Here is a 135,189-nt window from a genome sequence, read left to right on the forward strand (position 1 = left end):
GCAGGCTGAGACTACATCAGGTAGCAGGAGATCAGCTCGATAGCTTATCTAAACATTGCAAACACCTACAAATCCAACGGGAGAGTGAAGAGAAGAAGAACAGCAACTCTAGAAACAGAAAATCAACCACTTTCTGAAAGGTAGGACTGGCGGAGAAGTGAATCTAAAACGACGGGAAGATAGACCGCGGGGAGAGGGGCTGGCTCTCGACAAGCGGTGGAGCAACAGAGCACAAAATCAGGACATTTAAAAGTCTGTTCCACTGAGGGACACTGCTCCAGAGGCTAAACCGGGGTGAAGCCCACGGGGGTCAGCGTGGCCCCAGTTCCCGCAGGGTCACAGAAGGATCGGGGGTGTCAGAGTGTCGCAGAGCTCGCAGGTGTTAGAACAGAGAAGCTGGCTACAGAGACAGAGCCGAGGACTGAACTCTCAGCTCGGGGTTACCTTGAACTGGTCGCGGACTGGGTGAGCTTGGAGCGCGGCTGGAGGCTGGGGATACGGGAATGAATGGGTGCTGTCCTCTGGAGGCGCACTGAGGAGTGGGGCCCTGGGCTCTCGGCTCCTCCAGGCCGGAGACTAGGAGGCCGCCATTTTCATTCCTGTCCTCCGGAACTCTACAGAAAGCGTTCAGGGAACAGTAGCTTCCAAAAGTGAACCTGAGCGGATTACTTAGTCCAGCCCCTGGTAAGGGGGTGCAATTCTGGCTTGGGCAAAGACACTTGAGAGTCACTACAACAGGCCCCTCCCCCAGAAGATCAACAAAATATCCAGCCAGGACGAAGTTCATCTATCAAGGAAAGCAGGTTCAATACCTAAGACAGCAGCTGAATTACAGAGGAGGAGAAAGCAAAGCACGGAACTCATTCCTTTCTCCCCATGATTCTTTAGTCTTGTGGTTAATTCAGGGTTTTTTTCAATTTTTTTTCTTTCTTTTTTCTTCTTCTGCTAAATTTTAAAAAACTTTTACCCTTTTCTTTTTTAATGTTTTTGACTAGTTTTTCTAAAATATATATTTTTTCTTTCTTTTTTAAGAAAGGGTCTGTCCAACAAGAAGATCTAACAATTTTAAATATCTATGCCCCTAACGTGGGAGCAGCCAACTATATAAAACAATTAATAATAAAATCAAAGAAATACATCAATAATAACACAATAATAGTAGGGGACTTTAACACTCCCCTCCCTGAAATGGACAGATCATCCAAGCAAAAGATCAACAAGGAAATAAAGGCCTTAAATGACACACTGGACCAGATGGACATCACAGATATATTCAGAACATTTCATCCCAAAGCAACAGAATACACATTCTTCTCTAGTGCACATGGAACCTTCTCCAGAATAGATCACATCCTGGGTCACAAATCAGGTCTCAACTGGTATCAAAACATTAGGATCATTCCCTGCATATTTTCAGAACACAATGCTCTGAAGCTAGAACTCAATCACAAGAGGAAAGCTGGAAAGAACCCAAATACATGGAGACTAAACAGCATCCTTCTAAAGAATGAATGGGTCAACCAGGAAATTAAAGAAGAATTGAAAACATTCATGGAAACAAATGATAATGAAAACACAACAGTTCAAAATCTGTGGGACACAGCAAAGGCAGTCCTGAGAGGAAAATATATAGTGGTACAAGCCTTTCTCAAGAAACAAGAAAGGTCTCACGTACACAACCTAACCCTGCACCTAAAGGAGCTGGAGAAAGAACAATAAAAAAACCCTAAACCCAGAAGGAGAAGAGAAATCATAAAGATCAGAGCAGAAATCAATGAAATAGAATCCAAAAAAAAAACAATAGAAAAAATCAATGAAACTAGGAGCTGGTTCTCTGAAAGAATCAATAAGATTGATAAACCCCTGGCCAGACTTATCAAAAAGAAAAGAGAAAGGACCCAAATAAATAAAATCATGAATGAAAGAGGAGAGATCACAACTAACACCAAAGAAATACAGACAATTATAAGAACATACCATGAGTTGGGGCGCCTGGGTGGCTCAGTGGTTTAAGCCTCTGCCTTCAGCTCAGGTCATGATCCCAGGGTCCTGGGATCGAGTCCCACATCGGGCTCTCTGCTTGGCGGGGAGATTTTCCTTCTCTCTCTCTCTCTCTCTCTCTCTCTCTCTCTCTGCTTGCCTCTCTGCCTACTTGTGATCTCTCTCTGTCAAATAAATAAAATCTTAAAAAAAAAAAGAACATACTATGAGCAACTCTACGCCAACAAATGTGACAATCTGGAAGAAATGGATGCATTCCTAGAGACATATAAACTACCACAAGTGAACCAGAAAGAAATAGAAAAACCTGAACAGGCCCATAACCAGTAAGGAGATTGAAACAGTCATCAAAAATCTCCAAACAAACAAAAGCCCAGGGCCAGACGGCTTCCCAGGGGAATTCTACCAAACATTTAAAGAAAAACTAATTCCTATTCTCCTGAAACTGTTCCAAAAAAACAGAAATGGAAGGAAAACTTCCAAACTCATTTTATGAGGCCAGCATCACCTTGATCCCAAAACCAGACAAGTATCCCACCAAAAAAGAGAACTACAGACTAATATCCTTGATGAACACAGATGCAAAAATTCTCACCAAAATACTAGCCAATAGGATTCAACAGTACATTAAAAGGATTATTCACCACGATCAAGTGGGATTTATTCCAGGGCTGCAGGGTTGGTTCAACATCCGCAAATCAATCAATGTGATAGAACACATTAATAAAAGAAAGAACAAGAACCATATGATACTCTCAGTAGATGCTGAAAAAGCATTTGACAAAGTACAGCATCCCTTCCTGATCAAAACTCTTCAAAGTGTAGGGATAGAGGGAACATACCTCAATATTATCAAAGCCATCTATGAAAAACCCACCGCAAATATCATTCTCAATGGAGAAAAACTGAAAGCTTTTCCGTTAAGGTCAGGAACATGGCAGGGATGTCCATTATCACCACTGCTATTCAACATAGTACTAGAAGTCCTAGCCTCAGCAATCAGACAACAAAAAGAAATTAAAGGTATCCAAATTGGCAAAGAAGAAGTCAAACTATCACTCTTTGCAGATGATATGATACTATATGTGGAAAACCAAAAGCCTCCACTCCAAAACTGCTAGAACTTGTACAGGAATTCAGTAAAGTGTCGGGATATAAAATCAATGCACAGAAATCAGTTGCATTTCTGTACACCAACAACAAGACAGAAGAAAGAGAAATTAAGGAGTCCATCCCATTTACAATGGCACCCAAAACTATAAGATACCTAGGAATAAATCTAACCAAAGAGGCTAAGAATCTATATGCAGAAAACTATAAAGTACTCATGAAAGAAATTGAGGAAGACACAAAGAAATGGGAAAATGTTCCATGCTCCTGGATTGGAAGAATAAATACTGTGAAAATGTCTATGCTACCTAAAGCAATCTACACATTTAATGCAATCCCTATCAAAATACCACCCATTTTTTTCAAAGAAATGGAACAAATAATCCTCAAATTTATATGGAACCAGAAAAGACCTCGAATAGCCAAAGGAATATTGAAAAAGAAAGCCAAAGTTGGTGGCATCATAATTCCGGACTTCAAGCTCTATTACAAAGCTGTCATCATCAAGACAGAATGGTACTGGCACAAAAACAGACACATAGATCAATGGAACAGAATAGAGAGCCCAGAAATAGACCCTCAACTCTATGGTCAACTAATCTTCGACAAAGCAGGAAAGAATGTCCAATGGAAAAAAGACAGCCTCTTCAATAAATGGTGCTGGGACAATTGGACAGACACATGCAGAAAAATGAAACTGGATCACTTCCTTACACCACACACAAAAATAGACTCAAAATGGATGAAGGACCTCAATGTGAGAAAGGAATCCATCAAAATCCATCAAAATCCTTGAGGAGAAGGCAGGCAGCAACCTCTTTGACCTCAGCCACCGCAACATCTTCCTAGGAACATCGGCAAAGACAAGGGAAGCAAGGGCAAAAATGAACTATTGGGATTTCATCAAGATCAAAAGCTTTTGCACAGCAAAGGAAACAGTTAACAAAACCAAAAGACAACTGACAGAATGGGAGAAGATATTTGCAAACGACATATCTGATAAAGGGCTAGTATCCAAAATCTATAAGGAACTTAGCAAACTCAACACTCAAAGAACAAACAATCCAATCAAGAAATGGGCAGAGGACATGAACAGACATTTCTGCAAAGAAGACATCCAGATGGCCAACAGGCACATGAAAAAGTGCTCCACGTCACTCAGCATCAGGGAAATACAAATCAAAACCACAATGAGATATCACCTCACACCAGTCAGAATGACTAAAATTAACAAGTCAGGAAATGACAGATGCTGGTGAGGATGCGGAGAAAGGAGAACCCTCCTACACTGTTGGTGGGAATGCAAGCTGGTGCATCCACTCTGGAAAACAGCATGGAGGTTCCTCAAAATGTTGAAAATAGAACTACCCTATGACCCAGCAATTGCACTACTGGGTATTTACCCTAAAGATACAAATGCAGTGATCCGAAGGGGCATGTGTACCCGAATGTTTATAGCAGCAATGTCTACAATAGCCAAACTATGGAAAAAACATAGATGTCCATCAACAGATATGAATGGATCAAGAAGATGTGGTATATATACACAATGGAATACTATGCAGCCATCAAAAGAAATGAAATCTTGCCGTTTGTGACGACGTGGATGGAACTAGAGCGTATCATGCTTAGTGAAATAAGTCAATCGGAGAAAGACAACTCTCATATGATCTCCCTGATATGAGGACGTGGCGATGCAACATGGGGGGTAAGGGGGATAGGAGAAGAATAAATGAAACAAGATGGGATTGGAAGGGAGACAAACCATAAATGACTCTTAATCTCACAAAACAAACTGGGGGTTGCTGGGTGGAGGTGGGGTTGGGAGAGGGGGAGGGGCTTATGGACATTGGGGAGGGTATGTGCTATCGTGAGTGCTCTGAAGTGTGTTAACCTGGCAATTCACAGACCTGTACCCCTGGGGATAAAAATACATTACATGTTTATAAAAAAAATTGGAAGGGGAGGTGAACCATAAGAGACTATGGACTCTGAAAAACAACCTGAGGGTTTTGAAGGGTCAGGGGTGGGAGGTTGGGGGAACAGGTGGTGGGTAATGGGGAGGGCACATATTGCATTGAGCACTGGGTGTTGTGCAAAAAGAATGAATACTGTTACGCTGAAAAAATAAATAAAATGGAAAAAAAATAAATTTAAATAAATTGACTGACTGACTAGTCAGCAATAAAAGAGAACAGACTACAGATACCTATAACGACGTGGATGAATCTCAATTTTGTCATAAGTAAAAGGAAGTCAGACACCAAGCTGCATAATGTTTGACTACTTTCAAACAAATAGGAAAAACTAATCCCGGAGGATAGAAATAGAACAGTGATTGCCACCAGTGAGTTTGGGAAGGAACTTCTAGCACTTGTTATATTTAACATTCAAGCCTTGCCATTTTAAAAATTAATAACAATACTTTAAAATTTGTTAAATTGGAGAAGGGTAGATAATGGGTATTTATTATTTATTCTCTGTAATTTTCTGTGTGTTTTGAATATTCTACAATTAAGCATATATGAGTGTTTCTCAAAAACTTGAAAAAAGGTACAAAGTATAAAAGCCCAGGAATAGACTTAGAAGGGTAGAATACATGACAAAATCCCTAACTATGGCATATTATTTTAAGTATACATGTGACAGTTATTTAAACACTTAAAATACAGGTTACGTGTCAAGTATAGACAATGTGAAATAGTTTTCTAGACAAAAGTTTTAGCTCAGTTTTCTTGAGCTGATATTTAAGGAAGAGAAAAAAATTAACTAGATACTGGGAAGGGCATTGATGCTGGAAATGGGGCCAAAGTTTATGATTGCTGGTTTTAAGGCTGACTTCCCTACTTCCTGCTGAGAATGTCAAGGTCAAGTTAAGCTTGGACTAAGGAGACCTAGCAAACAGCACCCATGCATCTGTTCCGTGGATCTGTAATCTTCTTTGTGTTTAGAACCACAAAGTAAAACCATATGATAATTGAGTTTCTCTGTTTGACTTACTTCACTTAGTATAATCTCCTCCAGTCCCATCCATGTTGATGCAAAATTTGGGTATTCATCCTTTCTGAGGGCTGAGTAATATCTCATTGTGCATATGGAACACTGGCTGTTATACACAAACAATGAGTCATGTAACACTACATTAAAATTGTGTAATGGTGTACTGTATGGTGACTAACACAATTAAATCAATCAATCAATTAATTAATTAATTTTAATTTCTTTTCAGTGTTCCAGAATTCATTGTTTATGCACACACCCAGTGCTCCATGCAATACTTGCCCTCCTTAATACCCAACCCCAGGATCACCCATCCTTCCACCCCCTCCCTTCCAAGACCCTCAGTTTGTTTCTCAGAGACCACAGTCTCTCATGGTTCATCTCCCCCTCTGATTTCCCCCAATTCACTTTTCTTTTCCTTCTTTAAAGTCCTCCATGTTATTCCTTATGCTCCACAAGTAAGTGAAACCATATGATAATTGACTCATTCTGCTTAACTTATTTTACTCAGCATAATCTCCTCCAGTCCCATCCACGTTACTACAAAAGCTGGGTATTCATCCTTTCTGATGGCTGAGTAATATTCCATTGCATATATGGACCATATCTTCTTTATCCATTCGTCTATTGAAGGGCATCTTGTCTCTTTCCACTGTTTGGCTATTGTGGACATTGCTGCTATGAACATTGGAGTACCTATAGCCCTTCTTTTCACTACATCTGATTCTTTGAGGTAAATACCCAGTAGTACAGTTGAAGGGTCATATGGGAGCTCTATTTTTTATTTTTTTGAGGCATCTATGCACTATTTTCCAAAGTGGCTGCACCAGCTTGCATTCCCACCAACAGTGTAAGAGGGTTCCTCTTTCTCCACATCCTCTCCGACACTTGTTGTTTCCTGCATTGTTAATCTTTGCTATTCTAAGTGGTGTAAGATTGTATCTCAGTGTGGTTTTGATTTGAATTTTCCTGATGGCTAATGATGATGAACACTTTTTCATGTGTCTGTTAGCCATTTGTGTGTCTTTATTGGAGAATTATCTGTTCATGTCTTCTGCCCATTTTTTGACATGATTATCTGTGTTTTGGGTGTTGAATTTGAAAGTTCTTTAAAGATCTTGGATATAAGTCCTTTTTCTGTAGTGTCACTTGCAAATATCTTCCCTATTCCATGGGTTGCTTCTTTGTTTTGTTGAATGTTTCTTTTGCTGTGCAACTTTTTATCTTGACGAAGTCCCAAAAGTTTTTTGTTGTTGTTGTTGTTTTGTTGTTGTTTTGTTTTGTTTTTTTTACTGGGTGTTAACTAACTGGAATTTTTTTTAATTTTTATTTTTTTAATTTCTTTTCAGTGTTCCAGAATTCATTGTTTATGCACCACTCCCAGTGCCCCCATGCAATACATGCCCTCCACAATACCCACCACCAGGCTCACCCAACTTCCCATGCCCCTCCCCTCCAAAACCCTCAGTTAGTTCCTCAGAGTCCACAGTCTCTCATGGCTCGTCTCCCCCTCCAATTTCCCCCAACTCCCTTCTGTCCATCTCCCCATGTCCTCCGTGTTATTACTTATGCTTGCTTTCATTTCTTTTGCCTTTGAAGATTTGTCTTGAAAGAAGCTGCTGTTGCTGATGTCAAAGAGGTTACTGCCTAGGTCCTCCTCTAAGATTTTGATGGATTCCTGCAACACATTGAGGTCTTTCATCCATTTAGAGTTCATCTTTGTGTATGGTGTCACAAAATGTTCGAGTTTCATTCTTCTATACTTAGCTGTCCAATCTTCCCAGCACCATTTATTGAAGAGACTGTCTTTTTTTGACTGTATACTTTTCCCTGCTTTGTTGAAGATTATTTGACCATAGAGTTGAGGGTCTGTATCTGGGCTCTCTACTCTGTTCCACTGGTCTATGTGTCTGTTTTTGTGCCAGTAATATGCTGTTTTGGTGATCACAGCTTTGTAGTAAAGCTTGAAATCAGGCAACTTGATGCCCCCAGCTTTGGCTTTCCTTTCCAATGTTTCATTAGCGATTCAGGGTCTTTTCTCGTTCCATAAAAATTTTAGGATTGTTTGTTCCAGCACTTTGTAAATTGCTATTGATGTTTTGATTGGTATGGCATTGAAAGTATAGATTTCTCTGGGCAGTATAGACATTTTAACAATGTTTATTCTTCTGATCCACGAGCATGGAATGTTTTTCCATCTTTTTGTGTCTTCTTCAATTTCTTTCATGAGTGTTCTGTAGTTCCTCGAGTACAGATCCTTTACCTCTTTCATTAGGTTTATTGCAAGGTATCTTATGGTTTTTGATGCTATTGTAAATGGAATCAATTCTTTAATTTTCCTTTATATATTTTTATTTTTAGTGTATAAGAAAGTAACAGATTTCTGTGCATTGATTTTTTATCCTGCCACGTTACTGAATTGTTGTATCTGTTCTAATTTGGGATGGAGATTTTGGAATTTCCACATAAAGTATCATGTCATCTGCAAAGAGAGAGAGTATGACTTCTTCTTTGCCAATTTGAATACCTTTTATTTCTTTTTGTTTTCTGACTGCTGTTGCTAGGAATTCTAGTTGAATTAGTTAGACATAGTTGAACTATGTTGAACAGTAGTGTTGAGAGTGGGCATCCTTGTCGTGTTCCTGATCTCAATGGGAAGGCTTTTTCCCATTGAGAATGATATTCACTGTTTGTTTTTCATAGATGGATTTTATGAAATTGAGGAATGTTCTCTCTATCCTTATACTCTGAATCGTTTTAATCAGGAAAGGATGCTGAATCTTGTCGAATGCTTTTTCTGCATCAATTGAGAGGACCATGTGGTTCTTCTGCCTTCTCTTATTGATTTGTTCTATAGTTGATTGATTTGTGAATGTTAAACCACCCTTGCATACCAGGGATAAATCCCACCTGGTCATAGTGGATAATCTTCTTTTTCATTAATTATTTTTATTAACATATAATGTATTATTTGCACTAGGGGTACAGGTCTGTGAATTTTCAGGTTTACACACTTCACAGCATTCACCATATCACATACACTTCCCAATGTCTCTAACCCAACCACCCTCTCCATAATCCCCCTCCCCCCAGTAACCCTGTTTCTTCTGTGAGATAGTCTCTTATGGTTTGTCTCCCTCCCAATCCCACCTTGTTTCATTTATTCCTTCCCTACCCCCCAAACCCCACCCATTGCCTCTCAAATTCCTCATATCAGGAAGATCATGTACTAATTGTCTTTCTCTGATTGACTTATTTCCCTCAGCATAATAAACTCTAATTCCATCCATGTCATTGCAAATGGCAAGATTTCATTTCTTTTGATGGCTGCATAGTATTCCATTGTGTGTATATACACCACGTCTTCCTTATCCATTCATCTGTTGATGGACATCTAGTTTCTCCCCGTAGTTTGGCTATTGTGGACATTGCTGCTATAACCATTTGGGTGCATGTGCCCCTTTGGATCACTACTTTTGTATTGTTAGGGTAAATACCCAGTAGTGTGATTACTGGGTTGTAGGGTAGCTCTATTTTCAACTTTTTAAGGAACCTCCACGCTGCCTTCCAGAGTTGCTGCACCAGCTTGCATTCCTACCAACAGTGTAGGAGGGTTCCCCTTTCTCCACATCCTCTTCAACATCTGTCATTTCCAGTCTTCTTAATTTTAACCATTCTCACTGGTGTGAGATGATATCTCATTGTGGTTTTGATTTGTATTTCCCTGATGCCAAGTGATGTGGAGCACTTTTTCATGTGTCTGTTGGCCATCTGGATGTCTTCTTTGCAGAAATGTCTGTTTATGTTCTCTGCACATTTCTTTTTTTTTTTTTAATTTTACTTATTTATTTGACAGAGATCACAAGTAGGCAGAGAGGCAGTCAGAGAGAGAGGGGGAATCAGGCTCCCCACTGAGCAGAGAGTCTGATGCAGGGGCTCGGTCCCAAGACTCTGAGATCATGACCTGAGCTGAAGGCAGAGGCTTAACCCACGGAGCCACGCAGGCGCCCCAACCTCTGCCCATTTCTTGATTGGATTATTTGTTCTTTGGGTGTTGAGTTTGCTAAGTTCTTTATAGGCTTTGGAATCTAGCCCTTTATCTGATATGTCATTTTTTAATATCTTCTCCCATTCTGTCAATTGTCTTTTGGTTTTGTCAACTGTTTCCTTTGCTGTGCAAAAGATTTTGATCTTGATGAAGTCCTGATAGTTCATTTTGCCCTTACTTCCTTGCTTTTAGCTATATCTCTAGGAAGAAGTTGATGTGGCTGAGGCCGAAGAGATTGCTGTCTGTGTTCTCCTCAAGGGTTTTGATGGATTCCTTTCTCACATTAAGGTCTTTCATCCATTTTGAGTCTATTTTTGTGTGTGGTGTAAGAAAATGGCTCAGTTTCATTCTTCTGCATGTGGTTGTCCAATATTCCCAGCATCATTTACTGAAGAGACTGTCTTTTTTCCATTGGACATTCTTTCCTGCTTTGTCAAAGATTAGTTGACTATAGAGTTGAGGGTCTATTTCCGGGTTCTCTATTCTCTTCCATTGATTTATATGTCTGTTTTTGTGTCAGTACCATACTGTCTTGATGATGACAGCTTCATAATAGAGTTTGAAGTCTGGAATTGTGACACCACCAACTTTGGCTTTCTTTTTTTTTATATATATATTTATTTTTATTTGTTTATTTACAGCATAACAGTGTTTATTGTTTTGGCATCACACCCAGTGCTCCATGCAGTACGTGCCCTCCCTATTACCCGCCACCTGGTTCCTCAACCTCCCACCCCCCCCACCCCCCTGCCGCCCCTTCATAACCCTCTGGTTGTTTTTCAGAGTCCATAGTCTCTCATGGTTCATCTCCCCTTGGCTTTGGCTTTCTTTTTCAACATTCTGCTGGCGATTCGAGGTCATTTCTGGTAACATATAAATTTTAGGATTATTTGTTCCATTTCTTTGGGGAAAAAAAGGGGGTGATGGTATTTTGATAGGGATTGCCTTAAATGTGTAAATTGCTTTAGGTAGCATGGACATTTTCACAATATTTGTTCTCCCAACCCATGAACATGGAAGGTTTTTCTATTTTTTTGTGTCTTCCTCAATTTCTTTCATGAGAATTTTATAGTTTTCTGAGTACAGATTCTTTGCCTCTTTGCTTAGGCTTATTCCTGGGTATTTTATGGTTTGGGGTGAAATTGTAAATGGAATCAACTCCTTAATTTCTCTTTCTTCTGTCTTGCTGTTGGTGTATAGAAATGCAACTGATTTCTGTGCATTGAGTTTATATCCTGACACTTTACTGAATTCCTGTATGAGTTCTAGCACTTTTGGAGTGGAGTCTTTTGGGTTTTCCACATAGAGTATCATATCATCTACAAAGAGTGAGACTTTGACCTCTAATTTCCTTTTGTTTTCTGATTGCTGAGGCTAGGACTTCTAGTACTTTGTTGAATAACAGTGGTGATAATGGACATCCCTACCTTGTTCCTGATCTTAGTGGAAAAAATCTCATTTTTTCCCCCATTGGGAATGATACTCATTGTGGGTTTTTCATAGATGGCTTTGATGATTTTGAGGTACATGCCCTCTATCCCTACACTGTGAAGAGTTTTGACCAAGAAAGGATGCCGTACTTTGTCAAATGCTTTTTCAGCATCTATCATCATCTATTGAGAGTATCATATGGTTCTTGTTCTTGCTTTTATTAAGGTATTGCATCACATTGATTGATTTGTGGATGTTGAACCAAACTTGTGGCCCAGGGGCAAATCCTACTTGGTCGTGGTGAATAATCTTTTAATGTACTATTGGATCCTATTGGCTAGTATTTTGGTGAGAATTTTCACATCTGTGCTCATCAAGGATATTGCTCTGTAACTCTCTTTTTTGATGGGGCCCTTGTCTGGTTTTGGGATCAAGGTAATGCTGGCCTCTTAAAATGAGTTTGGAAGTTTTCCTTCCATTTCTATTTTTTGGAACAGTTTCAGGAGAATAGGAATTAATTCTTCTTTAAATGTTTGGTAGAATTCCCCCGGGAAGTTATCTGGCCCTGGGCCCTTGTTTGTTGGGAGATTTTTGATGACTGCTTCAATGTCCTTGTTGGTTATGGGTCTGTTCCAGTTCTCTATTTCATCCTGGTTCAGTTCTTGTAGTTTCTACGTCTCTAGGAATTTCTTCCAGATTGTCAAACTTGCTGGCATATAGTTGCTCATAATATGTTCTAATAGTTGTTTGTATTTCTTTGGTGTTGGTTGAGATCTCTTCTCTTTCACTCATGATTTTATTTATTTGGGTCCTTTCTTTTTTCTTTTTGATAGGTCTGCCCAGGGGTTTATCAATCTCATTAATTTTTTCAAAGAACCAGCTCCTAGTTTCATTGGTTTGTTCTATTGTACTTTTGGTTTCTATTTCATTGATTTCTGTCCTGATCTTTATTATTTCTCTTCTCCTGCTGGGTTTAGGCATTCTTTGATGTTCTTTCTCCAGATATTTTAGGTGTAGGGTTAGGTTGTGTACTTGAGATCTTTCTTGTTTCTTGAGAAAGGCTTGTGTTGCTATATACTCTTCCTCTCAGCACCGCCTTTGCTGTGTCCCACATATATTGAACAGTTGTGTTTTCATTATCATTTGTTTCCATGAATTTTTTTCAATTCTTCTTTAATTTCCTGGTTGACCCATTCATTCTTTAGTAGGATGTTCTTTAGCCTCCATGTATTTGGGTTCTTTCCAACTTTCCTTTTGTGATTGAGTTCTAGCTTCAGAGCATTGTGGTCTGACAATATGCAGGGAATGATCCCAATCTTTTGGTACCAGTGAGGCCTTGTGACCCAGGATGTGATCTATTCTGGAGAATGTTCCATGTGCACTAGAGAAGAATGTGTATTTTTTTGCTTTGGGATGGAGTTTTCCGAATATATCTGTGATGTCCATCTGGTTCAGTGTGTCATTTAAGGCCTTTATTTCTTTTTTTTTATTTACTTGAGAGAGAGTGAGAGAGCATGAGAGGGGAGAGGGTTAGAGGGAGAAGCAGACTCCCTGTTGAGCAGGGATCCCAATGCGGGACTCGATCCCAGGACTCCAGGATCATGAACTGAGCCAAAGGCAGTTGCTTAACCAACTGAGCCGCCCAGGTGCCCCAAGGCCTTTATTGCTTTGCTGATCTTTTACTTGGATGATATGTCCATTTCAGTGAGGGAGATGTTACAGTCCCCTACTATTATTGTATTATTGTTAATGTGCTTCCTGGATTTTGTTATTAATTGGTTTAATAAGTTGGCTGCTCCCATATTAGGGGCATAGATATTTAAAATTGTTAGATCTTCTTGTTGGACAAACACTTGAAGTATGATATAGTGTCTTTCCTCACCTCCTTTTGTAGTCTTCAGCTTAAAATCTAATTTATCTGATATAAGGATTGCCACCCTAGCTTTCTTTTGGTGTCCATTAGCATGGTAAATTGTTTTCCACCCCCTCATTTTAAATCTGGAGGCGTCTTTTGGTCTAAAATGAGTTTCTGGTAGATGGCATATTGATGGGCTTTGTTTTGTTTTTATCCATTCTGGTAACCTGTATCTTTTGATAGGGTTATTTAACCCTTTTACATTCAGGCTAACTATTGAAGGATATAAATTTAGTGCCATTGTATTGCCTATAAGTTGACTGTTACTGTATATTGTCTCTATTCCTTTCTGGTCTACAACATTTAGGCTCTCTCTTTGCTTACAGGACCTCTTTCAATATTTCCTGTAGGGCTGCTTTGGTTTTTGCAAATTCTTTTAATTTTTGTTTGTCCTGGAATCTTTTTTATCTCTCCTTCTATTTTCAGTGACAGTCTAGCTGGATATAGTATGCTTGGCTGCATGTTTTTCTCATTTAGTGCTCTGAATATATCATGCCAGTTCTTTCTGGCCTACCAGGTCTCTGCAGATAAGTCTGCTGCCAATCTAATATTTCTACCATTGTATGTTACAGACTTCTTGTCCCGAGCTGCTTTCAGGATTTTCTCTTTGTCACTAGGACTTGTAAGTTTTACTATAAGATGACAGGGTGTGGACCTATGCTTATTGATTTCGAGAAGGGTTCTCTGCACCTCCTGGATTTTGATGCTTGTTCCCTATGCCATATTAGGGAAATTCTCTACTATAATTCACTCCAATATACCTTCTGCCCCCCTCTCTCTTTTTCTTTTGGAATCTCAATTATTCTAATATTGTTTCATCTTATGGTATCACTTATCTCTCAAATTCTCTCCTCGTGGTCCAATAGTTGTTTGTCTCTCTTTTGCTCAGCTTCTTTATTTTCTGTCATTTGGTCTTCTAAATCACTAATTCTCTCTTTTGCCTCATTTATCTTGGCAGTAAGAGCCTCCATTTTTTATTGCACCTCATTAATAGATTTTTTTATTTCAGCTGGGTTAGATTCTCCAGAAAGGGATTTTATTTCACCAGACAGGGTTTCTCTAATATCTTCTATGCCTTTTTCAAGCCCAGCTAGCACCTTGAGAATCATCAATCTGAACTCTAGATCTGAGTCCAGGTGGATTAGTCTCTAGCCATCAGTATTGCCTCTAGTTCTTTTTTTGTAGTGAGTTTTTCCACCTTGTCATTTTATCTAGATAAGAATATATGAGCGAGAGAATAAAATACTAATAGGGTGACAAAGACTCCAAGAAACTGTACACTAATCAAGTCAGAAGAGACCTTCAAACTGGGGGAAGAAGTAAGGGGGTAAAAACAATTTATATATATATAAATATTATATATAAAAAATATAAAATATATATATATATTTAGATTGGTGAATATAACAGAGCCACCCACTTGATTTTGGGTGTATTTTGGTCTCTAGAAGAAAATACCTCCTAAAAAAAAAAAAAAAAAAAAAAAAAAAAAAAAAAAAGAAAATACCTCCTAAAATTGTAAAGAGAGAAAAGCATATATATGTATAAAAATTTAAAAAAAGACTAAACACGTTGAAGGGATGGAATATGAGCATAAAGATGAAAATTTTTAAAAAATTTTAAAAAAGGAATTGATAAGATAATTTGGTAGGAAAAAGAAAGAAAAAAAAGGAAGAGAGAATGTGCTTAGGGTGGAGACTAGATCAAAGTCCTATGCTAGGTTTAGGGTATATTTTGATCTGTCAGGAGAAATTGTATCTTTAGAAAAAAAACCTATATGTATACAAAAATTAGGCTAAATACAATGAAGGATAAAATATGACTATAATAATTTCTGGAAAACTATAAACTCCCAAAACTGAACCAGGAAGAAATTGACAACCTGATTAGACCAATATCCAGTAACGAGATTGAAGCAGTGATCAAAAACGTCCCCCCAAAAAGAGCCCAGGACCTGATGGATTCCCTGGGGAATTCTGCCAAACTTTCAAAGAAGAAATAACACCTATTCTTCTGAAGCTGTTTCAAAAAATTGAAGCAGAAGGAAAACATCTAGATTCTTTTTATGAAACCAACATTACCCTGATCCCAAACCAGGCATAGACCCTACCAAAAAGGAGAATTTCAGACCAATATCACTGATGAATATGGGTGCTAAGATTCTCAACAAGATCTTAGCAAACAGGATCCAGCAGCACATTAAAAAGATTAAACACCATGATCAGATGGGATTCATCCCTCGGTTACAAGGTTGGTTCAACATTCGCAAATCAATCAATGTGATAGAACAAATCAATAAGAGAAGAGAGAAGAACCACATGGTCCTCTCAATGGATGCAGAAAAAGCATTTGACAAAATCCAGCATCCGTTCCTGATGAAAACGCTTACAAGTATAGGGATAGAGGGAACATTCTTGAACTTCATAAAATCTATGAAAGACCCACAGCAAATATCATCCTCAATGGGAAGAAGCTTGCAGCCTTCCTGTTGAGTTCAGGAACAAGACAAGGATGCCCACTCTCACCACTCTTGTTCAACATAGTATTAGAAGTCCTAGCAATGGTAACCAGACAACAAAGAGAAATAAAAGGTATCCAAATTGGCAAAGAAGAAGTCAAACTCTCTCTCTTCGCAGATGACATGATGCTTTTTATGGAAAACCCCAAAGACTCCACCCCCAAACTGCTAGAACTCATACAGCAATTCAGTAACGTGGAAGGATACAAAGTCAATGTACAGAAATCAGTGGCTTTCTTATGCACTAACAATGAAAATAGAGAAAGGCAAATTAGAGAATCGATTCCATTTACTATAGTACCAAGGACCATAAGATACCTGGGAATAAACCTAACCAAAGAGGTTAAGGACCTGTACTCAAGGAAATACAGAACTCTCATGAAAGAAATTGAAGAAGACACAAAAAGATGGAAGACTGTTCCATGCTCTTGGATTGGAAGAATAAACATTGTTAAAATGTCTATACTGCCTAGAGCAATCTATACTTTTAATGCCATTATGATCAAAATTCCACCGGTATTTTTCAAAGAGCTGGAGCAAATCATCCTAAAATTTGTATGGAATCAAAAGAGACTCCGAATTGCTACGGAAATGTTGAAAAACAAAAACAAAACTGGCGGCATCACGTTACCCGATTTCAAGCTTTACTACAAAGCTGTGATCACCAAGACAGCGTGCTACTGGCATAAAAACAGACACATAGACCAGTGGAACAGAGTGGAGGGCCCAGATATGGACCCTCAACTCTATGGTCAAATAATCTTCGACAAAACAGGAAAAAATATACAATGGAAAAAAGACAGTCTCTTCAATAAATGGTGCGGGGAAAACTGGACAGTGATATGTAGAAGAATGAAACTCGACCATTCTCTTACACCGTACACAAAGATAAACTCGAAATGGATAAAAGACCTCAACGTGAGACAGGAATCTATCAGAATCCTAGAGGAGAACATAGGCAGTAACCTCTTTGATATCAGCCACAGCAACTTCTTTCAAGATATGTCTCCAAAGGCCAAGGAAACAAAAGCGAAAATGAACTTTTGGGACTTCATCAAGATCAAAAGCTTCTGCACAGCAAAGGAAACAGTCAACAAAACAAAAAGGCAACCCACAGAATGGGAGAAGATATTTGCAAATGACAGTACAGACAAAAGGTTGATATCCAGGATCTATAAAGAACTTCTCAAACTCAACACACACAAAACAGATAATCATATCAAAAAATGGGCAGAAGATATGAACAGACACTTCTCCAATGAAGACATACAAATGGCTATCAGACACATGAAAAAATGTTCATCATCACTAGCCATCAGGGAGATTCAAATTAAAACTACATTGAGATACCACCTGACACCAGTTAGAATGGCCAAAATTAGCAAGACAGGAAACAAACGTGTGTTGGAATAGATGTGGAGAAAGGGGAACCCTCTTCCACTGTTGGTGGGAATGCAAGTTAATGCAGCCACTTTGGATAGCAGTGTGGAGATTCCTGAAGAAATTAAGAATAGAGCTTCCCTATGACCCTGCAATTGCACTGCTGGGTATTTACCCCAAGGATACAGATGTAGTGAAAAGAAGCGCCATCTGTACCCCAATGTTTATTGCAGCAATGGCTACAGTCGCCAAACTGTGGAAAGAACCAAGATGCCCTTCAACGGATGAATGGATAAGGAAGATGTGGTCCATATACACAATGGAGTATTATGCCTCCATCAGAAAGGATGAATACCCAACTTTTGTAGCAACATGGACGGGACTGGAAGAGATTATGCTGAGCGAAATAAGTCAAGCAGAGACAGTCAAGTATCATATGGTCTCACTTATTTGTGGAGCATAACAAAGAACATGGAGGACATGGGGAGATGGAGAGGAGAGGGAGCTGAGGGAAACTGGAAGGGGAGATGAAACATGAGAGACTATGGACTCTGAAAAACAACCAGAGGGTTTTGAAGGGGTGGGGGGGTGGGAGGTTGAGAAACCAGGTGGTGGGTAATAGGGAGGGCACGTACTGCATGGAGCACTGGGTGTGATGCCAAAACAATGAACACTGTTATGCTGTAAATAAACAAATAAAAAAAGTTACTATGGGATATGTTGTTTTAAACATCTAGTTGAAATGGTAAGTAGGTAAAAAATAATAATAATAAATAAAAGAACAAGAATCATGAGATTAATTTAAAAAAGAGAAAGAGAGGAAAGTTGTATCTGAGAACTATAAAGGCTGTGAGGCAATACCGGGAGCTTCATATATTCTTTTCCTCTGACGTTGGGGTTTTACAGGTTTTTTTTAATATTTTATTTATTTGACAGAGAAAAATCACAACTAGGCAGAGAGGCAGGCAGAGAGAGAGGAGGAAGCAGACTCCCTGCGGAGTAGAGAGCCCGATTCGGGGCTCGATTCCAGGACTCTGGGATTGATGACCTGAGCCGAAGGCAGAGGCTTTAACCCACTGAGCCACTCAGGTGCCCCAGGTTTTACAGTTTTAAGGGGACCCTGTGGTTACTGTCCGCTTGTTCTTTTGGCTTGTTCCGGGGGAGGGTCTTGCCACATTGTTTTTCGGTCAATACTGCTTGGGCTGAGTTGCCCTGCCCCCTATCAAGGAGCTGGGCTATATGGACTATGGTTTTTCAGGCTTTGGTTCTCTGAGGGGTTTTGTTCTCTGGCAGCTTTTTGTGCCTTTTCAGAGGATCAGAACAATGTAAACTCTCCACAACCAGACCTCCTCTTCAGAGAGAAGCCACAGTCTGCTCCCTTCTGAATGGTCTAGAATGCACAGACTCTCCCTCTCTTCAAACTCTGTTGAACACTTCAGCCATCTACAGGTGGTGTGCACCCCCAGCCAGGATTTCAGTGGTTGCCTAAAGTCCCTGCTTGTCTCTGTGCTCCCATGCCACCAAAATCATGAGTGATACTGGTCTGGCTATCGTTCCCAGGACCACTGACTCAAGTCCACACCAGGTGTGTTCAGCCCCTGCAACAGTGGAGGCAGCAGAGGTGGCTGTGGTGGCCACGGTAGCCACCAGCCCCAGGGACCACTGACTGAACCCTGCACAGGACACGCTCATGTCCAGGCAGATACCGGCTATGGAAGGGCACCAGCTGTGGCCATCTTGGGCATCCGCTTAGGTCCACGCCTGCAGCCACCAGATCCCCAAAATTGTCCCTTAATTCCCTTTGTTCTGTTTGAGGGCTGTTATCCATCCTTTCCTGACTTGCAGCCACCGATCTCCAAGTTATTACTGTCCCCAAGTGCAGGGCACTTTTGCGTTGGGCATTACTTTCCAATGGCTCCCTTCTGGTCACTGCCTCCCCCTTCCGTTTATCCTCCAATATCTGTCCGTGCACTCCCAACTCCTCTGTACTTCTCCACTGATGACCCTCTGCCCTCATAGAGATACAGAAGCGTGTAATCTTACATCTCAGGCTGATTTCATGGGTGTTTAAAGTGCTCTGGGAGACATCTAGCTCAACTCAAGGGACCGATTGAAATAGGGTCCCCTACTCCTCCACCATCTTGCACCTCCCCCTGTTACAGTCATTCTAAGAAATCTTTGTTGCCTTATCTGAAAGCTCATTATGCCATGTTTCAAAATGACACAAAAGCTTTGATAGCTTCATGCCATTATTTAACAAAGTTTCATAATGGACAATAGCCTAGGAAAAAATAGATATCTGACCCAATAAAATCCAGTTTCAATGGTACATTATTTTCTGGATATATTTTAATTTTTGGATCAGGATCACTCATCCCAGCAGTCACACTTCCCTATACTAAATGTGGACTGGAGTCTCATTCAATATTGACTTTGATGAAATTATTCCAAGTTGCAACATTTTACTTCTTCAGCTTAATTTTTATGCTGCGACCAAAATTTTTGAGTCATTATCCCATTTTTGTGATTCAGGGATATAGCTCAACACAATAGCAACTCTGAAAACATGCAAAGGCGGAAATGTGAAAAGAACACCTGTTACTTTCATTTTACACAAGAGCCCACTGCAGCCTTTGGATCCATGGACAACCGTTAAGAAGATAATATGAAGGATATAGCAAGATTTCTATGAAAGTCACCATTTCAAATGTGTGAGTTCTATGGGTTAGAAATTCTTTCTTGCTTTTTTTTTTCTGCTAAAACTCAGCACTTAGGAGACAACATGGAACACATTTTGAAAAACAACAATCCAAAGCTGGATTCTCTTAAAGTCTAATCTGGAGCCCTACTTAAATCTATTGCATAATATTTCATCCTTCTGGAGACTCCAAAGGGATTTGTGGACCCTATGATGATGAAAGAAGGAGACATTTTTCTGTGGCAGTAAAGAGTCATTTTCTAGCTTCCCCTATAATCTCATGACCAACTGCCTCCCCTTTCTGTGTTTCTAATTAGAACATCCACATGGACCAAAAACCTGGGAAGTGGCAGCAACAATGGGATCACTCCTGGGCAGGGAATGACCTGAGATGTGTTGACACCTAGCTCACTAACAGACACCACTTTGAACTTTATGCTAAGATGGGTGCCATAATAGTACCAGTGACCATACTGGGGGCAGCAGATCTCTGATCTAGGAGTTCAAAGGGCCTGCCAATCACTAACCATATGCAAACAATATCCCCTTCCCTACCTCCTAGGATTTGTAAGAAACACCAGTGTATTGGTTCACTCAAATGACCTTTCCACCAGAGGCCTTTTTCTTGCACCACTCTCACCTGCCACAGCTCCACTAGCTCCCCATCAGTGACAGCTTTGAGAACTGAGTGAGTAGAATAAGAAGCCAGGTTACCCCATAGAGGGACATAATAACCTCCTCTCTATTTAACTTTCTTGTCCTGGCCCCAGGATTCAGGGCTGGCCACCATCCAATATTGGTTAAGGGACACCACAGGCATCGCTGTACAGGACCCATACCCTAAAAGGCCTTAATTTTAGATCTTTGACTTAATTTCCCAAAAAAGGAACATACACTGGTTTTGTGTGATGTGTTAATTTGTTAGGGCCAACATTTAAATACACGGTTTTTATAATTATGTCTCAGAATTTTTTCATTCACTATATCTGAAATCTCAAAAAATTGAAGTGTCCTGGGTTTCTTGATCTCTGAGAGATGCTAGAGCTAGGTGAGCCCAAGTGGCATTGGGGCAGTACTCCTGCTAGCATTCTATTCCTCCCTCCCATTTAGCAATGCTGACAAAGCCTGAAAACAGAGTTTACAAATTCCAGTGTGTAGACATTTTGTTCCCAGTTCAGTCTGGGAAATCTGGATTGAGATTCCTGAGACAAAGCTGATGCTGACATCATTTTACTAGGGATGAAAGGGAAGCACAGAGCAAATCATGGTTCCTGCATCAAAGCCCACCCTCTAGAAATGGAATTGCAATTCTAACATCAACCTGGATAGTTCAGATGTCAACCTGACAATTATAGGGAGTCACTAAAGATAGAGGAGGATTGTGGCTTGTTTAGTACTGCATTTTGGAACGATCATTGGTAGCAAGTGAAGCAAGAGAGACTGGAGCTTGAGTCTATTGTTCATGTATTTCTAAGTAGAAATCCAAACCAACTCCACCCAGGGGCATGTTTAAGATCCTGTTCTGAGGTTTCCAGTTACAGTCTTGACAAGACAAACGGCCCCTCCCAGACAAGGCACTTTGTGTGGACACACTGCATCCTCCCAAGGAGAGAAAGCAGCCTGACCCTAGCCTCACACATGTTGAACAGTTCTCCCCTGTAGGCCTAACTTAGGTGGGAATAGGAAAGCCAGGAAACTTCTCAGAGGATAACAGGTCCAAGGGACAATAGTAGGTAGTTTCTTATTGGGCAGCTGGAGGGTCTAAAGTCCCATTTTCTGGGACAGTCTGTCCATTTGCTTCCATCATCATTTCCTTATACTGACGTTTGAAGAAGCCAACCTGTGGGGGAGGAAGGAAAAGAAAATTAGGAAACCCAGTGGAAGAGAGGAAAAGAGATGGCTGGGGGGAGAGCGATCACTATTTCTAGAACCCCTACTATGTTCAAGCACTGCACTAGAATATTTAGACATACTGTGTCATTTAGATTTTATTTTTTTAAGGATTTGTACATTTTGCCTTATGTAAATATTTCAACAGGAAAGAAAACCATAAGCAAATGTTGAACTCTAGTTAATCATTTGGTTGCTGAATTATCTAGGGTTGAAGAGTACCATTGCTTACAGCTTACTTTAATAGACATCCCCCAAAATAACAAGAATAACAAGAATTGCCATATATTTAAAGGATGGATGCAGAGATACATATGCACTTAAGGAAGGTTGGGAAACTACTTATACTGTAGTTTCTAGGTGGTGGTTACATGGATTTTCAATGTACAATGTAGTTGACTTTTCTCGATGTATGATGGGCTTTAAAACAAAATATTAGGAAAAACTGAATCATACTGAGCCTTTGTGCCCTACTTTAATCCTCTTCAGTATAACTTGAACATACCTCCATATCATTTATATATCCATATCATTTTATAGATCTTTTCAATGGATACTTGCATTTTGGAGGTGTTCTAATATTTCTGCCTTGTGGGTAAATATACAAAACTAAAGTTGCTTTTAGATTTTACCAAGATTTGTGAACTGGGTGGAATCAGCTTCAGAATGAGAAATCAAGACCCAGCATGGACCAGACACTGCCTATAGTCAGACAGAACTGCTGGTTGTGTCAACACCTAATTCAGGCCACTGCTTTTATGTGGTAATTTGCTGTGAAGAGAAACATGTAGTGAGGAAGATGAGAATAGAAAAGACAGGAAGAAAAGAGTGGAAAAGACAGGGAGAGCAATTAAAGGAGGCCTGAAAATCGGGTAGAAAAGCACAGATATGGGAGACAGTTGGGGACCAATGATGTCGTAGATGAAAGGGGATGTCTCACGTGCAATGACTTGCCAAGACTGTGCGCCTATATCCAAGCTGATGTCTTTCTTACATTATGGAAAGAATGGGATCAAATTGCTGGTGGTGTCAAGAGCAGGATGGAAACACTCACCTTGTACAGGATGGCTGTGATGAGAGCCAACAACAGCAGTCCTCCCACAGAACTGCCCACAATGATGGGGATAGGATTGTAGACCTCATACTTCTCTAGCACCGTCTCCATCTGGAGTGGAGATGAACTTATCAGAAAGTATCAGAACTCTTCCTTTCCCAGAATCTTTCTATATTCACCAAACTTTAACTCCCTCCCCTCCTTCCCCTTTTCCAAAGGGGAGATATAGAAACACTCATGGGCTTAGGGACAACTCTCCTACTGATGGACCTTCATCCGTCCTCCCTCCGGGCTTCTGAGCCTCCCACACAGAACCATGGATTTAGCACTAGGAGCCCTCTTACTTACAGCCTGGCCACTCTTACCACACAGTCACTACCTGAGTTCTCAAGAATGCCTCCTGTCCTGGAAGCTGGGAATACACGGATCTGTTGAGCATGATTTCAGCCACAGTCATTACCAATACCTTCTTCTGCAGTGTCTGCAATACACAGGGACAGAGCTGGGGAAATAGCCCGAGGAAAAGCCTCAGAGTTCGAGAACTCTCCTGACTTGAGGATGGGCACAGACATATCTGGTACCACCCAAATCCAGGGGAGGGACCCTGCTGTTGGACCCACGCACCTGGCTGACCCAGCCAAAGTTGAGTTTGCCCTTCAGGATGAAGTCAAGTTCCTCCTGAATGCCAAAAGTGGGGAGGTCACAGTGGAACTTCAGGCAGTCAGCAATGGAGCAGTTCTAGGGACAGGAGAAGAATGAAGCTGAGGGGGCAAGAACCACCAGAAAAAGGAAGTCTGTCAGGTTTGGGTTGGAGAATAGGTGAACAAATATAGGACATATATAAAGATCTCCAACCTAGCAATTGCATTTCCCTATATCCCCCACTGGGAAGCTGGTCCTGCAATGTGAATCCAGTGTCTTTCTCACCAGTTCAAGACTCCCTGGAATCTGAGTCACGAAGTCAGGATGCTGGGGAGGTACCCTCTCTGACACACAGGAGAGATTCTGGTGTGAGAGAGAAACAGCGACAGAATGATCAACATTTCACTGGTAAGAGGATGTGAGGCACTCTAGAATCAGACTCTGGAGAGTTAGGAAAGGCAAGTAGACACCTGTGAAGGGGCCACCACAGCGTCATCCCACACAGCCATTCCATTCAGCAGGATAGGAACCCAGAAATTAATGCTGATGGTCACATCTCGCTGACTCAGGTTATTCACCTGCAGAAAATTGAGACAATGTTATTGGGGTCCCAGAAGAATTCAAAATACCACTTCATTCCTGGATATAGCCCTCAGCTCCTCATTCTCTCTCCCACCAGATCCCAACATTAGCAGCACCATGGGAGGGAAGACATGGACACTCCCTGGCTTCTCACACGATAACGATGATCAACGTCTTTCTTGCTCTTCTCATCAGAAGTTGAAAAGTTGAAGTACTTTGTAGACTCTTCCTGCCTGGAGAGAGAGGGTTTGTTGGTGAGAAACACTCCCAGAGCCGTCCTCAGTTGTGCCCCTGTCTGATGCCAAGGGCTCTGTTGGGCCCCCAGCAGATAATCCCATGAAATAATTATGATCCCCACATGCTTCTGCAGCCTCAGCTTCAACTCTTCTCCTATGGCATTTGCCCCAGTCACCCAGAACTGCTAGCTCGTCCTTTGATACCCTGGCTCTTTCATAACCCCATAACTTTGTTCGAGTTCTTTCTTTTGTTAGGAACATGCTTACCACTCCCCTTCTGGAAATGTTCACTTAAAGGCCCAACTTAAACATGACCTCTCATAACATTTAAACATTTTCCCACGGGAAAAAAGGTGTTCACATGACTTTCTCCTCTACTGGGTATAGGGTTGGCGTCTGGCAATGCTTTCAGAGGCTGTTGCCGAACAAATAAGCCTTAGGGGGCTCAAGGGAATCATGGTTTGATCGTTCAGGAAAAAATTCTGTGCAAGCCTCTCCATGATGGAATGAAGAAAAAAGATGTGGCCATCCTGGGGCAGTCACGTAAGTGTGGAAAAGGATGGTGCATAAACACAAGCCCCTGGAGTGGTCACAAATGTTCCAGCCTCAGGTGGCTTTCCATGCATCCATCCATCCATCCATCCATCGCCTGCTTCAGTAAACATTTACCCTATACCTGGCTGTGTACTTGGCTCTGGAGAGTCAACAGTTAACAAGCCATAATCCTTTCCTTCCCAGAGTTAACATCTAAGGTCTCAGTGGAATCAAGCAAACAAGCAGAGGTGCTGCACATTTCACCCATATGTAGCGTACAGAAGCCTGGCCAGCCATACAGAAATTCCATGGGCCCCTCACAGTTTCCCATAAGTGTGACTGTCAGTGTGATGATTAAAAACACAGGCTTGGAACCAGACCATCTGACATTTCTGTCTACCACTTCCTACCCAAGTAACCTAAGGTAAGTTAATTAACCTCTGTGGTTTTTTCCTGTATAACCTTAGGTTGCTAATAATAGTGCCTGTGATAGAGTTGTGATGACATCTGCAGCAATGATATAAATGTTAGAATTTATATTTTCCCTTGCTAACCTTTATGTTTTTCACTCCAACCCTTTCCCTCTCTGCTTCAGTTTTCTCACTTTAAACTCTTCCAGTTCTAACACTCTTTTCAAATTTGAGTAAGTCACTCATCTTCCCCAAGCCTTGCAGTGGCATAGTAGCATATGGACATGAGCACAAGCTCTGGAGCCAGACCATTTGACTATAATTCTGGTTTCTGTCACTTACCAGCTAACTGAAAAGAATAAGTTACTTAACCTTTTGAGTTCTTTGTTGTTAAAAAAAGAGGGTGGTTAACAATAACTATATCACAGCGTTATTAGATGTAAATACATGTAAAATACTTTTTAAATGCTTGGCATATCATATGTATATATAACTGTACGCTCTTAATGTAAGTTCCACTATCTTCCTATGGACAGTAGGGGAAATTCATACATGGTGTTTGGAAGGACAATGACACTGTTTGATTCTCCCTCCCCAGTTCCCCTAAAAATTCATGTGTCATCAGCAGCAACAACAGTGGCAAACTCTGTCCCATGGTAATATAAGCTTCTGACCACTTCTCCAAACCTCTGGAGTTTAGCCAGATTATGTGGGTTTCCTTGCCCTGCTTCCAGCCTGGCCTGACCCTGCTCCACCATCCCCCTTCAGAACTGACAGCAACAGCCCTGCACGTGACTTTCCTGTGACCTGCCACAGCCTTGGACTCTAGCGACTTTCCTCGCAGTTTGTCACATCTCTGGTCTTCTCTTTGCTTTATGAAACCCTGACCTTTTCTTTCCTCTGTGTGGTGACAAACTGTATCTCCCACCTAGAGTGCTTGTAGAAGCCTCATTCTTAATATAGTTATTTTCACTTCAGCACTCTCAAATTTACCATGAAGAATAGAATTGGCTTCATGTTAACAGAAGCCTGCACCTTGGAGAGTGATAGAGAAGTGCAAAAGTGGTGGCAAACTTTGTGTGTCCCACCAGGAGTAGGTCAATTCATTAGAGAAGAAGAAAGAAGTATATAGTATATGCTATTATGGCATAAATATATGACTGGTCACAAGTATTCCCATGTGAGGAATTAGAGGGCTAGCTATATACCTATCCATTAAAGATCAGTCTGGGCTACAAAGGGTGATACTAGGCTTACAGGAGAGTCAAAATTTCACACCTGCTGATCACCATGTAGACAGCATATTTCACTGGGAGCTCCAGATGAAAGGTGGTCTTGCTGGTCATAGGCTTATTATTCTCACTGGAGAGAGAGTGTGGGGAGGGGAAATGCATTGAAACAGAATCCAGGAGTGAAATTTCTGGCAAGAGCATGTGATGAAAGATTGAGGGATACACCTGGCCTCACCTGCTTGCATTGGCCTTCAGAAGCAACTTGTTGCCCAAGGTCGCCTTGTATGAGACGTCAAATGTGACTACAAATGTTCCCTGATAGAAGAAGAAAGAAGAAATGGAGATAAGGAAGGTCATGAAGGAGTAAGGGAAAGAAATGGGTCAGGACAAGAGAGGAGAGTGATGAGGATCTGTGGGGAGGCACGCACCTTAGTGCCCTCTTGGAAGATGGGATGGTTGATGCTACAGCTGCTGCTCTTCAGGCCCTCATTCCCAGTGGGCACTCCCTCACATGCCAGGCGCAGTGGGCGCTGATGGGATTGCTTCCAGGGAAGGAAGTCAAATTCAAAAAATGTTACCCGTGTACATATTTGGGCTTGATATATAGCAGTGGTGGCATTGTGTAGCAGTGTGAGAAGGGACAGACTTTACAATAAATATTCCTAGGGAAACTGTCCCATACCACCCCCCCAAAAATGAAACAACAACAACAACAAAAAACAAACAAACAAGGGAATAGAAAAAGAAAAACAAACAAACAAAAATGAATCCACACCTCACTCCATAGATTACAACAAATTCCAACTGGATTAGAGATTTCATGTGAAAAAGCAAAATTAGGGGAGGAGGAGCAATATGGCAGAGGAGTAGGAAACCTAAATTTTATCTGGTCCCAGGAATTCAGTTAGATAGTTACCAATCCATTCTGAACACCTCCAAACTCAACAGTTGGTTGAAGAAAAAAATAGTAGCAATTCTATGAATAGAAAAGAGACCAATTTCTGGGAGGTAGTACATGTGGAGAAGTGAATCTGAGGTGATAGTTGGGAACATAAACGGCAGGGGAAGAGAGCCTCCTTCAGCCAGCTACCAATAGGTGATAGAGCAGCAGAGCACAAAATCAGATCTTTTAGAAGTCTGCTCCACAGAGGGTTATTTCTTCAGTGACTAAGCAGGAGGTGGAATCCTCACTGGGACAGTGTAGTCTCAGGACACTTGGGGTCACAGAAAGACCAAGGGTGCCTGAGTGTGGTAGAGCTCCTGGATATCAGAGCAGGGAAGCTGCTGCAAAGACGGAGCTGAAGAATGGGCTCTCATCTTGGGGCTGCCATAAACCATGATCCACAGCACATGATCCACTACTCTTTGAACATGGACCCCACAAATGGCAGATCCAGGGAGATCCCTTTTTTCCTCCACCAGGAGGAGTGGCACAGGACTATTCACCACGACCAAGTGGAATTTATTCCTGGGCTGCAAGGTTGGTTCAACATCCACAAATCAATAAATATGACACAATACATTAATAAAAGAAAGGTCAAGAAACACAATACTCTCAATAGATGCTGGAAAAGCATTTGACAAAGTACAGCATCCTTTCTTGATCAAAACTCTTCACAGTGTAGGGATGAGGGTACATACCTCAATATAATAAAAAGCATCTATGAAAAACCCATAGCAAATATCTTTCTCAATGGGGAACACCTGATAGCATTTCCCCTAAGGCCTGGTACACGGTAGGGATGTCCACTCCACATCACTGCAATTCAACATAGTACTAGAAGTCCTAGCCTCATCAGTCAGACAACAAAAAGAAATAATAGGCATCCAAATCAGCAAAGAAGAAGTCAAACTCTCACTCTTTGCAGATGATATCATACTTTATGTGGAAAACCCAAAAGACTCCACCCCAAAACCATTAGAACTCATACAAGAATTCAGCAACATGGCAGGAAATAAAGTCAATACACAGATATTGGTTGCATTTCTCTACACCAACAAGACAGAAGAAAGAGAAATTAAGGAGTCAATCCCAAAAGGCCTCAACATGAGACAGGAATCCATCGGAATCCTAGAGGAGGACATAGGCAGTAACCTCTTCAATATCAGCCACAGCAACTTCTTTCAAGATATGTCTCCAAAGGCAAAGGAAACAAAAGCAAAAATGAACTTTTGGGACTTCCTCAAGATCAAAAGCTTCTTCACAGCAAAGGAAACAGTCAACAAAACAAAGAGGCAACCCACGGAATGGGAGAAGATATTTGCAAATGACAGTACGGACAAAAGGTTGATATCCAGGACCTATAAAGAACTCCTCAAACTCAACACACACAAAACAGATAATCATATCAAAAAATTGGCAGAAGATATGAACAGACACTTCTCCAATGAAGACATACAAATGGCTATCAGACACATGAAAAAATGTTCATCATCACTAGCCATCGGGGAGATTCAAATTAAAACCACATTGAGATATCACCTGACACCAGTTAGAATGGCCAAAATTAGCAAGATAGGAAGCAACATGTGTTGGAGAAGATGTGGAGAAAGGGGAACCCTCTTACACTGTTGGTGGGAATGCAAGTTGGTGCAGCCACTTTGGAAAACAGTGTGGAGACTCCACAAGAAATTAAAAATCGAGCTTCCCTATGACCCTGCAATTGCACTGCTGGGCATTTACCTCAAAGATACAGATGTAGTGAAAAGAAGGGCCATCTGTACCCCAATGTTTATAGCAGCAATGGCCACGGTCACCAAACTGTGGAAAGAACCAAGATGCCCTTCAATGGATGAATGGATAAGGAAGATGTGGTCCATATACACTATGGAGTATTATGCCTCCATCAGAAAGGATGAATACCCAACTTTCATAGCAACATGGATGGGACTGGAAGAGATTATGCTGAGTGAAATAAGTCAAGCAGAGAGAGTCAAGTATCATATGGTTTCACTTATTGGTGGATCATAACAAAGAACATGGAGGACATGGGGAGATGGAGAGGAGAATGGAGTTGAGGGAAACTGGAAGGGGAGCTGAACCATGAGAGACTCTGGACTCTGAAAAACAACCTGAGGGTTTTGAAGGGGCGGGAGTTGGGAGACTGGGGGAACCAGGTGTTGGGTAATAAGGAGTGCACATATTGCATAGAGCACTGGGTGTGGTGCAAAAACAATGAATATTGTTATGCTGAAAGGAAATTTTTTAAAAGTGGAAAAAAAGGGTCAATCCCATTTACAATTGTACCCAAAACCATAAGATACCTAGGAATAAATCTAACCAAAGAGGTAAAAAACCTGTAATCAGAAAATTACAAAATACTCATGAAAGAAATTGAGGAAGACACAAACAAATGGAAAAATGTCCTGTGCTTATGGACTGGAAGAACTATTTTCACAACTATTGTGAAAATACCTATGTTACCTAGAACAATCTACACACTTACTGCAATCCCTATCAAAACACCATCAACTTTTTTCAAAGAAATGGAACAAACTCCTAAAATTTTTGTGGAACCAGAAAAGATCCTGAATAGCCAGACAAATGTTGAAAAAGAAAAGCAAAGTTGGTAGCATCACAATTCCAGACTTCAAGCTCTATTACAAAGCTTTAATCATCAAGAGAGTATGGTACTGGCACAAAAACAGACACAGATCAATGAAACAGAATAGAGAACCCTGAAATGGACCCTCAACTCTATGGTCAACTAATCTTCAACAAAGCAGGAAAGAATGTCCAATGGGAAAAAGACAGTATCTTCAACAAATGGTGTTGGAAAATTGGACAGCCACATGAAAAAGAATGAAACTGGACCATTTCCCTACACCACACACAAAAATTGACTCAAAATGGGAGAATACAGGCAGCAACCTCTTTGACCTCAGCTGCAAAAACTTCTTCCTAGAAACATCACCAAAGGCAAGGGAGGCAAGGGTAAAAATGAACTATTGGGATTTCACCGAGATAAAAAGCTTTTGAACAGCAAAGGAAACATCAAAAAGAAAAAAAGACAACCTAAAGAATGGGAGAAGATATTTGCAAATGAACTATCAGATAAAGGGCTAGTATAAAATGTATAAAGAACTTATCAAACTCAACACCCAAAGAACAAATAATCCAGTCAAGAAGTGGCCAGAAGACATGAACAGACATTTCTGCAAAGAAGACATCCAGATGGCCAACAGACACATGAAAAAGTACTCCACATCACTCGGCATCAGGGAAACACAAATCAAAACCACAGTGAGATACCACCTCACACCAGTCAGAATGGCTAAAATTAACAAGTCAGGAAATGATAGATGTTGGTGAAGATGCAAATAAAGGGGAACCCACCTACACTGCTGGTGGGAATGGAAGTTGGTGTAGACACTCTGGAAAATAGTATGGAGGTTCCTCAAAAAGTTGAAAATAGAGCTACCCTATGACCCAACAATAGCGCCACTGGTATTTACCCTAAAGATACAAATGTAGTGATCTGAAGGGGCAAGTGCACCCCAGTGTTTATAGCAACAATGTCCATAATAGCCAAACTATGGAAAGAGCCTATATGACCATCAACAAATGTATGGATAAAGAAGATGTGGAATATATATACAATGGAATAGTATGCAACCATCAAAAAAGTTGCCATTTGCAACAACATGGATGGAACTAGAGGGTACTAAGCTAAGCTAAATAAGTCAATTAGAGAAAGGCTATTATCATATGACCTCACTGATATGAGGAATTTGAGAAACAAGACAGAAGTTCATAGGGGAAGGGAGGGAAAAATGAAGCAAGACAAAATCAGAGAGGGAGAAAAACCATAAGAGACTTAATTTCAGGAAAAAAGCTGAGGGTTGCTGGAGAGGAGAGGGGTAAGAAGGATATGGGTGCCTGGGTGATGGACATTGGGGAGCACATGTGCTATGGTGAGTGCTGTGATTTGTGTAAGACTAATGAATCACAGACCTGCACCCCTAAAACAAAAATACATTATATGTTAATAAAAAATAAGAAAAGATAAAAATTATTAATCTTTTAATAGGTAATAAAGGAGAATATCTTCATAACCTTGTAGTAGGGAAGTATTTCTTAAACGAGATCAACACATAAAAGCAGTAAACATAAAGGAAAAGTTTTGGTAAAAATCAACCACAAATTAACATATTTGGTTTATTAAAAGTCACTCTAAAGAGACTGAAGAGACAAATAGGACTGGAAAATATATCTGAACACATATAACTGGAAAAGTACTGGTAACCAGAATATTAAAGAACTCTTACAATTAAGAAAAGTGGGGGGGGTGATGTAGTAATTAGCTGATGGGCATTATGGACGGAACTTGATATAATGTAGGTGTTACATGCAACTGATGAATCTCTAAATTCTACCCCTGAAACTAATAATACAGTACATGTTAACTGAATTGAATTTAAATAATTAAAAGAAACTAAAAGTGTGGAAAATTCAATAGAAAAATAAGAAATAAATCCTTGCATAGACACTTCCTAAAAGAAGAAATCAAAATGACCAGGAAATATATGAAAGGTTGCTCAACTTTATTAAAGAAGTACAAATTAAAACTTTAAGGAAATATCACCGGATGGACAAAAATTTAGAAGTCTGACAATGCCAAGTGTTGCAGTGGATGGAAAGCCACAGAAACTCTAATACACTGCTGATGAAAGTACAAATAGGTGAAAATTGTTTGCCTCTACTTATTATAACTGAAGGTATAGAAACCCAAGATCCAGCAAGTCTCTATGTGGCAAATACCTTCCAAATATTAGGCATAGGTGTACCAATATACATGCTCAAGAAGAAACATGACATGGCCAAATCAGGGAATAATTCAAATGATCACGAATTGTAGAATGGATACAGATGTCCCTTCACACCACTGTTGTTTAACGTAGTACTGGAAGTCTTAGTCTCAGCAATCAGACAACAAAAGAAATAATATGCATCCAAATTGCAAAAAAGAAGTCAAACTTTCATTTTTCATAGGAGACATGATACACTATGTAAAACATCCAAACTCCATGAAAAAAGTCCTGGAACTGTTACATAAATTCAATAAAGTCACAGGATATAAAATCAATATACAGAAAAATGTTGCATTTCTGTAGACCAATAATGAAGCAGCAAGAGTGAGAAAATAAGAACTTGATCCCATTTACAATTGCACAAAAACCGTAAGATACCTAGGAATAATAAACCTAACCTAGGAAGTAAAAGATCTGTACTCTGCAAACTATAGAATACTAATGAAAACAACTGAGGAGGAAACAAAGAAATGGAAGAACATTCCATGCTCATGGATTGGAATAACAAACGTTGTTAAAAAGTCCATACTACCCAAAGCAATGTACACCTTTAAGTCAATCCCCATCAAAACACCACCGCCATTCTTCACTGAACTAAAACAAACAAACCTAAAATTTGTATGGAAAAACAAAAGACTCTGAATAGCCAAAGCAACCTTGAAAAAGAAAAGTAAAACTGGAGGCATCACAATTTCAGACTTCAAGGTGTATTACAAAGTGGTGGTCATCAAGACAGGATGGTATAGGCACGAAGATAGACACATAGATCAATGGAACAGAATAGAGAACCCCAGGAAATAGCAGGAAATAATATCCAACAGAGAAAAGACTGTCTCTTCAACAAATGGTGTTGGGAAAGTTGGACAGCCACATCCAGAATGAAACTGGACCACTTTCTTACAACATCTATAAAAATCAATTCAGGAAATTAGTCCAAGAAGGCAGAGGAGTAGGAGACCTTTTGTCTGGTACCAGGAATTTAGGTAGATAGGTATCAAGTCATTCTGAACACCTGCAACTCAACTAGACAGCTAAGGAAAGAATTGTTGCAATTCTACAAATACAAAAGAGAAAGTGTTCTGCATGAATGACAAGAAAGAAAAACTCTACTTTAAAAAAGGAACAAGAGAAGTACTGACTGCCAGGGACCTAATCAGTATGGACATAAGAAAGATGTCAGGGCTAGACATCTAGAAGATGTCTAGAGACATAGAAGATATAGAGATTCCCTTTCTTGAGAAAAAAAAAAAGAACTAAAATCTAATCAAGTCAAAATAAACAAGGCTATTAATAAGATGCAATCAAAATAGAGGCTCTAACTGCTAGGATAAAGGAGGAAGAAGAGAGAATTAGTGATATAGAAGACAAAATGATGGAGAATAAAGGAGCTGAGAAAAAGAGAGATAAACTACTGGATCATGAGGGGAGAATTCAAGAGATAAGTGATACCATAAAGGAAAACAATTTTAGAATAAATGCGATCCCAGAAGAAGATGAAAGAGAGACAAGGGCATAAGATACACTGGAACAAAATATAGATGAGAAGTTCCCTAATCTGGGGAAGAAAACAGGCACCCAGTCCAGAAGGTACAAAGAACCGCCCTCAAAAATAAATAAAAATAGGTCAGCACCTCAACATATAATAGTGAAGCTTGCAAATCTCAGAGTCAAAGAGAAAATACTGAAAACTTGTAACAAGATGTCTGTAACTCACAAAGGTAGAAGAATCAGACTGGAAGCAGACCTATCCACAGAGACCTAGCAAGCCAGAAAGGACTGGCATGATATACTCAGTGTGCTAAATGAGAAAAATATGCAACCAAGGATACTTTATCCAGGAAGTCTGCCATTCAGAATAGAAGGAGAGATAAAGAGCTTCCAGGACAAACAGAAATTAAAAGAATTCGTGATCCCTAAACCAGCCCTGCAAAAAATATTAAAGGGGATCCTGGAAGCAAAGAGAGAGCCCAAAAGTAACATAGATTTGAAAGGAACAGAGATAATATACAGAAGCAGTGACTTTACATGTAATAGAATGACACTAAATTCATATCTTTCAATAGTTACACTGAATGTAAATGGGCTATATGCTCCAATCAAAAGATACACGGTATCAGATTGGATTAAAAAGCAAGACCCATCAATATACTATCTGCAAGAGACTCATTTTAGAGTCAAAGACCTGCATATTGAACATGAAGGGGTGGAAAACAATTTATCATTATTAGAATGACATCAAAAGAAAGCTAGGGTAGCAATTCTTATATCAGACAAAATAACTTTTAAACTAAAGACCAAGTAATAAGAGATGAAGAAGGACACTATATCATAATTTAAGGGTCTACCCAACAGGAAGATGGAACAATTGTAAATATTTATGACCCTAACATGGGAGCAGCCAATTATACAAACCAATTAATAATCAAATTAAAGAAACACATTGAAAATAATGCAATAAGAGTAGGGGGCTTTAAACCTCACTCACAAAAGTTGACAGATCCTCTGAGTCCATATTCTCTGAGGAACTAACAGTGTTTTGGAGGGTAGGGGGTGGGAGGTTAGGGGGAGCCTGGATCTGGGCATTGTGGAGGGCACTTATTGCATGGAGCACTGGGTGTGGGGCATAAGCAATGAATTCTGGAGCACTGAAAAGAAATTTTAAAAATACATTTTTAAAAAATATATTTATTTATTTGACAGACAGAGATCACAAGTAGGCAGAGAGGCAGGCAGAGAGAGAGAGAGAGGAGGAAGCAGGCTCCCTGCTGAGCAGAGAGCCCGATACGGGGCTCGATCCTAGGACCCTGAGATCATGACCTGAGCCGAAGGCAGCGGCTTAACCCACTGAGCCACCCAGGCGCCCCAAAAATAAATATTTTTTTTTTAATTTGACAGATCATCTAAGCAGAAGATCAGTAAGAAAATAAGGGCTTTAAATGACATATTGGACCAGTAGGAATTCACAGACACATTCAGAGCATTCCATCCTAAAGCAATAGAATAATACTCTTCTCAAGTGAACATGGAACTTTCTCCAAATAGATCACATACTGGGTCACAAATCAGGTCTCAATTGGTATCAAAAGATTGGGATCCCTCCCTGAATATTTTCAGACTACAGTACTTTGAAACTGGAACTCAATCACAAGAGGAAATTTGGAAAGAACTCAAATACACAAAAGCTAAAGAGCACCCTACTGAAGAATGAATGGGTCAACCAGGAAATTAAAGAAAAATTTTAAAAATTCATGGAAGGAAGGGCAAGCTGGTGGAGATGTAGGAGACCTTGTTTCGACCAGTCCCCTAAGGTGAACTAAATGTCGACCAGAACACTCTGAACACCCATGAAAACAGCCTGAGGTGTAACATTATACACTTCTGGATCTCTACAGGGGCAGAAGACATCTGTGGGGAGGTAAAGCATAGTGGGAATGCTCAGACTGATATTGGAGGATAAGAGAATGGGGAGGGAGCCACCAGAAGCAAACCATTGGAAAGTAATACTCCTCTACAGAAGTGCCTTGTGGTTGGTGACCAGCATTAACTTGGAGTCTGATTGAAGGCATTCAAAAAGAGCAAAAGAGCTTCAGGGGTAACTGGTGGAATTGGGAGGTCACGAAATGGGTCTAAGCCCACAGAACCACTGCTAGTGACCACCCATGCCAGAGAGAGTGCAGAAGAGCCTCTGTGGTTCCTGAGCTAACAGCTTTCAACTGCTCGCACCACCACTGGGCTGGACTCAGTCCCATCCATGCATGAGAGATTCTGTTGTGGGCACTGGCTGACACTCACTAGGCCTACACCACTCTGCACTGTGTGTGCCCTGTGCAAACATGGACTGTGAGTATACTACCCCCATGCCTGAGAGAGCTTGGTATGGGTGCCAGCCAGTGCTCTTTAGGACCCCAGCCTCTTGCCACCAGTGGAGGGTCTGGACACTCCCAGCCCGTGCCTGAGAAAACCTGGAGCAATCTCTGATCACGATCCCTTGGCGCTGGCAGCCTTCAGCTACCTATGCAACCATGAAGTCTGGACCCCAGAGAGCAGTCACAACAAAGGCAGCCACCGGAAGCAGACTCCCTGGACCAATATTGCTCAGGGTTTTAGCAGCATGGGGGTGCAGAGACAAATGGGCACCTCAGGTGACCACTGAGAGGGTAGCTGGGGATGTGCACCACCTGTGAGAGGTTGCACAGTCCAGCAGAGTTTATAGAGGGGGAGTCTCTGTGTTCTGGACAACCCAGAGGGGAACATACTAAAGCTTCTCTCTGAGGTGGAGGTCTGAGTGCAATTTGCTTTCCACTAAAACTCCAAAAAGCTTCAAAAAGCCACCAAAGAACAAAACCTCCAGAGAACAAAAGCCTCAAAAACCGGTTTCCACAGACCCTGGCCCCTTGATAGGGGGCAGGATGACTCAACCAAAGCAAGACAAACTGAAAAACAACTAGGCAGGCCCCTTGGCCAGAAGGCAAATCAAAAGAACAAGACAACAAATACCACAGGGTCCCCATAAAACTGTAAAACCCCAACATCAGGGGAAAACAATATATTAAGCTACCAGTATTCCTTAAAACCTGTATATTTCATAGGTACAACTTTTTCTTTAATTTGATCTCATGATTCTTGTTGTTTGTAATTTTTTTAACCTACTTACCTTTACGACTAGAGGTTTAATACAACATATTCCATAATAACCTTTTATTTTTTTTTCCATTTTATTTATTTTTTCAGCGTAACAGTATTCATTCTTTTTGCACAACACCCAGTGCTCCATGCAAAACGTGCCCTCCCCATTACCCACCACCTGTTCCCCCAACCTCCCACCCCTGACCCTTCAAAACCCTCAGGTTGTTTTTCAGAGTCCATAGTCTCTTATGGTTCGCCTCCCCTCCCCAATGTCCATAGCCCGCTCCCCCTCTCCCAATCCCACCTCCCCCCCATAATAACCTTTTAATTCGAACTTTTTTCATACATATACCTGTGTTCTTCTTTTTATTTTCTACTTTTTAAATAATATACATATAGATACAAACTTCAAGGTAATCCTCTTTCCCCAATCAATACTACCCCTATATATAAGCCAGTTTTAATCTCCCTTTGAGGCCTTTAACAAAGATATCAAGATACACCCAGGAAGAATCAAAATAACTTTCCTTGCCCACATCGAGGATATATAACCACCTTCCCATCTTCTTCTTCTGTCAGTGTTTCTGTGTATTTGTTTTCGTTCTGGTGTTATATAAATTTTATCCTTTGGGGTTCATTTTGGCTGGATTCTTTTTTTTTTCTTCTGTTGGTCTTTTTGTTTCTCAGTTTTTGTTTTTATACCTTATAAATCTTACTTTTGGGGTTCATTCTAGCTGTGTTCTTTTTTTTTTCTTTCTCTCTCTCTCTTTTTCTTTTTGGTGGTGACTTGCGATCACTCCGAAAATCTCCAAGGTGCACCTTGCCTGGATTGCGGATGATATAGTCAGCTATACATCCCCTCGAACACCACACACCAAAATGACTAGAAGGAGGAATACCCAACTAGGGAAAAATTTAGAGACTGTGCCCTCTCCATCAGAGCTATTGGATATGGACAAAAACTGTATGATGGAAAGGGAATTCAGGGCAACAATTATCCAGGCAATGGACAGGTTGGAGAAAACCATTAGTGACAACATAGAATCTCTAAGGACAGATGTGAGAGCCACCAGGCAGAAATTAAAAATAGAGCTTCCCTATGACCCTGCAATTGCACTACTGGGCATTTACCCCAAAGATACAGATGTAGTGAAAAGAAGGGCCATCTGTACCCCAATGTTTATAGCAGCAATGGCCACAGTCACCAAACTGTGGAAAGAACCAAGATGTCCTTCAACGGATGAATGGATAAGGAAGATGTGGTCCATATACACTATGGTGTATTATGCCTCCATCAGAAAGGATGAATACACAACTTTTGTAGCAACATGGACGGGACTGGAAGAGATTATGCTGAGTGAAATAAGTCAAGCAGAGAGAGTCAAGTATCATATGGTTTCACTTATTTGTGGAGCATAACAACTAACATGGAGGACACGGGGAGATGGAGAGGAGAATGGAGTTGAGGGAAATTGGAAGGGAAGATGAACCATGAGAGATGCTGGACTCTGAAAAACAACCTGAGGGTTTTGAAGGGGCAGGGGGTGGGAGGTTGGGGGAACCAGGTGGTGGGTATAGGGAGGGCACATATTGCATGGAACACTGGGTGTGGTGCAAAAACAATGAATACTGTTACGCTGAAAACAAATTTTAAAAAAAGAAAAGAAATTAAAAATGCCTATGTTCTCCTCTAGGATTCTGATAGATTCCTGTCTCACGTTGAGGTCTTTTATCCATTTCGAGTTTATCTTTGTGTACGGTGTAAGAGAATGGTCGAGTTTCATTCTTCTACATATCGCTGTCCAGTTTTCCCAGCACCATTTATTGAAGAGACTGTCTTTTTTCCATTGTATATTTTTTCCTGTTTTGTCGAAGATTATTTGACCATAGAGTTGAGGGTCCATATCTGGGCTCTCCACTCTGTTCCACTGGTCTATGTGTCTGTTTTTATGCCAGTACCACGCTGTCCTGGTGATCACAGCCTTGTAGTAAAGCTTGAAATCGGGTAACATGATGCCGCCAGTTTTGTTTTTGTTTTTCAACATTTCCTTAGCAATTCGGGGTCTCTTCTGATTCCATACAAATTTTAGGATTATTTGCTCCAGCTCTTTGAAAAATATCGGTGGAATTTTGATCGGAATGGCATTAAAAGTATAGATTGCTCTAGGCAGTATAGACATTTTAACAATGTTTATTCTTCCAATCCAAGAGCATGGAACAGTCTTCCATCTTTTTGTGTCTTCTTCAATTACTTTCATGAGTGTTCTGTAGTTCCTCGAGTACAGGTCCTTTACCTCTTTGGTTAGGTTTATTCCCAGGTATCTCATGGTTCTTGGTGCTATAGTAAATGGAATCGATTCTCTAATTTCCCTTTCTGTATTTTCATTGTTAGTGTATAAGAAAGCCACGGATTTCTGTACATTGACTTTGTATCCTGCCACGTTACTGAATTGCTGTATGAGTTCTAGTAGTTTGGGGGTGGAGTCTTTGGGGTTTTCCATATAAAGAATCATGTCATCTGCGAAGAGAGAGAGTTTGACTTCTTCCTTGCCAATTTGGATACCTTTTATTCCTCTTTGTTGTCTGATTGCCGTTGCTAGAACTTCTAATACTATGTTGAACAAGAGTGGTGAGAGTGGGCATCCTTGTCGTGTTCCTGATCTCAACGGGAAGGCTGCAAGCTTTTTCTCATTGAGGATGATATTTGCTGTGGGTCTTTCATAGATAGATTTTACAAAATCCTAGAGGAGAACATAGGCAGTAATCTCTTTGATATCAGCCACAGCAACTTCTTTCAAGATAGGTCTCCAAAGGCCAAGGAAACAAAAGCAAAAGTGAACTTTTGGGACTTCATCAAGATCAAAGCTTCTGCACAGCAAAATAAACAGTCAACAAAACAAAAAGGCAACCCACAGAATGGGAGAAGATATTTGCAAATGACAGTACAGACAAAAGGTTGATATCCAGGATCTATAAAGAACTTCTCAAACTCAACACACACAAAACAGATAATCATATCAAAAAATGGGCAGAAGATATGAACAGACACTTCTCCAATGAAGACATACAAATGGCTATCAGACACATGAAAAAATGTTCATCATCACTAGCCATCAGGGAGATTCAAATTAAAACTACATTGAGATACCACCTGACACCAGTTAGAATGGCCAAAATTAGCAAGACAGGAAACAACGTGTGTTGGAGAGGATGTGGAGTAAGGGGAACCCTCTTACACTGTTGGTGGGAATGCAAGTTAGTGCAGCCACTTTGGAGAACAGTGTGGAGATTCCTCAAGAAATTAAGAATAGAGCTTCCCTATGACCCTGCAATTGCACTGCTGGGCATTTACCCCAAAGATACAGATGTAGTGAAAAGAAGGGCCATCTGTACCCCAATGTTTATTGCAGCAATGGCTACAGTCGCCAAACTGTGGAAAGAACCAAGATGTCCTTCAACAGATGAATGGATAAGGAAGATGTGGTCCATATACACAATGGAGTATTATGCCTCCATCAAAAAGGATGAATACCCAACTTTTGTAGCAACGTGGACGGAACTGGAAGAAATTATGCTAAGCGAAATAAGTCAAGCAGAGAGAGTCAAGTATCATATGGTCTCACTTATTTGTGGAGCATAACAAAGAACATGGAGGACATGGGGAGATGGAGAGGAGAGGGAGTTGAGGGAAACTGGAAGGGGAGATGAACCATGAGAGACTATGGACTCTGAAAAACAACCAGAGGGTTTTGAAGGGGCGGGGGGGGAGGGTGGGTGGTTGAGGAACAAGGTGGTGGGTAATAGGGAGGGCACATACTGCATGGAGCACTGGGTGTGATGCCAAAACAATGAACACTGTTATGCTGTAAATAAACAAAAAATAAAAAAATAAAAAGAAAATTTAAAAAAGAAATTAAAAATGCTATCAAAGAGATCCAATCTAATCTAAATATTCTAACAGCTAGGGTAACTGAGACAGAAGATAGAATTAGTGATCTAGAGGACAAACTGATAGAGAAAAAGGATCAGGAGGAGAAATGGAACAAGCAGCTTGGAAGCCATGAAAACAGAATTAGGGAAATAAATGACGCCATGAAATGTTCCAATGTCAGAACTACTGGGATCCCAGAGTGGGTGGAAAAAGACAGAAGACTAGAAGATACAGTTGAACAAATTCTGGATGAAAATTTTCCCAATCTGGGAAATGGAACAAGTGTTCATGTCCTAGAGACGGAAAGAACACCCACCAAGATCAACGAATCTAGAAAGAACTCAAGGCACTTACTTGTGAAACTCACAAACCATGATTTTAGACAAGAGCTTCTGAGGGCAGTTAGAGAAAAGAGATTCCTTATGTACATAGGAAGGTCCATCAGAATAACATTAGTCCTGTCCACAGAAACCTGCCAAGCCAGAAAGGGTTGGCAAGACATATTTAGGGCAGTAAATGAGAAGAAGTTGCAGCCAAAAATAATTTATCCAGCAAGGTTGACATTCAAAATGGATGGAGAGATAGAGCTTCAAAGATCGGCAAGGTTTAAAGAGTATGTGACCACCAAGCTAGCACTAAAAGAAATATTAAGAGGGTTTCTATAAAAGAAGAAAGAACCCAGGAGTGACATAGAACAGAAATTTACAGAGACAATCTATAGAAACAAGGACTTCACAGGCAACAAGATGACAATAAAAATGTATCTTTCAATAATCACTCTCAACATGAGTTACCTAAATGCTCCCATAAAACAGCACAGGCTTGAGGTGCCTGGGTGGCTCAGTGCGTTAAAGCCTCTGCCTTCGGCTCAGGTCATGATCTCAGGGTCCTGGCATCAAGCTCCGCATCAGGCTCTCTGCTCAGCGAGGAGCCTGCTTACTCCCCCTCTATCTGCCTGCCTCTCTGCCTACTTGTGATCTCTCTCTCTGTCAAATAAATAAATAAAATCTTAAAAAGAAAAACAGCACAGGCTTGCAAACTGGATAAAATAGCAGGACCTGTCCATATGCTATCTACAAGGCACACATTTGGAGCCTAAAAATACGTCCAGACTGAAAGTGAAGGGATGGAGAAGCATCTTTCATGCCAGTGGGCCTCAAAAGAAAGGTGGAGTAGTGATTCTCATACCAGATAATTCAGATTTTAACTAAAGACTGTAATCAGATATAAAGAAGAACACTACATCATTCTTTCTTTGAGTTATAATTATATAGTAATATACAATGGATCAAAACATAAATACATACATCTTTATAATTATCAAAGAAAAATTTTAAGCTAAATTGCCTTTTTAAATATTCTTTTACTTTTTTTATTTCTTTTCAGTGTTCCAGTATTCATTATTTATAGACCACACCCAGTGGTCCATGCAATACGTGTCCTCCATATTATGAAGGACACTAAATCATTCTTAAAGGGTCTATCCACAAGAAGATCTAACAATTGTAAATACTTATGTCCCCAATATGGGAGTAACCAATTACATAAGCCAATTGTTAATCAAAATAAGGAGCCATACTGAGGTAAATATATTAATAGTAGGGGATCTTGACATGCCACTCTCGGTAATAGATGCATCATCTAAGCAGAAAATCAATAAAGAAACAAGAGCTTTGAAAAAAAAAGAAACAAGAGCTTTGAATGACATATTGGACTAGATGGACCTTGTAGATATATACAAAACATTCTACCCTAAAGCAACAGAAGACTCATTCTTCTCAAACGCATATGGAACTTTCTCCAGAATAAACCACATACTGGATCACAAATCAGGGCTCAAAAGATTGAGATTATTCCCTGCATATTCTCATACCACAATGCTTTGAAACTGGAACTCAACCATAAGAAAAAGTTTGGAAGAAATTCAAACACTTGGAAGCTAAAGACCAACCTGCTCAAGAATGTTTAGATCAATCAGGAAATCAAAGAAGAACTTAAACAATTCATGGAAACCAATGAGAATGAAGACACTTCAGTCCAAATCCTATGGGATACAGCAAAGGCTGCCTTAAGGGGGAAATACATAGCCCTCCAAGCCTCACTCAAAACTATTGAAGTATCCAAAATATACCTTTACACCTCGAAGAACTGGAAAATCAACAACAAATTAAGCCAATCCCATGTACAAGAAGGGAAATAAGATGAGAGCAGCGATCAATGAGATAGAAACTAGAGTTACAGTAGAACATATCAACAAAATGAAAAGCTGGTTCTTTGAAAGAGAAAAATAAGAGTAAATAAGATCGGTAAACCACTGGCCAAACTAATCCAAAGAAAAGAGAGAAGACCCAAACTAATAAAGTTATGGATGAGAATGGAAAGATCATGACTAACACCAAGGATATAGAAACAGTCGTCAGAAATTATTGCCATTCCCAACAAATTCCACTGGTATTTTTCAAAGATCTGGAGCAAATAATCCTAAAATTTGTATGGAATCAGAAGAGACACCGAATTGCTAAGGAAAGGTTGAAAAACAAAAACAAACTGGTGACATCACATTACCCGATTTCAAGCTTTACTACAAAGCTGTGATCACCAAGACAGCGTGGTACTGGCATAAAAACAGACACATAGACCAGTGGAACAGAGTGGAGAGCCCAGATATGGACCCTCAACTCTATGGTCAAATAATCTTCGACAAAACAGGAAAAAATATACAATGGAAAAAAGACAGTCTCTTCAAACAATGGTGCTGGGAAAACTGGACAGCGATATGTAGAAGAATGAAACTCGACCATTCTCTTACACCATACACAAAGATAAACTCAAAATGGATAAAAGACCTCCATATGAGACAGGAATCCATCAGACTCCTAGAGGAGAACATAGGCAGTAACCTCTTCGATATCAGCCACAGCAACTTCTTTCAAGATATGTCTCCAAAGGCCAAGGAAACAAAAGCGAAAATGAACTTTTGGGACTTCATCAAGATCAAAAGCTTCTGCACAGCAAAATAAACAGTCCACAAAACAAAGAGGCAACCCACGGAATTGGAGAAGATATTTACAAATGACAGTACAGACAAAAGGTTGATATGCAGGATCTATAAAGAACTCCTCAAACTCAACACACACAAAACAGATAATCATATCAAAAAATGGGCAGAAGATATGAACAGACACTTCTCCAATGAAGACATACAAATGGCTATCAGACACATGAAAAAATGTTCATCATCACTAGCCATCAGGGAGATTCAAATTAAAACCACATAGAGGGAGGAGTCAAGATGGTGGAGAAGTAGCAGGCTGAGACTACATCAGGTAGCAGGAGATCAGCTCGATAGCTTATCTAAACATTGCAAACACCTACAAATCCAACGGGAGAGTGAAGAGAAGAAGAACAGCAACTCTAGAAACAGAAAATCAACCACTTTCTGAAAGGTAGGACTGGCGGAGAAGTGAATCTAAAACGACGGGAAGATAGACCGCGGGGGGAGGGGCTGGCTCCCAGCAAGCGGCAGAGGAACGGAGCACAAAATCAGGACTTTTAAAAGTCTGTTCCACTGAGGGACATTGCTCCAGAGGCTAAACCAGGGTGAAGCCCACGCAGGGTCAGCGTGGCCCCAGGTCCCGCAGGGTCACAGAAGGATCAGGGGTGTCAGAGTGTCAGAGAGCTCGCAGGTATTAGAACGGAGAAGCCAGCTGCAGAGACAAAGCTGAGGACTGAACTCTCAGCTCGGGGTTACCTTGAACTGGTCGCGGGCTGGGTGAGCTCAGAGCGCGGCTAGAGGCTGGGGATATGGGAGTGATTGGGTGCTGTCCTCTGGGGGCGCACTGAGGAGTGGGGCCCCGGGCTCTCGGCTCCTCCAGGCCGGAGACTAGGAGGCCGCCATTTTCATTCCCATCCTCCGGAACTCTACGGAAAGCATTCAGGGAACAGAAGCTCCCAAAAGTGAACCTGAGCCGATTACTTAGTCCGGCCGCCGGTAAGGGCGGTGCAATCCCGCCTCGGGCAAAGACACTTGAGAGTCACTACAACAGGCCCCTCCCCCAGAAGATCAACAAAATATCCAGCCAGGACGAAGTTCATCTATCAAGGAGAAAGCAGATTCAATTCCTAAGACAGCAGAGCAATTCCAGAGGAGGAGAAAGCAAAGCACGGAACTCATGGCTTTCTCCCCATGATTCTTTAGTCTTGCGGCTACTTCAATTTTTTTTTTCTTTTTTCAATTTTTTTTCTTTTTTCTTTTTTCTTCTTCTGCTATATTTTTTAAAACTTTTACCCTTTTCTTTTTAACGTTTTTGACTAGTTTATCTAAATATATCTATTTTTTCTTTCTTTTTTATATTTTTTCTTTATTTGTTTTATTTTTTAAATTTTTTTCTTTTTTTTTTTCAGAACCTGTTTTTATCCCCTTTCTCCCCCCCACAACTAGGGGTCTCTTCTGATTTGGTTACAGCGCATTTTTCTGGGGTCTCTGCCACCCTTTTAGTAGTTTATTTGCTCCTTCATATCCTCTTATCTGGACAAAATGACAAGGCGGAAAAAATCACCACAAACAAAAGAACAAGAGACAGTACCAAAGGCTAGGGACCTAATCAACACAGACATTGGTAATATGTCAGATCAAGAGTTCAGAATGACGATTCTGAACATTCTAGCCGGGCTCGAAAAAGGCATGGAAGATATTAGAGAAACCCTCTCTGGAGATATTAAAGCCCTTTCTGGAGAAATTAAAGAACTAAAATCTAACCAAATTGAAATCAAAAAAGCTATTAATGAGGTGCAATCAAAAATGGAGGCTCTCACTGCTAGGATAAATGAGGCAGAAGAAAGAATTAGTGATATAGAAGACCAAATGACAGAGAATAAGGAAGCCGAACAAAAGAGGGACAAACAGCTACTGGACCATGAGGGGAGAATTCGAGAGATAAGTGACACCATAAGACGAAACATTAGAATAATTGGGATTCCAGAAAAAGAAGAAACAGAGAGGGGAGCAGAAGGTCTATTGGAGAGAATCATTGGAGAGAATTTCCCTAATATGGCAAAGGGAACAAGCATCAAAATCCAGGAGATGCAGAGAACCCCCCTCAAAGTCAACAAGAATAGGTCCACACCCCGTCACCTAATAGTAAAATTTACAAGTCTTAGTGACAAAGAGAAAATCCTGAAAGCAGCCCGAGAAAAGAAGTCTGTAACATACAATGGTAAAAATATTAGATTGGCAGCAGACTTATCCACAGAGACCTGGCAGGCCAGGAAGAGCTGGCATGATATATTCAGAGCACTCAACGAGAAAAACATGCAGCCAAGAATACTCTATCCAGCTAGGCTATCATTGAAAATAGAAGGAGAGATCAAAAGCTTCCAGGACAAACAAAAACTGAAAGAATTTGCAAACACCGAACCAGCTCTCCAGGAAATATTGAAAGGGGTCCTCTAAGCAAAGAGAGAGCCTAAAAGTAGTAGATCAGAAAGGTACAGAGACAATATACAGTAACAGTCACCTTACAGACTAATAATGGCACTAAATTCATATCTCTCAATAGTTACCCTGAATGTTAATGGGCTAAATGCCCCAATCAAAAGACACAGGGTATCAGAATGGATAAAAAAACAAAACCCATCAGTATGTTGCCTACAAGAAACTCATTTTAGACACGAAGACACCTCCAGATTTAAAGTGAGGGGGTGGAAAACAATTTACCATGCTAATGGGCATCAGAAGAAAGCTGGGGTGGCAATCCTTATATCAGATCAATTAGATTTTAAGCCAAAGACTATAATAAGAGATGAGGAAGGACACTATATCCTACTCAAAGGGTCTGTCCAACAAGAAGATCTAACAATTTTAAATATCTATGCCCCTAACGTGGGAGCAGCCAAATATATCAACCAATTAATAACAAAATCAAAGAAACACATCAATAATAATACAATAATAGTAGGGGGCTTTAACACCCCCCTCACTGAAATGGACAGACCATCCAAGCAAAAGATCAACAAGGAAATAAAGGCCTTAAATGACACACTGGACCAGATGGACATCACAGATATATTCAGAACATTTCATCCCAAAGCAACAGAATACACATTCTTCTCTAGTGCACATGGAACCTTCTCCAGAATAGATCACATCCTGGGACACAAATCAGGTCTCAACTGGTATCAAAACATTAGGATCATTCCCTGCATATTTTCAGAACACAATGCTCTGAAGCTAGAACTCAGTCACAAGAGGAAAGCTGGAAAGAACCCAAATACATGGAGACTAAACAGCATCCTTCTAAAGAATGAATGGGTCAACCAGGAAATTAAAGAAGAATTGAAAAAATTCATGGAAACAAATGATAATGAAAACACAACGGTTCAAAATCTGTGGGACACAGCAAAGACAGTCCTGAGAGGAAAATATATAGTGGTACAAGCCTTTCTCAAGAAACAAGAAAGGTCTCAAGTACACAACCTAACCCTACGCGTAAAGGAGCTGGAGAAGGAACAAGAAAGAAACCCTAAACCCAGCAGGAGAAGAGAAATCATAAAGATCAGAACAGAAATCAATGAACTAGAAACCAAAAAAACAATAGAAAAAATCAATGAAACTAGGAGCTGGTTCTTTGAAAGAATCAATAAGATTGATAAACCCCTGGCCAGACTCATCAAAAAGAAAAGAGAAAGGACCCAAATCAATAAAATCATGAATGAAAGAGGAGAGATCACAACTAACACCAAAGAAATACAGACAATTATAAGAACATACTATGAGCAACTCTATGCCAACAAATTGGACAATCTGGAAGAAATGGATGCATTCCTAGAGACATATAAACTACCACAACTGAACCAGGAAGAAATAGAAAACCTGAACAGGCCCATAACCAGTAAGGAGATTGAAACAGTCATCAAAAATCTCCAAACAAACAAAAGCCCAGGGCCAGACGGCTTCCCAGGGGAATTCTACCAAACATTTCAAGAACAACTAATTCCTATTCTCCTGAAACTGTTCCAAAAAATAGAAATGGAAGGAAAACTTCCAAACTCATTTTATGAGACCAGCATCACCTTGATCCCCAAACCAGACAAGGATCCCACCAAAAAAGAGAACTACAGACCAATATCCTTGATGAACACAGATGCAAAAATTCTCGCCAAAATACTAGCCAGTAGGATTCAACAGTACATTAAAAGGATTATTCACCACGATCAAGTGGGATTTATTCCAGGGCTGCAGGGTTGGTTCAACATCCGCAAATCAATCAATGTGATAGAACACATTAATAAAAGAAAGAACAAGAACCATATGATACTCTCCATAGATGCTGAAAAAGCATTTGACAAAGTACAGCATCCCTTCCTGATCAAAACTCTTCAAAGTGTAGGGATAGAGGGCACATACCTCAATATTATCAAAGCCATCTATGAAAAACCCACCGCAAATATCATTCTCAATGGAGAAAAACTGAAAGCTTTTCCGTTAAGGTCAGGAACATGGCAGGGATGTCCATTATCACCACTGCTACTCAACATAGTACTAGAAGTCCTAGCCTCAGCAATCAGACAACAAAAAGAAATTAAAGGCATCCAAATCGGCAAAGAAGAAGTCAAACTATCACTCTTCGCAGATGATATGATACTATATGTGGAAAACCCAAAAGACTCCACTCTAAAACTGCTAGAACTTGTACAGGAATTCAGTAAAGTGTCAGGATATAAAATCAATGCACAGAAATCAGTTGCATTTCTGTACACCAACAACAAGACAGAAGAAAGAGAAATTAAGGAGTCCATCCCATTTACAATGGCACCCAAAACTATAAGATACCTAGGAATAAACCTAACCAAAGAGGCTAAGAATCTATATGCAGAAAACTATAAAGTACTCATGAAAGAAATTGAGGAAGACACAAAGAAATGGAAAACTGTTCCATGCTCCTGGATTAGAAGAATAAATATTGTGAAAATGTCGATGCTACCTTAAGCAATCTACACACTTAATGCAATCCCTACCAAAACACCATCCATTTTTTCAAAGAAATGGAACAAATAATCCTCAAATTTACATGGAACCAGAAAAGACCTCGAATAGCCAAAGGAATATTGAAAAAGAAAGCCAAAGTTGGTGGCATCACAATTCCGGACTTCAAGCTCTATTACAAAGCTGTCATCAAGACAGCATGGTACTGGCACAAAAACAGACACATAGATCAATGGAACAGAATAGAGAGCCCAGAAATCGACCCTCAACTCTATGGTCAACTAATCTTTGACAAAGCAGGAAAGAATGTCCAATGGAAAAAAGACAGCCTCTTCAATAAATGGTGCTGGGAAAATTGGACAGACACATGCAGAAAAATGAAATTGGGCCACTTCCTTACACCACACATGAAAATAGACTCAAAATGGATGAAGGACCTCAATGTGAGAAAGGAATCCATCAAAATCCTTGAGGAGAACGCAGGCAGCAACCTCTTTGACCTCAGCCACCGCAACATCTTCCTAGGAACATCGGCAAAGGCAAGGGAAGCAAGGGCAAAAATGAACTATTGGGATTTCATCAAGATCAAAAGCTTTTGCACAGCAAAGGAAACAGTTAACAAAACCAAAAGACAACTGGCAGAATGGGAGAAGATATTTGCAAACGACATATCAGATAAAGGGCTAGTATCCAAAATCTATAAGGAACTTAGCAAACTCAACACCCAAAGAACAAAGAATCCAATCAAGAAATGGGCAGAGGACATGAACAGACATTTCTGCAAAGAAGACATCCAGATGGCCAACAGACACATGAAAAAGTGCTCCACGTCACTCAGCATCAGGGAAATACAAATCAAAACCACAATGAGATATCACCTCACACCAGTCAGAATGGCTAAAATGAACACGTCAGGAAATGACAGATGCTGGCGAGGATGTGGAGAAAGAGGAACCCTCCTACACTGTTGGTGGGAATGCAAGCTGGTGCATCCACTCTGGAAAACAGCATGGAGGTTCCTCAAAATGTTGAAAATAGAACTACCCTATGACCCAGCAATTACACTACTGGGTATCTACCCTAAAGATACAAACATAGTGATCCGAAGGGACACTTGTACCTGAATGTTTATAGCAGCAATGTCTACAATAGCCAGACTATGGAAAGAACCTAGATGTCCATCAACAGATGAATGGATAAAGAAGATGTGGTATATATACACAATGGAATACTATGCAGCCATCAAAAGAAATGAAATCTTGCCATTTGCGACGACATGGATGGAACTAGAGCGTATCATGCTTAGTGAAATAAGTCAATCAGAGAAAGACAACTATCATATGATCTCTCTGATATGAGGACATGGAGAAGCAACATGGGGGGTTAGGGGGATAGGAGAAGAATAAATGAAACAAGATGGGATTGGGAGGGAGACAAACCATAAATGACTCTTAATCTCACAAAACAAACTGGGGGTTGCTGGGGGGAGGTGGGATTGGGAGAGGGGGAGCGGGCTATGGACATTGGGGAGGGGAGGCGAACCATAAGAGACTATGGACTCTGAAAAACAACCTGAGGGTTTTGAAGGGTCAGGGGTGGGAGGTTGGGGGAACAGGTGGTGGGTGATGGGGAGGGCACGTTTTGCATGGAGCACTGGGTGTTGTGCAAAAAGAATGAATACTGTTACGCTGAAAAAAAAAATAAATAAAAAGGGAAAAAAAATTTGGAAAGGGAGGCGAACCATAAGAGACTATGGACTCTGAAAAACAACCTGCGGGTTTTGAAGGGTCAGGGGTGGGAGGTTGGGGGAACAGGTGGTGGGGTAATGGGTAGGGCACGTTTTACACGGAGCACTGGGTGTTGTGCAAAAACAATGAATACTGTTACACTGAAAAAATAAATAAAATGAAAAAAAATGAAATAAAAAAAAACCACATTGAAATATCACCTTACACCAGTTAGAATGGCCAAAATTAGCAAGACAGGAAACAACGTTATGTTGGAGAGGATTGGAGAAAGGGGAACCCTCTTCCACTGTAGGTGGGAATGCAAGTTGATGCAGCCACTTTGGAGAACAGTGTGGAGATTCCTCAAGAAATTAAGAATAGAGCTTCCCTATGACCCTGCAATTGCACTGCTGGGTATTTGCCCCAAAGATACAGATGTAGTGAAAAGAAGGGCCATCTGTACCCCAATGTTTATTGCAGCAATGGCCATGGTCACCAAACTCTGGAAAGAACCAAGATGCCCTTCAATGGACGAATGGATAAGGAAGATGTGGTCCATATACACGATGGAGTATTATGCCTCCATCAGAAAGGATGAATACCCAACTTTTGTAGCAACATGGACGGGACTGGAAGAGATTATGCTGAGCGAAATAAGTCAAGCAGAGAGAGTCAAGTATCATATGGTTTCACTTATTTGTGGAGCATAACAAATAACATGGTGAACATGGGGAGATGGAGAGGAGAGGGAGTTGAGGGAAACTGGAAGGGGAGATGAACCATTAGAGACTATGGACTCTGAAAAACAACCAGAGGGTTTTGAATGGGTGGGGGGGTTGGGAGGTTGATGAACCAGGTGGTGGGTAATAGGGAGGGAGCACTGGGTGTGGTTCAAAAACAATGAACACTGTTATGCTGAAAATAAAGAAATTTAAAAAAGATAATAAAAAAAAACACATTGAGATATCACCTTACACCAGTTAGAATGGCCAAAATTAGCAAGATAGAAAACAATGTGTGCTGAAGAGGATGTGGAGAAAGAGGAACTCTCTTCCACCGTTGGTGGGAATGCAAGATGGTGCGGCCAGTTTGGAGAACAGTGTGGAGATTCCTCAAGAAATTAAAAATAGAGCTTCCCTATGACCCTGCAATTGCACTCTGGGAATTTACCCCAAAGATACAGATGTAGTGAAAAGAAGGGCCATCTGTACCCCAATGTTTATAGCAGCAATGGCCGCAGTCGCCAAACTGTGGAAAGAACCAAGATGCCCTTCAACGGACAAATGGACAAGGAGGATGTGGTCCTTATACACGATGAGTATTATGCCTCCATCAGAAAGGATGAATACCCAACATTTGTAGAAACATGGACAGGACTGGAAGAGATTATGCTGAGTGAAATAAGTCAAGCAGAGAGAGTCAAATATCATATGGCTTCACTTATTTGTGGAGCATAACAACTAACATGAAGGACATGGGGAGATGGAGAGGAGAATGGAGTTGAGGGAAATTGGAAGGGGAGATGAACCATGAGAGACTATGGACTCTGAAAAACAACCTGAGGGTTTGAAGGGGCAGGGGATGGGAGGTTGTGGAAGCAGGTTGTGGGTAATAGAAAGGGCACGTATTGCATGGAGCACTGGGTGTGGTGCAAAAACAATGAGTACTGTTACGCTGAAAATAAATAAATAATTTTTTTAAAAAACTGTGAAAAGAACCAAGATGCCCTTCAATGGATGAATGGATAAGGAAGATGTGGTCCATATACATGATGGAGTATTATGCCTCCATCAGAAAAGATGAATACCCAACTTTTGTAGCAACATGGTCAGAACTGGAAGAGATTATGCTGAGTGAAATAAGTCAAGCAGAGAGAGTCAATTATCATATGGTTTCACTTATTTGTGGAGCATAAGAAATAACACTGAAGACATGGGGAGATGGAGAGGAGTTGGTAGTTGAGGGACATTGGAGGGGGAGATGAACCATGAGAGACTATGGACTCTGAAAAACAACTTGAGGGTCTTGAAGGGGTGGGGGTTGGGAGGTTGGGGGAGCCAGGTGGTGGGTATTATGGGGGGCACGTATTGCATGGAGCACTGGGTGTGGTGCAAAAACAAAGAATTCTGTTAAGCTGAAAAGAAAAAAAAAAGGCAGAAGACATGAACACACACTGATCTAAAGAAGCATACAAATGGCTAACAGACTCATGGAAAAATGTTCATCATCATTAGCCGTCAGGGAAATTCAAATCAAAACCATACTGAGATACAATCTTACACCACTTAGAATGGCAAAGATTAAGAATGCAGGAAACAACAAGTGTTGGAGAGGATGTGGAGAAAGGGGAACCCTCTTACACTGTTGGTGGGAATGCAAGTTGGTGCAGCCACTTTGGAAAACAGTGTGAAGATGCCACAAAAAAATTAAAAATAGAACTATCTTATAACCCTTCAACTGTATTACTGGATATTTACCTCAAAGATACAAATATAGTGAAAAAGGCCTATGTGTACTCTAATGTTCATAGCAGCAATGTCCACAATAGCCAAACAGTGGAAAGAGCCATGATGCCCTTCAACAGACGAATGGATAAAGAAGATATGGTCCATTTATACAATGGAATATTACTCAGCCATCAGAAAGAATGAATACCCAGCTTTTGTAGCAACATGGACGGGACTGGAAGAGATTATGCTGAGTGAAATAAGTCAAGCAGAGAGTCAATTATCATATGGTTTCACCTACTTTTGGAGCATAAGGAATAACACGGAGGACTTTGGGAGAAGGAGAGGAGACGGGTGTTGGGGAAAACCGAGGTGGGGGAGACAAAGAATGAAAGATTGTGGACTCTGATAAACTGAGGGTTTTGGAGGAGAGTGGATGAAGGATTGGGTGAGCCTGATGGTGGGTATTATGGAGGGCACGTATTGCATGGAGTACTGGGTGTGGTGCATAAATGATGAATTCTGGAACACTGAAAATACAGAAAAAGGGCTGTATCCAGGATCTATAAAGAACTCCTCAAACTCAACACACACAAAACAGAAAATCATGTCAAAAAATAGATAGAAGACATGAACAGACACTTCTCCAATGAAGACATACAAATGGCTATCAGACACATGAACAAATGTTCATTATCACTAGCCATAAGGGAGATTCAAATTATAACCACATTGAGATATCACCTGACACCAGTTAGAATGGCAAAATTAACAAGACAGTAAACAACGTGTGTTGGAAAGGATATGCAGAACGAGGAACCCTATTACACTGTTGGTAGAAATGCAAGTTGGTAAAGCCACTTTGGAAAACACTGTGGAGATTCTTTTAGAAATTAAAAATAGAGCTTCCCTATGACCCTGAAATTGCACTACTGGGCATTTACCTGGAGGATACAGATGTAGTGAAAAGAAGGACCATCTGTACCCCAGTGTTCATAGCAGCAATGGCCACAGTCGCCAAACTGTGGAAAGAACCTTCAGTGGATGAATGGATAAAGAAGATATGGTCCATACACACTATGGAGTATTATGCCTCCATCAGAAAGGATGAATACCCAACTATGTATCAACATGGACGGGACTGGAAGAGAATATGCTGAGTGAATTAAGTCAAGCAGAGAGAGTCAATTATCATATGCTTTCACTTATTTGTGGAATGTAAGAAATAACACGAGGACATGGGGAGATGGAGGTGAGAAGGGAGTTGAGGGAAATTGGAGGGGGATATGAACCATGAGAGACTATGGACTCTGAAAAACAATATGAAGGTTTTGAAGGGACACGGGCTGGGAAGTTGGGTGAATTCTGGTACACTGCAAAGAATTTTTAAAAATTTAAAAAAATTTTAAAATGTCTATAGTGCATAGGGCAAGCTATACTCTCAATGCCATTCTGATCAAAATTGCACTGGCATGTTTCAAAGAGCTGGAGCAAACAATCCTAAAACTTATATGGATCAGAAGAGACCACAAATTGCTAAGTAAATGTTGAAAAAGAAAAACAAAACTGGGGGCCTCACGTTGCCTGATTTCAAGCTTTATTGCAAAGCTGAGATCACCAAGACAGCATGGTACTGGTGAAATGGATAAAAGACCTCAACGTGAGACAGGAATCCATCAGAATCCTAGAGGATAACATAGGCAGTAACCTCTTCAACATCAGCCACAGCAACTTTTTTCAAGATATGTCTCCAAAGGCCAAGGAAACAAAAGCGAAAATGAACTTTTGGGACTTCGTCAAGATCAAAAGCTTCTGCACAGCAAAGGAAAGAGTCAACAAAACAAAGAGGTAACCTACAGAATGGGAGAATGTATTTGCAGATGACAGTACAGACAAAAGGCTGATATCCAAGATCTATAAAGAACTTCTCAAACTCAACACACACAAAGCAGATAATCACGTCAAAAAATAGGCAGAAGACATGAACAGACACTTCTCCAATGAAGACATACAAATGGCTATCAGACACATGAAAAAATGCTCATCATCACTAGCCATCAAGGAGATTCAAATTAAAACCACATTGAGATACCACCTTACACCAGTTAGAATGGCCAAAATTAGCAAGATAGAAAACAACGTGTGCTGGAGAGGATGTGGAGAAAGGGGAACCCTCTTCCACTGTAGGTGGGAATGTAAGTTGGTGCAGCCACGTTGGAGAACAGTGTGGAGATTCCTCAAGAAATTAAGAATAGAGCTTCCCTATGACCCTGTAATTGCACTGCTGGGTATTTACCCCAAGGATACAGATGTAGTGAAAAGAAGGGCCATCTGTACCCCAATGTTTATAGCAGCAATGGCCACGGTCACCAAACTGTGGAAAGAGCCAAGATGCCCTTCAATGGACGAATGAATAAGGAAGATGTGGTCCATATACACGATGGAGTATTATGCCTCCATCAGAAAGGATGAATACCCAACTTTTGTAGCAACATGGACAGGACTGGAAGACATTATGCTGAGCGAAATAAGTCAAGCAGAGAGAGTCAATTATCATATGGTTTCACTTATTTGTGGAGCATAACAACTAACATGGAGGACATGGGGAGATGGAGGGGAGAAGGGAGTTGAGGGAAATTGGAAGGGGAGGTAAACCATGAGAGACTATGGACTCTGAAAAACAACCTGAGAGTCTTGAAGGGGTGGGCAGTGGGAGGTTGGGGGAACAAGGTGGTGTATATTAGGGAGGGCATGTATTGCATGGAGCACTGGCTGTGGTGCAAAACAATGAAACTGTTACACTGAAAAGAAATTTTTAAAAAGTGGAAAAAAACAAAATAAAATAAATGAAAATTTTAAAAAAGAAAAAGAAATTAAAAATAAATAAACATAAATAAATATAAGTAGAAAAAGTCTGATGAATTAATGAACTCTACTTTGAAACTAATATACACTGTATGTTAACTAATTAACTAAATGAAATAAATTTTAAAATAAATAACAATCAGTGCATAAATGATGAATTTTGGAACACTGAAAAGAAATTTTAAAAATAAATAAAAATTTAAAAAGTATTTTTTAAATGTTCTTCATCAGTAGCCATCAGGGAGATCAAATTAAAACTACATTGCGATACCACCTGACAGCAGTCAGAATGGTCAAAATTAGCAAGACAGGAAACAATGTGTGTTGGAGAGGATGTGGAGAAAGGGAACCCTCTTACACTGTTGGTGGGAATGCAAGATAGTGCAGCCACTTTGGAGAACAGTGTGGAGATTCCTCAAGAAATTAAGAATAGAGCTTCCCTATGACCCTGTAATTGCACTGCTGGGTATTTACCCCAAGGATACAGATGTAGTGAAAAGAAGAGCCATCTGTACTCCAATGTTTATTGCAGCAATGGCCACGATCGCCAAACTGTGGAAAGAACCAAGATGCCCTTCAACGGATGAATGGATAAGGAAGATGTGATCCATATACACGATGGAGTATTATGCCTCCATCAGAAAGGATGAATACCCAACTTTTGTAGCAACATGGACGGGACTGGAAGAGATTATGCTGAGCGAAATAAGTCAAGCAGAGAGTCAAGTATCATATGGTCTCACTTATTTGTGGAGCATAACAAAGAACACGGAGGACATGGGGAGATGGAGAGGAGAGGGAGTTGAGGGAACCTAGAAGGGGAGATGAACCATGAGAGACTATGGACTCTGAAAAAGAACCAAAGGGTTTTGAAGGGGTGGGGGGGGTGGGAGGTTGAGGAACCAGGTGGTGGGTAATAGGGAGGGCACGTACTGCATGGAGCACTGGGTGTGGTGCAAAAACAATGAACACATTTTGAGGAACCTCCATGCTGTTTTCCAGAGTGGATGCACCAGCTTGCATTCCCACCAACAGTGTAGGAGGATTCCTCTTTCTCCACATCCTCGCCAGCATCTGTCATTTCCTGACGTGTTCATTTTAGCCATTCTGACTGGTGTGAGGTGATATCTCATTGTGGTTTTGATTTGTATTTCCCTGATGCCGAGTGACGTGGAGCACTTTTTCATGTGTCTGTTGGCCATCTGGATGTCTTCTTTGCAGAAATGTCTGTTCATGTCCTCTGCCCATTTCTTGATTGGATTCTTTGTTCTTTGGGTGTTGAGTTTGCTAAGTTCCTTATAGATTTTGGATACTAGCCCTTTATCTGATATGTCGTTTGCAAATATCTTCTCCCATTCTGCCAGTTGTCTTTTGGTTTTGTTAACTGTTTCCTTTGCTGTGCAAAAGCTTTTGATCTTGATGAAATCCCAATAGTTCATTTTTGCCCTTGCTTCCCTTGCCTTTGCCGATGTTCCTAGGAAGATGTTGCGGTGGCTGAGGTCAAAGAGGTTGCTGCCTGCGTTCTCCTCAAGGATTTTGATGGATTCCTTTCTCACATTGAGGTCCTTCATCCATTTTGAGTCTATTTTCATGTGTGGTGTAAGGAAGTGGCCCAATTTCATTTTTCTGCATGTGTCTGTCCAATTTTCCCAGCACCATTTATTGAAGAGGCTGTCTTTTTTCCATTGGACATTCTTTCCTGCTTTGTCAAAGATTAGTTGACCATAGAGTTGAGGGTCGATTTCTGGGCTCTCTATTCTGTTCCATTGATCTATGTGTCTGTTTTTGTGCCAGTACCATGCTGTCTTGATGACAGCTTTGTAATAGAGCTTGAAGTCCGGAATTGTGATGCCACCAACTTTGGCTTTCTTTTTCAATATTCCTTTGGCTATTCGAGGTCTTTTCTGGTTCCATATAAATTTGAGGATTATTTGTTCCATTTCTTTGAAAAAATGGATGGTATTTTGGTAGGGATTGCATTAAGTGTGTAGATTGCTTAAGGTAGCATCGACATTTTCACAATATTTATTCTTCTAATCCAGGAGCATGGAACAGTTTTCCATTTCTTTGTGTCTTCCTCAATTTCTTTCATGGGTACTTTATAGTTTTCTGCATATAGATTCTTAGCCTCTTTGGTTAGATTTATTCCTAGGTATCTTATAGTTTTGGGTGCCATTGTAAATGGGATGGACTCCTTAATTTCTCTTTCTTCTGTCTTGTTGTTGGTGTACAGAAATGCAACTGATTTCTGTGCATTGATTTTATATCCTGACACTTTACTGAATTCCTGTACAAGTTCTAGCAGTTTTGGAGTGGAGGCTTTTGGTTTTCCACATAGAGTATCATATCATCTGCGAAGAGTGAGTTTGACTTCTTCTTTGCCGATTTGGATGCCTTTAATATCTTTTTGTTGTCTGATTGCTGAGGCTAGGACTTCTAGTACTATGTTGAATAGCAGTGGTGATAATGGACATCCCTGCCGTGTTCCTGACCTTAGCGGAAAAGTTCTCAGTTTTTCTCCATTGAGAATGATATTTGCGGTGGGTTTTTCATAGATGGCTTTGATAATATTGAGGTATGTTCCCTCTATCCCTACACTTTGAAGAGTTTTGATCAGGAAGGAATGCTGTACTTTGTCAAATGCTTTTTCAGCATCTATGGAGAGTATCATATGGTTCTTGTTCTTTCTTTTATTAATGTGTTCTATCACATTGATTGATTTGCGGATGTTGAACCAACCCTGCAGCCCTGGAATAAATCCCACTTGATCGTGGTGAATAATCCTTTTAATGTACTGTTGAATCCTATTGGCTAGTATTTTGGTGAGAATTTTTGCATCTGTGTTCATCAAGGATATTGGTCTGTAGTTCTCTTTTTTGGTGGGATCCTTGCCTGGTTTGGGGATCAAGGTGATGCTGGCCTCATAAAATGAGTTTGGAAGTTTTCCTTCCATTTCTATTTTTTGGAACAGTTTCAGGAGAATAGGAATTAGTTCTACCCTATGACCCAGCAATTGCACTACTGGGTATTTACCCTAAAGATACAAATGCAGTGATCCGAAGGGGCATGCATACCTGAATGTTTATAGCAGCAATGTCTACAATAGCCAAACTATGGAAAGAACCTAGATGTCCATCAACAGATGAATGGATAAAGAAGATGTAGTATATATACACAATGGAATACTATGCAGCCATCAAAAGAAATGAAATCTTGCCATTTGCAACGACATGGATGGAACTAGAGGGTATCTAGTGAAATAAGTCAATCGGAGAAAGGCAACTATCATATGATCTCCCTGATATGAGGACATGGAGATGCAACGTGGGGGGTTAGGGGGATAGGAGAAGAATAAATGAAACAAGATGGGATTGGGAGGGAGATAAACCATAAATGACTCCTAATCTCACAGAACAAACTGGGGGTTGCTGGGGGGAGGTGGGGTTGGGAGAGGAGGAGGGGGTTATGGACATTGGGGAGGGTATGTGCTATGGTGAGTGCTGTGAAGTGTGTAAACCTGGCGATTCACAGACCTGTACCCCTGGGGATAAAAATACATTATATGTTTATAAAATAAAAAATTGGAAGGGGAGGCGAACCATAAGAGACTATGGACTCTGAAGAACAACCTGAGGGTTTTGAAGGGTTGGGGGTGGGAGGTTGGGGAACAGGTGGTGGGTAATAGGGAGGGCACGTATTGCATGGAGCACTGGGTGTTGTGCAAAAACAATGAATACTGTTAGGCTGAAAAAAATAAATAAATTAAAAAAGATTTTAAAAAATCAATGAACACTGTTACACTGAAAATAAACAAATAAAAAAAAGTATTTTTTAAATAGTAGTATATAAAAAATAAAAAAGAAAAAACAAACAAAATGGATGAAAGACCTAAATGTCGGATTGGAAAACATCAAAATTCTAGAGAAGAACACAGGCAGCAACCTATTTGACCTTGCCCATAGCAACTTTTACTAGACACATCACCAGAGTCAAGGGGGATAAAAAGCAAAAATGAAATTTTGGGACTTCGTCAAAATGAAAACTTCTGCACAGTGAAGGAAACAATCAACAAGACAAAAAAGCAAAAAAAAAAAAAGACAAAAAAGCAACCAATGGAATGGGAGGAGATATTTGCAAATGACATGTCTGATAAAGGGTTAGTGTCCAAAATATATAAAGAATTCTTAAAACTCAAGAAGCAAAAAATAAATAATTCCATTAAGAAATGGGCAGAAGGCATGAACAAACATTCTTCCAAAGACACAAAGATGGCTAACAAACACATGAAAAGATTTTCATCATCATTCATCAAATGTTAGCCATTCTGACAGTTGTGAGTTGATATCTCAATGTAGTGATGATGCAGAGAAGGAGAACCCTCTTACGTTGTTGGGGGGTGGTGGAATGCAAACTGGTGGAGCCACTCTGGAGAATAGTAAGGAGCTTCCTTGAAAAGTTAAAAATAGAACTGCCCTATGACTCAGAACTGCACTACTAGGCATTTACCCAAAAGATTAAAAAATTGTGAGGAGTACATACACCCCAATGTTTATATCAGCATTAAATATGAAAGCCTAACTATGGAAAGAGCCCTAATGACCATCAAGTCATGAATGGAGAGAGAAGAGATATACATATACAATGGAATATTACTCTGCATCAAAAAATGAAATCTTGCCATTTGTAACGACACAGATGAAACTAGAGGGTATTATGCTAAGTGAAATAAGTCAGTCAATGACAAATGTCATATGATTTCACTTATATGTAGCATTAAGAAACAAAACAGATGCAAAAGTTGGATATTCCTCCTTTCTGATGGAGGCATAATATTCAGTCAATTATCATATGTTTCACTTACTTGTGGAGCATAAGAAATAACATGGAGGACATTGGGGGGAGAGAAGTGAGTTGGGGGAAATCGGAGACTGTGGACTCTGAGAAGCAAACTGAGGGTTTGGAAGAGAGGAAGGTGGGGTGTTGGGTGAGCATGGTGGTGGGAATTAAGGAGGGCACATATTGCATGGAGCACTGGGTGTGGTGCATAAACAGTGAATATTGGAACACTAAAAAAAATAAAATTAAAATAGATTTTTAAAAAAGAAACAAAACATATGAACTAGAGGAAGGGGGAAAAAAGAGAGGGAGGCGAACCATAAGAGACTCAACTATAGAGAACACAGTGAGGGTTCCCGGAGGGGAGGTGAGCAGAGGATGGGCTAAATGAATGATGAATACTAAGAAGGGACCTGTGATGAGCACTGAGTGTTATATATAAGGGACAAATTACTTCCTGAAACCAATATTACACTATATGTTAACTACCTAGAAATTAAATAAAAACATTTTCTTAAAATATGGAATGGGTAAATAAATTGTGATATGGTCATACAAAGGGATTTTATATACAATAGAAATCGACCCTCAACTCTATGGCCAACTCATCTTCGACAAAGCAGGAAAGAATGTCCAATGGAAAAAAGACAGCCTCTTCAATAAATGGTGCTGGGAAAATTGGACAGCCACATGCAGAAAAATGAAATTGGGCCACTTCCTTACACCACACACGAAAATAGACTCCAAATGGATGAAGGACCTCAATGTGAGAAAGGAATCCATCAAAATCCTTGAGGAGAATGCAGGCAGCAACCTCTTCGACCTCAGCCGCAGCAACATCTTCCTAGGAACAACGGCAAAGGCAAGGGAAGCAAGGGCAAAAATGAACTATTGGGATTTCATCAAGATCAAAAGCTTTTGCACAGCAAAGGAAACAGTTAACAAAACCAAAAGACAGCTGACAGAATGGGAGAAGATATTTGCAAACGACATATCAGATAAAGGGCTAGTATCCAAAATCTATAAGGAACTTAGCAAACTCAACACCCAAAGAACAAAGAATCCAATCAAGAAATGGGCAGAGGACATGAACAGACATTTCTGCAAAGAAGACATCCAGATGGCCAACAGACACATGAAAAAGTGCTCCACGTCACTCGGCATCAGGGAAATACAAATCAAAACCACAATGAGATATCACCTCACACCAGTCAGAATGGCTAAAATTAACAAGTCAGGAAATGACAGATGCTGGAGAGGATGTGGAGAAAGGGGAACCCTCCTCCACTGTTGGTGGGAATGCAAGCTGGTCCAACCACTCTGGAAAACAGCATGGAGGTTCCTCAAAATGTTGAAAATAGAACTACCCTATGACCCAGCAATTGCACTACTGGGTATTTACCCTAAAGATACAAACATAGTGATCTGAAGGGGCACGTGTACCCGAATGTTTATAGCAGCAATGTCTACAATAGCCAGACTATGGAAAGAACCTAGATGTCCATCAACAGATGAATGGATAAAGAAGATGTGGTATATATACACAATGGAATACTATGCAGCCATCAAAAGAAATGAAATCTTGCCATTTGCGACGACGTGGATGGAACTAGAGCGTATCATGCTTAGTGAAATAAGTCAATCGGAGAAAGACAACTATCATATGATCTCCCTGATATGAGGACATGGAGAAGCAACATGGGGGGTTAGGGGGATAGGAGAAGAATAAATGAAACAAGATGGGATTGGGAGGAAGAAAAACCATAAATGACTCTTAATCTCACAAAACAAACTGGGGGTTGCTGGGGGGAGGTGGGATTGGGAGAGGGGGAGCGGGCTATGGACATTGGGGAGGGGAGGCGAACCATAAGAGACTATGGACTCTGAAAAACAACCTGAGGGTTTTGAAGGGTCAGGGGTGGGAGGTTGGGGGAACAGGTGGTGGGTAATGGGGAGGGCACGTTTTGCATGGAGCACTGGGTGTTGTGCAAAAAGAATGAATACTGTTACGCTGAAAAAATAAATAAAATGGAAAAAAAAAGAAATAGTCTACAGTCACAAGCAACAAATGTATGAATGTTCACAATCAAAAGTTGAATAAATGAATAAATATGCAAAAGAACATATAACAAGTTCCCATAAATTTCAAATATTGACAAAACACAACAGTTTTCTCATAGTTGAACTCATGAGTGGTAAAACCATAAAATACACAAGGAATTGATTATCACAAAGTCAGAATAGTGGTTACCTTCGGGAGAGACTGAGGTTCTCACGAGGAAAAGAACATAGGGAGAGGATTACTGGAGGTACTAGCAGTGTATTATTTCTTGACCTGGATGCTATTTGCTTAATATTATTTATTTAACTATACATCTGCTTTATGCACCACTCTCTCTCTCTGTGTCTCTCTTTTCTTCAGAATAGTCTGTATCTATGTTTGGATTTCATCATAGAAGAATTAAAAAGAACCTACTGTAACCCAGGGCAGGGAAGAGACATAAGAGAACAAGGGAGCTATTTACCTGTGTTCCTAACACTCGTCGATAGGACAGCCCTGCTGGGTAGTAGAAGTGGACCACAGTTCCATAGGAATCCTCACCCTCATTCCACAGAGTCACTGTCACGTTAAGCTCCAGGGAGCTCCCTACCACCAGGGTCTGCAGGCTGAAAGAGGAAGGACAAAAGTGAAAAAGAGACTCCACTGGAAATCGGTTGGAATTGGATCAAGGGTAAGGCCAGGACTGCAGGAACTCATGAATTGATAATATTCCAATCAAAATTTAATGTCTTTGTTAGAAGGAGAGCCAAAGGGAAACAAGCATTTCTCATCCCGTGGGGATAGGAGACCCAAAAGCTTAAGTGTCTAGAAATGAAAACAGATATACATCTCTCAGCTCACCTTGAGAAGCTGAGATTGATGTTCAGGTCCCCTTCACAGAGGCGATCTTGTCCACAGTTCTTCTCAAAGGGGAGCTGCAGAAAAACAGGAGATTCTCTTCCGCTCCATGTCTTAATCATTCTCATCCTGAGCATTCATTTTTGAGTATTACTGAACACCCATCCCACACCCAGCACCATGCTAGACACTGTCAAGAAGTGGGACAGTATGGGAGGGGCAGAATGATAAGATGCTTGGTTTCAAGGAACATGAAGTTTAGCTGAGCAGTTAATTCCATCTCACATTGGAACAATTATTCAACAAACAAAATTAAGTGTCAATAGAGGACAGGTTCTGAGTTGGGTGAGGCTTTAGGAAGCGTGGAAGCCACAGCTGAATTAGACATGGCTCTTGTACTCACAGAACTCACAATTTCCATAGAGAAACCAAAGTGGATGCCAATTGCCATGATTCCAGTCATGTAATCTTTGGTATCACCCTGATGTAATAGGAACCCAGTGAAGGAGTGACAGATGCTGACTGTGATTTCCAAAAGGGGGGAAGATAAGACTGGGGCTTAGAGAACTAGAAATGATCTTTGAGGTGGAGAAAAAAAAATGATTTCCAAGTAGGAACTACAACATGGACAAAGAAACAGAGGAAGGAATGAGAAAAATTGGGAAGGATTTGGAGAATGAGAATCAAAGTTTATGTTGAGGTAAAGTGGGGACCAGCTGGGACGTGTGTAAGGGTCCAAGCTAGACAGGGCCTTGGTAACTGGGTGGAGGCATAATGGTATTTGATGTGGTTGATGAAAAGTTGAGAACCACAACAGGTTCTTAAGACAAAGAAACACAGTGAAGGCCAGCACACCCCTGGGACTTCATTGGAAGACTCACAGAAGCAGTGAAGAGGTCCTGTGAGTCCATAGCCAGCACAGGGCGAAGGTTCTGAGATGAGGGGATGGGATCCCCAACCAAGGAGAAGTTGAGGCGTAGAATGATGGGATTGACCACGTCCTCCACACAGTCCTGAGGGAGAATGGACTTTCAAGAACCCACTATCCTCGTTATTTTCCACCACTGAACCTTCTCCTCAACTGCATCCATTTCTTACTGTCGGGACAGCATTCTGTCCTAGCTGTGGAGTCAGGTTCTCTGACCTCAACTTCCTCTCTCTGATCCCAATATCCCCACTCTTTACACCCCACTCAACAGGGAGCAGAGGTGCCAGAGGCTCTCCTTGGGCTCCTTCTCCCCCTCCCTTTCCCAGAACCAAAGTCCTTACTGGTAAAAGCAGCTTAATGGTTTCACAGTAAACTCCCATTCCCAGGGTTTTTCTTCGAGTCAAAGTCCAGTTCTTGGTTTCGTCAAAAATGGCACGAGAAACCAGACGGCCTGGGTCTAATGACAGATCATACCTGACCGAGCTTTGGACATCACCTGAAGCAGAAGGGAGGAACAGAAGATGGAAAATCCAAGAGAACCTCGAATGTTCGGGTTTTGTTTTTTCATGCAAAAAAATATTGCTGAGCACTTCCTATGTGCTATGAGCTGTATCGTGTGCTGGGATACATGTGGAGAAGAAGATAAAGAAATATCATCCCTGCATTCATGAAGATCTCAGTCTAGGAAAGGAGACAAGCATGCAGGACATAATCCCCCAGCATGATAAACCCAATGATGGGATCCTCAGTAGTACCAAGCAGGGCTTGCCTGGGATCAGAAATGCCTTCCTGGGTGGGCCTTGTCTGAGCCCCAACCTGGAAGATGACCAAGGGCTGGTGAAGAATGGGGAGGAGAAGGTCCCGGACCATGAGAACAATGGCTAAGACCAGAAGAGAGATGGAGGATGGCACATTACAGAAAGGGAGAGTGGGTATCCAGCGGTGAGGCTGGAAGGGCAGGGAGGAGCAAAATCAGCAAGGACATTGTAGACAAGGATTTTGGCCTTTATAAATGGAAGAAAGGACAGGGGGAAGGATGTTAAGTAGTCAAGTGAGAACAGATTTGTGTTCTAGAACCAATACTTCTAGTTTCTCTATGGAGAAAGGGTGGGAGGCTGCAAGAACAGACATGGAAACAGCTCAAAGTCTAGGTAGGAAAGAGAAGTGGTGGCTTCAAGGTAGGCAGTGGCTGGAGCAGGTGGAGAGAAGTGGGCAGACTCCAGATCATATCCTGGACTTAGATTCTACTGGCCTGGGTGTGGGGAGAGGGGGAGAGAAGGGACCCAAGATTTCCTACACTGGCAGGCAGGTGGATGTGGAGGTGGTATCTGGATTCCTTAGCCCATTTTCTCCTGTTGATAGGCTTGGTGTCTCAAGGGGATAAGGGACTGGGTCTACTGGGAAGAAACTCACCTAGCTGGTCCAGTGAGTTTTTGTGGATAGTGAGACAGACTGTGGCATTCCCAGCTTCCAGGGTGGATGGCATGTCTCCCCAGCACTGGTACACATCCTTTGGCACCTCCGATGGCATGAATCTCATGGCCACCCACACATTCAGCACTGGCCGACTCCTGAGGGTGCATGCAGGGGTGAGGACCTGAATCTCGCCTCAGGATGGAGGACAAGGGAGGGGGAAGCTTGTTGAATGGACACACAGTGGGCAAGGTGGGATGTGGAGAGTTGTCACCTGAGCAGCAGCACCTGTCCCCAGGCCCCGACAGCCAGGTCCACCAATCCATCCTGGGTGAGGTCCTGACCCCCACTCAGCGACTGCCCAAAATACTGAAGTGTGGGAGAGAGCTGGGAGCCTGCGATCCGCTGGCCAGAGGGAAAAAGGAAAAGTGGAAGTCAAGGGGAGGGCATCTGCAAGATTTGAGAAGAAAGATTTGGAAAGAAAACTGCAGTGAAGGCAGAACTGAATGGAAAAATTCAGAGAGATAAGAGGGTAGGAATGGAAAGCAAGAATAGTGAGACCCCAGGGACCCCAGACACAAAGCTCCTTCGTTTAATGTTTCACAGAAGGAAACTAAGCCTCCTAGAGGCTAAATCAGTCGCTTGCCTAAGGCCACACAGCTGACATGGCCGGCCAGGCATTTGACCAATGCCCTGCAATCTCTTAACCACTAAGCTGCCCACAGGAGAAAGGAGAGATACTCTGTGCTTAGCTTGGCCTGGTGATATTCAGGGCACTAGACCCCTAAAAGGAGCATGGCTACTGTTCAGGTCAGTGACATGACAGGGCCTCAGGCAAATCTGAGACCTAGGAAAGCAGGTGGAACCGGGAGAGGCTTAGACAGGGGCCTCACCTGTCTGTGGGAGGGGTTGATGCCCAGTCTTGAGGTTCCATGAAAAACATAGACAGCACCCCGGCTCTCCTGCTCTCCTGGGGCCCCGATGGCCACGTCCGTCAGCTTGTCCCCATTCACATCCCCCAGCACTGTCAGGGCTGCCCCAAAGCGGCCCCAAGGGTGGCCTTGCTCCCCACAGAGAATGACCTCACATTGCCACTTAGGCCTCTGCAAAACAAAACCAGTGTCAGGTCCCAACCCAGGTAATCCCTCCACCCCACACCCAGGCCCCACCCAGCCCTGGCCTCATCAGACACTCACCCCCTGGGGCAAGCGGCACACAGACACCTGTCCCCCTCGGGTTGGCTTGTAGTAATGAGGAGCCCCGATGAGGACAAGGTCAGAGCTGCCATCTCTATCCACGTCCACAGTGCAGAGGGAGGCCCCAAAGTAAGAGCCGATCTGCAGGGTACAGCCAAAAGACATCCTGCCTTCCCCTGCCAGAGGCAGACCCTTCCGGGACAGGCCCCACTTCTCCCCAGCCACTGGGACCTTCCCCCTACAGGCTCCCAAACCCCTACTCCTCCCTCTCTGCCCCTGCAGACCCTGCCACCCTCATGTTCCATTCTGGCTTCCTCAACCATCCAACCTGAGTCCCTGTGACTTCAGCCTTCGGCCTCCATTTCCCAGATGTCTTCCTGAAGATGACAACCTTCCCAGTATGCTGATGGCGGGGCGCTCCCAAGATCAGGCTCTGGACCCCCTTCCAAAAGGCCAGCTCAGTGGAGTAACCTGAGGAGGGCACACTTCAGCACACGGGCTTCCTCCCCACCCCTGAGCCCCTGCCCTTCCCAGGCTCATGTCCCACCTGTGCCCCCAACCACAGCCTTTTCTCACCCAGGTAAGAGTCCCTCATGTCCACATTCTCTTGAGACATGTTGATGAAAGTGAGGCTTGTATTTTGGGGATACAGGAAGGCACCTCCAGACCAGCTGAAACTCCCCACTGCCCCCAGAACTGGTCCGTCCTGGGAGGAAAGGATTCCAGGGCTAAGCCAGACCACGCCGAAAGAAGACGGCCTATTCCAAAGCAAGGCCTGACACTGATTCTTCTCACTATTTGGAATTCTCTTCCTCCCTCCCCAGTCTTCTTCAACAACTTCAGTGTCGCTCACTCCTAACGTCTCTCAACCATCCCCAGTGCCGCTGTGCCAATAAGTACTAACTCTTCTCACCCATGACCCTTTCTGCTCCATCCTCTAGTACACCAGAGTTAGGTTTCCTCAGGACCAAGAAACGTATAGCCACCACCCTGCTGGAAATCCAAGATGGCTCCCTGTCACCAAGCCCCTGAGGACTGCATCTAGGTTCCTACCAGTCAAATCTGTGGAGATACCTTATGTTTAAACACATGAAGCATTTGAGCTGGACACGTCTCTCTTCTGTCTTTCTAGGACTCCACTTCTTTCTCAGGAAGACCCAACCTCAAACTCACCTCCTCTCTGAGGTCTTCATTGGCTCCCTCAGTGAGTGATAAGCGTTTCCTACTCTGCATACCTTGTTTATTTCCTTTTTAAACTTTTGACTTTGGATAATTTAGAATATATACAAAAGTAGAAAGAAATGATTAATGAACTCCTAAGTACCCATGACCCAGCTTCAATGACCAATTCATGACCAACCTTGTTTCATTTCTATGTCTCCCCAATTCATCCCCAAAATTACTTTGAAGCAAACCCCTCTGGATGTGTGTTCAAAACATCTTGCACACAAGCCATGCTATGTTGTCATTTCTTTCATCTGCATGCTCTGGCCTTTCCCATCTTTCCACCCCTCTCTCTCACTCTGCTCCAGCTACGCTGGCCCTTCTATCTCTCTCGTCCAGTAACCGTGTTCATGCCTCAAGACCTTTGCACTTGCTTTTTCCTCTTCCTGGAGTAATCTCTCCCAGATTTTTCCAGGGCTGGCCCTTTCTCATCATTTGTCTTCAGTTGTCGCACCTCGGGCCTCCTCTGATCACCTCTCTTGCTCTATCTTAATGCCTAGCACAATCTGAAGATATTTTTGGTTGTTTGTTGTCTCCCCCCACTGGATATGTGCCCTATGTGAGCAGGAACCATGGCTACCCTGTTCTATGCTGTGCTCCTGGCACCTACATACATTACCTATATGTCTGTCTCTAAACCGACAATGACCTTGAAGACAGAATCTGCTTTCTTATTTACTTCTCGGTCCCAACTCCCAGCACAGGGCTGGCCCAGGATTGGTGCCTGACACCTGTTTATCAAGTATGTGTTCCACCCACCATTGCGAGCACTGAACTGAAGCCTTCTTGTGACATCTCATGTTGGAAAGAGCTACTTGTCTTCGACTGGGTTCCTGTGGGGAAACAGGTCACTTAGGCCCTGGGGACCATGAGACCACAAGGACTCAGAGCACAAGGAGAAGAATGAATCTGAAGCTCGGGTTCTGGGGCACAATTCTGGATGAGCCATGAATAGGGATACCCCCTCAGTAATTCAAGGGACACCTGGGTCCAGAACCTCCAATCCCAAGACCCACACTTGCCCTGCATTTACCCTCGACTGCAAAGATCTTCTGCTGAAGCTGCTCCTGGATGCTGCCGAGTGCTGCAAAGTGGTCCACCCTGAACACGTGGTCCTGAGAGGGCCGTGAGCCAATGATGTTCAGCTCCTGCCTGGCAGTGGGTTTCTGGAAAGCATTTCCCACCTGTGACAGAGAGACAGGTGAGGAAGAGACCACCAGCCTTTCTGCCAGAGTGAGATACAGCCTGAGTCTGAGGGAGACATGAGGAAGTGGACATACCCCAATGGCATAGCGAATGATGCCAGCTCTCTCTGCCTGGGGGATGACGTCACTGTAGTCCAGGGGGTCGTTATATTTCTGCCCATCTGTGATGACAATGAGGATCTTCTTGGCACTTTTTCGGGCCCCATTCTTACTATGAAATAGTTTTTCCCTGTCAAGGAAGAAAGGGATATGACTCTCTGTAGATGATATTGATTCTGGAAAGATAATTTGTAGCATTAGAAGGTCTTCTGGAGAGACTGGGGATTCCTGGTAACTTCTGACTCTCAGACATGTTAGGAAATCACCTCAGTCCTCCTATTCACAATTTTGTATGAGCTGTGAATAGGGCTATCAAGCTGGCTCCACACTTAGTGAAGAGCCCAACCTGGGCCTCTATCTCAGGACCCTAAGGCCATGACCTGAGCCAAAATTAAGAGTAGAACACTTAACAGACTGATCCACTCAGGCACCCCAATATAAAACTTTTAGAACAGCAAATGGCCTCAATTCTATGGTAGCTATTACAAATAATGAAAATTTAAGTATGCTCATGTAGCTCTACAAATGCAGTATAAGCACACTCAAACACACACACACACACAGACACACACACACACACACACACACACACACTCACACCACATATAATACTGAAACAACCCAAATATCCAAGCTCAGGAAGGGGCTTAGCAAAGCATGATCCAGCTGCTTAGGGAGAAAGTACAAGTCATTCAAAGGAAAACCATAAAAGCTGTAGAGAAACATGACAGAGGTTTATGTAACAGTTGAAAAAAAAAAGGCAAGATGAAATTAGTTTCTGTCCACATGACTATATGAAATATCTGAATAAAGACAAGGATGGAAATGACCTTATGCTTTGTAGGCCCAACCTATTAATTCATTTATCCTTTATTTTTATTTATTTATTTATATTATTTATATATTTTATTTATATTTATCCTTTATTTTTTTGTTTATTTGTTTATTTACAGCATAACAGTGTTCATTGTTTTGGCATCACACCCAGTGCTCCATGCAGTAAGTGCCCTCCCTATTACCCACCACCTGGTTCCTCAACCTCCCACCCCCCCGCCCCTTCAAAACCCTCTGGTTGTTTTTCAGAGTCCATAGTCTCTCATGGTTCATCTCCCCTTCCCGTTTCCCTCAACTCCCTCTCCTCTCCATCTCCCCATGTCCTCCATGTTATTTGTTATGCTCCACAAATAAGTGAGACCATATGATACTTGACTCTCTCTGCTTGACTTATTTCGCTCAGCTATTTATCCTTTATTTTTGCTAAAATACTGTGAGGTGGGGGATGCCTGCATGGTTCAGTCATTAAGCATCTGCCTTCAGCTCAGGTCATGGTCCCAAGGTCATGGGATCGAGCCATGCATCAGGCTTCCTGCTCAGCAGGAAGGCTGCTTCTCCCTCTCCCACTCTCCCTGCTTGTGTTTCTTCTCTCTCTGTCTCTGTGTCAAGTAAATAAATAAAATCTTTCTAATTGATCTATAGGATAACAACCTAACATCCAACAATAGTTAACAGTATATACCTTGGGGCTAATAATACATTATGTGTTTATTTAAAAAAACAGTATATACCAAAACTTATCAGATACAACAGAAAAGTTTCCAAGCATTAATGTTATTATTATTATTATTATGTTAGAAAGGATGAAGTCTGAGAATGAATGAGCTAATCAGCTAACTTAAAAAAAAGAAAGGATGAATACCCAACTTTTGTAGCAACATGGACAGGACTGGAAGTGATTATGCTGAGTGAAATAAGTCAAGCAGAGAGAGTCAAGTATCATATGGTTTCACTTACTTGTGGAGCAAAACAAAGAACATGGAGGACATGAGGAGATGGAGAGGAGAAGGAAGTTTGAGGGAAATTGGAAGGGGAGGTGAACCATGAGAGACTATGGACTCTGAAAAAGAACCTGAGGGTTTTGAAGGGACGTGGGGTGGGAGGTTGGGGAACCAGGTGGAGGGTAATAGAGAGGGAACGTATTGCATGGAGCACTGGGTGTCGTGCAAAAACAATAAATACTATGGGGGATAGGGCAACACTGCCTAAACAATGTTCCCTGAGTAATAGTGCAGTAGACCTCTCTCCCAGAAGACAGACTGGAAGAACAAGAAGCCAACAGACCTAAGGTCCCTATAAAACAGGTGCATCTTGCTTTGGTTGTCGTCAATAATCTGGATTCTGTACATTCCCTCAACTGACACTCAACAGAATGTCTAAGAGGAGGAACCCCCAACACAGGAAAAATTCAGAGACTGTAGCCTCTGCTACAGAACTAATGGATATAGATATAAGTAAGATGTTGGAAATAGACTTCAGGGTAACAGTTATGCAGACAGTAGCTAGGTTGGAGAAAACCATTAATAGCAACATAGATTCATTGAGGGCAGAAGTGAAAGCTGATCTGGCAAAACTTTAAAAAGGTGTCAGTGAGATCCAAACTAATCTAGATACTCTAACACCTAGGGTAAACAAGGCAGAAGAATGAGTTAGTGATCTAGAAGACAAACTGATACAAAAGAAGAATCTGGAGAAGGTCTGAAACAAACAGCTTAAAAACCATGAAAAACAATTGGAGAAATAAATGGTGTTATGAAATGTTCCAATGTCAGAATTATTGGGGTCTGTGAGGAGGTGAAGAGAGATTAGAAGATATATTTAAGCAAATCATAGCTGAGAATTTCCCTAATCTGGGGAATAAAATAGCATTCATGTCCTAGAGGCAGAGGGCCCCATCCCAAAATCAAGGAGAACAGACCAATTCCCAGGCATGTAATAGAAAATTTGCAAATGTTACAACCAAAGAAACCATCTTAAGGGCAGTTAAGGGGAGGGAGGAACATCAGAATACCATCAGACTTGTCCACAGTGACCTGGAAAGCCAGAAAGGGCTGACAAGACATATTCAGGGTACTAAATGAGAAGAACATGCAGCCAAGAATACTTTATCCAACAAGCTGTCCTTTAAAATGGACAGAGACATGTCAAAAAATGGGCAGAGGACATGCACAGACACTTCTTCAATGAAGACATACAAATAGCTAACAGACACATGAAAAAGTGTTCATCATCATTGGCCATCAGGGAGATTCAAATCAAAACCACATTGATATGCCACCTGACACCAGTTAGAATGGCCAAAACTAACAAGACAGGAAACATGTGTTGGAGAGGATGTGGAGAAAGGGGAACCCTCTTACACTGTTGTGGGAATGCAAGCTGGTGCAGCCACTTTGGAGAACAGTGTGGAGATTCCTTAAGAAATTAAAAATAGAAAACAAAGAAATTAAAAATAGAGCTACCCTATGACCCTGCAACTGCACTATTGGGTATTTACCCTGAAGATACAGATGTAGTGAAAAGAAGAGACATGAGTACCCCAATGTTCATAGCAACAATGGCCACAGTCACCAAACTGTGGAAAGAACCAAGATGCCCTTCAGTGAATGAATGGATAAAGAAGATATGGTCCATATATACCATGGAGTATTATGCCTCCATCAGAAAGGATGAATACCTAAATTTGTATCAACATGAACAGGACTGGAAGAGATTATGTTGAGTGAAATAAGTCAAGCAAAGAGAGTCAATTATCATATGGTTTCACTTATTTGTGGAGCATAACAAATAACACAGAGGATATGAAGAGCTAGAGAGGAGAAGGGAGTTGGGGGAAATTGGAGAGGGAAACAAATCATGAGAAGCTGTGGACTCTGAGAAGCAAACTGAGGGTTTTGGAGGGGAGGTGGGTGGGAGGTTGTGTGAGCCTGGTGGTAGGTATTATGGAGGGCACGTATTGCATGGAGTATGGGTGTGGTGCATAAACAATGAATTATGGAACACTGAAAGAAATTTTAAAAAATAAAAATTTTAAAAAAGAAACAAAAAATAGAGCTATTCTATGACCTGGCAATTGCACTATTGGGTATTTACCCCAAAGATACAGATGTATAGTGAAAAGAAGGGCCATATGTACCCCAATGTTCATAGCAGTAATGGCCACAATTGTCAATCTGTGGAAAGAGCCAAGATGCCCTTCAACAGACAAATAGATAAAGAAGATACGGTCCATATATTCAATGGAATATTATACCTCCATCAGAAGGGAAGAATACCAACTTTTGTATCAACATGGACGGAACTGGAGATTATGCTGAGTGAAATAAGTCAAGCAGAGAGAGTCAATTATCATATGGTTTTGGAGCATATGGAGCATATGGTGGAGCATAAGGTGGAGCATAAGCATAAGGAATAACATGCAGTCCTTCATGTTAGGAGAAGGAAAGGAAAAGTGAATTAGGGTAAACTGGAGGGGGAGATGAAGCATGAGAGACTGTGGACTCTGAGAAACAAACTGAGGATTTTGGAGGGGAGAGGGTAGGGTGATGGGTGAGCCTGGTTGTGAGTTAAGGATGGCATGTATTGCATGGAGCAATGGGTGTGATGCATAAACAATGAATCTTGGAACTCTGAAAAAATAAAATAAAAAAATTTTTAAAAAAGAATGGATGCCCCAAAGATACAGATGTAGTGAAAAGAAGAGCCATCTGTACTCCAATGTTTATAGCAACAATGGCCACGGTCGCCAAACTGTGGAAAGAACCAAGATGCCCTTCAACGGATGAATGGATAAGGAAGATGTGGTGCATATACACAATGGAGTATTATGCCTCCATCAGAAAGGATGAATACCCAACTTTTGTAGCAACATGGACGGGACTGGAAGAGATTATGCTGAGCAAAATAAGTCAAGCAGAGACAGTCAAGTATCATATGGTCTCACTTATTTGTGGAGCATAACAAATAACACGGAGGACATGGGGAGATGGAGAGGAGAGGGAGTTGAGGGAAACTGGAAGGGGAGATGAACCATGAGAGACTATGGACTCTGAAAAACAACCAGAGGGCTTTGAAGGGGCGGGGGTGGGGGGTGGGAGGTTGAGGAACCAGGTGGTGGGTAATAGGGAGGGCACATACTGCATGGAGCACTGGGTGTGATGCCAAAACAATGAACACTGTTATGCTGTAAATAAACAAATAAAAAAAATTTAAAAAAAAAAGAATGGATGGAGAGATAAAGAGCTTCCAGGACTGGCAAAAACTGAAAGAATATGTGACCATGAAGGCAACCCTGCAAGAAATATTAACTGGGGGTTCTATAAAAGGAGAAAGACACCAAGAGTGACATAAACAGAAATTTACAGAGACAATCTTTAGAAACAAGGATCTCACAGGCAACCTGATGACAATAAAATCATATCTTTCAATAATCGCTCTCAGTGTGAATGGCCTAAGTGCTCCCATACAATGGCACACGGCTGCAGATTGGCTAAAAAGGACTCAACCATATGCTGTCTATAAGAGACTCATTTTGAACCTAAAGATACACCCAGACTGAAAGTAAGGGGATGAAGAACCATCTTTCATGCCTACAAACCTCAAAAGAAAGCTGGAGTAGCAATTCTCATATCAGACAAATTAGGTTTTAAGCTAAAGACTGTAGTTAAAGATACAGAAGGACACTATATCATTCTTAAAGTGTCTATCCAACAAGAATATCTAACAGTTGTAAATATTTTTGTCCCCAAAATGGGAGCAGCCAACTACATAAGCCAACTATTAACCAAAATAAAGAGACATATCAATAACAATACATTAATTGTAGAGGACCAGAACACCCCACTCTCAACAACAGACAGATCATCTAAGCAGGAATAAAGATTTATCCTTGGGATACAAGGGTGGTTCTACATTCACGAATCAATAAATGTGACAGAACACATTAAGAAGAGGAGAGAGAAGAACCATATGGTCCTCTCAATTGATGCAGAAAAGGCATTTGACAAAATGTTTACAATACCTAAACTGTGGAAAGAGCCAAGATTCCCTTCAACAGAAGAATGGATAAAGAAGATATGGTCCATAGATACAATGGAATATTACTCAGCCATCAGAAAGGATGCATACCCAGCTTTTTTCTTTTATTTGTTTATTTTCAGTGTAACAGTGTTCATTGTTTTTGCACCACACCCAGTGCCCCATGCAGTACGTGCCCTCCCTATTACCTACCACCTGGTTCCTCAACCTCCCACCCCCCGCCCCTTCAAAACCCTCTGGTTGTTTTTCAGAGTCCATAGTCTCTCATGGTTCATCTCCCCTTCCAGTTTCCCTCAACTCCCTCTCCTCTCCATCTCCCCATGTCCTCCATGTTACTTGTTATGCTCCACAAATAAGTGAGACCATATGATACTTGACTCTCTCTGCTTGACTTATTTCGCTCAGCATAATCTCTTCCAGTCCCGTCCAAGTTGCTACAAACGTTGGGTATTCATCCTTTCTGATGGAGGCATAATACTCCATCATGGCATACCCAGCTTTTGCATCAACATGGATGGGACTAGAGGAAATAATGGCAAGTGAAGTAAGTCAAGCAGAGAAATTAAATTATCATATGGTTTCACTAACTTGTGGAACATAAGGAATAACATGGAGGACATTGGGAGAAGGAAGGGAAAAGTGAAAGGGGGAAAATCAGAGGGGGAGATGAATGGTGAAATATTGTGGACTCCAAGAAAAAAACTGAGGGTTTTAGAGGGGAAGGAAGAGTTAGCCTGGTGATGGGTATTAAGAGGGCACATATTGCATAGAGGACTGGGTGTTATAGGCAAACAAGATTCATGGAACACTACTTCAAAAACTAATGATGTACTGTAGTGACTAACATAACATAATTTTAAAAAAGAAAGAAAGAAGAAATGCATGAAATAATCTCAATAAAACTATTCAGACATCTGCTGAAAAATAAAATAATAAAATACTCTGAGGTGGCTGGTAGAAATTTTTCTAAAAATTTCCTTAATGTTATTGCAATTTTGTCTTTTCTGTAATTAAATTTCTAAAAATAAGAAGACAACCTCAGTCCATGTCAGAGAGGCCCTGAGATGGCCTTGGCTCTGGGGAGTAGGGAAGCTGCTGTTCTGGGTGAGGGGATGGGTGCTGAGGAGAACTACACTATCACCCACCACTGGGAGGAGCTCGAAGGGCTAGGAAGGGATGCCACTCCTGTGTGATTTTTTTTTTCTTCTCTTTCTTTCTTTTTTTAAACTTATTTTCTTTAAATTCAATTAATTAACATATAATTTATTATTAGTTGCAGATGTAGAGTTCAGTTTTTCATCATTTGCATATAGTTTGTCTCCTAGAGTTAAAAGTCTCTTATAGTTTGTTTCCCTCCCTGATTTCACCTTATTTTTTCCCTCCTTTCCCCTATGATCCTCTGTTTTGTAAAGCAGCTATGTCTACAATAGCCAAGCTATAGAAAGAGCCCAGATGTCCATCAATAAATGAATGGGTAAAGAAGATGTGGTATAGAAGATGGAGTTCTTGCAGGTCCTGAAATGCGGGCTGTAGGAGTTCAGCAGCCACAGTGGCCTCTGAGGCTGTCTAGCAGTTTTTTTAAGGGCAAATGGTGTGAGAATTGGTACGTTAGTGGGGGAGACAAATATTGAAACAAATACTATGAAGACAACAGGCATGTTTTTTGGCTGTCACTGAATGGCATCACTGGCTTCTCTCTATGACCGATGGTCCTCTAACAAGAAAACCACCTACCTATTACTCACAAATTCATCTGGACAAACCATAAGTTCAAAGTGGATGGCACTCCAAAACAATATGTACCTTATTTTTTTTATTCCTTTTCAGCGTAACAGTATTCATTGTTTTTACACCACACCGAGTGCTCCATGCAATACGTGCCCTCCCTATTACTCACCACCTGGTTCCCCCAATCTCCCAACCCCCACCCCTTCAAAACCCTCAGGTTGTTTTTCAGAGTCCATAGTCTCTCATGGTTCATCTCCCCTTCCAGTTTCCCTCAACTCCCTCTCCTCTCCATCTCCCCATGTCCTCCATGTTCTTTGTTATGCCCCACAAATAAGTGAAACCGTATGATACTTGACTCTCTCTGCTTGACTCATTTCACTCAGCATAATCTTCTCCAGTCCCATCCATGTTGCTAATATGTACCTTATTTTACCACTAGAAAGAAGATTCAAGAGTGGGTCCCACTTTCAACACCTTACAAGTAAAGACAATGAAAAATAATTTAAACTTGTGAAATATGGGGCTTTTCATGCAATTGCACTTTAATTGCTTACTATTAATTTGATTAAAACAGTTTGATTTGGGGGTGAAATACCCAGTAGTGCAATTGGTAGCTCTATTTTTAAATTCTTAAAGTATCTCCACACTGCTTTCCAAAGTGGCTGCTCCAATTTGCATTTACCCCAAAGATACAGATGTAGTGAAAAGAAGGGACATCTGTACCCCAGTGTTCATAGCAGCAATGGCCACAGTCGCCAAACTGTGAAAAGATGCCCTTCAAAAGAGGAATGGATAAAGAAAATATGGCCCACATATACAATGGAATATTATGCCTCCATCAGAAAGGATGAATACCCAACTTTTGTATCAACATGGACAGGACTGGAGGAGATTATGCTGGATGAAATAAATCAAGCAGACAGAGTCAATTATTGTATGGTTTCACTTGTTTGTGGAGCATGAGGAATAACATAGAGGACATAGGGAGAAGGAGAGGAGAAGGGTGTTGGGGGAAATCAGAGGGGGAGATGAAGTGTGAGAGACTGTGGACTCTGAGAAAAAAACTGAGGGTTTTGGAGGGGAGGGGGATGAAGGAGAGGGGTGAGCCTGGTGGTGGGTATTAAGGAGAGCACGTATTGCATGGAGCACTGGTGTGATGTATAAACAATGAATCTTGGAACACTGAAAAAATAAAATCAAGTTAAAAAATAAATAAAACTTTTATTTTTTATTTTTTAATAATGTATTTTGGGTGGGTTTTTTTGAAAGATTTTATTTATTTACTTCACAGACAGATCACAAGTAGGCAGAGAAGCAGGCAGAGAGAGAGGGAGAGAGAGGAAGCAGGCTCCCTTCTGAGCAGAAAGCCCTATGCGGGGCTCGATCCCAAGACCCTGAGATCATGACCTAGGCTGAAGGCAGAGGTTTAACCCACAGAGCCATCCAGGGGCCCCAAAACTGTTTGATTTTTTAAAAAGAAGGTGTGGTATATATATACACAATGGAATATTACTCAACCATAAAAAGTATGAAATCTTACCATTTACAATGCTGTGGATGGAACTGGAAGGTATTATGCTAGGCCAAATAAGTCAGTCAGAGAAAGACAATTATCATATGATCTCACTCATACCTGTGTGACTTTCAATTCAAGGGAGAGAGGCATTCCTCCTGTTTGTCCAGTCCCATGGGGCCAGTGTTCAAGGCAGAAAATCCACCCAGGAGTAAAGAGGGTACATTTGGTAGGAGCATCCCTTGTTCAGTCCTTCTCCAGTACCACCCCCAGAGTGGCACCCAGGGGTGCACAGGAAGTCAAGGATCCAAGATGTTCATCCCACTAATTTCCCATAAGAACCATGTCTTCTGTTCTTGCCCCACCATCTAAGTCATTTCTTTATGGTCATCCTAGCCAGACAGGCACATGGTAAGCTCCAAGTTAATGCAAAGAGCTCACATGGATGAGGAATGTGGGGAATAGAGGGAAGTGAGTGGGTAGGGAGGCACAAAGAAAACACTTGGCAACAATTCCCAAGTTTCTGCCAGGGGGTAAGAAGGGGGTGCACTACTCTTTGGATAAAACGTCAACCATTCTGGCAAATGAAGTTGGTTTCTAATTCCACAAAGACATTGGAGGGTGTGAGACATTTTAGATTAAAAACTTAGCAGTATGATGTCTACGGCAGATGAAATCTGAGAAGCAGAGTGGACTTTTGGGATTGGTTGGGGCAGTTTGTGTCATGGCTAGCAAATGAATTTCCAGCAAAATAGATTGCTGATATCCCTAAGTAGATAGCCCTCCATCCTATGCCTAAGAAACTTTCCAAACCTCCAATTATGTACCTAGATGGTTAGAAAAAGTGAAGGTTCTTCTTTCATTAGGAAAAACTTAGACCTAAACATTTTGTCAAAGGTATTCTTTCTTTTTTTTTATTCTCTAGTTTTTTTTTTCTTTTTAAATTCAATTAGGCAACATATAGTACATCATTAGATATTGATGTCATGTTCAACTATTCGTTAGTGCAAATTAAAAGATAGAGATGCAATGTATTGTTTCAAATACATGAGAAATTTCTGTTAATGGGAAGTTTATTTTAAAAAATTGTTAGAAAATGGGCAAAAGGAATTTTATCTGATAACAGAAATGTCATAGCATTTTATTTATTTTTTAAGATTTTATTTATTTATTTGATAAACAGAGATCACAAGTAGGCAGAGAAGCAGGCAGAGGGGGAGAGATGAGGAGCAGGCTCGCCACTGAGCAGAAAGCCCAATGCGGGGCTTGATCCCAGGACCCTGAGATCATGACCTAAGCTGAAGGCAGAGGCTTTAACCCACTGAGCCACTCAGGCGCCCTGTCATAGCATTTTAGAGACCTGAGGCGGACCCATTTACTTCACACAATAAGAAACACTGAGGACACAGGTTGTATGGCTGTGGAGGCAGTCAACATAAAATGATGTCCTGACTGTGTCTCCTGTTCTTTCCTTATCATCGTATTTTCATCTTGCCATTTTTTCCCTCCAGTTCTTCATAGTAGACATTTGCAAAGAAGCACACTAAGAAAAGAGGCAAACGTCGCATTTACCCAGGGAATAATTCAATTGATCTACAAGTTACTGGGGCCTTGTTTAAAAGGAATCGTCCAGGTGCCCCAGTGGCTCAGTGAGTTAAGTGTCTGCCCTTGACTCAGGTCATGATACTAGAGTAGAGGGATCAAGCTCCACATCAGGCTTCCCGCTCCCTTCTTCTCCCTCTCCCTCTTCCCTTCCCCCTGCTCATTCTTTCTCTCTGTCTGAAATAAATAAATAAAGTCTTTTTTTAAAAAAGGAGTCATCCAGGGCGCCTGGGTGGCTCAGTGGGTTAAAGCCTCTGCCTTCAGCTCAGGTCATGATCCCAGGGTCCTGGGATCGAGCCCCGCATCGGGCTCTCTGCTTGTCAGGGAGCCTGCTTCCTCCTCTCTCTCTCTCTCTCTGCCTGCCTCTCTCCCTACTTGTGATCTCTATCTGTCAAATAAATAAAATCTTTAAAAAAAAAAAAAGGAGTCATCCAGTTAAGCATTTGCCTTCAGCTTGGGTCAGGATCCCAGGGTCCTGGGATCAAGCCCTGCTTTGGGTTTCCAGCTCAGTAAGGAGACTGCTTCTCACACTGCCCCTCCACCTGCTCAGACTCTGTCTGTCTCTCTCTCAAATAAATAAATAAAATATTTTAGAAAATAAATAAATAAATAAATGAAAGGAGTCATTCTTCCACCAACAAGGTAATCTTTAGTAATGGTACACTATAAAGGAAAATCATCATCCTCTCTCTTTCTTTCTCTCAACTTATAACTGCTTTGGTAGTTTATAAGTCAGTCTAAAACTGTTTTGTAAAAACCTCCTTCAAAGTCCAAATTCATCTTTATTATAAGTGTAGCCTGGCACTCAAGATGGAGTCAGGCTAGTGGACAGTTCAGAGCTAAATGGAGAGGGTCTGCTGCCCATAAAACAAAAAAATATGTAACACTTCTTCTATGGAATCACCTCATGCATGTTATCTCTAATCCTCACAAACAAGTTGTAAGTTTATCCACATTTGACAGTTTTCTGAGACTTAGAAAGACTCAGTAACTCCCAGGATGGCCCAGGTCACCAGCAAGGAGCCAGAATGAAAACTGGGGTTTGTATGAACCAAAACCCATGTCTCTGGCTACCACAGTTGGAATCAGAGTCCAGCCAATCCAAGGCCAAGCAGAGGAAACACTGAAGAGGAGTGCTGTCCTATATCAAGAGAATAATCTAAGGAAGTCTCCATATAGCCCCCTCACTTCCCTTTTGAGCCCCTTTCCCCAGAGTCCCCACAGCTTTGTAGAAGGGCTGTGCAGACCAGCATGAGGAAGTGGTGTGGTGGCTTATCCACATGAGGCAGAAGGGGGAACTTACACCACTGTCCGGATCCCCGTGGCTGTAAATGTCTGGCCTTTCAGTTGGACAATGGAATCCACCAGGCTCTGAGGGCTCAAGCTTCTCTGGAATTTGGTGAAGGTGAAGTGGATCTCCATGCGATTGGAGTACTGTATGAGGGAAAACTGCAAAGGAGAAGAGGAATGCCCTGGGCTCAGGAGTTATTCTTTAATAAACTTTTTATTTTGGAGTAACTTTGGATTTACAAACAACTTTCCATGTGTCTTTGAGGCTAAAACGCAGGGGAATTGTGGCCCAAAAAGAAAACTAGAAAATCAAAACCAAATGATGCTTCTTTCAGAGTTTGCAAGGAATAACCTTTCCTACCTCAACATTTAACTTGAATTTTTTTTAAAATTTCACAACATGTGAAATCAACTTATGGAATACATTTTCTCACTTCTCAAGAATTTCTACATACATATACAATAATTACTGGGAAATAAAATAATAAGATAAATCTTGAATTACATGGAAACATAATAAAGAAATCATTAATTATTTGGCCAAGTTACCTTCAGTCTAATTTCACAGCAAAACTATTTTTGCGGGCACCTGGGTGGCTCAGTGGGTTAAGCCGCTGCCTTCGGTTCAGGTCATGATCTCCGGGTCCTGGGATCAAGTCCCACATCGGGCTCTCTGCTCAGCAGGGAGCCTGCTTCCCTCTTTCTCTCTATCTCTGCCTGCCTCTCTATCTAATTGTCATCTCTCTCTGTCAAATAAATAAATAAAATCTTTAAAAAAAACTATTTTTGCAATCCTTTCAATGCTTTTAAATAGAAAAAAAGTATTTCCCAGGCCATGTAGGGACATATCAAATGCCATGGGGGAATTTCCTCAGGTCAGGACTCAAATCAGCCCTGTATGAGGACACTAGTCTCATCATGGCACAGGTCCCCTAAGCCAACCCCTAGCAATACCAGGCTTCCTACTAGGTTGGTCTTCCCAAGGCAGCTGCCACCCCCTCCTCACTTCCCAGATCTCGGAGACCCAGTCTTCACCAGGGTGTTGGTGCCTTCAAACTGTCCCATCACAGCTCTGACAAAGTCCTTCATCTGCTTAAAGTCACGTTGGTCAATGCTGCTAGAACCATCAATCAGGAAGGCAATGTTCATCTCTTGACTTGGACACTCTGTAGAGAAGAAGGAAGGAATCAGAGATGCCCGTGTGGGTCCCAGCCATCTCCCAGGGTCCAGAAACCCTTCCTGCTCCACAGAGTTAAGGGGCCATTCTTGGCCTAGGAATCAATTCCCAGCCAGTTTCCACACTTTCCATGGAGGAAGCCCAATCCATCGCCCAAAATGTAAGAAACAAATCAAATGATTGAAGAAAAAAAAGAGAGAGAGAGAGACAGAGAAAAAGAAGGGAACAGACTCTTAATGGAAGAGAACAAACTGATGTTTACCAGAGGAGAGGTGGTTGGGGGATGGGTTAAATAAGTGATGGGGCTTAAGGAGTGTACATGTTGTGATGAGCACCAGGTGATGGATGGAATTGTTGAATCACTATATTGTACACCTGAAACTAGTATAACACAGTATGGTAACTACACTGGAATCAAAATTAAAACTTAATTTAAAAAAAGAGTTCTAAACTAAAAAAAAAAAAAAAAAAGAAATCTGTTGCCCCAGCACCCCTACCCCCACCCCGCAGAATCCCTTGCTTTCCTCCTTCCACAAGGTCTAGAAGTAATTGAATAAGAAACCCATCTGGACCCATCTGGACAGATATCAGTTTCTTATTCAATTACTCAACAAATAGTTATTGACTACACACTAGGAATGTCATAGAGCATGAGGGAAAGGCAATTTAGCAAAGTGATTCAAGTGTGCATTCTGAGCATGCTGGGCTCAAATCCAGGCTCTGCCACCTACTAGTGGTGAATTGAGGCAACTTATTTAACTCCACTGGGCTTCAGTTTTCCCATCTGTAAAATGAGGATAATAACAGTGCCACATGAGGTAGGCTAAAAAGTGTTGATAGGTACCTAAAATACTTAAGACAGGGCCTGGTCCCCCATAGCTGTTATGGAGGTTAGCTGTTATGACCATCATCACCATGTGCCAGGCATTGTTCCAGGCACAAGAACACACCTGCAGCAGATGCTAAGGTTTGCCACCAAGAAGACACACCCCCTATCAGGACAGAGGCCCTTATTACCAGCTACAAGGAGTAGCTATTGATTGCTCCCAGATGATAACTCAGGAGCTGCCTTGCCCAAGATTACAAATACTGCTCCTGGGGATGACCAGCATCCAGCCATGTTCCAAGCTCCTCTGGGTTGGCTGAGGCCTCTGTTCTGATCCATCACAGTCTATCTTCTTTCACTGTCCAGCCCTGCTTCCTTCACACTCTAAGAACTGTTGCCCCCAAGAGTATTCCCAAATGAGCCTCAGAGTAGAAGGTAACCTGGTCTAAGATCACAGCTGGAAAAAAGATATCACCCCTGCCCTCATGGAGTCCACCATAATGGAAAATCACACCTTACACCCACAAACAAGTAAGACACTTCACATTGACCCCAAACTGACATAAGTGTTTGTGGCCTGTGTGAAGGACACAGTTGGTACCTCCACCAGTGCCCCACATCCTGTGTTGCTCCCATGGTTGCGGTGATCAGCCACCATAGATAGTAATGAGGCATGATGCTGAACTGTGGCAGCTGGCTTCCTGCCATGAACACAAAAATACTTTCTCCTTGCACCCCATACCTCCCCCATGCAACCAGCTGGTGCTTCACCCCTGCTGAGAAGAAATGGAAGGCCACTTCCCTCCCTGCCTTCTTGACTAGGAAATTCAGCCCGCCACATGGCAGGCCAAGAAGCCCTCACTGATCCTTTCCTCACTCAATATCCCCCATAGCTTGGTAGAAGAAGGCCCCATCCCCACATCTTGTACTTGTTCTCACTTAGCTGCACCACAAAACCACCCCTCATATCCTCTCTCAGGCCATGATGGTGGCAAGTTGCCTCACAATATCACTTCTGTTTCTTGTTCCTTTTAGCATCTCCACTGGGCTTCCAATAGCAGGCACCAAGCTATAACTAAGTACCTTCTGAAAAAAAGACCAAGTCAATCAGGCAACGTCGACTCCAGGTCTCAGCTCTGTCACTTCCTAACAGTAGGAACTCGGCTTTCTGAGCTTCAGTGTTCTTGCTTGTAAGATGGGATCACCCTGCCTTACCACCCAGGATGTTGTGGGGTGCAATAAAGATACACACTAGCCATCAGGCATTGCTTGACACCCAGTCACTTCTACCTCTACTCAAACTTGATTTGCCTACACCAGGCTTACATGCTTGTGTTCCATTTTCATCAGGCATCCCACCTATGAGTCATGGAAACAACTAGGAGAAGAGACTTACCTCCTAGTATTTAAATGTCACATCCCCTAACCCTGGTTGCACAGATCATCGTACCCCCAAGCTCCTGGACTCCCTTCCTAAACTCTCTCTGTCCCCTTTATAGACTCTACTTTCACAGTTTGGGTGGGCGGTCTTTCTCCTGCAAAATCACCTTTGCCTAAAAGCCCACTATGCCTGACATCATGGTTTCTCTGGTCCAAAGCACAGCTCTCAGACAGTGCTTTGAGTGGTCCCTGTCTCTGACTTGGAGCCCATTATCTCTTCCTCCTAGTCCAAACACATGGTCCTAGCTAGAAGATCAGTCATCATGGTATTCACATATTATGTGTTAGGCAGAGTCTAAACACTATATGTATTAAACTTGTATCTCATAACAGGCTTCATAATTTTTTAAGATTTTTTTCAGACACAGAGAAAGAGAGATAGAACACAAGCAGAGGGAGTGATAGAGGGAGAAGAAGGTTTCCTGCTGAGCAGGACGCACTGCAGGGCTAAATCCCAGGACCTGGGGATCATGACCTGAGCCAAAAGCAAACGCTTAACACCTGAGCCACCCAGGAGCCATAACCACCTTGATTATTAAGACCCAATTTACCAATGAAGAAATTAAACCCCAGGGGATGAAGCCCCAAATACACAGAAGACAAACTTCTTCAGACTGACCCTCAGAGAGATGCTGCTGAGTGTCTCTGGCACCATTCTATGCAGAAAGCATCAGTCCTGGCAAAATTGTGCATCACATTTTCCATGGCCCTACCATCTGCTCCCCTTAGAAGCTCAGCAATAAATGATCCAGAACAGCCTCCCTCTTGGATCCTATCCAAGGATCTATCATCCTCACCACATTTTCCCCAACCAGGGCCTTTTGTCTGAAAGCCCAGAAAGCATCCCTGCACCTGTTGATAACTGTGAAGACCTTCTGTCTCCTGCAGCCAACACTCTGAGGCTCCCTTCTGCCCCATCAGAACTTTCTCCGCTTGACCAGCTTGGACTTCCTTCTGTGAGCTGCCCTCCCTGCCAGGTCAGACCATGTTCCTAGACCTTCTTGGGCTTGCTGAGGCCTCTGGGAAGGGGCCATGGGCACAGGAAGCCAAGACCACAGTTGCGTGCTCTGCCCACTCTTCAGTGCCAGCATGTACTCACATAGAATCACTGTCTCTGTAGGGACCTACCTGGCAGGGAAGCAGGTATGGTCCAAATGGTCTGCAGGTGGGAGCCCAACAGGAAGCAGAAGCCTTCTGCATACATATTCTCCCCACAGGCCCTGTGCATGGTGGGGCCACAGACCTAAGGGCAGAGGCCTGTGTGAACAAGGGGGTCCCCAGAACTTTTCATACTCTTCTTCCAGTCCCAGCCTCCCCTAGTCCCTGCTCCTCCCCTCATCACCCTCCTATGACCCAGAGAAACTTACCAGCAGCCAGGAACGATTGGTGCAGGTTGCCAGGGACAGGCCCAGGGACATGTTCATGGCCTCTGGGGGTGCTGAGAGGGCAGATACACATGATCATTCATGGGCACATCCCCATTTGAGGGGAGAGTCAGGGCTAGAGACCGAGGAGGGAGAACTGCAGTAGAGGAGGACTAAGGGCCACAGTTTCTGGGTGGAGTCACTCACTGTGCAGTGGTATGGGTTGACATAGGCCAGTGGCAGCCACACAGTCGTACAACCGTCCTGTTTGGTTGACCGCTACCACTTCCAGGGGGGCTCCCACCACGAGTCTGTTGGCACAAACATGACATATAGTTGCAGGAAGGGTAAGGGCACAGGGCACTTCAGGTGAGGAAGTATCACTGTGTAACAGGGAAGTGAGACTTTGAGAGGGAAGCTCTTGGCATTTGCCACTCATGAAGCTTCAAATAACAAGGCCTGAGCTTAACCCGCATGGGCCAAAGGACCATGCTAGACTTTTTCTTTGTTTGTGTGGGTGTATACATAAATAAATGTGTATTTATATACAAAAATGGTTTTAGTGTTGTTGTTTTTTCAGCATTCACCAAAAATAAAACTATCCAATGCAAAACAGCATTACCCGACCATGGACAAGAGCATTTAGTTTTTGAGGTGCCATCATCTGAGCCACCCAAGAAATAGATCACCTCAATTTAAACAGAAAAATCTGCTAAAGCCATAAGTTATCAAAACAAATAGATGATTCTGTAATTAATTGGACAGTTTTAATATCAATAATCTAAGCTGGAAAATTTAAAATCACAGTATCTGGGGAGGGTATGTGCTATGGTGAGTGCTGTGAAGTTTGTAAGATTAACGATTCACAGACCTGTACCCCTGGGGCTCATAATACATGATATGTTAATAAAAAATAAAAAGAAACAAAAAATAAAAGCACAGTATCCGAATTCATACCAAAATCTATAGTCATATAAGTGCAACAATTTTTGCAAAACTCCTTGAAAGGAGAGAAGTAATTTTGTTTTTTGGGGTTTTCTTGAGAATTAATTTTGAATTAAAAAGTTATATTTAGGGGCACCTGGGTGGCTCAGAGGGTTAAAGCCTCTGCCTTCGGTTCAGGTCATGATCCCAGGGTGCTGGGATCGAGCCCCGCATCGGGCTCTCTCCTTGGTGGGGAGCCTGCTTCCTCCTCTCTCTCTCTCTGCCTGCCTCTCTGCCTACTTGTGATCTCTCTCTGTCGAATAAATAGATAAAATCTTTAAAAAAAAAGTTATATTTACCAACAATATCTCCTCTCAAATGAAATAACTAAATAAATGTTTGTGTCTTTTAATTAATTGCCAAGCAAAGGGAACCCAAGGTAGGGGAGCTGAAGATGTTCTACACCTTGATCTAGGCAGCAGTTACCTGGCTATATACATATGAAAAATTCATTGAGTTGGACCTTTCAAGTTTGTGCACTTCAGGTTATGAGCTCTGTATTTCAGAACAAAAAAAAGGAAAAAACAAAACTCTGGCACCTGGCACGTGCTTCCATGTCCCAGCCTGCCATCTGGATGAGGAGGAGGGATGGATGTGCATGTAGAACTCAGTGACCTCTTGCCCCGCTGAATCTTGCTGTATTCTCAGGCTCATTGTCAATGTCACCTCCCCTGTAAAGCCTTCCTGGAATTCCCTCTTGGGTTTGATCTTTCCCTTCCTGTGCCTCCCAGACTTTGGTTATGCTTGGATCACATGGTAACTTCAACATCTTGGGTCCCTGTCACTGGGACCTGAGACTGTGCACTTCTGGAGGCAGGGTGAGGTACATAACTTGCCTGTCCCAGAGTGAAATAAAGATGTGGGGCCTCTTGTTCATGGGGGGAAAAGGTTTTTTTCCTTTCTTTTTCTTTTTTTGTTTTCTTTGCTTCTTCTTCTTCTTCTTTTTTTCAATTCGCCTAGCATTTTCTTTTTGCTCCTTAGTGTTGCATTCCCTCAGGCACAGGAACACTCATGAGACCAGTGCAAACCCTCATAAGACTGGGCGAACTGTGCACCTGAGCCAACCCTGACCTTGCTCAGCTCATGCCAGTGGCAGAGGGTGGCAGCTGAAAAACATTTCCCAGCATGCTGGGCTGCATGTGAGCCAAGGCTCTAAGCCCACAGCACATATCCACTGTACCATGAATTTTACTTAAAATACGCAAATTCTGGGGCACCTGGGTGGCTCAGTGGGTTGAGTCTCTGCCTTCGGCTCAGGTCATGATCTCAGGGTCCTGGGATCAAGCCCCACATCGGGCTCTCTGCTCAACAGGGAGCCTGCTTCCCCCTCTCTCTCTCTGCCTGCCTCTCTGCCTACTTGTGATCTCTGTCTGTCCAATAAATAAATAAAATCTTTAAAAAAAATACATAAATTCTAAGGTTAAATTATTAACAATTTCAAAAGGAAGATTACAAAACATTACTTCAAGTGCAAGAGTGACTGTACTGGTCACATGTACACAGGTGTTCTTTTTTCTTTAATTTCTTTTCAGCATAACAGTATTTATTGTTTTTGCACCACACCCAGTGCTCCATGCAATACATGACCTCCCTATTACCCACCACCTGGTTCCCCCAACCTCCCACCCACCGCCCCTTCAAAACCCTCAGGTTGTTTTTCAGAGTCCATAGTCTCTCATGGTTCATCTCCCCTTTCACTTTCCCTCAACTCCCTCTCCTCTCCATTTCCCCATGTTCACCATGTTATTTGTTATGCTCCACAAATAAGTGAAACCATATGATACTTGACTCTCTCTGCTTGACTTATTTCACTCAGCATAATCTCTTCCAGTCCCGTCCATGTTGCTACAAAAGTTGGGTATTCATCCTTTCTGATGGAGACATAATACTCCATAGTGTATATGAACCACATCTTCCTTATCCATTCGTCTGCTGAAGGGCATCTTGGTTCTTTCCACAGTTTGGCGACCGTGGCCATTGCTGCTATAAACATTGGGGTACAGATGGTCCTTCTTTTCATTACATCTGCATCTTTGGGGTAAATACCCAGCAGTGCAATTGCAGGGTCATAGGAAAGCTCTATTTTTAATTTCCTTTTTTTAAATTTAATTTATTTATTTTCAATGTAACAGTACTCATTGTTTTTGCACCACACCCAGTGCTCCATGCAATACCTGCCCTCTCTATTACCCTCCACCTGGTTCCCCAACCTCCCACCCCCCGCCCCTTCAAAACCCTCTGGTTGTTTTTCAGAGTCCATAGTCTCTCATGGTTCATCTCCCCTTTCACTTTCCCTCAACTCCCTCTCCTCTCCATATCCCCATGTCCTCCATGTTATTTGTTATGCTCCACAAATAAGTGAGACCATATGATAATTGTCTCTCTCTGCTTGACTTATTTCGCTCAGCATAATCTCTTCCAGTCCCGTCCATGTTGCTACAAAAGTTGGGTATTCATCCTTTCTGATGGAGGCATAATACTCCATCGTGTATATGGACCACATCTTCCTTATCCATTTGTCCATTGAAGGGCATCTTGGTTCTTTCCACAGTTTGGCGACCGTGGCCATTGCTGCTATAAACATTGGGGTACAGATGGCTCTTCTTTTCACTACATCTGTATCTTTGTGGTAAATACCCAGCAGTGCAATTGCACGGTCATAGGGAAGCTCTATTTTTAATTTCTTGAGGAATCTCCACACTGTTCTCCAGAGTCGCTGCACCAACTTGCATTCCCACCAACAGTGTAAGAGGGTTCCCCTTTCTCCACAACCTCTTCAAAACATGTTGTTTCCTGTCTTGCTAATTTTGTCCATTCTAGCTGGTATAAGGTGGTATATCAATGTGGTTTTAATTTGAATCTCCATGATGGCTAGTGATGACGAGTATTTTTTCATGTGTCTGATAGCCATTTGTATGCCTTCATTGGAGTAGTGTCTGTTCATATCTTCTGCCCATTTTTTGATATGATTATCTGTTTCGTGTGTGTGTTGAGTTTGAGGAGTTCTTTATAGATCCTGGATATCAACCTTTTGTCTGTACTGTCATTTGCAAATATCTTCTCCCATTCCGTGGGTTGCTTCTTCGTTTTGTTGACTGCTTCCTTTGCTGTGCAGAAGCTTTTGATCTTGACGAAGTCCCAAAAGTTCATTTTCGCTTTTGTTTCCTTGGCCTTTGGAGACATATCTTGAAAGAAGTTGCTGTGGTTGATATCGAAGAGATTACTGCCTATGTTCTCCTCTAGGATTCTGATGGATTCCTGTATCAGACCTCCCTCCTGAAGCATTATCTTGTCCAGAGTTTGTGGTCCTTCTTGGGATTGTGAATAGTTAGTAGTAGGGATGTCATGAGCCTTGGACGAGTGATGGACAGCCTTATTACCTATGCTGCCCTTCCTCCAGAACACCTCCTAATCATTCCATGTTCAACTATTTGCCTGCGGGTGGAAGGAATAGAGGTAAGGAGTGGGCATGGCCTACCTAGTTCTGTCAAACTGGGCCACGCTCTGTCCAAAGCTAGCTCCATCCTCTTGAAATATCACAGGCTCCTCCACATCCAAGTTGAATCCATGATAAGAAGCCAGGACTGAGGAATATGGACAAGGAGGCAAGGGTAAGAGGAACAGTCAGAAAAGCTTCACATCCTCTGGACCCCTGACTTCTTGGGATCTTGATGGCCACCCCAATCCAACTCATGTACCCAAAAGAAAGGTGTTCTCTTTTCTCTTTTTCTTTGTTTCCTGATTTGCCATCTGTTTGATTCCTGTTTCTCTTCCTCCCTCAGAAATTATCAAACAGTTATCAAAAAATTATCATACAAAGAATGACAATCCAGAAAAATGCCCCCTCAAGGTCATTTCAAAGGATACCCATAATCCTGGGCTGTTAGATCAAGCACGTCCCTTAAAGATAAAGTGACCACCTAATTTATTTTCTAAATTAAGACCTTCTGTGAGTGAAAGGGGCACTATCAATAATTACATCAGAGAGGGAGGCATGATGGAAGAAGAGTAGGGGATCCCAATTCAACCAGTCCCCTGAATTTAGCTGAATATCCATTAAACCAGTTTGAACACCCATAGAATCAGCCTGAGATGTAAGGATATATATCTCGATTTCTGTAAGCAGGAAAGTGACTGCTTTTTGCAAGGTACAGTGTGCAAAGTTGTGGATCTGAGGGGAGGTATTGGAAGATAAGTGCAAGGGGGAGGGAGCCTCCATAAACTGGCTCCTTGAAAGTCATATAACATCCAAAATTGGAACCCTTAAAAATCTGCTCTAGTGAGAGATACGCCTCTCCAAAAAGAGTTCTGGAATGAAAAGACAGAATTCTATGTAGGACATTGTAGTCTTGGGATCCTAGCAGTCACAGAGCAAACAGGGGTGCCTGAACTGGTAGAGTGCCCAAGTAGTGGAGCTGAGAAGCAGGTTATGTTCAGTGAGGCCAGGAGAGGACTATCAGCTCAGGTCACCATAAACCATCAGTAACTGCTTTTTTCCTGAACAGCCTGAAAAGGACTGGAACCTGCACCTGCAACAGGAAAAAAGCTCAGTAGCACCCCAGACAGGACATTAGGGTGGCACCCAGACACGATCCAGGAGCTTTGGGTGTCCATGCATGAGCCTGCCACTAGTCAGGGTTTTGGAGGGAAAGGGCAATGGCATTCCTGGGCCCCTGGGACTACCTCTGAGAAAGTTACTGTGGGCATGAACCATGGGACGCTGTGGATTTCAGTGGTGCATGCAAAAGTGGAGACTGTTTGTCCTGAAGTATTTACTAAAGAGGGCAGACTGCAATCCCTCTGCTCTGGCCAGTGGATTGGGCACTGCCATTTTGCTCTGATCCTCTGAAGAGATGCAAAAAGCCTCCAGGGAACAAAAGTCACAGAGAGGACCAGTTTGCACTGAGCAAACTGACAGGGGTGGGGACAACTCTACCCAGGCAGGGATACCTGAGAAACAGCATTGCGGGCCCCTCCCCCAGAAAACGGTCTGAAAGAACAGATGGAGGACAAGCCTATGGATCTCACAAGACTGAAATGCAAATACCAGGGGAAAATAGTACATTGCACTCAAGGTATTCCTTCACAACTCATTTATTTTTTAGATAAAATTCTCCTTTACTTTTTTTCTTTTTTGTCTGCTTTTTCTTTTTTTTTTTCTTTTTACCTTCATCCCATTTCAACCTGGTGCTTATTATACCAACTTATATTTCATAGTCACTTTTTAACTTCTATCTTTTTCCATCTACATTTTTATAGATATATGCTTCATTTTAGTCCCTTTCCACTCTACTCAATTTTATCTTTATATATCTTTAAATATAATTTTATCATATATAAATTTATTATATATATATAAATTGTCATATATATATAATATATATATATACATACACACACACATTGGGGTATAGATGGCCCTTCTTTCCACTACATCTGTATCTTTGGGGTAAATGCCCAGTAGTGCAATTGCAGGGTCATAGGGAAGCTCTATTTTTAATTTCTTGAGGAATCTCCACACTGTTCTCCAAAGTGGCTGTACCAACTTGCATTCCCACCAACAGTATAAGAGGGTTCCTTTTTCTCCACATCCTCTCCAACACACGTTGTTTCCTATCTTGCTAATTTTGGCCATTCTAACTGGTGTAAGGTGGTTTCTCAATGTGGTTTTAATTTGAATCACCCTGATGGCTAGTGATGATGAGCATTTTTTCATGTGTCTGATAGCCATTTGTATGTCTTCATTGGAGAAGTGTCTGTTCATATCTTCTGCCCATTTTTTGTTAAGGTGCATCTCACTTGGGTGTGGCTGATATTTTGGACTCTGTCCACTTATCCACCCATCATTCTCTGGATGGAATAAGGAGGAACACACACACACACACACACACACACACACACACACACACACACGCAGTGTTCTCTGCCACTGATCAATGTGGATATAAGTAAGATTTCAGAGACAGAATTCTGGAGAGCAATCATAAAGTTAATGGCTAGGTTTGAGAAAAGTGTAAGTGACAATATAGAATCTCTAAGGGCAGAAATGAGATCTAATCGGGCCAAACTTAAAAATGCTATCAATGAGATGCAGTCTAAACTGGATACAGTAACAGCTAGGGTCAATGAAGCAGAAGAAAGAATAAGTGATCTAGGAGATAAGCTGCTGGAAAGGAAGGAAGTTGATGGAAAAGATAGACAACTAATAGCCCATAAATAAAGCTTGGAGAATTTAATGATGCTGTGAAACATTCCAATGTCAGAATTATTGGAATCCCTGAGGGGGGCAGAGATAGAGGGGGCTGGAAGGTATATTTGGGCAAATCACAGCTAAGAACTTCCCTTATCTGGGGAAGGAAACAAGCTTTCATGTCCAAGAAACAGAGAAGACCCCTCCCAATATCAATGAAAATAAATCAACATCCTGAAGCTTGCAAATCTTACAGCCAAAAAAACTATCCTGAGAGTAGCCAGGGAGAGGAGGTTCCTTACATATGGAGGGAAGAACATTAGAATAACATCAGACCTATCCACAGAAACCTGACAAGCCAGAAAGGGCTGGTAAGACATATGCAGGGTACTAAATGAGAAGAACATGCAGCCAAGAATACTTCACCCAACAGGCTCTCATTCAGAATGGAAGGAGAGATACAGAGCTCCCAGAACAGACAGAAAGTGAAAGATTATGTGACCACCAAGTCAGCCCTACAAGAAACACTAAGAGGGATTCTGTAAGTGAAGAGAGACCCCAAGAGTCACACAGACCAGAAAGAAACAGAAAATCTACAGAAACAGGGACTTTCATGGCACTAAATTCACATCTTTCAATAGTTACTTTGAATGTAAATGGACTGAATTCTTCCATCAAAAGACACAGAGTTTCAGATTGGATACAAAAGCAGGACCCATCCTTTTTCTGTCTACAAGAGACTCATTTTGAAACTAAAGACACTTCCAGATTGAAAGTGAGGGGATGGAAAACGATTTATCATGACAATGGACCTCAAAAGAAGCTGGAATAACAATTCTCATATCAGACAAATTAGATTTTAAACCAAAGACAATAGTAAGAGATGTAGAGGGACACTATATCATACTTCAAGGATCTGTCCAACAAGAAGAGATAACAATTGTAAATATCTATACCCCCAACAAGGAAAAGGCCAATTATATAAATCAATCAATAATCAAAATAAAGAAACATGTTGATTATTATTATTAATGTATTAATATATTAATAGTAGGAGATGTCAACACTCTTCATGGCCAAGGACAGATTATCTAAGCAGATCAACAAAGAAACAAGAGCTTTGAATGACACATAGGACCAGATGGATTTCATAGATATATACAGAATATTCCACCCTAAAACAACAGAATACTCATTCTTCTCAAATGCATATGGAACTTTCTCCAGAATAGACCACATACTGGTTCCCAAATCAGGTCTCAATCAATACCAAAAGATTGCAGTTATTCCCTGCATATTCTCAGACCACAATGTTTTGAAACTGGAACTCAACCACAAGAAATTTGGAAGGAATTCAAACATTTGGAAGTTAAAGAGAATATTAAAGAAGGACTTAAACAATTCATTTAAACTAATGAGAATGAAAACACATTGGTCGAAAACCTACAGGATACAAATGTAGTGAAAAGAAGGGATGTATGCACCCCAGTGTTCATAGTAGCAATGTCTACAATAGCCAAACTGTTGAAAGAGCTAAGATGCCCTTCAGCAGACGAATGGATAAAGAAGATGTGGTCCATATACATGATGGGGTATTACTCAGCCATCAGAAAGGATGCATACCCAGCTTTTGCATCAACATGGATGGGACAGGAGGAGATTATGCTAAGTGAAATAAGTCAAGCAGAGAAAGTCAATTATCATATGGCTTCACTTACTTGTGAACATAAGGATTAGCATGGAGGACATTTGAAGAAGGAAGGAAAAAACTGAAGGGGGAGGATAATCGAGGAGGAGATGAATGATGAGAGACTGTGGACTCCAAGAAACAAACTGAGGGTTTTAGAGGGGAAGGGATGAGGAGATAGGTTGCCCTGGTGATGGGTACTAAGAAGGGCACATATTGCATGGAGCACTGGGTGTTATATGTAAATAATGAATCTTGGAATACTGCATCAAAAACTAATGACATACTATGGTGACTAACATAACATAATAAAAAATAATTATAATAAAATAAGAAGAAGAAAGAAAGAATGACAAACCAAAAAAAGAAAGAAAACCTATGGGATACTGCAAAGGCCATCCTAAGAGGGAAATACATAACCATCCAAGACTCTCAAAAAAATGGAAAAATCCCAAATGCACAAGCTCACCTTACACCTAAAGGACCTGGATAAAGAGCAATAAATAAAGCCTAAACAAAGCAGGAGAAGAGAAATAATAAAAATTATAGGAGAAATCAGTAAAATACAAACTAGTTCATTCTTTGAAAGAATTAAGATCAATAAACTTCTAGCCAGACTTATCCAAAAGAAAAGGAAAAGGACCTAAATTAATAAAATCATAAATGAAAAGGAAGAGTTCAGACTAATGCAAGGAAATAGAAACAATTATTATAAATTATTAACAGCAACTATATGTTAACAAATTAAGCAACCTGGAAGGAATGGATGCCTTCCTGAAAACTTATAAACTACCAAGACTGAAACAGGAAGAAATAGACAATCTGACCAGACGAATCACCAGCAAGGAAATTGAAGCAGTAATCAAAAACCTCCCAAAAATAAGAGTACAGGGACAGATAAATTCCGAAGAGAATTCTACCAAACATTAAAAGAAGAAATCATGCCTATTCTACTGAGTCTGTTTCAAAAAAAAATAGAAATCGAAGGAAAACTTCCAAACTCATTATTTAAGGCTGGCATTAACCTGATCCCAAAACCAGACAAATATCCCATGAAAAAGGAGAATTACAGACCAATATACCTCATGAAAATGAATGCCAATATACCCACCAAGATCTTAGCCAATAGGATGCAACAGTACATTAAAAGGATTATTCACCACAAAAAAAGTGGGATCTATTCCTGGGATGCAAGTGTGGTTCAACATTCACAAATCAATCAATGTGATAGATCACAATAATAAAAGAAGAGACAAGAGCCATCCTAATCAAAATACCAATGGCATTTTTCAAAGTGCTGAACCAAACAATCCTAAAACTTGTATGGAACCAAAAAAGACCTGAAATTGCCAAGGAAATGTTAGAAAAGAAAACGAAAGCTGGAGGCATCACATCACCTGATTTCAAGCTATATTACAAAGCTGTGATCACCAAGACAGCATGGTACTGGCACAAAAATGGACATATAGACCAATAGAACAGAATAGAGAGCCCAGATATGGACCCTCAACTCTATGGCCAAGTAATCTTTGACAAAGCAGGGGAAAACATCCAATGGGAAAAAGACAGGCTCTTCATTATACGGTGCTGGGAGAATTGGACAGTTATGTATAGAAGAATGAAACTAGACCATTCTCTCACACCATACACAGAGAAAAACTCAAAATGGATGAAAGACCTCACCGTGAGATAGGCATCCATCAAAATCGTAGAGAACATAGGTAGTAACCTCTTTGACAACAGCCACAACAACTTCTTTCAAGACAAGTCTCCAAAGGCAAGGGAAATAAAAGGGAATAGGAACTTTTAAGATTTCAGCAAGATAGAAAAGTTCTGCACACCAAAGGAAACAGTCAACAAAACTAAAAGGCAATCCCCAGAATGGGAAAAGATATTTGCAAATGACACTGTGGACAAAGGCATGATATCCAAGATCCATAAACTTCTATAATCTTCACAAACTGAACACCCAAAAAACAGATAATCAAGTCAAAAAATGGGTGGAAGAGATGCAGACACTTTCCCAAAGAAGATATACAAATGGCTAACAGACACATGAGAAAATGTTCATCATCATTAGCCATTGGGGAATTTCAAATCAAAATCACATTGAGAAATCACCTCACACCAGTTAGAATGGCAAAACTTGACAAGGCAGGAAACAACAAATGTTGGAGAGGATGTGGAGATAGGGGAACCCTCTTATACTGTTGGTGGGAATGCAAGTTGGTGTTGCCACGTTGAAAACAGTGTAGAGGTTTCTCAGAAAATTAAAAATAGAGTTACCCTATTACCTGTCAATTGCACTACTGGGTATTTATCCCAAAGAAACAGATGTAGTGAAAAGAAGGGCCATGTGTACCCCAGTGTTCACAGCAGCAATATCCACAATGGCCAAACTCTGGAAGGGCCCAAGATGCCCTTCAAAAGATGAATAGATAAAGAAGATGTGGTCCATAGATGTCATGGAATATTACTCAACCATCAGAAAGAATTAATACCACAACATGTGTTGGAGAGGATGTGGAGAAAGGGGAAACCTCTTACACTGTTGGTGGGAATGCAAGTTGGTGCAGCCACTTTGGAAAACACTGTGGAGATTCCTCAAGAAATTAAAAATAGAGCTTCCCTATGACCCTGCAATTGCACTACTAGGTATTTACCCCAAAGATGCAGATGTAGTGAAAAGAAGAGCCATCTGTACCCCAATGTTTATAGCAGCAATGGCCACGGTCGCCAAACTGTGGAAAGAACCAAGATGCCCTTCAATGGACAAATGGATAAGGAAGATGTGGTCCATATACACGATGGAGTATTATGCCTCCATCAGAAAAGATGAATACCCAACTTTTGTAGCAACATGGATGGGACTGGAAAAGATTATGCTGAGTGAAATAAGTCAAGCAGAGAGAGTCAAGTATCATATGGTTTCACTTATTTGTGGAGCATAACAAAGAACATGGAGGACATGGGGAGATGGAGAGGAGACGGGAGTTGAGGGAAATTGGAAGGGGAGGTGAACCATGAGAGACTATGGACTCTGAAAAACAACCTGAGGGTCTAGAAGGGGCAGGGGGTGGTAGGTTGGGGGAACAAGGTGGTGGGTATTAGTGAGGGCACGTGTTGCATGGAGCACTGGGTGTGGTGCAAAAACAATGAACACTGTTATGCTGAAAAGAAATTAAAAAATAATAAATAAATAAATAAGAAAGAATTAATACCCACCATTTCATCGACATGGATGGAAGTGGAGGAAATTATGCTAAGTGAAATAAGTCAAAGAGAAAGACAATTATCATTTGGTTTCACTTATTTGTGGAATGTCAGGTATAGTGTGGAGGACATTAGTAGAAGGAAGGGAAACAAAGAGGGGGGAGACAAACCATGATAGACTATGGACTCTGGGAAACAAACTGAGGGTTTTAGAGGGGAGGGAGGGATGATTTAGCCCGGTGATGGGTATTATGGAGGGCACATATTGCATGGAGCACTGGATGTTATATGCAAACAATGAATCATAGAACATTACATCTAAAACTAATGATATACCATATGGTGACTAACATAACATAATAATAAATAAATAAATAAATAAGAGACAAGAGCCATATGATTCTCTCAACAGATGCAGAGAAAGCATATCACAAAATAACAACATCCTTTCTTGATTAAAACTCTTCAAAGTAAAAGAATAGAGGGAACATAACTCAATATCATAAAAGTCATCTATGAAAAGACCACAGGGAATATTATTCTTGATGGAGAAAAACTGAAAGCATTTCCCTTATAGTAAGGAGAGAGATGCCCACTCTTACCACTACTGTTAAATATAGTATTAGAAATCCTGGCTTAAAAAATCAGGAAAAAAAAGAAATAAAAGGCATTCAATTTAGCAAAGAAGAAGTCAAACACTCTCTCTCTCTCTCTCTCTCTCATCTCTCCATTTTCCTTTCAAAGAATGATTCTGTTTCTGAATATGAAAATGGACTCTATGGCTGGACAAGTAGGAGGGTGCCAGATGTCTCAAACTCAAATGCCCCAGAGGGCAGGCAGGTGACATCAGTGAGTGAAGTGGGTAAGTGTAAGCACCAGAGAATTACAGGTACCTACAGTATGTGGCTCTTTTAAAGGAAGTAGCAATTACCAAGCTCTAGTATTCAGAGCTCTAGACCGTCCCATTTCTCAAGAGAAGCTGACAGTCTGGATTTTGTGTGGAATCTAATTTTTTTTTTAAATCTTTTTTTTTAAGATTTATTTTTTTGACAGATAGAGATTACAAGTAGGCAGAGAGGCAGGCAGAGAGAGAGGAGGAAGCAGGCTCCCCACCAAGCAGAGAGCCCGATGCGGGGCTCGATCCCAGGACTCTGAGATCATGACCTGAGCTGAAGGCAGAGGCTTTAACCCGCTGAGCCACCCAGGCGCCCCTGGAATCTAATTTTTAACTGACACACAAGTAATTTCAAGTGACATATGGGTATGGTCTTGATACAGTTTTCAATTTCTGGACTATTCTCTTGGCAGCAGTGGGACAGCATACCTGAAATCAAGACTTGAAGGACATGAGGGACCAAAAAGGTGATATTCAACATATTCCCTCCCTAGTGACCCCTATGGCCTTCCCCTGAGGACCTGGGACTCTGTCCCCCATACCACACACACCGCAGGATCCCAGCAGGAGGAATTATGGAAAGGGAGCACATCCTCCCCCCAATCATAGCCTACAAGTCCATCTTCTCTCATCTTTGCTCAGGTTATGACCCTCTCCTGATTCCAGACCATTCCTCCTTCCACTCATTCCTTCCACACAAGACTCTGGACACTAGGATCCTCCCCTGTTCTCAGCTCTTCCAGAGAGCTATATGAGCTAACCACCAGCCCCAGCCTGTCCTACCAGACGAAGATGCGCCCTCCAGGATTCTCCCAGGCCTGAAGGCCTCCACTCACCACCGAGGAGGAGCACAATTCCAAAAGCCATCACTGAGCAAGCATTGAAGAAGTGAAGAGTTGAGCAGTAGAACACTGAAGGGCACTCAGTGCCCTTGGGGAGAGTTAAAATACTGACTCAGGGCCTTGAAATAACAGAAGGAGGAGCACAGTCAGGAAGTTCTTGGTTAATCACAGAACAGAGGCAGGGGCTGGAGGCCAAAGACACCCTTGGGGAAAATCCCCCATACTCTCCCACCACCACCACCTCCGTAAATCTGGCTTCCTTTTCCGGTGCCTGGCTTTCCCAAAAGACCATTTTCCCCCAGCCCTTGAGACCCACTTGGTAGCCAGGGCAACCTGGGACCCCTCTGGGACCTCAGAAACCAGGTTGCATATAAGTGGAAGTAGTGAAACAGATGCCTGCAGAAGCCCCACTGCATGAATGTGAGCCCGAAGAAAGGCAGACCTCCACCTCAGATAGCAGTGTTGGGGGAGGGGTAGCATACGTGAGGGTGTTGTTTAAAAAAGCAGACTCCATCAAGAGATAAAAGGATAGCCACCAACTGTGGACCACAGGGAAAGGGAGGGAAAACTGAAGGGAAAGGGGTGGGGGGATGGGGTAATCAGGTGATGGGTATTAAGGAAGGCATGTGTGGTGATGAGTATTGGGTGTCATAGCACAACTAATGAATGGTTGACCACTACATCAAAAACTATGGATATATTATACATTGGTGAATTGAACATAATAAAAAATTTTAAGTAAATGGATTTTCTTTTTATCTTACCTTATTTTATTTTATCTTATTTTATTTTTTCAGTGTTCCAAGATTCATTGTTTATGCACCACACCCAGTTCTCCACGCAATACATGTCCTCCTTAATGCCCACCACCAGGTTCACCTAACCCCCTACTCCCTTGCCTCCTAGAGGAGAACATAGTACATGGATTCTCTATAGGCTATTAGAATTAAATCTACCCTAAAACTATACAGAGCACTGTGATTCAGGAACAAGTGTTTAGTGAAAGGATAAGTGACACAATGGGAGGAAAAACAAATAGCTAATGTTCTGGAAAGTCATGCCACAATAAAATTGCAAAAATTAGAGAAATAAAACTACATTTACTTAACATTATTATAAACGCTGGTCCCAACAAGCTTTCCTACTCACCTCATCTACTCACCCCCATTTCAACATATGATCTACATATATACAAATACATATATGTACTATTTTTATTAACAGACTCATTCTATAAATATTACTCTATAACTTGCTATTTATCATATATTTTGACAGTGCTCTGTATAGTTTTAGAATAGAACACTCTCAAAAGCGTTATTTGAAAATGCCAATGTTTTATGGCCCGTGCCTCCCCATGTTCTACATTTTTCCTGAGCCCATTTAAGAGTTATAATAAGATATAGTAGAGGAAAACTTCAAAACTGTGTTTATTTTGCATTTCCTCTATGTTTGTTTCAGTGATCTGGTGACCCTCCTTTGTGAAAGGTTACATTAGTTTGGAAGTGAGAATCATTAGTATTTGACTCCTGGAGAATTTTTCTAATAATGCAAGTCATACTGGCAAACTGCCAGACTGCTGATTCGTGGTGACTGTGAAACAGAAAGAACTGGACTACATTTCTCTAGGGCTCTTCAGAATTTTTGGATAAATGCCAGATGTTGCAGATGATTAACATCTTTGTTGAATGAGCAAGTGAATGAAGAGGGTTTTATGGAGCGATTTCGGGGAGTTTTTGAATAGTGGATGTCATCATCTGTGGCTTTATGTTAGGATCATTGAAGGAGCTTTAAAAAATGCTGCCTAGGACCTCACCCAAACCAATTAAATCAGATTTTGTAAGGTAGGGACTAGGCATTGGGATTTTTGGTAAGCTTTCCAGGTGACTTTATCATGTAGCCAGGATTGAAAATCTGTGCAATAAACCCAGTAAAATGTGTGTAGAAATATGTGTGTTACTTTCTGTGGGCAGGTTCCTGCAATTTCTCAGAGGGCTTTACTACCCAAAATGGTTAAGGACTGTTGCTCTGTTTGAATATGTATCTTTCATATTTAAAGAATATCTTTTTGTTAAACTTTTCTGACAGATTTATATTCCTCAAGTTGTATTGTGTCATTGGGTTAAAAGTAGCATTTAAAAAAAATAAAAGAAAAAATAATAAAAGAATTAAATCTACCCAATCCATTTTTTAGAAAGACAGATAAATGGATTTTCAAATGGGCTTAGTAGTCATACAATAGGTTGACTAGTCAGCGTTAAAGAGAACAGACTACATATACATGTAACAACATGGATGAATCTCAACTTTGTCTAGGTAAAAAAGGTAGACACCAGGCTGCATAATGTTTGATTCCTTTCATACAAATAGGCGAAAGTAATCTATAAGGATAGAGATAGAACAATAATTGCCTCAGATGAGGCAGACAGGGAACTTCTAACACTTGTAATTTTAACATTCAACCTTTGATGTTTTACTATTTAATAGTTTAATATTTTAACATTTGTTAAATGGGAGAATTTTTGCATCCATGTCCATCAGGGATATTGGCCTCTTTTGGTAACTCTTTTTTGGTGAGGGCTTTGTATTGTTTTGGAATCAAGGTAATGCTGACCTCATAGAATGAGTTTGGAAGTTTTCCTTCCTTTTCTGTTTTTTGTAGCAATTTGGGAAGAATAGGTATTAATTCCTCTTTTAATGTTTGATAGAATTCCCTGGGAAGGCATCTCGCCCAGGATTTTAGTTGGTTAGGATTTTTTGAATACAGATTTGATTTCTTTTCTGGTTATTGGCCTGTTCAAATTTTTTATTTCTTCCCATTTCGCTGCTGGTAGTGTACATGTTTCTAGGAATTTATCTGATTCTTCCAGATTTCCTGACTTTTGTTGCCATGTAATTTTTCACAATTTTCTCTGATAATTGTTTATATTTCCATGATGTTGCTTTGATCTCTCCTCTTTCATGATTTTACCTATTTGGGTCCTTTCTTTTTTCTTCTTCATATGTCTGGATAGGTGTTTATCAATTTTATGAATTTTTTTGAAGAATCAGATTCTAGTTTCTTTTTTTAATTGTGTTATGTAGGTCACCATAGAGTACATTATTAGGTTTTTTCTTTTATTTTTTATTAACATATAATGTATTCTTAGCCAGAGGGGTACAGGTCTGTAAATTGCCAGGTTTACACACTTCACAGCACTCATCCTAGCACATACCCTCCCTAATGTCCACAACCCAATCACCCGCTCCCTAACCCCCTACCCCTAATAACCCTCAGATTGTTTTGTGAGATCAAGAGTCTCTTATGGTATGTCCTGATCTCATTTTGTTTCATTTCCTCCTTCACTACCCCCTAAGCCCACCACACATTTCTTCTCAAATTCTTCATATCAGGGAGATCATATTATAATTATCTTTCTCAGAGTGACTTATTTCACTCAGCATAATACCCTCTAGTTCCATCCATGTCATCACAAATGGCAAGATTACATTTCCTTTGATGGTTGCATAGCATTCCACTGTATATATATACCACTTCTTCTTTTTTGTTTGTTTGTTTGTTTATTTACAGCATAACAGTGTTCATTGTTTTGGCACCACACCCAGTGCTACATGCAGTACATGCCCTCCCTATTACCTTGTTCCTCAACCTCCCACCCCCCCCCCCCCCGCCCCTTCAAAACCCTCTGGTTGTTTTTCAGAGTCCATAGTCTCTCATGGTTCATCTCCCCTTCCAGTTTCCCTCAACTCCCTCTCCTCTCCATATCCCCATGTCCTCCATGTTCTTTGTTATGCTCCACAAATAAGTGAGACCATATGATAATTGACTCTCTCTGCTTGACTTATTTCACTCAGCATAATCTCTTCCAGTCCCATCCATGTTGCTACAAAAGTTGGGTATTCATCCTTTCTGATGGAGGCATAATACTCCATCATGTATATGTACCACATCTTCCTTATCCATTCATCCGTTGAAGGGCATCTTGGTTCTTTCCACAGTTTGGCGACCGTGGCCATTGCTGCAATAAACATTGGGATAAAGATGGCTCTTCTTTTCACTACATCTGTATCTTTGGGGTAAATACCCAGTAGTGCAATTGCAGGGTCATAGGGAAGCTCTATTCTTAATTTCTTCAGGAATCTCCACACTGTTCTCCAAAGTGGCTACACCAACTTGCATTCCCACCAACAGTGGAAGAGGGTTCCCCTTTCTCCACATCCTCTCCAACACACGTTGTTTCCTGTCTTGCTGATTTTGGCCATTCTAACTGGTGTCAGGTGGTATCTCAATGTGGTTTTAATTTGAATCTCCTTGATGGCTAGTGATGATGAGCATTTTTTCATGTGTCTGATAGCCATTTGTATGTCTTCATTGGAGAAGTGTCTGTTCAAATCTTCTGCCCATTTTTTTATATAATTATCTGTTCTGTGTGTGTTGAGTTTGAGGAGTTCTTTATAGATCCTGGATATCAACCTTTTGTCTGTACTGTCATTTGCAAATATCTTCTCCCATTCCGTGGGTTGCCTCTTTGTTTTGTGGACTGTTTCCTTTGTTGTGCAGAAGCTTTTGATCTTGATGAAGTCCCAAAAGTTCATTTTCGCTTTTGTTTCCTTGGCCTTTGGAGACATAACTTGAAAGAAGTTCCTGTGGTTGATATTGAAGAGATTACTGCCTATGTTCTCCTCTAGGATTCTGATGGGTTCCTGTCTCACGTTGAGGTCTTTTATCCATTTTTAGTTTATCTTTGTGTACGGTGTAAGAGAATGGTCAAGTTACATTCTTCTACATATCGCTGTCCAGTTTTCCCAGCACCATTTATTGAAGAGACTGTCTTTTTTCCATTGTATACTTTTTCCTGTTTTGTCGAAGATTATTTGACCATAGAGTTGAGCGTCCATATCTGGGCTCTCCACTCTGTTCCACTGGTCAATGTGTCTGTTTTTATGCCAGTACCATTCTGTCTTGGTGATCACAGCTTTGTAGTAAAGCTTGAAATCGGATAACGTGATGCCACCAGTTTTGTTTTTGTTTTTCAACATTTCCTTAGCAATTCGGGGTCTCTTCTGATTCCATAGAAATTTTAGGATTATTTGCCCCAGCTCTTTGAAAAATACCGGTGGAATTTTGATCAGAATGGCATTAAAAGTATAGGTTGCTCTAGGCAGTATAGACATATTAACAATGTTTATTCTTCCAATCCAAGAGCATGGAACAGTCTTCCATCTTTTTGTGTCTTCTTCAATTTCTTTCATGAGTGCTCTGTAGTTCCTCAAGTACAGGTCCTTTACCTCTTTGGTTAGGTTTATTCCCAGGTATCTTATAGTTCTTGGTGCTATAATAAGTGGAATCGATTCTCTAATTTCCCTTTCTGTATTTTCATTGTTAGTGTATAAGAAAGCCACGGATTTCTGTACATTGACTTTGTATCCTGCCACGTTACTGAATTGCTGTATGAGTTCTAGTAGTTTGGGGGTGGAGTCTTTGGGGTTTTCCATATAAAGAATCATGTCATCTGCGAAGAGAGAGAGTTTGACTTCTACCTTGCCAATTTGGATACCTTTCATTTCTCTTTGTTGTCTGATTGCCGTTGCTAGGACTTGTAATACTATGTTGAACAAGAGTGGTAAGAGTGGGCATCCTTGTCCTGTTCCTGATCGCAACGGGAAGGCTGCAAGCTTTTTTCCATTGAGGATGATATTTGCTGTGGGTCTTTCATAGATAGATTTGATGAAGTTCAGGAATGTTCCCTCTATCCCTATACTTGGAAGCGTTTTCATCAGGAACGGATGCTGGATTTTGTCAAATGCTTTTTCTGCATCCATTGAGAGGACCATGTGGTTCTTCTCTCTTCTCTTATTGATTTGTTCTATCACATTGATTGATTTGCGAATGTTGAACCAACCTTGTAACCCAGGGATGAATCCCACCTGGTCATGGTGGATAATCTTCTTAATGTGCTGCTGGATCCTGTTTGCTAGGATCTTGTTGAGAATCTTTGCATCCATATTCATCAGTGATATTGGTCTGAAATTCTCCTTTTTGGTAGGGCCTTTGCCTGGTTTGGGGATCAGGGTAATGCTGGCTTCATAAAAAGAGTCTGGAAGTTTTCCTTCTGCTTCAATTTTTTGGAACAGCTTCAGGAGAATTGGTGTTATTTCTTCTTTGAAAGTTTGGTAGAATTCCCCAGGGAATCCGTCAGGTCCTGGGCTCTTGTTTTTTGGGAGGTTTTTGATCACTACTTCAATCTCATTACTAAATATTGGTCTATTCAGATTGTCAAGTTCTTCCTGGTTCAATTTGGGGGGTTTATAGTTTTCCAGTAATGCATCCATTTCATCTAGGTTTCTTAGCTTATTGGCATGTAACTGTTGGTAATAATTTCTGATGATTGTTTCTATTTCCTTGGTGTTAGTTGTGATCTCTCCCTTTTCATTCATAATTTTATTAATTTGGGCTTTCTCTCTTTTCTTTTGGATTAGTGTGGCCAATGGTTTATCGATCTTATTGATTCTTTCAAAAAACCACCTTCTAGTTTCATTGATATGTTCTACTGTATCTCTGGTTTCTACCTCATTGATCTCTGCTCTAACCTTGATTATTTCCCTTCTTGCATGTGGAGTTGGTTTGATTTGTTGTTGATTCTTCAGTTCTTTAAGGTGTAGAGACAGCTGGTGTATTCTGGATTTTTCAATGTTTTTGAGGAAGGCTTGGATGGCTATGTATTTCCCCCTTAGAACCGCCTTTGCTGTATCCCATAGGTTTTGGACCGAAGGGTCTTCATTCTCATTGGTTTCCATGAATTGTTTAAGTTCATCTTTGATCTCCTGGTTGATCCAAGCATTCTTAAGCAAGGTGGTCTTTAGCTTCCAGGTGTTTGAGTTCCTTCTGAACTTTTCCTTGTGGTTGAGTTCCAGTTTCAAAGCATTGTGGTCTGAGAATATGCAGGGAATAATGTCAGTCTTTTGGTATCAGTTGAGTCCTGCTTTGTGACCCAGTATGTGGTCTATTCTGGAGAAGGTTCCATGTGCACTTGAGAAGAATGAGTATTCTGTTGTTTTAGGGTGGAATGTTCTGTATACGCCGATGAGGTCCATCTGGTCCAAAGTTTCATTCAATGCTCTTCTTTCTTTATTAATTTTCTGCTTCGATGATCTGCCTATTTCTGAGAGAGGCGTATTAAGATCTCCTACTATTATTGTATTCATATCAATATGACTCTTTATCTTGATTAATAGTTTTCTTATGTAATTGGGTGCTCCCATATTGGGGGCATAGATATTCACAATTGTTAGATCATCTTGGCGGATAGTCCCTTTACGTATTATGTAGTGTCCTTCTGTATCTCTGACTACAGTCTTTAGTTTAAAATCTAATTTATCTGATATGAGAATCGCTACTCCGGCCTTCTTTTGAGGCCCATTGGCATGAAAGATGCTTCTCCATCCCTTCACTTTCAGTCTGGGTGTATCCTTAGGTTCAAAATGGGTCTCTTGTAGACAACATATGGATGGATCCTGTCGTTTTATCCAATCTGCAACCCTGTGTCGTTTTATGGGCGCATTTAGGCCATTCACATTGAGAGTGATTATTGAGATATAGGTTTTTATTGACATCGTGTTAACTTTGAAGTCTTTCTGTCTGTAGATTGTTTCTATATTTCTGTTCAATGATATTCTTTGGATTTTTTTCTCTTTTATAGGACCCCCCCTTAATATTTCCTGCAGTGTTGGCTTGGTGGTTGCATAGTCTTGCCGGTCTTGGAAACTCTTTATCTCTCCATCCATTTTAAATGTCAGTCTTGCTGGATAGAGTATTCTTGGCTGCATGTTCTTCTCATTTAGTACTCTGAATATATTTTTCCAGCCCTTCCTGGCTTGCCAGGTCTCTGTGGACAGGTCTGACATTATTCTAATGGGCTTTCCCCTGTATGTAAGGAGCTTCTTTGTCCTAGCTGCTTTTAAGAGGGTCAGTCTTGAAACATAATTCCTCATTTTAACTATAAGGTGTCATGAGGACTTTCGAGAATCTAACATCTTGGGAGGAAATCTCTCTGCCTCTAGTACATGAACGTTGTTTCCATTCGTGAGATTGGGAAAATGTTCATAGACAACTTCTTCCACTATATCTTCTAGACTTCTTTCTTTTTCCTCCCCTTCAGGGATTCCAATAATTCTGATGTTGGAACGTTTCATGGCATCATTTATTTCCCTGATTCTGTTTCGTGGCTTCTGAGCTGTTTGTTCCCCGCTTCCTCCTGATCCTTTCTCTCTGTTTGTCCTCCAGATCACTAATTCTATCTTCTGTCTCAGTTACCCTAGCTTTTAGAGAATTTAGATTGGATTGGAATTCATTGAGAGCATTTTGAACATCATCCCTGGTGGCTTTGAGTTCAGCCCTAACATTGTGAACATCATCCCTGGTGGCTTTCAGTTCTGCCCTAATCAGTTCCGTTTGGTCACCCATGGCTTTCTCCTACCTAGCTATTGCCTGGATAATTGTTAGCCTGAATTCCTTTTCCAACATATTGTCTATGTCGAAAGCCATTAGCTCTGTTTCAGAAGTTCCATCCTCTGTATTTTTCTTCTGTTGGATATTCCTCCTCCTAGTCATTTTGGTGAGAGATGACTGAACAGATGCAGCTGGATTTATCGATTGTGGTGCAGTCAAGATGTACCCTGGAACGCTTCTGTGCAATCAGGATTCCCCACCCAAATGAGAGAAAAAAGAAAAGAAAAAGAAATAGAGAAGAAGAAAGAAAAAAAAGGAAAAAAAGAGAGAGAGAGAGAGACAGGAAAAAAAGGGAAGATAAAAGAGAAGGCTCAACCCAAATGGGCCACAAGGTAAGATTTATGAAGTATACAAACAAAAACAGACAAACAAAAAGACTGATAAAAGTATATGACAAGAGAAAAAAATATATATATAAGCAAAAAAAGGGAAGAACCTCATCAGAAAGAACCCCAAGTATAAGATTTATATATTATCAGGACAAACACAAATTTGCAGAAACACTGGCAGAAGGAAAAATTGGGAGAGTGGTTATAAATTCTCAGTGTGGGCAAGGAAGGTTATTTTGATTCTTCCTGAAGGTATCTTGATGTTTTTGTTAAGGGACTCAACTTTCCTAAGTTACAGGGGGATTAGAAACTGGTTTGTCTATAGGGGTAGCATTGATTGGGGAAAGGGGATTACCTTGACGTTTAACTCTATATGTATAGTAGAAAATAAAAATTAAAAAAGAATAAACTAGACTAAACTAAGTTAAAATTTAAAAAGAATTAAAAAAATAGAAAAGCAAAAGAAAAACACGGGTGTATGTCTCAAAAAGTTCAGGTTAGAAGGTTATTAAGGAATTTGATGTACTGGACATCTCAGTGTGATGGTAAATAGGTTAAAAATTATCTATATGTATTTTTAAAAAAAGAACCAGAATATTGGTAAAGAGTTAAAAATAAAAGTTGTATTTATGAAGTAGTGGTGGTTGTTCTCTTGTAGTCTTCTTTTTTTTTTTTTTTCTTCCTTCCTTGTTGGTTTTCTGGGGGAGGGGCCTGCCATGTGGGTTTTCAGACAATGATGTTCCCTGAGTTAAGTCCTCCCACTCCCCTTCAAGGGGGTGGGCTCTGAGGAAACTGTTTTTTTTTTTTCAGGCTTTTGTTCTCTGGGGGTTTTTATGTTCTTTCATCTGTTTTCTTTTGCTTTGACAGCTTTTGATGGTTTTTGGATTTTAGAGGAGAGCAAACTGCACCCAGACCTCCCTCTCAGCGAGAAGCCTCAGAATGCTCTGCAGAGCTGCTGGCAGAGTCAGTTCTGAGTCACGGTCCCTGGGGATGCAGGAGTTCCTTGTTGTACCCAATACCAGGGCAGCGGGGGCTGTCCAGGCAGCTCCAGACTGCCAGAGAGGCTCCTAGCAGAGATCGCGCACTGAGATTTTCCGTTGTCCCAGTCTGGGAATGTCTGGGTTTTCCAGATGCCAGAGCTCCAGGCTAGCACCTATGAGCACCTCTCCCAAGGGAGGGTGTGGGACACGTGCGTTTCAGGGTTTCTGTCTGGCCAGGCTCCCAGCCCCTCACGGGAGCCAGACCCCACTCGTTCTCGGGCGCGCTGGCAGCTCAGGTGCACTGGCGGCTCAGGGACGGAGACCTGATTTCTCCGCAGCACTCTCTCTGGCTCAGTGCCAGGGGAGGCTGTCCTGGGTCTGGGTGCTTAGGTCCCTGGCCCTAACCGCCCAGATTCCCACTATTTGGCCCCGCAATCCTTTGCTCTTTTTGTTTTTTGAGTGCTTTCAACCAGACTCCAAGTTAATGCTGGTCCCCAGACACAGGGCACTCTCCTATTGGGGTATTACTTTCCAATAGGTCACCTCTGGTGGCTCCCTCCCCCTTTTGTTTATCTTCCAATATCAGTCCAACGTTCCCACTCTGCTTTACCTGCCACTGGCGTCTTCTGCTCCTGTAGAGATCCAGACGTGTATAATTCTGATCTCAGGCTGATTTCATTGGTGGTCGGAGTTCTTTGGTAGGTAATCAGCTCACTTTAGGGTACAGGTTGAAACGGCGCCTCCTCCTACTTCCCTGCCATCTTGACTCCCCCCAGTGATACTCCACTTCTTCTTTATTTATTCATCTGTTGATGGACATCTAGGCTCTTTCCATAGTTTGGCTACTGTGGACATTGCTGCTATAAACATTCAGGTGCACATGCTCCCTTAGATCACTACATTTGCATCTTTAGGGTAAATACCCAGTAGTGCAATTGCTGGGTCATAGGGTAGCTCTATTTTCAACTTTTTGAGGAACCTACATGCTGCTTTCCAGAGTGGCTGCACCAGTTTGTATTCACACTAACAAACAGTGTAGGAGAGTTCCCCTTTCTCCACATCCTCGCCAGCATCTGTCGTTTCCTGATTTGTTAATTTTAGCCATTCTGACTGGCGTGAGGTGGTATCTCACTGTCGTTTTGATTTGTATTTCCCTGATGACGAGTGATGCGGAGCACTTTTTCATGTGTCTGTTGGCCATCTGGATGTCTTCTTTACAGAAATGTCTGCTCATGTCCTCTGCCCATTTCTTGATTGCATTATTTGTTTTTCGGGTGTTGAGTTTGATAAGTTCTTTATATCAGATAAAGGGCTAGTATCCAAAATCTATAAATTTTATTTATATATTTATTTAATTTTATTAATTTGGGTCCTTTCTAATTTCTTATGGATAAGACTGGCCTGGTCTGTGGATCTTATTAACTCTTTCAAAGAATCAGCTACTAGTTTCTTTGATCTGCTCTAATGTATTTCTGGTTTCTAATTCATTGATCTCTGCTCTAATCTTAATTATTTCCTTTCTTGTGCATGTGTTATGTTTAATTTGTTGTTGATTCTCCAGATCTTTAAGGTGTAAAAATAGTTTTGTGTCCGGGATTTTTCTTATTTTTTGAGTGAATCTTGGATGGCTATGTTTTTCCTTCTGAGGACTGCCTTTGCTGAATTCTATAGGTTTTGGATCAATGTATCTTCATTCTCTTTGGTTTCCATGAATTGATTAAGTTCTTCTTTGATTTCCTGATTGATCCAAACATTCTAGAGCAGGATGGTCTTAACCTCCTAAGTATTTGAATTTCTTCCAAACTTTTTCTTGGATTGAGTTTCACAGCATTGTGGTCTGAGAATATGAAGGGAATAATGTCAATATTTTGGTATTGGTTGACACCTGATTTGTGGTCCATTATGTGGTCTATTCTGGAGAAATTTCCATGTGTGCTTGAGAAGAATAGGTATTCTGTTGTTTTAGGATAGAATGTTCTGTATCTGTATCCATGAGGTCCATCTGGTCCAATTTGTCATTCAAAGCTCTTCTTTGTTGATTTTGTTTTCTTTCTAATTTTTATTTATTTTTAAAATTTCTTTTCAGTATTCCAGAATTCATTGTTTATGTACCACACCCAGTGCGCCATGCAATACATGTGCTCCATAATATGCACCACCAGGCTCACTCAACTTCCCAACCCCTGCCCCTTAAAAACCTTCATATTGTTTTTCAGAGTCCACAGTCTCTCATGGTTCATCTCTCCCTCCAATTGCCCCCAATTCCCTTCTCCTCTCCATCTCCCCATGTCCTCCATGTTATTTGTTATGCTCCACAAATAAGTGAAACCATATGATAATTGACTCTCTCTGCTTGACTTAATCACTCAACATAATCTCTTCCAGTCCCAACCATGTTGAAGAAGTTGAGTATTCATCCTTTCTGATGGAGGCATAATACTCCATAGTATAGATGGACCACATCTTCCTTATCCATTCATCCGTTGAAGGGCATCTGGGTTCTTTCCACAGTTTGGTGACTGTGGCCATTGCTGCTATAAACATTGGGGTACAGTTGGCCCTTCTTTCACTACATCTGTATCTTTGGGGTAAATACCCAGTAGTGCAATTGCAGGGTCATAGGGAAGCTCTATTCTTAATTTCTTGAGGAATCTCCACACTGTTTTCCAAACTTGCTGTACCAACTTGCATTCCCACCAACAGTGTAAGAGGGTTCCCCTTTCTCCACATCCTCTCCAACACACGTTTTTCCTGTCTTGCTAATTTTGGCCATTCTAACTGGTGTCAGTTGGTATCTCAATGTGGTTTTGATTTGAATCTCCCTGATGGCTAGTGATGATGAGCATTTTTTCATGTGTCTGATAGCCATTTGCATGTCTTCATAGGAGAAGTGTCTGTTCATGTCTTGGAGCTCAATCACAAGGAAAAGTTTGATCCAAACATTCTTAAGCATGGTGGTCTTTAACTTCCAGGGGCTTGAGTTCCTTCCAGACTTTTCCTTGTGGTTGAGCTCCAGTTTCAAAACATTGTGGTCTGAGAATATTCAGGGAATCATCTCAATCTTTTGGTATCAGTTGAGCCCTATTTTGTGACACAGTATGTGGTCTATTCTGGAGAAGGTTCCATGTGCACTCAAAAAGAATGAGTATTCTGTTGTTTAAGGGTGGAATGTTCTGTATATATCTATGAGGTCCATCTGGTTCAATGTGTCATTCAATGCTCTTGTTTCTTTATTGATTTTCTGCTTGGATGATCTGTCTGTTGCTGAGAGTGAAGTGTTAAGGTCTCATACAATTAATTTTTTTGTTATCAATATATCTCTATTTTGGTTAATTGTTGGCTTATGTATTTGGCTTCTCCCATGTTGGGGGCATAGATATATACAATTGTCAGATCCTCTTTTGCATAGACCCTTCAAGAATGATATAGTGTTCTTCTGTATCTCTAACTACAGTCTTACCTTAAAATCTAATTTGTCTGATATGAGAATCACTGACCCAGCTTTTCTTGTGGTTCATTGGCATGAAAGATGGTTCTCCATCCCTTCACTTTCAGTCTGGATATATCTTTAGGTTCATGAGTCTCTTGTAGACAGCATATGTATGGGTCCTGTCTTTTTATCAAATCTGAAACCCTGTGCTATTTTATGGAAACATTTAGGCCATTAATATTGAGAGTGATTATTGAAAGACAGGATTTTATTGTCACCATGTTGCCTGTGAAGTCCTTGTTTCTATGGATTGTCTCTGTATTTCTCTGTTTCATATCACTCTTGAGGTCTTTTTCCTTTTATAAAACTCCCCTTAATATTTCTTACAAGGTCTGCTTAGTGCTCATGAATTCTTTCAGTCTCTGCCAGTCCTGGAAGCTTCGTATATTTCCATCTCTTCTGAATGACACCCATACCAGGTAAAGTATCCTTGGCTGCATGTTCTTCTCATTTAGGACCCTGAATATGTCTTGCCAGCCCTTCCTGACTTGCCACCTCTCTTTGGACAGGTCTGACGTTAATCTGATATTCCTCCCTCTGTGACAAGGAATCTCTTCCCCCTAACTGCCCTTAAAATGTTTTCACCTGGATCTAAGATTTGTGAGTTTTACTATTACTTGCCTGGGGTTGATCTTCCCTCATTGATCTTGGGAGGTGCCCTCTCTATCTCTAGGACATGATTACTTGTTTCAGTCCCAAGATTAGGGAAATTCGTGACTGCAATTTGGTCAAATATATCTTCTCGTCCTCTCTCTCTTTCTTCACCCCCTCAGGGATCCTAATAATTCTGACACTGGAATGTTTCAAGTTGTTATTTAGTTCTCTAATTCTGCATTCATGGATTTTAAGCTGTTTGTTCTGGGCCTCCTCCTTCTCCTTCTTTTCTATCAGTTTGTCTTCAAGATCACTAATCATTATTCTGCCTCATTTACCTTAAATGTTAGAATATCTAGATTAGATTGGACTTCATTGATAGCTCTGCCAGATCTGCTCTCACTTCTACCCTTAATGAATCTATGTTGCCATTAATAGTTTTCTCCAGCCTGACTATTGTCTTCATAACTGTTACCCTGAAATCTATTTCTGACATCTTGCTTAGATCCATATCCATTAGATATTCTGGATAGGCCATTGTCTCTAGGTCTTTCTTTGTTGGGAGTTCCTCTGCCTTGTCATTCTGTTGAGTTGTGGTTGAGGGGATGTACAGCTGAAAATATCAGCCACTATCCAGGCAAGGTGCACCCTGGGAAGTTTTGGAGCAATCAGAACTCACCACAAAAAAAAAAAAAAAGCACCAGCCAGCATGAGCCCAGAAGAGTAAGATTTATAAAGTACAAAAACAAACAAAAATACCAAAAAAGGAGAAATTAATAAATAAATAAATGGGGGGTGGTGACAGGAAGGTGGTTATAATCCCTTGATATGGGTATTTCAGTTCTTTCTTGGTGTATCTTCTTATCTTTGAGATACAGGGAAATTAAAACTGGTATATATACAAAGGTAGCATTGAATAGGGAAGAAAGGATTACATTGAAGCTTGTATCTATCTATCTATATATAAAAAGAAAAAGTATATGTATGAAAAAGTTCAAGTTAAAAAGTTACTACGGAAAATGGGTATTAAATGTCTAGTTGAAATGGTAAGTAGGGGCGCCTGGGTGGCTCAGTGGGTTAAGCCGCTGCCTTCAGCTCAGGTCGTGATCTCAGGATCCTGGGATCGAGTCCCGCATCGGGCTCTCTGCTTGGCAGGGAGCCTGCTTCCCTCTCTCTCTCTCTCTCTCTCTGCCTGCCTCTCTATCTACTTGTGATCTCTCTCTATCAAATAAATAAATAAAATCTTAAAAAAAAAAAGAAATGGTAAGTAGGTTTAAAAAAAACAAGAATCATGATAAAGAAAGAGAAAAGTTGTATCTAAGAAATATACAGACTGTGAGGTAACCACAAACTTAATATACTGTTTTCCCCTGGTGTTGGGGTTTTACGGTTTTATGGGGACCCTGTGGTTGTTGTCCTCTTGTTCTTTCAGCTTGTCTTCTAGAGGAGGCACCTGCCACATTTTTCTAGTCAATCCTCTTTGGGCGGAGTTGCCCTGCCCCCAACAAGGCACTGGGCTCTGTGGAAAGGAGGGTTCTGTTCTCTGGTAGCTTTTTGCACCTTTTCTGAGGATCAGAGCAAAGTAAACTGTCTACACCCAGACCTCTGCCTCAGAGAGAAGACACAGACTGCTCTTTCTGAATCCTCCAGAACATACACTCTCTCCCCTCTGCAAGACCCATTAAATACAGCAGCCTCCCACAGGCAATGCATGTCCCCAGCAACTCTCTCAGTGATTGACTGAGACCTCCACTTGTCTCTGTACCCCATGCCACCAAAACTTCGAATGATACCAGTCCAGGCAAGCCTGGCTCAAGCAGCTGCCATTCCAATCCAAGCCAGGTCCTCTCAGCCACAGCAGCGGGCAGAGGCAGTGGTGGCAGTGGCAAAGCTGGCTGCAGTGGCAAAGAGGTGGCTGCGGTGGCAGCGATAGCTGTAAGCCCCAGGAACCACTAACTCAGGTACACACCATGTCCTCTCAGGCATGCGTGGGTGGCAGCAACAGCCAGACCCAGGACTGAGGGTTTAGGTCCATGCCTGCAGCCACCAGGTCCCAACAATTGTCCCTTAAGTCCCTTTGCTCTGTTTGAGTGCTGTTATCAGTCCTTTCCATCTCACAGTCACTGGTTTCCAAGCTATTATTGGTCCTCAAGTGCAGAGCATTTTTGCATTGAGGTATTACTTTCTAATGACTCACTCCTGGTGGCTCCCTCCCCCTTCTGTTTATCCTCCAATATCTGTTGGCACAATCCCAATTCCAGGTTTTGTACCTTTTGACTTATGATTCTCTGCCCCTGTAGAGATCCAAATGTGTGTAACCTTACATCTCAGACTGATTTCATGAGTGTTGAGTGCTCTGGCAGATATTCAACTCAATTCAGGGGACCAGATGAAATAGAGTCCCCTACTCCTCTGCCATTTTGCTCCCTTCCCCAGCTTCTTGTTTCATTGATCTATTCTACTGGGGTGGGTTTTTGTTTCTATGTCATTTATTTCTGCTCTAATCTTTATTATTTCCCCCCCCTTCTGTTGGCTTTAGGCTTCATTTGTTGTTCTTTCTCTAAATACTTTACATGTAAGGCTAGGTTGCATATTTGAGATTTCCTGATTCTTAAAATATTGATATATACTTCCCTCTTTTTTTGTTTTTTTTTCCTTTTTATTAATTTTTTCAGCGTAACAGTATTCATTCTTTTTGCACAACACCCAGTGCTCCATGCAAAACGTGCCCTCCCCATCACCCACCACTTGTTCCCCCAACCTCCCACCCCTGACCCTTCAAAACCCTCAGGTTGTTTTTCAGAGTCCATAGTCTCTTATGGTTCGCCTCCCCTCCCCAATGTCCATAGCCCGCTCCCCCTCTCCCAATCCCACCTCCCCCCAGCAACCCCCAGTTTGTTTTGTGAGATTAAGAGTCATTTATGATTTGTCTCCCTCCCAATCCCATCTTGTTTCATTTATTCTTCTCCTATCCCCCTACCCCCCCATGTTGCTTCTCCATGTCATACTTCCCTCTTAAGACTGATTTTGCTATATCACAAAGGTTTTGGACTGTCATGTTTTCATTATCACTTGTTTCCATTTTTTTATTTCTTCTTTAATTTACAAGTTGACCCATTCATTCTTTAGTAGAATGTTCTTTGATTTACATGTAATTTTGGTCTTTTCAAATTTGTTCTCATGGTTGACTTCAAGTTTCAAAACATTGTGGCTAGAAAATATGGAGGATATGATCTCAATATTTTTATACCTGTTGAGTCCTGATTTGTGACCCAGTATGTGATCTATTCTGAAGAATGTTCCATGTACACTCAAGAAGAATGTGTATTCTGTTGCTTTAGGTTGAAATGTCCTGAATATATCTGTTAAGTCTGTCTGGTCCAGTGTGTCATTCAAAGCCATTGTTTCCTTATTGATTTTCTGCTTAGGTGATCTGCCTATTGCTGTGAGTGGCATGCTAAAGTCCCCTAATATTATTGTATTATAATCAATGAGTTTCTTTATGCTTGTTATTGTTTTATATATTTGGATGCTCCCATCTTCTTGTTAGGTAGACCCCTTTATTATGATGTATTGCCCTTCTTCATGTATTATTACAGACTTTGGGTTAAAATCTGGTTTGATATAAGTGTAGCTACTCTGGCTTTCTTTTTTTTTTTTTTTTTTTTTTGAATTCTTTTTTTTTTTTTATTTATTTTTTTTCAGCGTAACAGTATTCATTCTTTTTGCACAACACCCAGTGCTCCATGCAAAACGTGCCCTCCCCATCACCCACCACCTGTTCCCCCAACCTCCCACCCCTGACCCTTCAAAACCCTCAGGTTGTTTTTCAGAGTCCATAGTCTCTTATGGTTCGCCTCCCCTCCCCAATGTCCATAGCCCCCTCCCCCTCTCCCAATCCCACCTCCCCCCAGCAACCCCCAGTTTGTTTTGTGAGATTAAGAGTCATTTATGGTTTGTCTCCCTCCCAATCCCATCTTGTTTCATTTACTCTTCTCCTATCCCCCTACCCCCCCATGTTGCTTCTCCATGTCCTCATATCAGGGAGATCATATGATAGTTGTCTTTCTCCGATTGACTTATTTCACTAAGCATGATACGCTCTAGTTCCATCCACGTCGTCGCAAATGGCAAGATTTCATTTCTTTTGATGGCTGCATAGTATTCCATTGTGTATATATACCACATCTTCTGTATCCATTCATCTGTTGATGGACATCTAGGTTCTTTCCATAGTCTGGCTATTGTAGACATTGCTGCTATAAACATTCGGGTACACGTGCCCCTTCGGATCACTATGTTTGTATCTTTAGGGTAAATACCCAGTAGTGCAATTGCTGGGTCATAGGGTAGTTCTATTTTCAACATTTTGAGGAACCTCCATGCTGTTTTCCAGAGTGGTTGCACCAGCTTGCATTCCCACCAACAGTGGAGGAGGGTTCCCCTTTCTCCACATCCTCGCCAGCATCTGTCATTTCCTGACTTGTTAATTTTAGCCATTCTGACTGGTGTGAGGTGATATCTCATTGTGGTTTTGATTTGTATTTCCCTGATGCCGAGTGACGTGGAGCATTTTTTCATGTGTCTGTTGGCCATCTGGATGTCTTCTTTGCAGAAATGTCTGTTCATGTCCTCTGCCCATTTCTTGATTGGATTGTTTGTTCTTTGGGTGTTGAGTTTGCTAAGTTCCTTATAGATTTTGGATACTAGCCCTTTATCTGATATGTCGTTTGCAAATATCTTCTCCCATTCTGTCAGCTGTCTTTTGGTTTTGTTAACTGTTTCCTTTGCTGTGCAAAAGCTTTTGATCTTGATGAAATCCCAATAGTTCATTTTCGCCCTTGCTTCCCTTGCCTTTGCCGTTGTTCCTAGGAAGATGTTGCTGCGGCTGAGGTCGAAGAGGTTGCTGCCTGCATTCTCCTCAAGGATTTTGATGGATTCCTTTCTCACATTGAGGTCCTTCATCCATTTGGAGTCTATTTTCGTGTGTGGTGTAAGGAAGTGGTCCAATTTCATTTTTCTGCATGTGGCTGTCCAATTTTCCCAGCACCATTTATTGAAGAGGCTGTCTTTTTTCCATTGGACATTCTTTCCTAACCCTACACGTAAAGGAGCTGGAGAAAGAACAAGAAAGAAACCCTAAACCCAGCAGGAGAAGAGAAATCACAAAGATCAGAGCAGAAATCAATGAAATAGAAACCAAAAAAACAATAGAAAAAATCAATGAAACTAGGAGCTGGTTCTTTGAAAGAATCAATAAGATTGATAAACCCCTGGCCAGACTCATCAAAAAGAAAAGAGAAAGGACCCAAATCAATAAAATCATGAATGAAAGAGGAGAGATCACAACTAACACCAAAGAAATACAGACAATTATAAGAACATACTATGAGCAACTCTACGCCAACAAATTGGACAATCTGGAAGAAATGGATGCATTCCTAGAGACATATAAACTACCACAACTGAACCAGGAAGAAATAGTAAACCTGAACAGGCCCATAACCAGTAAGGAGATTGAAACAGTCATCAAAAATCTCCAAACAAACAAAAGCCCAGGGCCAGACGGCTTCCCAGGGGAATTCTACCAAACATTTAAAGAAGAACTCATTCCTATTCTCCTGAAACTGTTCCAAAAAATAGAAACGGAAGGAAAACTTCCAAACTCATTTTATGAGGCCAGCATCACCTTGATCCCAAAACCAGACAAGGATCCCACCAAAAAAGAGAACTACAGACCAATATCCTTGATGAACACAGACGCAAAAATTCTCGCCAAAATACTAGCCAATAGGATTCAACAGTACATTAAAAGGATTATTCACCACGATCAAGTGGGATTTATTCCAGGGCTGCAGGGTTGGTTCAACATCCGCAAATCAATCAATGTGATAGAACACATTAATAAAAGAAAGAACAAGAACCATATGATACTCTCAATAGATGCTGAAAAAGCATTTGACAAAGTACAGCATCCCTTCCTGATCAAAACTCTTCAAAGTGTGGGGATAGAGGGCACATACCTCAATATTATCAAAGCCATCTATGAAAAACCCACCGCAAATATCATTCTCAATGGAGAAAAACTGAAAGCTTTTCCGTTAAGGTCAGGAACACGGCAGGGATGTCCATTATCACCACTGCTATTCAACATAGTACTAGAAGTCCTAGCCTCAGCAATCAGACAACAAAAAGAAATTAAAGGCATCCAAATTGGTAAAGAAGAAGTCAAACTATCACTCTTCGCAGATGATATGATACTATATGTGGAAAACCCAAAAGACTCCACTCCAAAACTGCTAGAACTTGTCCAGGAATTCAGTAAAGTGTCAGGATATAAAATCAATGCACAGAAATCAGTTGCATTTCTGTACACCAACAACAAGACTGAAGAAAGAGAAATTAAGGAGTCAATCCCATTTACAATTGTACCCAAAACTATAAGATACCTAGGAATAAACCTAACCAAAGAGACGAAGAATCTATACACAGAAAATTATAAAGTACTCATGAAAGAAATTGAGGAAGACACAAAAAAATGGAAAAATGTTCCATGCTCCTGGATTGGAAGAATAAATATTGTGAAAATGTCTATGCTACCTAAAGCAATCTACACATTTAATGCAATCCCTATCAAAATACCATCCATTTTTTTCAAAGAAATGGAACAAATAATCCTAAAATTTATATGGAACCAGAAAAGACCTCGAATAGCCAAAGGAATATTGAAGAACAAAGTCAAAGTTGGTGGCATCACAATTCCGGACTTCAAGCTCTATTACAAAGCTGTCATCATCAAGACAGCATGGTACTGGCACAAAAACAGACACATAGACCAGTGGAACAGAATAGAGAGCCCAGAAATCGACCCTCAACTCTATGGTCAACTCATCTTTGACAAAGCAGGAAAGAATGTCTGGCTTTCTTTTGATGTACATTTGCATGACAGATTGTTCTCCATCCCCTCAGTTCCAACCTGCAGATATCTTTAGGTCTAAAATGAGTTCCTCAGGGAGACAAAACATGGGAGACTATGGACTCTGAAAAACAATCTGAGGGTTTTGGAGAGGAGTGGGGTGGGAGGTTGGGTGAGCCTGGTGGTGGGTATTGTGGAGGGCATGTATTGCATGGAGCACTGGGTATGGTGCATAAACAATGAATTCTGGAACACTGAAAAGAATTTTAAAAATAAGTAATTTTTAAAAAAATAAATAAATAAAAATAAAATGGGTCCCTCAGCATATATATATGGGTCTTGGTTTTTTATCCATTCTGATGTCCTATGTCTTTTGATTAGAACATTTAATTCATTTACATTCAGAGTGATTGTTGATAGATATGAATTTAGTGCCATTTTATTGCTTGTTTTGCCATTGTTTTTCTCCGTTATATCCTGGATATTTTCTCTGTTCCTTCCTAGACTTTTGCCCACTCAAAGAGTCCCCTTTAATATTTCTTGCAGAGCTGGTTTATTGGTCAAAAATGCCTTTCATTTTTGTCTGTCTGGAAAACTCTTTATTTCTCCTTCTATTTTGAATGATAGCCTTCCTGGATGGAGTGTTCTTGGTTGTAAATTTTTCCCATTCACTAAGTTGAATATATCATGCCACTTTCTTCTGGCCTTCCAAGCTTCTGCGGAGAGGTCTGTTGCTACACTTATTTCTCTTCCTTTGTAAATTAGGGACTTCTTTTGTCTTGCTACTCTGAACTTTAAGAACCTGATATGGCAGGTACCTGCATTAGTGTTCTGAGGTAGAGTCTCACCACGCTGGCATTGATGCAGATTTAACCCAGAAAGGCAGTCACACAGAGCTCAGGAGCATGGAATTTGGAGCAAAGCACACTAATCAGCCAGTGTCTGGGTTAACCAACCTCAACAGGTCACCTATTGAGGTGACCCTATCCTAAAGAGTAGGAGAAGGTAATGTCAACTGCCAGTTCCTTTATCCCTGGAAAAACAAGGCCACATCTCTCAGATGTGCTCCAAAAGGGAGAACTTTCCCTACCAGTGCATCTCAGGACACCTCAGATTGTGCTATCTGCCCACTGAGTTTACCTGACTGCCTTTTCTACAGGAGCACTGCAGCACTATCAGTGTTCTATACCAGACACTCCATGAACTTCTAAAACTAGTCTTTGAGTGCCACTCATAAAAAAAACTCACAAAAATCATCCCCTCTAGTTTTCTAGTCAAAGGCTTTGGGGAAGCGCTTTGCTTGTGCAATCCCCTCTGATTCATTCATTCTCTCTCTCTCTCCTCTCTCTCACCTCTCTTTGCAACCTAGGCTCATCCCCTTTGCAGGAGGACCTACAATGCATTTCTCACTGAAACCATGTTTTTGCACCTCCCACCTCCACAGTGTGACCTCCTCTCTCCCTCTTGTTGTGCAGTCTGTTCTGTCAGTTCTTAGAACGATTTCTTGGGTATTCGGAATGATTTAATATTTATCTAGCTGTGTTGGATGGGTGAGGCAAGCCTGCTACAACTCTGCCACCTTAGCTCTTCAACCCTCTAGTGTATTTTTAATTTCAGTTATTGAGTTCTTCATTTCCAGTTGGTTCTATCTTTATTGAAGGTCTTTATTTCTCTCTTTATTGAAGGTCTCACTGAGATACTCAACTCTTTCCTCAGGTCCAGTATCTTTATGACCATTACTTTGAATTCTCTTTCGGGCATATTGATTAGCTCCATTTCATTTAACTATTTTGTTGTGGGGTGCCTGGGTGGCTCAGTGGGTTAAAGCCTCTGCCTTCGGCTTGGGTCATGATCCTAGGGTCCTGGGATCGAGCCCCGCATTGGGCTCTCTGCTCAGCAGGGAGCCTGCTTCCTCCTCTCTCTCTGCCTGTTTCTCTGCCAACTTGTGATCTCCATCTGTCAAATGAATAAATAAAATCTTTAAAAAAAAAACTATTTTGTTGTGCCTTTGTCTTGTTCTTTCATTTGGGATATATTCCTACATCTACTCATTTTGTCTAACCCTCTGTCCTTATTTCTATGTATTAGGAAAGTCAGTTACATCTCCTGGTCTTAAAAGTAGTGGCCTTATGAAGAGGAGGTCCTCTTCCTCATGCCCTGTCACACAGTGTCTCCTGTTTATTAGATCCACAAGCTTCAGGGGGTGTCTTGTGTGTTCCTGGTGTTGTGCATGAGCCTCCTTTTCTCAGTCCACTGGGCTGAAAAGTCCCACTTTTCCTGTTGTGGACCATATTTTGCCCCTGTACTATTAAAGAGTTAGTCTGGAGCAGCCATAGATTGCTCCTGAATGGTGTCAGCAGTCAGACCAGATGCCCACCCTAGGTCCATAGGATGGGGCTGAAGTAGCAGAGCTTCAGGCGCTCTCCCTGTCCTACCTCCTGAGAGTTTTTGCTAATGGACAGAGCTGGTAGTCAGATCAGATGCCTGCCCCCAGTCCATCTGCTGAGACTGCAGGTACACTGATCATCAAGGCACTCTCTGCCAGTTCTCTAGTTCAGCTGCTGGAGCTGCAGTTTAAATGGTGTATGTGGTTATCCTTCCCTCTTCCCAAGGCACAAGATATTTTGAAGTGGTGCAAGTTCCTGCCTGAACTGCTTGCAGAATGGGACTTAGCAGGAGCCACTTTGGAAGGCCTCCTGCCAACTGGGGTAGGTTGAATGGGACATATCTGAAGGATAATGTAGGGGGAGGGCATGTGGTGATATCAAGGTAAATGGAGAGTGTCTGGGACAGTACCCACAAGTGTCTGGCTATTTGGACTGTGAGGGCAGGCAGGGAAATGGATTCAACAGCTGTGTGTGTGTGTGTGTGTGTGTGTGTGTGTGTGGTTTAATTTTTTTAATTTTTTAAAAAATGTTTATTGTGTTATGTTAGTCACCATAAAGCGCATCATTAGTCGTTAATCCATTTTGAGTTTATCTTTGTGTATGGTGTAAGAGAATGGTCGAGTTTCATTCTTCTACATATAGCTGTCCAATTTAGCCAGCACCATTTATTGAAGAGACTGTCTTTTCTCCACTGGATATTTTTTCCTGCTTTATGGAGGATTAGTTGACCATAAAGTTGAGGGTCCATATCTGGGCTCTCTACCTTGTTCCACTGGTCTATGTCTCTATTTTTATGCCAGTACCATGTTGTCTTGGTGATCACAGTTTTGTAGTAAAGCTTGAAATCAGGCAATGTGATGCCCCCAGTTTTCTTTTTGTTTATCAACATTTCCTTAGCAATTCACGGTCTCTTCTGGTTCCATACAAATTTTAGGATTGTTTGGGAAGCAGGGATCTATCAGAATCCTAGAGGAGAACATAGGCAGTAACCTCTTTGATATCAACCACAGCAACTTCTTTCAAGATATGTCTCCAAAGACAAAGGAAATAAAAGTGAAAATGAACTTTTGGGATTTCATCAAGACCAAAAGCTCATGCACAGCAAAGGAAATAGTCCACAAAACAAAGAGGCAACCCACGGAATAGGAGAAGATATTTGCAAATAACAATACAGACAAAGGGCTGATATGCAGGATCTATAAAGAAATCCTCAAACTCAACACACACAAAACAGATAATCATGTGAAAAAATGGGCAGAAGACATGAATAAACACTTCTCCAATGAAGTCATACAAATGAAAAAAGTATGTAGTGATGAAAAAGTGTTCATCATCACTAGCCATCAGGGAGATTCAAATCAAAATCACACTGAGATACCACCTGACACCAGTTAGAATGGCCAAAATTAGCAAGACAGGAAACAACGTGTGTTGGAGAGGATGTGGAGAAAGGGGAACCCTCTTACACTGCTGGTGGGAATGCAAATTAGTGCAGCCACTTTGGAGAACAGTGTGGAGATTCCTTGAGAAATTAAGAATAGAGCTTCCCTATGACCCTGCAATTGCACTACTGGGCATTTACCCCAAAGATACAGATGTAGTGAAAATAAGAGCCATCTGTACCCCAATGTTTATAGCAGCAATGGCCACGGTCGCCAAACTGTGGAAAGAACCAAGATGCCCTTCAACAGACAAATGGACAAGGAGGATGTGGTCCATATACACGATGGAGTATTATGCCTCCATCAGAAAGGATGAATACCCAACTTTTGTAGCAACATGGACGAGACTGGAAGAGATGATGCTGAGCGAAATAAGTCAAGCAGAGAGAGTCAAGTATCATATGGTCTCACTTATTTGTGGAGCATAACAAAGAACATGGAGGACATGGGGAGATGGAGAGGGAAAGGGGGTTGAGGGAAATTGGAAGGGGAGATGAACCATGAGAGACTCTGGACTCTGAAAAACAACCTGAGGGTTTTGAAGGGGCGGTGGGTGGGAGGTTGGGGGAACCAGGTGTTGGGAAATAGGGAGGGCACGTACTGCATGGAGCACTGGGTGTGGTGCAAAAACAATGAACTCTGGAACACTGAAAAGAAATTTTAAAAAGCTTCCCTATGCACTCACGATAGCACTTACCCTCCCCAATGTCCATAGCCCCCTCCCCCTCTCCCAATCCCACCTCCCCCCAGCAACCCCCAGTTTGTTTTGTGAGATTAAGAGTCATTTATGGTTTGTCTCCCTCCCAATCCCATCTTGTTTCATTTATTCTTCTCCTATCCTCCTACCCGCCCCCCATGTTGCTTCTCCATGTCCTCATATCAGGGAGATCATATGATAGTTGTCTTTCTCCGATTGACTTATTTCACTAAGCATGATACGCTCTAGTTGGAAGGGGAGGCGAACCATAAGAGACTATGGACTCTGAAAAACAACCTGAGGGTTTTGAAGGGTCAGGGGTGGGAGGTTGGGGGAACAGGTGGTGGGTAATGGGGAGGGCACATTTTGCATGGAGCACGGGGTGTTGTGCAAAAAGAATGAATACTGTTACACTGAAAAAAATAAATAAAATGGAAAAAAAAAAGCTTCCCTATGAAATTTTAAATAGCTTCCCTATGACCCTGCAATTGCACTACTGGGTATTTATCCCAAAGATACAGATGTAGTGAAAGAAGGGCCATCTGACAGATGTAGTGAAAAGAAGGGCCATCTGTACCCCAATGTTTATTGCAGCAATGGCTACGGTCGTCAAACTGTGGAAAGAACCAAGATGCCCTTCAACGGATGAATGGATAAAGAAGATGTGGTACATATACACGATGGAGTATTATGCCTCCATCAGAAAGGATGAATATCTTGAAAGAAGTTGCTGTGGCTGATATCGAAGAGGTTACTGCCTATGTTCTCCTCTAGGATTCTGATGGATTCCTGCCTCACATTGGGGTCTTTTATCCATTTCGAGTTTATCTTTGTGATCGGTGTAAGAGAATGGTCGAGTTTCATTCTTCTACATATCGCTGTCCAGTTTTCCCAGCACCATTTATTGAAGAGACTGTCTTTTTTCCATTGCATACTTTTTCCCGTTTTGTCGAAGATTATTTGACCATAGAGTTGAGAGTCCATATCTGGGCTCTCCACTCTGTTCCACTGGTCTATGTGTCTGTTTTTATGCCAGTACCATGCTGTCTTGGTGATCACAGCTTTGTAGTAAAGCTTGAAATCAGGTAACATGATGCCGCCAGTTTTGATTTTGTTTTTCAATATTTCCTTAGCAATTCGGGGTCTCTTCTGATTCCATAGAAATTTTAGGATTATTTGCTCCAGCTCTTTGAAAAATACCGGTGGAATTTTGATTGGAATGGCATTAAAAGTATAGATTGCTCTAGCCAGTATAGACATTTTAACAATGTTTATTCTTCCAATCCAAGAGCATGGAACAGTCTTCCATCTTTTTGTGTCTTCTTCAATTTCTTTCATAAGTGTTCTGTAGTTCCTCGAGTACAGGTCCTTTACCTCTTTGGTTAGGTTTATTCCCAGGTATCTTACAGTTCTTGGTGCTATAATAAGTGGAATCGATTCTCTAATTTCCCTTTCTGTATTTTCATTGTTAGTGTATAAGAAAGCCACAGATTTCTGTACATTGACTTTGTATCCTGCCACGTTACTGAATTGCTGTATGAGTTCTAGTAGTTTGGGGGTGGAGTCTTTGGGGTTTTCCATATAAAGAATCATGTCATCTGCGAAGAGAGAGAGTTTGACTTCTACCTTGCCAATTTGGATACCTTTCATTTCTCTTTGTTGTCTGATTGCCGTTGCTAGGACTTGTAATACTATGTTGAACATGAGTGGTGAGAGTGGGCATCCTTGTCGTGTTCCTGATCTCAACGGGAAGGCTGCAAGCTTTTTCCCATTGAGGATGATATTTGCTGTGGGTCTTTCATAGATAGATTTTATGAAGTTCAGGAATGTTCCCTCTATCCCCATACTTGGAAGCGTTTTCATCAGGAACGGATGCTGGATTTTGTCAAATGCTTTTTCTGCATCCATTGAGAGGACCATGTGGTTCTTCTCTCTTCTCTTATTGATTTGTTCTATCACATTGATTGATTTGCGAATGTTGAACCAACCTTGTAACCCAGGGATGAATCCCACCTGGTCATGGTGGATAATCTTTTTAATGTGCTGCTAGATCCTGTTTGCTAGGATCTTGTTGAGAATCTTTGCATCCATATTCATCAGTGATATTGGTCTGAAATTCTCCTTTTTGGTAGGGTCTTTGCCTGGTTTGGGGATCAGGGTAATGCTGGCTTCATAAAAAGAGTCTGGAAGTTTTCCTTCTGCTTCAATTTTTTGGAACAGCTTCAGGAGAATTGGTGTTATTTCTTCTTTGAAAGTTTGGTAGAATTCCCCAGGAATCTGTCAGGTCCTGGGCTCTTTTTTGGGGGGAGGTTTTTGATCACTGCTTCAATCTCATTACTAGATATCGGTCTATTCAGGTTGTCAAGTTCTTCCTGGTTCAATTTGGGGAGTTTATAGTTTTCCAGTAATGCATCCATTTCATCTAGGTTTCTTAGCTTATTGGCATATAACTGTTGGTAATAATTTCTGATGATTGTTTCTATTTCCTTGGTGTTAGTTGGGATCTCTCCCGTTTCATTCATAATTTTATTAATTTGGGCTTTCTCTCTTTTCTTTTGGATTAGTGTGGCCAATGGTTTATCAATCTTATTGATTCTTTCAAAAAACCAGCTTCTAGTTTCATTAATATGTTCTACTGTATCTCTCATTTCTACCTCATTGATCTCTGCTCTAATCTTGATTATTTCCCTTCTTGCGTGTGGAGTTGGTTTGATTTGTTGTTGATTCTCCAATTCTTTAAGGTGTAGAGACAGCTGGTGTATTCTGAATTTTTCCTTTTATTTATTTATTTATTTATTTATTTATTTATTTTTCCCATTTTATTTTTTTCAGCATAACAGTATTCATTGTTTTTGCACAACACCCAGTGCTCCATGCAAAACGTGCCCTCCCTATTACCCACCACCTGTTCCCCCAACCTCCCACCCCTGACCCTTCAAAACCCTCAGGTTGTTTTTCAGAGTCCTCTGGATTTTTCAGGTTGTTTTTCAGAGTCACTCTGGATTTTTCCATTTTTTTTTTTAAATGTTTATGCAAACTTTATTTTTAAAACATACAGTAACATATTATATGCATGCTGAAATATCATACACTAAATACCAACAGATTATTTGTCATCAGTTTTGGGTATATACTTTGGAGATAATTCAACCTGGAGGGAAACTTGAGATAAAAATTCTCCTACTGTGCCTGTGTAATTGAAGAGTATAGAGAAATTGCAAATTCAGCTTTAAATACATCATCACATGTCAGAGGTAGCAGGCTGCATATGGGATCCCTTCTGAATAACAGAAATGAACCAATTTAATTGATCTGACATTTTAAAGGAAGTACAGAAGAATAAATACAACACTGGGTAATTTAAAAAAGAAATAATAAAATAATAAAACTAACGAAATGGTAACTTTTTAAACTTGCATTTGTAATATTTTTATATTCAGTACAACTGACCTATTATTCTCCTAAATTGACTCTATAAGTGGTTTTGTGACTATGCCACCCAGTGCCCTTGGTAGAATTTTTAGAGTTTTCTGTATATGTCATGTTGTCTACAAATAGTGACAGGTTTACTTCCTCCTTTCTGATTTGAATGCCTTTTATTTCTTTTCCTTGCTTATTTGCTCTTGTTGGACTTCCAATACTATGTTGATCAAAAGTGGTGAGAGTGGGCATCCTTGTCTTTTTTTCTGATCTTGGAGGAAAAGTTTTTAGCTTTTTACCATTGAGTATGATGCTATCTCAGAGCATAGATACTTTTTTTATAGATGAAGAATCTAAAAATAGAATCTCTTCTATTTTTAGTGTGCTGGATTTTTTTTTTATTGCAGATGTGTGTTGAATTTTTTTCAAATGTGGTTTCTTCATCTATTGAGATGATCACATGCTTTTTTCTCTTTATTTTGTTAATATTGTGATAAAATATGATTGTTTTTTGCATGGTGAACTAACCTGGACATTATGTTTTATCCTTTCTATATTTGCTAGATTTGGTATGCAAATATTTTAAAGATTGTCTGTATTGGGGCACCTGGGTGGCTCAGTCTGTTAAGCTACCACTCTTGGTTTTGGCTCAGATCAGGATTTTTCCATTTTTTTGAGGGAGGCTTGGATGGCTATGTATTTCCCCCTTAGAACCGCCTTTGCTGTATCCCATAGGTTTTGGACCAAAGTGTCTTCGTTCTCATTGGTTTCCATGAATTGTTTAAGTTCATCTTTGATCTCCTGGTTGATCCAAGCATTCTTAAGCAATGTGGTCTTTAGCTTCCAGGTGTTTGAGTTCCTTCTGAACTTTTCCTTGTGGTTGAGTTCCAGTTTCAAAGCATTGTGGTCTGAGGATATGCAGGGAATAATGTCAGTCTTTTGGTATCGTTTGAGTCCTGCTTTGTGACCGAGTATGTGGTCTATTCTGGAGAAGGTTCCATGTGCACTTGAGAAGAATGAGTATTCTGTTGTTTTAGGGTGGAATGTTCTGTATATGTCTATGACGTCCATCTGGTGCAATGTTTCATTCAATGCTCTTATTTCTTTATTAATTTTCTGCTCTGATGATCTGTCTATTTCTGAGAGAGGCGTATTAAGATCTCCTACTATTATTGCATTCATATCAATATTCTCTTTATCTTGATTAATAGTTTTCTTATGTAATTGGGTGGTACTCACATTCTTATTGCCCTATGAACCCTCCCAAAGACATACCTACTGATTTTTACAGTACCCAGAATTAAGTCTCACTGGTTCTTTAAAAAAAAAAAAACTTATGAAGTTGAGCCCCATTGGTTTTCAAAGCCAAATGTCATAGGAACTCATCTTTGCAGTGCAAGTCCCCTGTACCTGAAGTACCTGGTATGTGGTCTGCTCCTCTCTCTTCTCTGTACTTGTGGCACCCTTGCCTTCTCACTGGGAATTTGTCCCCTGACTGTGTCTCCACCCCTACCATGCTTTTTGATGTGGCCTCCTCTCTATGATTAACTGTGGAAAATCTATTCTTCTAGTCTTTGGGTCATTTTCTGGGTTGGTTCCCCTGATGTGACTATTATCTAAGTGTGTCCATGGGATAAGGTAAGCATAGGCTCTTCCTCTACCACCATGTTCCCAGAAGTCATCAACAGTTATCCTTCTTTAAGGAAGCAGTAAATTTACTGGTTCCCAGTTGGTGTTTCCCCTCAACATTGGTTTGAGGATTATAATCCTGATGTAATTGACTTTGACTTTGTGAGATATTACAAATTTTCTGTTTTCTAACACTGAAGAGATTTTTAAAACCTCATGCTTTTGTGGGAGAGAATGTCCAATCTGTAGTGTCAAAGAGTCCCTCCTGACCAAAATGATTTGTCCTCTGTATCCATCAAAGGTGCTGAGGGGGGACAGAAAACTCCTGAAGGTTACCATGTATCAAAATACACTCAACCTTAGTAGAGTCATCACTTTTTATTTATTTATGGGGAGCTATTGTAAGTTCAGCATGAGTTCTCCAATTGCCTCCAATGGCTCTTACCTGCATGCAGTCTTGACCTGCAACTCATATCTGGGGAACAGATGGCACCCACCCTGAACAGGACTGTATTCCTGAGGCCTCCACTGGAGTGGGCAGGACATCAAGAATGGTAGGATATGTGGTGCAGGTCTGAACTTGTGTTCAGGTTTAAAGCACAGTATGAGGTTGCCAGACACCCTTTTCCCCCAGATAAGCAATCATCAAAATGTCTTATGTCATAGGGCTCAGCATGGATATCAGTGTCCCATACCAGCTGTTTAGGGTGGCCTAAGTATTGTGGTTTTCATTACTGCAGTAAATGTCTCCCAATGAGGGTTCTAAGACAGGGGCATAGACAGCTTGTCTCATTCACAACTCCCTAAGAATTTTTTGTAACTCCTCCATAGATCTATAGATTTTCAATGTCCCACATGCCTAGGGAGATCCCCCTTATTGAGCCATGCCACCCTGCAGGCTAGAATTATCCAGTCTATAGAGTAGTGAGTAACTTTGTCCCCCTCAGCACCATGTAGTCCCTGCTGGAGGGCTGGATGTATGTTGATGTTACTCATTTTTCTTGTCTTCTGCCTGGTCAGAGAAATTCCATAACTTACCACATCCCGTAGCTGCACTAACCATGCTGGGATCCTTTCCCTGGCTTTTTGTTTGAATTTGGAAACTATATCAATAAGCTCAGATGCAGTATATTCTGATAGTTTCCTGAACTGGGGGCTGCTCCACTGGCTGACTATAGCTGTGCTTTTGTTTTCCTTTGTATTAAGGGTCAAACAGCACAAAGTGTTTCATCCATTACACTCTCAACCACCACATCGTCCTCTGCAAGTTCCTCACTTTCCCAAGTATTCCACCTCTTAGTGTTCATAATCAGGCTTTGTTGCAAACACTTGTATCTTAATCCATAAAAGCTTGTCCTCTCCTAGGTTTGCAAAGCAACATGCTAAGACCTCCAACTAATTATCCTGTTCTTCTAATTTGCCTGACAGCCCCAAAGCCAGAAGACACCTGTCCATCTTTCTCTGACCTCAGTTGTTCTTTCCAATTTATAATTCAAGTTTCAGGATGAACTGCTGAACTCAAGTTTCAGCTTGGCCTACCTGAGCACTGATGGCCAGCCCACAGTAGAAACCAACCCCACTACATAGCCATATATTTCCCTTCTCTGCTGCAGTACACTCTGCACAGTTCCTCAAACAAGAGCATTAGGCCAGTCACAATTTAGGGTACATTCCTTTACTCATGCAGTGATTCACAAGCATCTGACATATATGGGTCACCCTTCACATAAAGGTCATGGCCAACTCCAAAGACACGTCTTCAGTCTCCTGGCTGACTAGCAAGTTATTAGGTTGCAACCTCAGGAATTCCCAGGGTGAAATTTGAAACTGGCCCTCATACAGAAGACAGAGACTGAAGAAAGAGGCAGGCCACTCCAGATTGGTAGATACCAAGGTTAATAAGCTAGGAAAATTACCTATGAGGCTTATCTTGGACGACTGAAAGAAAAGTAGATCTTTACACCTGCCATCCAGAATCTTAAGTTTCTTAGAGGTCTTAAATAGGATTAGGCACAGTACAATCCACATACACTTAATAACACATTGCTCTCTCAAGGCTGTGTCCTTGAAAATGGCTCCCACTATGGGAATGGTAGGCAGAGCATATAATCCAAGGATAGGGGATAGGGTGAGGAACCTCTAGCTGCCTGGGTCAACAACGGTTACATCCTCTTGATAGCCTCCTCAAACACACTGCTCTTCTTGCCTTTGGGCACTATTATTGGTGGACAAAATGCCTGGAGCTATAGCAGCTATCTTCAGTGATAACAGGATGGTCAAAAGCAAAAGCATCACAAAGATGGCTGCATCTTAGTATTGTTGAGCAACTGAATTAGCCAATAACTATTTCTGGACCTCTGTGTGAGGGCTTTTTATATTCCCTCATGCATTTTGATTGTCCCCTGTTACCTGTGGGTAACAGCCAAAAGCAATATTCCAATATAGACATAACAATTACTTCTGGTTTAATAATAATATAATTATAATTCTGGATATATAATTAATAATCTATATAATTCAAATAATAAAATTATAATATAATTATAATTATATAATTATAATTCTGGAAATTATGTTACTTGTACTTACTTTTGCTATAAGAGCAACTTTAATTTATGCCACTGTAGTTTTGCTGTCTTCTCTGAATTTAATGATAAAATGAATTGACTTGGGATGAGAAAGTAATATATTACAGTCATTCTAAGAAATCTTTTTTACTTATCTGAGAGGTCATTATGCCATGTTTCAAAATGACACAAAAGCTTTGAGAGCTTCATGCCATTATTTGACAAAGTTTCATAATGGACAACAACCTAGGAAAAAATAGATATCCGACCCAATAAAATCCAGTTTCCATGGTATGATATTTTCTGGATATATTTTAATTTTTGGCTTAAGATCACTAATCCCAGCATTCAAACATCTCTATACTAAACATGCACTGGAGTCTCATTCAATATTGACTTTGATGAAAATATTCTAAGTTGCAATAATTTACTTTTTATCTTAATTTTTATGATTCAACCAGTATTTTTGAGCCATTGGTCCATTTTGTCATTTGGGGATATAACACAACACAATAGCAACTGTATAAATATGCAAAGGGAAAACATGTGAAAATAATAACTGTAGCTTTCATTTTACACAAGAGCCCACTGCAGACCTTGGAAGATAATCTGAGGGATATAGCAAGATTTCTATGAAAGTCACCATTTGTGATGAGCACTGGGTGTTATATGCAACTAATGAATTGTTGAACACTACACCAAAAACTAATGATGTGCCCTATGTTGCCTAATTGAATTTAAATAAAATTTTAAAAAATGAAAGTCACCATTGCAAATGTGTGGGATAAAACTTTTTCTTGCTGTTGTTTTTTTTTCTCTAAAACTTAGCACTTAGGAGAATATCAGTGATTCGCTGAACACATTTTGAGAAACAACAATCCAGAGCTAGATTCTTATAAAGTCTAATCTGGAGCCCTACGTAAATATATTGCATAATATTTGGTCCTTCTGGAGACTCCAAAGGGAATTTTGGACCTATGATGATGAAAGGAGGAGACACTTTTCTGTGGCACTAAAGAGCCATTTTCTAGCTTGCCTTATAATCAATGATCAATTGCCTTCCTTTTCTATGTTTCTATTTTTTCCTTTTTTTATTTTTTAATTTCTTTTCAGTGTTCCAGAGTTCATTGTTTATGCACCACACCCAGTACTCCATGTAATATGTACCCTCCATAATACCAGCCACCAGGCTCACCCAACGTCCCACCTGCCCTGCCCCTCCAAAACCCTCAGATTATTTCTCAGAGTCCACAGTCTCTCATGGTTCATCTCCCTCTCCAATTTCCCCCATCTCATTTCTCCTCTCCAGCTCCCCATATCCTCCATGTTATTCCTTATGTTCCACAAATAAGTGAAACCATATGTTAATTGAATCTCTCTGCTTGACTTGTTTCACTCAACATAATCGCTTCCAGTCCCGTCCATGTTGATACAAAAGTTGGGTATTCATCCTTTCTGATGGAGGCATAATACCCCATATGGACCATATTGTCTTTATCCATTCGTCCATTGAAGATTCTTTCCACAGTTTGGTGACTGTGGTCATTTCTGCTATGAACACTGGGGTACAGATGGTCCTTCTTTCATTACATCTGTATCTTTGGGGTAAATACCCAGCAGTGCAATTGCAGGGTCATAGGGAAGCTCTATTTTTAATTTCTTAAGGAATATCCACACTGTTTTCTAAAGTGGCTGCACCAACTTGCATTCCCACCAACAGTGTAAGCGGGTTCCC

General features: G+C 41.1%; 1 protein-coding gene and 1 pseudogene across 1 annotated transcript; one reads left to right on the forward strand and one right to left on the reverse strand.

The window, feature by feature from the left end:
* Window positions 1–21,495: 21,495 nt before the first annotated feature.
* Window positions 21,496–100,577, reverse strand: LOC123933847 (integrin alpha-D-like). The gene is made up of 30 exons (XM_045993505.1): window positions 100,489–100,577; window positions 91,146–91,251; window positions 86,891–86,994; window positions 86,687–86,757; window positions 86,448–86,562; window positions 82,912–83,042; window positions 81,890–82,035; window positions 69,849–70,002; window positions 69,602–69,752; window positions 69,328–69,401; window positions 67,921–68,050; window positions 67,673–67,815; window positions 67,345–67,485; window positions 67,042–67,251; window positions 66,423–66,553; window positions 66,149–66,306; window positions 65,077–65,231; window positions 64,689–64,820; window positions 63,811–63,884; window positions 63,434–63,575; window positions 27,110–27,223; window positions 26,917–26,996; window positions 26,728–26,811; window positions 24,424–24,502; window positions 24,158–24,265; window positions 23,973–24,050; window positions 23,670–23,783; window positions 23,425–23,526; window positions 23,046–23,156; window positions 21,496–21,941 (listed from the first exon to the last, which is right to left on the reverse strand). Exons 1-30 carry the CDS (start codon window positions 100,517–100,519, stop codon window positions 21,843–21,845), a joined length of 3,468 nt encoding a protein of 1,155 aa, XP_045849461.1. The 5' UTR covers window positions 100,520–100,577; the 3' UTR covers window positions 21,496–21,842.
* On the forward strand, window positions 77,241–77,956 carry LOC123934129 (annotated as a pseudogene).
* Window positions 100,578–135,189: the final 34,612 nt, after the last annotated feature.

The sequence above is a fragment of the Meles meles genome, chromosome 21 (genome assembly GCF_922984935.1).
Source record: "Meles meles chromosome 21, mMelMel3.1 paternal haplotype, whole genome shotgun sequence".
Lineage (NCBI taxonomy): Eukaryota > Metazoa > Chordata > Mammalia > Carnivora > Mustelidae > Meles > Meles meles.

Coding starts and splice junctions, on each gene's coding strand:
- LOC123933847 (XM_045993505.1), bottom strand. CDS start 100,519: ATGGCTTTTGGAATTGTGCTCCTCCTCGGTG. Junction 23,527..23,669: donor ACTTTGGCTGGGTCAGCCAG/GTGCGTGGGTCC, acceptor TGTGTATTGCAG/ACACTGCAGAAGAAGGTATT. Junction 21,942..23,045: donor TCACAGCCATCCTGTACAAG/GTGAGTGTTTCC, acceptor CCTCCCCCACAG/GTTGGCTTCTTCAAACGTCA.